The 144,179-nt window shown below is 38.1% G+C and overlaps 8 protein-coding genes and 5 pseudogenes across 8 annotated transcripts; 10 read left to right on the forward strand and 3 right to left on the reverse strand.

Annotated features, from left to right (window-relative positions):
* Nucleotides 1-9,749: 9,749 nt before the first annotated feature.
* On the forward strand, nucleotides 9,750-10,697 carry LOC122700521 (annotated as a pseudogene).
* Nucleotides 10,698-13,339: 2,642 nt separating this feature from the next.
* Nucleotides 13,340-14,260, reverse strand: LOC122700430 (olfactory receptor 1013-like). The gene has a single exon (XM_043913335.1). It carries the CDS (start codon nucleotides 14,258-14,260, stop codon nucleotides 13,340-13,342), a length of 921 nt encoding a protein of 306 aa, XP_043769270.1.
* Nucleotides 14,261-22,149: 7,889 nt separating this feature from the next.
* Nucleotides 22,150-23,066, reverse strand: LOC122700464 (annotated as a pseudogene).
* A 27,742-nt stretch (nucleotides 23,067-50,808) lies between these two features.
* Nucleotides 50,809-51,744, forward strand: LOC122700304 (olfactory receptor 2G3-like). Its single transcript, XM_043913091.1, has one exon. The coding sequence runs from the start codon at nucleotides 50,809-50,811 to the stop codon at nucleotides 51,742-51,744; it is 936 nt and encodes a 311-aa protein (XP_043769026.1).
* A 9,217-nt stretch (nucleotides 51,745-60,961) lies between these two features.
* Nucleotides 60,962-61,894, reverse strand: LOC122700320 (olfactory receptor 1019-like). Its single transcript, XM_043913122.1, has one exon. The coding sequence runs from the start codon at nucleotides 61,892-61,894 to the stop codon at nucleotides 60,962-60,964; it is 933 nt and encodes a 310-aa protein (XP_043769057.1).
* Nucleotides 61,895-71,256: 9,362 nt separating this feature from the next.
* Nucleotides 71,257-72,239, forward strand: LOC122700171 (olfactory receptor 5AP2). The gene has a single exon (XM_043912856.1). It carries the CDS (start codon nucleotides 71,275-71,277, stop codon nucleotides 72,226-72,228), a length of 954 nt encoding a protein of 317 aa, XP_043768791.1. The 5' UTR covers nucleotides 71,257-71,274; the 3' UTR covers nucleotides 72,229-72,239.
* Nucleotides 72,240-76,747: 4,508 nt separating this feature from the next.
* Nucleotides 76,748-77,428, forward strand: LOC122700490 (olfactory receptor 1020-like). Its single transcript, XM_043913405.1, has one exon. The coding sequence runs from the start codon at nucleotides 76,748-76,750 to the stop codon at nucleotides 77,426-77,428; it is 681 nt and encodes a 226-aa protein (XP_043769340.1).
* Nucleotides 77,429-83,723: 6,295 nt separating this feature from the next.
* Nucleotides 83,724-84,729, forward strand: LOC122700311 (olfactory receptor 5M10). The gene has a single exon (XM_043913103.1). It carries the CDS (start codon nucleotides 83,781-83,783, stop codon nucleotides 84,711-84,713), a length of 933 nt encoding a protein of 310 aa, XP_043769038.1. The 5' UTR covers nucleotides 83,724-83,780; the 3' UTR covers nucleotides 84,714-84,729.
* Nucleotides 84,730-99,733: 15,004 nt separating this feature from the next.
* Nucleotides 99,734-100,672, forward strand: LOC122700249 (olfactory receptor 1030-like). Its single transcript, XM_043913003.1, has one exon. It carries the CDS (start codon nucleotides 99,734-99,736, stop codon nucleotides 100,670-100,672), a length of 939 nt encoding a protein of 312 aa, XP_043768938.1.
* An 8,936-nt stretch (nucleotides 100,673-109,608) lies between these two features.
* LOC122703069 lies at nucleotides 109,609-110,566 on the forward strand (annotated as a pseudogene).
* A 2,276-nt stretch (nucleotides 110,567-112,842) lies between these two features.
* LOC122703080 lies at nucleotides 112,843-113,463 on the forward strand (annotated as a pseudogene).
* Nucleotides 113,464-123,556: 10,093 nt separating this feature from the next.
* On the forward strand, nucleotides 123,557-124,512 carry LOC122703091 (annotated as a pseudogene).
* Nucleotides 124,513-136,065: 11,553 nt separating this feature from the next.
* On the forward strand, nucleotides 136,066-137,010 carry LOC122703102 (olfactory receptor 5M8-like). The gene has a single exon (XM_043917187.1). The coding sequence runs from the start codon at nucleotides 136,066-136,068 to the stop codon at nucleotides 137,008-137,010; it is 945 nt and encodes a 314-aa protein (XP_043773122.1).
* The last annotated feature ends 7,169 nt before the right edge of the window (nucleotides 137,011-144,179 follow it).

The following is a 144,179-nucleotide window of genomic DNA, read 5'->3' on the forward strand; positions in this document are numbered from 1 at the left end:
TTTGCCATACATTGACATGAATCAGCCATGGATTTACATGTGTTCCCCATCCTGATCCCCCCCCTCCTGCCTCCATCCCCATCTGATCCCTCTGGGTCTTCCCAGTGCACCAGCCCTGAGCACTTGTCTCATGCATCCAAACAGGGCTGGTGATCTGTTTCACCCTTGATAGTACACTTGTTTCAGTGCTATTCTCTCAGAACGTCCCACCCTCGCCTTCTCCCACAGAGTCCAAAAGTCTGTTCTGTACATCTGTGTCTCTTTTTCTGTTTTGCATATAGGGTTATCATTACCATCTTTTTAAATTCCATATATATGCATTAGTATACTGTATTGGTCTTTATCTTTCTGGCTTACTTCACTCTATATAATGGGCTCCAGTTTCATCCATCTCATTAGAACTGATTCAAATGAATTCTTTTCAATGGCTGAGTAATATTCCATTGTGTATATGTACCACAGCTTCCTTATCCATTCATCTGCTGATGGGCTTCTAGGTTGCTTCCATGTCCTGGCTATTATAAACAGTGCTGTGATGAACATTGGGGTGCACGTGTCTCTTTCAGATCTGGTTTCCTCAGTGTGTATGCCCAGGAGTGGGATTGCTGGGTCATATGGCAGTTCTATTTCCAGTTTTTTAAGGAATCTCCACACTGTTCTCCATAGTGGCTGTACTAGTTTGCATTCCCGCCAACAGTGTAAGAGGGTTCCCTTTTCTCCACACCCTCTCCAGCATTTATTGCCTGTAGATTTTTGGATAGCAGCTATCCTGACTGGCATGTAATGGTACCTCGTTGTGGTTTTGATTTGCATTTCTCTGATAATGAGTGATGTTGAGCATCTTTTCATGTGTTTGTTAGCCATCTGTATGTCTTCTTCAGAGAAATGTTTGTTTAGTTCTTTGTCCCATTTTTTGATTGGGTCATTTATTTTTCAGGAATTGAGCTGCAGGGATTGCTTGTATATTTTTGAGATTAATCCTTTGTCTGTTGTTTCGTTTGCTATTATTTTCTCTCCTTCTGAGGGCTGTCTTTTCACCTTGCTTATACTAGTGTATGAGATCAGTGTAATTGTGTGGTAGTTTCAGCATTCTTTGGCATTGCCTTTCTTTGGGATTGCAATGAAACTGATCTTTTCCAGTCCTGTGGCCACTGCTGAGTTTTCCAAATTTGCTGACATATTGAGTATAGCACTTTCACAGCACCATCTTTTAGGATTTGAAATAGCTCAGCTGGAATTCCATCATCTCCACTAGCTTTGTTCATTGTGATATTTCCTAAGGCCCACTTGACTTCGCATTCCAGGATGTCTGAGCTATGTCTACATAGCTCTTCTGTGTATTCTTGCAACCTCTTCTTAATATCTTCTGCTTCTGTTAGGTTCATACCATTTCTGTCTTTTATTGAGCCCATCTTTGCATGAAATGTTCCCTTGGTATCTCTACTTTTCTTGAAGAGATCTCTAATCTTTCCCATTCTATTGCTTTCCTCTATTTCTTTGCACTGATCACTGGTTTACATAGTAGTAGCATTTCAAAAGTAAGAAAAGAAAGATACAAAGCCTCTTGAGACCCAGGCTTGACATATAGTATTTGCTATAAATTGTTGACCTAAACAAATGACAAGGCCATCCCAGACACCAAGGATAGAATCTTGACACCAAGAGAATCTATTCTTGAAATCAGAAAATCAGTAAAGAATTCTATCTCTTTTGCAATATATAACATAGATCATCAGTTTGTGGTTTATTTTATTTATTTTTTGTCATTTATCAGTATTAAAGTATTTAATTTTTTTTATTGTTTTTTTTTTTTTTTTATTAGTTGGAGGCTAATTACTTCACAACATTGCAGTGGGTTTTGTCATACATTAATATGAATCAGCCATAGAGTTACACATATTCCCCATCCCGATCCCCCCTCCCACCTCCCTCTCCACCCGATTCCTCTGGGTCTTCCCAGTGCACCAGGCCCAAGCACTTGTCTCATGCATCCTGATCTGTTTCACCATAGATAATATACATGCTGTTCTTTCAAAACATCCCATCCTCACCTTCTCCCACAGAGTTCAAAAGTCTGTTCTGTACTTCTGTGTCTCTTTTTCTGTTTTGCATATAGGGTTATCGTTACCATCTTTCTAAATTCCATATATATGTGTTAGTATGCTGTAATGTTCTTTATCTTTCTGGCTTACTTCACTCTGTATAATGGGCTCCAGTTTCATCCATCTCATTAGGACTGATTCAAATGAATTCTTTTTAACGGCTGAGTAATATTCCATGGTGTATATGTACCACAGCTTCCTTATCCATTCATCTGCTGATGGGCATCTAGGTTGCTTCCATGTCCTGGCTATTATAAACAGATCTGGTTTCCTCAGTGTGTATGCCCAGAAGTGGGATTGCTGGGTCATATGGCAGTTCTATTTCTAGTTTTTTAAGAAATCTCCACACTGTTCTCCATAGTGGCTGTACTAGTTTGCATTCCCACCAACAGTGTAAGAGGGTTCCCTTTTCTCCACACCCTCTCCAGCATTTATTGCTTGTAGACTTTTGGATAGCAGCCATCCTGACTGGCGTGTAATGGTACCTCACTGTGGTTTTGATTTGCATTTCTCTGATAATGAGTGATGTTGAGCATCTTTTCATGTGTTTGTTGGCATCTGTATATCTTCTTTGGAGAAATGTTTGTTTAGTTCTTAGTCCCATTTTTTGATTGGGTCATTTATTTTTCTGGAATTGAGTTGCAGGAGTTGCTTGTATATTTTTGAGATTAATCCTTTGTTGCTTCATTTGCTATTATTTTCTCCCAATCTGAGGGCTGTCTTTTCACCTTACTTACAGTTTCCTTTGTAGTGCAAAAGCTTTTAAGTTCCATTAGGTCCCATTTGTTTAGTTTTGCTTTTATTTCCAATATTCTTGGAGGTGGATCATAGAGGATCTTGCTGTGATTTATGTCGGAGAGTGTTTTGCCTATGTTCTCCTCTAGGAGTTTTATAGTTTCTGGTCTTATATTTAGATCTTTAATCCATTTTGAGTTTATTTTTGTGTATGGTGTTAGAAAGTGTTTTAGTTTCATTCTTTTACAAGTGGTTGACCAGTTTTCCCAGCACCACTTGTTAAAGAGGTTGTTTTTTTTCCATTGTATATCCTTGCCTCCTTTGTCAAAGATAAGGTGTCCATAGGTGTGTGGATTTATCTCTGGGTTTTCTATTCTGTTCTATTGATCTATATTTCTGTCTTTGTGCCAGTACCATACTGTCTTGATGACTGTGGCTTTGTAGTAGAGTCTGAAGTCAGGCAGGTTGATTCCTCCAGCTCCATTCGTCTTTCTCAAGATTACTTTGGCTATTTGAGGTTTTTTGTATTTCCATACAAATTGTGAAATTATTTGTTCTAGTTCTGTGAAAAATACCGTTGGTAGCTTGATAGGGATTGCATTGAATCTATAGATTGTTTTGGGTAGAATAGCCATTTTGACAATATTGATTCTTCCAATCCATGAACACGGTATGTTTCTCCATCTGTTTGTGTCCTCTTTGATTTCTTTCATCAGTGTTTTATAGTTTTCTATGTATAGGTCTTTTGTTTCTTTAGGTAGATATACTCCTAAGTATTTTATTCTTTTTGTTGCAATGGTGAATGGTATTGTTTCCTTAATTTCTCTTTCTGCTTTTTCATTGTTAGTATATAGGAATGCAAGGGATTTCTGTGTGTTAATTTTATATCCTGCAACTTTACTATATTCATTGATTAGCTCTAGTAATTTTCTGGAAGAGTCTTTAGGGTTTTCTATGTAGAGGATCATGTCATCTGCAAACAGTGAGAGTTTCACTTCTTCTTTTCCTATCTGGATTCCTTTTACTTCTTTTTCTGCTCTGATTGCTGTGGCCAAAACTTCCAACACTATGTTAAATAGTAGTGGTGAGAGTGGGCACCCTTGTCTTGTTCCTGATTTCAGGGGAAATGCTTTCAATTTTTCACCATTGAGGGTGATACTTGCTGTGGGTTTGTCATATATAGCTTTTATTATGTTGAGGTATGTTCCTTCTATTCCTGCTTTCTGGAGAGTTTTAACCATAAATGAGTGTTGAATTTTGTCAAAGGCTTTCTCTGAATCTATTGAGATAATCATATGGTTTTTATCTTTCAATTTGTTAATGTGGTGTATTACATTGATTGATTTGCGGATATTAACGAATCCTTGCATTCCTGGGATAAAGCCCACTTGGTCATGGTGTATGATTTTTTAAATATGTTTTTGGATTCTGTTTGCTAGAATTTTGTTAAGGATTTTTGCATCTATGTTCATCAGTGATATTGGCCTGTAGTTTCCCTTTTTTTTGGCATCTTTGTCTGGTTTTGGAATTAGGGTGATGGTGGCCTCATAGAATGAGTTTGGAAGTTTACCTTCATCTGCAATTTTCTGGAAGAGTTTGAGTAAGATAGGTGTTAGCTCTTCTCTAAATATTTGGTAGAATTCAGCTGTGAAGCCATCTGGTCCTGGGCTTTTGTTTGCTGGAAGATTTTTGATTACAGTTTCGATTTCCTTGCTTCTGATGAGTCTGTTAAGATCTTCTATTTCTTCCTGGTTCAGTTTTGGAAAGTTATACTTTTCTAAGAATTTGTCCATTTCATCCAAGTTGTCCATTTTGTTGGCATAGAGCTGCTGGTAGTAGTCTCTTTTGATCCTTTGTATTTCAGTGATACCTGCTGTGATCTCTCCATTTTCATTTCTAATTTTGTTAATTTGGTTCTTCTCTCTTTGTTTCTTAATGAGTCTTGCTAATGTTTTGTTAATTTTGTTTATTTTTTCAAAAAACCAGCTTTTAGCTTTGTTGATTTTTGCTATGGTCTCTTTAGTTTCTATTGCATTTATTTCTGCCTTAATTTTTAAGATTTCTTTCCTTCTGCTAACCCTGTGGTTCTTCATTTCTTCCTTCTCTAATTGCTTTAGGTGTAGAGTTAGGTTATTTATTTGACTTTTTTCTTGTTTCTTGAGGTAAGCCTGTAATGCTATGAACATTCCCCTTAGCACTGCTTTTACAGTGTCCCATAGCTTTTGGGTTGTTGTGTTTTCATTTTCATTCATTTCTATACATATTTCTATTTCTTTTTTGATTTCTTCTATGATTTGTTGGTTATTCAGAAGCATGTTATTTAGTCTCCATATGTTTGAATTTTTAACAATTTTTTTCCTATAATTGAGATCTAATCTTACTGCACTGTGGTCAGAAAAGATGACTGGAATGATTTCAATTTTTTTTTAATATTCCAAGACCAGATTTATGGCCCAGGATGTGATCTATTCTGGAGAAGGTTCCGTGTGCACTTGAGAAAAAGGTGAAGTTGATTGTTTTGGGGTGAAATGTCCTATAGATATCAATTATGTGGTTTATTTTTAACTTCTTTCTCTTTTAGAAGTTACAGCATTAATTAAAGTATAATTACCAACAATGCTTATTTCTAATATTGCCATTCAATATTTCTATACATTACAAAATGATCACCATGATGATTCTAGGTATCATAACCGTACAAAGTTATTACATTTTGACAGTACTCAGTTGTCACTCAGTTGTGTCTAACTCTTTGCAACCCCATGGACTGCAGCATGCCAGTCCTCCCATTCCATCACCAACTCCTGGAGCTTGCTCAAACACATGTCCATCAATTTGGTGATGCCATCCAACCATCTCATCCTCTGTCGTCCCTTTATCTTCCTGCCATCAATCTTTTCCAGCATCGGGGTCTTTTCCAATGAGTCAGTTCTTCACACCAGGTGGCCAAAGTATTGGAGATTCAAATTCAGCATCAGTCCTTCCAATGTATATTCAGAATTGATTTCCTTTAGGATTGACTGCTTTGATCTCGTTGCAGTCCAAGGGACTCTCAAGAGTCTTCTCCAACACCACAGTTCTTCGGTACTCAGCTTTCTTCATGTTCCAACTCTCACATCTACCTATGACTACTAGAAAAACCATAGCTTTGACTAGACAAACATTTGTTGACAAAGTAGTCTCTGCTTTTCAATGTCCTGTCTAGTTTGGTCATAGCTTTTCTTCCAAACTATTGTCATATCTCTTCTTAACAATACTGTTGACTGTATTTACCATGGTGTACATTTCATTTCCATGACTTATTTACTTTGAAACCAGAATCTTGTTCCTCACCTATTTTATTCACCAGCCCCCCGCCCCCCGCATCCTCATTTCCTTTAGCAATCACCTCTTTGTTCTTCATATCCCTGAGCCTGATTCTGTTTTGTTATGTTTTTCCTCTTGGTTTGGTTATTAGACTCCGCATATAAATGAGATCATACAGTATTTGTCTTCCCCTGGTGGCTCAGTGGTAAAGAATCTGCCTGCAAAGCAGAGGACCCAGGATTGGTCCTTGGGTTGGGAAGATCCCCTGGAGGAGGGCATGGCAACCCACTCAAGTACTCTTGCCTGGAGAAACCCATGGACAGAAGCCTGGCAGGCTGCAGTCCATAGGGTCACACAGAGTCGGACGTGACTGAAGCAACTAAGCAGCACCAGCTGATTTACTCCCTTAGTAGAATACCCTCTAGCTCCTTCCATGTTGTTGCAAATCATACAATTTCTTTTGGTCCCAGATTTGTTTCTTGGAAAATTTTTTGATTGGGGTCTTGTTCAATCTCATTACCAATAACAGGTTGCCCCATATTTTCTATTTCTTCCTTATTTGGTCTTTAAATATTGCATATTTCTAAGAATTTATCCATTTCCTCCAGGTTTTCTAACTTGTTGGCACATATCTGTTTATAGTATTCTCTTATGATTGCCTGTGTTTCTGTTAAATAGGTTGTAACTTCTCTTTTATTTTTAATTTTATTTATTTGGCCATCCTCTCCTTTGTTAATGAATATGGTCAAAGATTTATCTTTTTTTTTTTTTTACTTTTCAAAGAACTAATTCTTAGTTACACTGATATGTTCTATTGTTTTTCTAATGTACCTATCACTTATTTCTACTCTGATATTTATTATTTCATTCCTTCTATTAACTTTGATTTGTTCTTCTTTTTCTGGTTTCTTTAAGTGTACTGGGAAGTTGCTTATTTGAGATTGTTCTTGTTTCTTGAGTTTAACATTATAGACTTAACTCTTACAAATGACTGCTTTTGCAATGTTTCATAGAATTTAGAGTTTTGTTTCTTTTTTAATTATTTTTCCAATTTTTAAACTTTTCTCTTTGAAGTTTTTAGTGACCAGGGGTTGGTTTAGGGGTTGGTTGTTATCACACCCTTCTCCTCTTGCTCACAATCTTTCCCAGAATCAGGGTCTTTTCCAGGGTGTCAGCTGGCCAAGATTTTGGAGCTTCAGCTTCAGCATCTGTCCTTTTAATGAACGAATAGTCAGGGTTTATTTCCTTTAGGATTGAACTGGTTTGATGACCTTGCTCTCCAAGGGACTCTCAAGAGTCTTCTCCAGTACTATTATTCAGAGGCATCAATTATTTGGCACTCAGCCTTCTTTATGGTCCAACTCCTCACATCCCTACTTGACTACTGGAAAAATCATAGCTTTGACTCTATCCTCAAAGTGATGTCTCTGCTCTTTAATACACTGTCTAGTTTTTGTCATAGCTTTTCTTCCGAGGAGCTAGTGTCTTTTAATTTCACGGCTACAGTCACCATCCACAGTGATTCTGGTGCCCAAGAAAATAAAATCTATCACTGTTTCCACTTTTTACCCATCTATTTGTCATGAAGTGGTGGAACCAGTGGTGGAACTTCATTTTTTGAATGTTGAATTTTAGGCCAGCTTTTTCACTCTCCTCTTTCACCCTCATCAAGAGTTTTTTAGTTAATCTTCACTTTCTGCCATTAAAGTGATATCATATATATATTTGAGGTTGTTGCTATTTTTTTTGGCAATCTTGATTCCAGTTGTGAGTGTAGGGCTTCTCAGGTTGCTTGGCAGTAAAGAATCTGCCTGCCAATGCAAAAGGCTCGGGAGACACAGGTTAGATCCTTGGGTTCGGAAGGTCCCCTGGAGGAGGAAACGGCAAGTCACTCCAGTTTTCTTGCTGGGATAAGTTCATGGACACAGGAGCATCTTGAGGGCTACAGTACATGGGGTTGCAAAGAGTTGGACAGAACTGAGCATGCACACATTTTATATGTGTCTATATATGTTTACTCTGTTAGATTGATGTCTTTATTATCTTTTAATGTCTTTGTCTATCACTGTCTTTGTTTTAAAGATGATTTTGTCTGATAAAAGTATTGTTACCCCACATTCTTTCCAGTTACATTTAATACATTTTTTCCATCCCTTCACTTTCAGTATGTGTGTGTCTTTAGATCTGGAATATCTTCCAGGCAGTACATGTGTGTGTATGTACTAAGTCACCTCAGTTGTGTCTGATGCTTTGCAGCCCTAACAACTGCAGCCCCCCAGGCTCCTCTGCCCATGGGATTTTCCTGGCAAGAGTACTGGAGTGAATCGCTATGCCCACCTATAGGGGACCTTCCTGACCCCAGGACTGAACCCACCTCTCTTATGTCTTCTGCATTGGCAGTGCTTCTTTACCACCAGTGCCCCTGGGAAGCTCAGTCAGTGCATGCATGGGTCCTAGTTTCTCATTCATGTAGTCACTCTATATTTTTCATTTACTAATATATTCCATTTATATTAAAAATAACTATTCATATGTATTTCTTAATGCCATTTTGTTAATTATTATTTTTTTGGTAGTTCTTTTAAAAATTCCTTTTTTTGTTGTTGTCTTCTCTTGTGATTTGTTTACTCTTTAGTGTTGTATTTGGATTCTTCTCTCTTCTCTTTTTGTGTGGCATTTATCATAGGATTTTGGTTTGTGACTACCGTGACATTTAAATATAGCTATCTCTCTCTATCTATATATGCAAGGTGTCAACTTATCTATATCTTCATATCTACTATTTATCTCATGGTTTCTTCTTTATATATTCAGTTTCTTCAGTCGTGGAAAGTCTTCAGATGATGCTAATCAATATTTGCTCTGTAAATAGCTATAATTTAGGTGTTCCCAAGGGAGGAGGTGAGCTCAGTGTTCTATTCTGTCATCTGGGCCACTTCCTGCTCACACTTACAAGCAAATATCACTGATTAAAGAGCTTTTATTTATTTATTTATTTATTTTTTGTTGGTGTTCAGTGCTGGAAATTTCCCTGTAAGTGCTGCTTTGCTATTTCCCACTAATTAATATGTTGTGTTTTATTTTCACTTTCTTAAAAATAATTTCTATATGTACTTTTTAATTTTGCTTATAAGATATTTAGAAGTGTTTTAAATATTCTTTCAAATATTTGGGAATTTTTCATAGATCTATTTTCTTCTACTGGTTTCTAATGAAATTATCAACACATGGGAGTCAGAAAAAATACTTCCCATAGCTTGAATCATTTTAAAATTATTGAGTGTTTTTATGGCCCCAAATATGGTCTATTGGAATCAGGTTTTTCTTATTGACAGTTGCTCTGTAAACAGTTGTAATTTTGGGGTGCCTATGTGAGGGGGTGTTCTACATTAAACAATTAGGTAGTGAAAGGCCAAATTTCAAACTGAGATTATAACTTGAATTCCAGTGGCCCCTAAGTCACAGACTGATGTTCTATCAATCATTCTAAGCAATAAGGGATAAAAGTCCATAAGCTTCCTAGGAATTGCTGGTTTAATAGTTTATTTCTTTCAATGGAAAATCATTAAATCATTTACCAACTTTTTCTTATCTTATCAGGCTTTCTCCTCTGTGGACATGGAAGTTGGAAATCGCACCCTCCTGAATGAATTCATCTTACTGGGCCTCTCAACAGACCCTCAGTGGAAACCGACCCTATTTGGAATATTTCTGATGCTTTATTTGATCACCTTGTCAGGTAACATGTCCTTAGTTATCTTAATCCATATCGATTCTTGCCTGCACTCACCTCTGTATTTTTTCATTGGCAATCTCTCTTTCTCGGATTTCTGGTACACCTCTGTGTACACCCCCAAAATCCTGGCAACTTGTGTCTCAGAGGATAAGCACATGTCACTGGCTGGATGGAGCCCAGTTTTTCTTTTCCTGTGCTGTAACCTACACTGAGTGCTATCTCCTAGCAGCCATGGCCTATGACCGCCACATGGCAATCTGTAACCCGCTCCTTTATTCAAGCTCTATGTCCCCTTCTCTCTGTACTGGACTTGTTGCTGGCTCCTACATAGGAGGGTTCTTGAATGCTATAGCACACACTGCCAACACGTTTCGCCTGAGTTTCTGTGGCAAAAATATTATTGATCACTATTTCTGTGATGTGCCACCATTGGTGAAGATGTCTTGTACAGACACCAAGGTCTATGAGCAGGTCCTCCTGGGTCTCGGGGGTTTCACCGTCCTCTCCAACATTCTTGTCATCATAATTTCCTATTTCAACATCTCTCTGGCTATTCTGAGGATCCGCACAGCTTCAGGAAGGCGCAAGGCCTTCTCCACCTGTGCCTCACACCTGGTCTCGGTCATGCTCTTCTATGGATCCTTGCTCTTCACATATGCAGGCCAAGCTCCACCTGCTCCCTGGGGAAGGACAAAGCGGCATCTCTCTTTTACACTGTGGTCAACCCATTGCTCAGTCCTCTTATCTATAGCCTGAGAAACAAAGATGTTAAAGCGGCCTTCTGGAAAACAACACAGACTACAAGACCTCAGAGATGAAGGTGATCTTTTTGCAGGATGCTGTCATTGCATTTTCCAAATTACTGTCTTATAAACATGCTTGTGCACATTGCCATATTTCAAGTAAATACAACACATTTTGCTTAAAAGATGAATCATTGATTGAACCATTTTCTGTTGATTATTCTTTTGTTGTGGTTAAACTTTTAAAACTAATATTGAGTTGTTTGATGTTCTACAATATTGCATTCTGCTACTTTGCAGTACTCGATTTTCATTAAAACTCATCCTCTTTGATTTTGGGGGAGCTCTCTTTGTAAAAGAAAGTGGATTTGGATGGTTTTCAAATACATAGTTTGAGTTTGAACCTTGGTGAGCAAACTTTATTGATCAAGAAGTAGATTTAAAATTGTGAAAAAGCTGGAAACAAAATTTGACAAATGTTTGTTTTAATTAAGACGTTCTCCCGAACTCCCTCATAAAACTCTAATTGAGTATATTGATTATTTCTTTGTCATCCTTGTGCCTTCAACTTCAATGAAATATTAAGCAAAGTGTTTGAATTGTTTAGAATATGAGGAAAACACTTTTCTAAATATATGTTATTAAGATTACATAACACCTTAAGTGTGATCTCTCCCAGATAGACTGAGTAGTCTGCCATGCTATCCATCTGATCATGAACTGAATATTCCCCATGAAGGAAAATAACAACATCAAATGGGACAAAGAGAAACAAAAAGACACACCCACCCACACACACACACACAAAAAAACAAAGACCCGACAAATTAAAGCTCTGCTGTATTCTAGATTCAGTGTTTGTTCCCACCCTCACAGACACTGATAGAATTTTTTAATTACCTAGAACCTTACAGACCAATATTTAGTACAAGGCAGGTTTAGTTGTTTTTCTTCCCGTGATTTGCTTGTAATATATAGCTCTTTTTGAAAACTGATTCTGCATTTTATACTTAATATTTTAAAAAGTTCATTGTAGGCAATAATAACCTCCATTGCTTTTGGAAGAGTACTGATCCTTTTGCTGTCATCAATATTCATAACAAAGGTAACAAACAATAACTCTCCAGATACTTTTGTTGTTCATAATCAGATGTTATATATTTGACTTTCAAAAATACTTTCATGCCTGTAAAAACGGTTTATAGAAACTGTAAACTATAAAACTGAAGGTAATGTTTCCAGACATACTAATTCATTTTTTGTAGGTGATCCTTCAAGATATGTTTTAATTTCCACATATATGCTTAAGTGATAGCTAGGCAAGTGCAAAACAATGAATCTATGATTCTAATCTGGAATTGTGAGCTTCTGACACAGCTGATTAAGTTAAAACTTATCCTGTTATCCACCCTCCCCCAATTTTTGTAATTTGTATTAGGAAGTTTGCATTTTACCTTTAAAAAGAGGGTAAATTCAAAAAAAAAAAAAGAAAAAAAAAAAAAAAAAAAAAAAGAGGGTAAATTCAAATCAGGCTACCATCCCCAATGTGGATTTGCTTGGCAAGGGAAAGCTAAGTGTTCGGTAATATCCACCTCTGGTTATTACCCTAAAAGTGAGCACATTCTGGCATCGGTTCTGTCTCTGTTTGACTTGTCCACCTCCTGCCAAGTCTATTCAGCAAGTAGCTTGTGAAATACTCTGAACGTAGTATGTATAGATTCTATATTTATGGACTATATATGAGATCATTGGCTAGTGGGAAATTTCTGCATCATCTAGAGATTAGATGAAGAAAGAGGAAGAAAACCAAAAGAAAGCAGAGGAACTCATTTCTTATGAAAAAAGTTAAAATCATTCATTGATAAACATTGAAAGGAAGGTACTTTTAGAACAACATTTGAAAATTTCTGGTGAACTTTACTTAATTTTAAATAATTTTAATAATTATTTTCTTTTTACCTTTTGACCACCTGAAATGACTAATTAAAAAAATGCTCTTTACAACAATGCTGCAAATTACAGAATATTGGTTACATTTGACAAATGAGTAGTTTGCATCTCAGAAGTTACAATTTTTTGTTGAAAGAGTATAGCTATTGTAATGTGCATATTTATGCAATAAAGTTAAATAAAAGTTTTAGAACCAACAGTTGATGCCAATTCATAATTTGTGCTACTTCTATTTCTGATTTTTCTTTTCATCTGTGTTTGTTATCTAATACCTCATTGCTTTCTCTTTCCATCACAAAATTCTTCACAGTCGTTACTCTTTCATTACCACAGAAGCATTGTATCAGACAAGAAGAATTTGGGATATATTCCACAAATGTCAAGAATCCATTTAATGGTTTCTTCACAATCCCTTAATGCTCTTCAAGTAGGTGGAAAATGGGTCTATCCCAAGGAGATAGTAAAATTTAATCTTTTGAAATTCCAGTAGTGATATGTACTCTTGTATTGCATTAAATTTTGATATCATTTTTTAAAATTATAATAAGTTCAATTTATTAAATTGTATAATAGATTATAGCAGAATTATTAAACAAAACAAACTAATGCAAGGTAAAATACTTTTTCATTGAATTTCTTTGAGTAGAGAAACAGGTGTTTTTTTTGTTTTTGTTTTTGTTTTTAATATCTCTCCCCAAACTTCCCCTGAAGCAGTCTGTTTTCACTGAGCAATGTCTCAGGAAATTTATGTCAGTTTAGACTTCAGATTATGTGAACCTGAAGAGTTTTTTCAGAGCATCTTTAACATCTTTATTCCTCAGGCTGTAGATCATGGGGTTCAACATGGGGAACACCAAGGTGTAAAATGTAGACACCATCTTGTCCCTCTCAAGGGAATAGCTGGAACTTGGACGGGAGTAGATGTAGAGAATGGAGCCATAGTACAAGGTGACAGAGATCAGGTGGGAGGAGCAGGTGGAGAAAGCTTTGAGGCGGCCCTGGGTGGAGCGAATTCGCAAGATGGCAGCAATGATGAAGGCGTAGGAAGCTAGGATGAGCACAGTGCGGGTGATGACGTTGGAGGCCAGGAGGAAGTACAACACGTCCTGGTATGTCTCCTTCACATCACAAGCCAATTTCACGAGAGGTGGAACATCACAGAAAAAGTCATCAATAATATTACCACCACAGAAATTCAATGTGAATGTGTTGCTGGTGAGTATTATTGCATTGACAAAACCCCCAGTATAGGAATATATAACCAAACAGATACAGAGTCTCCTCGACATGACCTGAGCATAGAGCAGCGGACTGGAAATGGCCGCGTAGCGGTCATAAGCCATGGCAGCCAGCAGGTAGCACTCACTGTAGGCCAGCCCTGCAGAGAAGAAGAACTGGACCACACAGCCAGTGAAGGAGATGCTTTTGTCTTCAGAGATGCAGGTCACTAGGATCTTTGGGGTGTACACAGAGGAGTACCAGAGATCCAGGAAAGACAGATTCCCAATGAAAAAATACATGGGCGTGTGCAGTCGGGAGTCATTACAGACCAGCACTACGAGGGTGGTATTTCCTACCAGGGTCATGGAGTAGATGCCAAGGAACACCACAAACAGGACCCGCTGCATCTTGGGGTCTGTTGTGAATCCCACAAGGATGAACTCAGTCACCGTGTGATTGTTCTCCATGGTTTAAAGAGACCTCACCTACAAATGAAGGAATCAAGTGTTTAATTACCTCAACCCATACCAAAGGAGGGCATTCTCTTATACAAACCTATGAAATATGGTCAAGACTATGGCTATTAAAGTAAGGAAGAGCTGAATAGGAATCTTGGCTTATTTGGGAAGATGAGGGAAGTTTTCTGAGCCTCAACATGCTTATTTCAGCAAAGTGACTTGAATAATAGAAAGCCTTAATGCTGTTTGGAGCTTATTCATTTATTAGGAAAATATTTCTTGAGTCCTTGGGGCTGTCTGGGCATTAGGACACAGTAGTGAAGCTAACAGCACTGACTGTTATTCTGTGGAGGCTTTATTTAGAAAGGAGAGATGCATAGGTAATGCAGGGATAAAGAATCTGCCTGCCAATGACAGAGCTGCCAGAGATGCAGGTTTGATCCCTGATTCAGGAAGATCCCCTGGAGGAAGAAATGGTGACCCTCTCCAGTACTCTTGCTTGGAAAATCCCATGGGCAGTGGGGCCTGGCGGGCTACAGTCCGTGGGGTCACAAAGAGTCAGACATGACTTAGTGACTGAGCATGTACACACTATACAAGTAAACAAATAAGAATTTTTTTCATTTAATGATAAATGACATTAAGAAAAAAACTGAATGATTTGGTGAAGAGGAACTGGGAAAGGAACTAATTTATTTTTTGCCCTGAGAGAAAAAAAAAATCTGTTTTCTATTTCCCAGCTATAAACGAACAAGTTGTTCAAAGCTCATGAGACATGGTAAAATCCCCATGGTTTAGGAGGTAGTGACATATGAAGGGCGGTAGGTATTGCCTCCCCCAAATATGCCACTTTGACAGAAGAATTATTTCATTAGCATTTAAAAAACAGCAGAAACCTAAGGGACACTCTGATATCCCCTTCGCTTACTGAAAGCAGGAGATAAAACTCACGTGAGAACTGCATTCTCAGTACCTGTGTTGTGTGCTCAGTCGTGTCTGACTCTTTACGACCCCGTGGACTGTAGCCCATCAGTCTCCCCTGTCTATGGGGTTCTCCAGGCAAGAGTACTGGAGCGGGTTGCCATTTCCTACTCCAGAAGATCTTCCTGTCCCAGGGATAGAACTCATATGTCTTGCATCTCCTGCATTGGCAGGCAGATTCTTCACCATTAACGCCACCTGGGAAGTCCAATACTACAATAAAAAAGAAATATTCCCATGATCATTATTATAAGCAGGGATGTGAGATCAAAAGAATTCTATAGAAAGAGACCTTATTGAATTTTTTTTCCTTTATTATCCACGCTGTAGCATATATCATTATTTTATTTTACATTGTTTTTTTTCCCATTCCTTGTCAGTTTTTGGTAATATTGATTGTTCTTTTTTGTCTCTAATAATGAGAAATGCTACTTTCTCTTGTGAACTCTGAGCAGTTTCAGAAACTGCAATAGGAAGGTGGTGAGATATTTGAAAAGAGGCCCTCTTACTAGCATAGTCTTAGGATGTAAATGACCTTAGGATTGGTTGGACGAACAAGTAAAATTTTCCATCTAATTCTAATATATCAATTAGATAACTTACCTAAAATTCTCAGCCACACCACCACCTCAACAGAGTTCAAATCTGACTATTCCAGGATCCTCTATATTAGTTTCTGAATCCCCAGGATGATAGATTCTGCAGTCTCTTAGGTTTTCATGGTCATGGGAAATGACTAACAAGACAATTAAATAAAATTGTGTGTTGACAAATTGGGCATTATTCAATGATGAATTTTTTTTTAAACTACAATTCTCAGCTGAAATGTAACTAATCATAATTTTCATTCTCATTCTCTCCAGTTGTGTAGAAGCCAAAATAAACATGTGTGACATTTATTAAGTGTACTATATATTCATATGTGTATATCTGGATATTAAAACACATATGTTCAATGATACTGATATCTTTATTATCTACTGAATACCTTTCCTTTGTTCTTCCCAATCCATTCTCTGTACTTTTAAACTCATCTTCTTTCCAGGATGCTCAGCTCCATAAACTGTGTCCATGGGTTCCTTTGCTCTCCATTTACTTAATGGGTTTAGCCAGTGGCTATAAATAGCAAGACAGGAAGTGAGGTCAGAGTGGTTTTCTCTTTCCTGTTTCTTGCAAAGATGCCACAGCTGGCTGCATCCTTGGACCTAGACCATGGAACCTGCCAGGTGACCCATTTCCCAGCATTCCATTCAACTCATAAGCTGTTCTTTGTCTTGCACCTTCAGGAATCAAGGAGATAACCATTCTCAGAAGTTACGGGTTCTAAAGTTATTACAGTTTTTTGGGATGCAGTAGGAATTATAAGTGTATTGTTGTAAGTTGACATTTGTTGAAAATTAAATGTAGACTGTTCAACCAAAAAAAAAAAAAAAAGAAACCAAGAAGCCAGAAAGCCATATCTTAGAGTGTAACTCAGAGACAAGATGGAAGCAATTTTCCAATATGTCAGAAACTCTAGATCTTAACCAAGTATTCTATTGTTCACACATTCATGGCAGTGTCTCATGGATCAGGGGATTCTTATGGAATGATGTAGATGAGAAAACAGCCACGGTAATATTTCATTTTTACTTGGATAAAAATCAGCACAAAATGTTCCAGTAGGCAAATACCATCTCATATAATTCTCTGACCTAAGCTAGTTTACATCCCCTGAAACCTTCGACTTATGGAAAAGCATCAAGCCTTTGATAAAGGATCTTGAAATTTAGCCAACATATGCTCTATACATATTCCTCCAGGCTTTCTTGTGGATGGCCAGAACCCACTTATGAGAATAATCCTACCCAGGGCAAAGGTAAGTACCCAGTTCTTCTGTGGGTTATTGGATTCTGACTCTGAGTTAACACTAACCTTAAGTGATGGAAAAACACCCAAAATACACTCTTGCCAGTGGGTCTATGAAATAATTTAAATATAGCTTTGATCTGCTTTCTTCTTTCATTGGGTCTGAGACTAGATATACAGGTGATCATTATTTACCCATTCTCAGAAATCATACTGGATATAGATATACAGAATAAAACAGAATCCTCATTTTAGTTTTGTGTCCCTGATCTCTGGACACAGTGTTGTATATTTGGAATTTTCAAATGGATGTCTGTGAAATTACTCCCCCAGTACAATCTCTGCTCAGACAGTAAACAACAAGCCATATTGCATCACTGGGGAGAAGTGCAAAGTTTAGTGTTTTTATAAAGATTTGAAAGATGCAATGGTGAAAATCCTGATTTATCACCATTAACTCCTCTGTTTGTCTGAGGGGAAAATAATTGAAGATCTTCTAAGTGGAGATCATGAATGAACAACATATACAAGTAGAGAAGTTGAAGAAAGGATGCAGGACTAATAACATTTGTTTTGAGAAGTAAAATTGAGGAAGTCAGTTTGGAATAAAAATAGATTTATATACCTCTTGAAACAGTACAATTGAACAGCATCACACTAGCATTCAGTGGTTGTAGCCTCTGAGGAATACCCAATGCATTGTGAGGTCATTAAGTTTTCCAAGGAGGCTGAGAGACTGTCACATTTCATTGAAGCTTCAAAGTCAGAGACTAATCAGAACTTAAACTCCAATACTTTGGCCACCTGATGCGAAGAACTGACTCAGTTGAAAAGACCATGATGCTGGGAAAGATTGAAGGTGGGGGGAGAAGGGGACGACAGAAAATGAGATGGTTGGATGGCTTCACTGACTCAATGGACATGAGTTTGAGCAAACTTTGGGAGTTGGTAATCGACTGGGAGGCCTGGCATGGGGTGGCAAAGAGTCGGACATGACCGAGTGACTGAACTGAATCAGAAGATGTCCTAAACCCTTTTTGCTCACACATATGCACAGAACTCTAGCCACACATACCTAAACTGGAGGCTTCATGAATGAGGTGGATGAAGGGACCTTCCTCCTGAGTGTTAGTCAGCCTCCTTCCACACCAGACTTCATGTTGACAGGACCCTTTTAAAAAGTGGCCATAGCAGTTGAAATGAGCTCAACATGACCATCTTCTCACTAAGGCTAATTTGGTTAATATTGTTGTGAGGTGTCAAAATGGGCAGAGGGCCCTGGCAGATGGCCATGGTCCATAGAGTCATAAAGAATCGGACACTACTGAAGTGAGTTAGCATGCATGCATCAGGTGTCAACAAGGCAAAAAAAAAAAGAAAACACTTTTCTGAGAGAATTAGTAAACCACTGGGTAACAGAATGATTAGTTTAGACAACTCCTTACTAATTCAGAGTTGCAAAGGTAATGACTTTCCTCTCATGAATTATCATATACTGGGGGAATTATTTGCTTTATATTTTTTTACTGGCTTTTTCTTGTTAGCACCTATAGATGTAGACAAAAATACTGCCATTTTTATGACCATGGTATGCATCAAACATTTCCTCTACTAAGAAGTACATTCCATGGCAACCTCTTCCAATCCACAGGAATAGTTGATTTTATTATTTATACCATTATTCAGAAGCAATTAGCCTGAGAAATTAATGTCATGCTTTTATGAAAACTCGATCATGGTTGTTGAGGTATATTCGTGCTTTAAAACAGCAGTGAGTACATGACTTCATCTTCCCCTTATCAAGAATGTGCCTATTTATGAACCAAAGAGATGAGGCGGGCATGGACCCTGTGGTGGCCAGGAAAATAAGCCTTTCAAAAATCCAAATGCAGACAGTATAATTGTCCAAAGATACTAGCTGCTGATCTCTGAACTGTATTTCCCTATCTGTATCAAAGGTCATGCTTCCCACAAGGTGCTCTGAGCTAATGAATGAGCCAGACAGGGATACCAATGCATTCTTAGACACTAAGAATTCATCACACACTGAGGAGTGATCAAAGACCTAATCATAGACTAAACAATGCTCTCAGATGATTTTGTCCATCTTTCCATCCATTTATTCTTCACTTGTGGTCATATTTGCATCAGATGGTGATAATCCTTGTTTTTTTCTTCTAGCTCCTTCTCCATTTTCTCTGATACAAGCAGAGTATTTCCCTTAATAAAATCTTTGCACATTTATAGCCTATTTTATTTACTCCTACAACATGAACTAACCAACTTTAATTGATTTTCCCTACTCATAACCCTGTACTCAGTTCATTTGGAAGTCTACATGCTTCCCCAGGGAAACACCTCATTGTTCTGATGAATTGGAATTTGGGTCTGCACCTGGGCCATGGTGGACTCCTCATGCTTTATCTGACTGGGGTGTCTCTATTGGGAAAGGCAATTGATCCAGTCACCAGAGAGAAATTAGCAGATACAAATGGGTCAAGAATCATTACGTTTTGAACCAAGGGGATTTGGCAATGTATTTCTTAGCATCAATGTAGCCCTCTCTTTCAAAGAAAAAATACTACCAAAAAACAAACAAAACAAAACAAAAACCAAGATGATTGAAGACTTAAATCTTACAATAAGAAAATCTGGACAACTTGCAAGGTAACTCTTATTCAGCTGAGATGCTGAGAAAGATTGAGTGGGCCATTCTCCTGTGAGAAATGAGATAGAGGTTTGCTTTGTAATTATAGGAGTGAGAACTTATAGTATTGTGGTAGATAGTTTTGAAAATTTTAGATCCTGTCACTCACTTCCTTTTTCTTTCTTTGTTTCTTTTAAATTTTTTTATTTTTAACTAGATATTAGAAAATATGAATTCAAAACTCATAGAGTATGATTTGGGGGTTATCACAAGTACTGCTATCTAGAAGTCTAAAAGTGGTTACTCTTCATCCTATGTTTTCAAAGAACATAAAGAGTTTTTTTTTTTTTTTATGTAAGTACAAATTAATTTTAAAAATTATTTTTTAATTAGGAAAGAAAAATAAATAAAAATTTAAAAACCATGTAAGTCCAAGTATTTTTGCTTGGAGAAGAACATTCACAAACAATTGTATTTACAAAAGTGTTTATTAAAACTCATGAAACTAAAAGACACATTTTAGAAACTACTTTCTTTTAAGACTTCAAACTTCATTTGTGATTTGTGTCATAAAATTTCCTTAGAAATGTATGTTATAATTTCAAATTAAGGTTGAAGATCCTTCTGAATGCTTCACAATCATAGGCGACAGATGGAATGTTTTCAAAAATGAGTAAAAGTCTTACTGCCAAACTTACACTTTAACCTGTTCTAAAACATTTTTTTAAACTCCAGTGCCATGTATTTTTTAAAAGTTTTATTATGTACCTACATATTTTTATGTCGTTTTAAGATCATTATTAGCTATACTTTACCTTCTTACTAATGACTTGATGATATTATTTAGACTTGAATTGAGTTACAGTTGAGTTGAGTTCTCTTTTCCATACACAAAATATGACTATACACTTAGGCCAGTGAAGGTTATGGCATCTCAATGTACATTGATAATTATTTGGAGAATCAGCCTTGGTTGCTTCTTCTGAAAGGTTATAATAGGAGCTCCTGTCCAAATCTGTTTTTGCAGTGACATATAAGAATGTATGATACTAGGATGTTTTAAGAATAAGTTTTCTAGTTTCACTTTAACTTCTATTGACTAAATTTTTGCCACTCTAATACACCATTTTGATCTGTTAACTTTACTTAAAAATATATTTTATACAATTAAACAATTATTAGTGGATAATAGATACCTTTTAGAAAATGAATCTGAGTTGGAATAAATAACTTTTGGTTTTAGAGCATTTTCTAGATCAAGCTTCTTGAAATTATACTGTTGGACCCAGTCTCTGTTGGTTTACTTTGTGTTACAACTAGTAGTGATTATGCAGGTTGGATTACAAATCCAGGTTAGTATGTACCACTGCCTGTGATGATTAGCTTTTCCTTCTCTGAGTGAAGCTGCTACATTTTGGGGATCACTTGCATTTTGCTTTTTTTTTTTTTTTTAACTGCTTTTAGCTATGGAAAGAAGGATATATTCAGATTTTATTGACATAAATTGCATTAATACTGATCTCACTTAAAAAAATCAAAATTATGTTCATCTCATAATTTTTCCTTTCTTGTTTGATCACTACCTTTATATATTCTCTAAATAAATAAAATTTCACTTCAGAATAATATGTACTCATAGATGCTTATTTGTCAAGCTGCTTCTTCTCACTATAATTATTGTTATTATTTATTATAGTAACTGTGCTTTGGTGCTCAAAATGTCACAGTTGGAAATAAAAGTCTGTTAATATTCACTACAATAAAATGAAAGAGGAGCCCAGGGAGATATATAGTGATTCACAAAAATCATATATATGGAAATTCAGCTGAACTTTTCTTCATTGAGTAACAAATGTGAAACAAAGATTGAAAGAATATGCTTGCTGAGCCTAGTTGTACTATTTTGTGGATGACTCTGGGTCTTTGTTTTAGTGATTCTGGGGAAAAATACATAAAAATGCTTATGAAATTCTGTTATGGGAATGGAGAGTGATGATTTCAACTAGCTACTATTTATAGAAAAATATTAAAAACTAATTTAGCATTTTTGTTTCTATTTGTAGGGAAACCCATGAAGATACTATTCAATAAATATCAGTCAGCCAAACTATGCACATGCTAAAGGAGTGGACAGTTCTGTTTATGAATATAGAATAATTTTTTTTGGTTTTAAGTTATTTGATTTTATTCTAGAGTAACATGAAATTTAATTCAAGTCTTTACATTTAAACTTTATCTCCTAGATTCCCCTCCTTTTCTCATTTTAGGTCTCTTGAATTGTCAGGTAGCAAGAATGCAAATTCTTTATTGTTTTGTACAAATTCTTAGTTGTATAGACACAGCACGATGGTAGCTCTTCTTCAAATAGAGGAAACTTATCAAAAATTATCTCCACATCTCTTTAGAAGGAGAGACTCCTGATTTATTTGAGGAGTTTATTCAGAGACTCTTTCACATCCTTATTCCTCAGACTGTAGATCATGGGGTTCAAGACTGGGAGTGCTACAGTGTAAAACATAGAAACTATTCTATCGCTGTCCAGTGAATAGCTTGATTGTGGACGAAAGTAAACGTAGAGAACAGAGCCATAGAACAGGGTGACGGAGATGAGGTGCAAGGAGCAGGTGGAGAAGGCTTTGAGGCAGCCCCGGGTGGAGAGGATCTTCAGGATGGTGGCGCTGATGAAGAGGTAGGAGGCCAGGATGAGCACAGTGGGGGTGATGACGTTGGAGGCGGGGACACAGAACAGCACAGCCTGGTAGATATCTTTTCTTCCACAAGCCAACTTCACAAGAGGTGAGATATCACAGAAAAAGTCATCAATGACATTGTAACTGCAGAAGTTCAAGGCAAAAGTTCCTTTGGTAACGATGAAAGTGTTACTAAAGCCACCAAGGTATGAGGCTGCTATAAAAAATGCACACAGCCTGCTGGGCATGACCTGAGAATAGAGCAGTGGCTTTGAGACGGCCATATAGCGGTCATAGGCCATGGCAGCCAGCAGCTAACACCCTCTGTGGGCCAGCCCTGCAGGGAGGAAGAACTGGGCTACACAGCCAGCAAAGGAGATGCTTTTGTCTTCAGAGATACATGTCACCAGGATTTTGGGGTGTACACAGAGGAGTACCAGAGGTCCAGGAAAGACAGATTCCCAGTGAAAAACTACATGGGTATATGCAGTCAGGAGTCGTTACCGATCAACACTATGAGGGTGGTATTTCCTGGCACAATCATAGAGTAGACACCAAGGACCGCCACAAACGGGACCAGCTGCACCACAGCATCTGTTGTGAAGCCCACCAGGATGAAGGCAGTCACTGTGTGATTGCTCTTCCCCATGGCTAGAGGAATCTCACCCAAGAGGAGAGAAAATGTGTTCAGCTTAAATCCCTGTGCTGAATACATAGAAAATATCATAAATAAAGGACATTGAATTATTGCCAAACCTTGAAGCCTAGAATCTAGTAATGTAAGTGCTCATTTTAGAAAGAGCTATCATTTTGCAACAAAAATCACTCGGACTTTACAACTATATATTGCTAAAAGGTGACTTAGGCACATTATAAATTTTTAGTGTTTTTTGAGTAAACATCAGTTTGAATCAGGCAGCCCCTAAACCAAATGTAATCAGGGGTTGTTTATAGACAGGGACGATGGCAGAGATTTTTGTAGAGATGATGTGGAAGCAAAGCAAGGAAATTACTTGATTGGTCATAACTTAAGAGGCTGCCTTATTAGGAAAACCGACTAATAACTGGCTGTGCTGACTTGTTCTTAAGCTTCATTTTCTCAGTTTCAAGTGAATTAAGTCTGCCTTTGGTTTTGATTTGCTCACATAGGCTGCTAAGGTATAAAAGACATCTAAGTCTGATGGCTTCCTTGTTTAATGACTTTAAAAACATCCAGTTCCAAATTTCTGTTGCTGGTTAATTAATTTTTCCTCTTAAGAATGATTGATCAACTAAAGGAAGTATGGGCTTATATTTTTTATTCTATTGCTATTTAGTCCTTGTGGCAATGACAGTTTGCTTTTGTGCTACAGGTGGGTTTCGTATCTTAAATTGTTATCTGTTTATATCTGAAATACTGAATTTACCTGTTTTAAATAAATGTCTTTAAAAAATCTAGTATTTTCTTTTAGTGCTTGGATATGTTGGGACAGCTGATGCTGCTGATGCTGCTTAGGTGCTTCGGTCGTGTTTGACTCTGCGCAACCCTATGGACCGCAGCCCGCCAGGCACCTCCGTCCATGGCATTCTCTAGGCAGGAGGACTGGAGTGGGTTGCTATGCCCTCCTCCAGGAGACTTCCCAACCCAGGGACCGAACCCAGATCTCCAGCATTGCAGGCAGATTCTTTACCACCGAGACACTGGGGAAGTCCAGGTCAACCTATAGCCGTTACAAATTTGTATCTCTTAATACTATCTGCAGGTAGAAGAAAACACAAGATTATAAGTAAAAAAAGAGAATATATGCAAAATTTGGGGGGAAAGGGTGTATAGGATCCAATCTGTATACATGTTCTACAGTAAAAAATTGTGAACAACAATAATCTAAAGGGCCAATTTTGAGTGTAATTTGTACATACTGCATAAATTATATAGTACTAGAAATTATTGCATTATTTTAGATTTTTACTCTTTTCTAAGTTTTTACTATTAAGGAGTTTTTTCCTTTGTAGGAAAAAATTGGCTAAAAATATGTCTTAGAATAGGATCATGAAACTCAATATTGTATATGATAACGTGAACGTCTCACTCACTTCAGGATTCTCTGGAGGTAGAAATACAAATTTTCTCTTGAAACAGATGTGTATGTGCTCACTTGCTCAGTTGTGTCCTACTCGTTGTGACCCCATAGACTATAGCCCGCCAGGCTCCTCTGTCCATGAAATTTTCCAGGCAAGAATACTAGAGCAGTTTGCCATTTCCTATTCCAGGGGATCTTCCTGACCCAGGGATTGAACCCATGTCTCTTGTATCTCCTGTGTCTCATGCTCTGGCATTGCCTCTTTAACACTGTGCCGGCTGGGAAGCCCCAAAAGTAATGATACTACTTACTATATTTTGAGAAACCACTCTTCGCAAAACACCTTTCTGGGAATTTTATTTATTGTCAAACAAGTGTCGAACATGGACTGTAGTTCCCAGGAAAGATAGGAAAAAAGATTCAGACCCATCAGTTAGGACACTGATAGTTGCTAACTGGATAAAGTATTATTCTCCTTAAATAAGGATACAATTTTGTGCTATAAGTTTAATAGTGCAGGTTTTTCCAATATTAATGTAATCACTTTTTATATTTAAGAGACGTTTCCTTTGTTTGGAATTTATCTCAGAAATGACATATGCCTTTATATTGTTTTAAAGAATATCAAACTGAAAGAAATATAACAGTTGTCATGTCTTTAGAAGTTTAAAAAATTCTAATAATCTGTGTAACTTCATGCCTTTGCCTAAATTGTTTTTGAGATATTAATAAAGTTTTTTTTTTGTAAATGGTTCCTGTTAGATGCTCGCTTATTAGTTGTGCATTTATTTTTCCCCTTTGACTTTGTAATATTTTTAAAAATTAATTTTTACCAGAGTACAGTTGTTTACAATGTTGTGTTACCTTCCACTGTACAGCAAAGGGAATCAACCGTATACTTACATATAGCTCCTCTTTTTTGATTTTTTTTCCCATGTATTTTCCCATTTATTTCACCACAGAACATTAAGCTGAGCTTAGCAGTAGGTTTTCTATTTTATACATAGTATCAATATTGTGTATTAATTGTTCTTTTTTTGTTTTTAATAATGAAAATATTATTTCCCCTTGTGAGCCTCTATAATTTCAGAAACTGTGATGGGAAATTAGTGAAGCTATTTCAAAAGAGTCCCTTTCATTAGCACTTACCCTATTTGAGTATGTTAACAACCATTGGACTGGTTGTGAGGATTGAGTAAAAATTTCCTCTAGCATACAAACTAGACAACTTATCTGAGGTTCTCAGCAACACTATCAGCATTTGAATTGAACAGGATTCCAATCTATCTGTTTCAGAATCTTTTATGTCAGTTTCTGAACGCTCAGCATTATAAAGCCCTGCAACCCCTCAGGGTTTCATAACCTTGAAAAATAACTAACAAGTCAATTAAATAATGTTGACAATGGGATATTATTTGGTAACAGAGTATTTTTTCTTTTGAGATTAAAATTTCCTACTGAAAATTAGTCAGCAGAATTTTCATTCTCATTCTGTCTTGAATTATGTGGAAGCTAAACAAAACATAAATTTATGTATACTATATATACATAAAAAGGTATACACGTTTTTATGACTGCCATTCAGCTCAGTCCATGAATTGCAGCATGCCAGGCCTCCCTGTCCATCACCATTTCCCAGAGTCCACCCAAACTCATGTCCATCGAGTTGGTGATGCCATCCAACCATCACATCCTCTGCTGCCCTCTTCTCCTCCTGCCTTTAATCTTTCCCTGCATCAGGAACTTTTCAAATGAGTCAACTCTTTGCATCAAGAGGCCAAAGTATTGGAGTTTCAGCTTCAACATGAGTCCTTCCGATGAACACCCAGGACTGATCTCCTTTAGGATGAACTGGTTGGATCTCCTTGCAGTCCAAGGGACTCTCAAGAGTCTTCTCCAATACCACAGGTCAAAAGCATCAATTCTTCTCCGCTCAGCTTTCTTTATAGTCCAACTCTCACATCCATACATGACTACTGGAAAAACCATAGCCTTGACTAGATGGACCTTTGTTGACGAAGTCTCTGCTTTTTAATATGCTATCTAGGTTGGTCATAACTTTCCTTCCAAGGAGTAAGCATTTTTTTATTTCATTGCTGCAATCACCATCTGCAGTGATTTTGGAGCCCAAAAAAATAAAGTCAGCCACTGTTTCCACTGTTTGTCTATTTCCCATGAAGTGATGGGACTGGATGCCATGATCTTAGTTTTATGAACTCTGAGCTTTAAGCCAACTTTTTCACTCTTATATTACGAATATATATACATGTTAAAGCACAAATGTTCACTGATACTGATATTTTTGTTGTATGTTGATTACCTTTCATTTGTCCTTCCAAATCCATTTTCTACCTTTTTATCCTTCTCTTTGATCTGGGATGCTGAATCATATTAACTGCATCTTGAGCTCCTTTCTATCTACTTGGCGTGTTGCTTAGCCAGTGGTTGCCACTGGCAGGGAAAAGAGTGAGGTCATGGAGGCTTTTCCCAGGCTCCTTTTTTGCAAAGATGCAACATCTCTGGACCTAGACTATAGAACCTGCCCTGTGGCCCTTTTCAAAACTCTACCTCCAGTGCATATAACCTCTCACTCTTCCTGCACAAGAGAGGAGATATCAGCTCTCAGTAGTTATTAGTTCTAGAGTAATCATACTTTCCTTGGTAATTCCTAAACCACACATATTCCTTTGCAGTAATCCCTTTATTAAGCCTTTTCCAAATTAACTAGTTTAAGTGGCCTTCTGTTGCCTGCTAGGTTCATAACTGATACTGGTCTTAGAAGTAATAGAAGGAGATAAGCATTCAAGTGAAATTGAATTAATCATGTATTTGAAGATTAGAAATATAAATGCATCCCATCATTTGATAAATAGGACAGTGGTAACCTATGGCATGAAAGTGAAAGAGGAGATTGAAAAATTGGCTTAAAGCTGAACATTCAGAAAACTAAGCTCATGGCATCTGGTCCCATCACTTCATGGGAAATAGATGGGGAAACAGTGTCAGACTATTTTTGGGGGGCTCCAAAATCACTGCAGAAGGTGATTGCAGCCATGAAATTAAAAGATGCTTATTCCTTGGAAGGAAAGTTATGACCAACCTAGATACCATATTAAAAAGCAGAGACATTACTTTGCCAACAAAGGTCCATATAGTCAAGGCTATGGTTTTTCCAATGGTCATGTATGGATGTGAGAGTTGGACTATGAAGAAGGCTGAGCACTGAAGAATTGATGCTTTTGAACTGTGGTGTTGGAGAAGACTCCTGAGGGTTCCTTGGACTGCAAGGAGATCCAACCAGTCCATCCTAAAGCAGATCAGTCCTGGGTGTTCCTTGGAAGGACTGATGCTGAAGCTGAAACTCCAGTACTTTGGCCACATCATGCAAAGAGTTGACTCATTGGAAAAGACCCTGAATCTGGGAGGGATTGGGGGCAGGAGGAAAAGGGGACAACAGAGGATGAGATGGTTGGATGGCATCACCGACTCGATGGACATGGGTTTGAGTAAACTCTGGGAGTTGGTTATGGACAGGGAGGCCTGGCGTGCTGCAATTCATGGGGTCGCAAAGAGTTGGACACGACTGAGCAAATGAACTGAACTGAACTGAACTGAGCCTATGGCAGCCAGTGGCATGAAATTTACTTAAATGATCACTAAGGTCATCAAGAAATGAAGAATAAGTGAAGGTCAAGGCATTGAGAGGTCACTGTTTTTGGCAAAGATACATATAAATAAAGATTACACATAACATGTAGTGAGTTGTCTCCTGTTGGGATTTAAAGCTGGGTTATTCACCTGAATAAACAAGCAGGTTGAAAGAAAGCCAGATTGCAGTTCATAACTCAGAGACAAGGTGGAATCAATTATCTAAGTATTAAAATCTCTCAGTGGTATGAAATATTCAGACATTTGTGGAAATGTTTCACGGATTAGGTGGTTTCTGAAAATGAAGTAGATGAAAAAACAACCAAGGTGATATTTTTTCTTCTAAGAAAAAAAAATATTTTTATGTGGGTTAACAATTCTCTGCCCTCTGATGGATGAGGGTAAGAGGCTTGTGCAAGCTTCCTGATGGGAGGGACTTGAAAGTGGAAGTCAAAGTGTTAGTTTCTCAGTCCTGTCTGACTCTGCAACCCCATGGACTATAGCCTGCCAGGCTCCTCCATCCATGGGATTTTTCAGGCAAGAATACTATAGTGGGTAGCCATTCCACTCTCCAGCGACTAAACCCAGGTATCCTGCATTTTAGGCAGCCTCTTTACCATCTGAACCACCAGGGAAGCCTTGATGGGATGGACTGGCTTTCGGGAAAACTGGGTCCTGCTCTGGTGGTCAGAGCCATGCTCAGTGAATCTTTAATCCAATTTTCTGCTGATGGATGGGACTGTGTTCCATCCCTGTAGTTTGGCCTGAGGCCAAACAACGGCAGGGTAATGGCGACCTCCTCTAAAAGGATGTATTCCAGCAGGCCACGCCTCCCACGACAGCTGCTGTCAGTGACCCTGACCCGGTTGCAGGCCACTGTTGACCCACACCTCCACTGCAGACTCCTGGACACTCACAGGCAAGTCTGGCTCAGTCTCTTGTGGGGTCACTGCTCCTGTCTTCTGGGTCCTGGTGCGCACAGGGTTTTATGTGTGCCCTCCAAGAGTCTGTTTCCCCAGTCCTGTGGAAGTTCTGTAATCAAATCTCACTGACCTTCAAAGTCAGATTCCCTGGGGATTCTCAGGCCTTTTGCCAGATGCCCAGGTTGGGAAGTCTGTTATGGGACCTAAAACTTTCACAACTTCTTTGGTATATTTTTTCTCTGGTTTGTGGATCGCCTGCTCCATAGCTCTATATTGGGGCTAATGGTGACCTCCTCCAAGAAGACTTATGCCACACGATGTTCCTCCCAGGACTGCTGCTGCCAGAGTCCCTGTCTCTGCATCAGGCCACTACTGACCCGTGCCTCTGCAGGAGACCCTCAAACACTCACAGGCATGTCTGTCTCAGTCTCTTGTGGAGGTCACTGCTCTGTTCCCAGGGTCCTGGTGCACACAAGGCTTTCTTGGTGCCCTCCAAGCACCTCTGGAGAGTATGAGGTTTGATCTTAAATGCACTTGTGACCCTCCTACCATCTTCTTGTGGCTTCTCCTTTGACCGTCTATGTGGGTATCTTCTTTGGGTGGGTTACGACATTCTTCTGTCTATGGTTGTTCAGCCACTAGTTGTGATTTTGGTGTTCTCACAGTTGAGGGCACATCCTTCTACTCCACCATCTTGCAAAGCTGTAGCACAGAGAACTCAAAATTCCCTTTTATGAAAGATCCTGAAACTCAGCCAATGTGTACAATGTCTTCCCCCAAAATCTTCTTGTGGATGACTTATAGCCATTTATCATGGCAAGCTTACTTTTAGAAAAGGGAATACACTGATCTCCTGTGGGTTATTGGTTATTGGCTCTGAACTGACAATAAGCTTCATAGATGGAAATATATCAAAAGTACACTCTTGCCAGTGGTTCTAATGGAAACAACATGAAAGATAGTTTTGGCTTGTATATATCTCTCACTAGGTCCAATGGGACCAGTCATATAGCTGATTATTACTTATTTACCAGACCAAAAAATCATATTGCATATGAATATTCAGAATAAAATAGAATCCTCACTTTGATTCCCTGTCCTTGGCACTTGGAATTAGGATTGTCATTGTTGGAAGGTTTGAATAGAAGTCCTTGTAACTACTTGCACTAGACACTCTCTACTCAGTGAGGAAGAAAAAAGCAATGTCATATCCCTGGAGACAAATTCAAAGATTAGTGTTTCATCATACCTTAAAAATACAGGGTGAGGATCCTAATTTATCAGCTTTAACTCCTGTCTTTGAGGGGAAAGGACTGAGGTCTTCAAAGTCCAGGTCATGACTGAACAGGTTTATAGGTAGATAAGTTGAAGACAGGGTGCAGGACTAGTTTTGAAAAATAAAATTAGGGTGTCAGTATGGAGTAAAAACAGATTTATACCCCTTAACATTACAATTGAACAGGTTTGCACTAGCATTAACATTTGAGGGATAAGCAATGCATTTTGCATTGTTTGTGCAAAGTTTGCAGAGGAGCCTGAGAGACTGGCATATTTTATTGAATCTTCAACATCATAGACAGTTCAGAAGATGTCCTAAGCCCTTTATGTTCACACATATGTACACATTCTAGCTGCACATGCTTAAACTGGTGGCTCCCACTAATCAGGTGGATGACCTGACTGCTCTGTGAGTATTAGACAGCCTCCTTCTCATATACCCCAGCTTATGTTCATGGCAGCCTTGTACGAAGTGGCCATTGAAGTTGGAATGGGCTCAACAAGGTAATCTTATTACTACAACTATATGGTTAATACTGCAGTTGGGTGTCCAAAATGTAAATTACAGAGACCCCCCATTATGCCTTTGAAATACTATCAATTCTTAGGAGGGTAGCAGGAAGATTAAATTAGACAACTTACTATAAATTAACAATTGCAGAGGTAATGACTTTCCTCCTATGAATAACCACATATTGGGGGATTTATTTCCTTACATATTCATTTTCCTAATAGTTTATTTCTTCCCCACCAGTACCTACAGATGTAGATTTACATAATGCCTTTCTCATGATTCTTTACCAAAAATTACCTGTACCAAGAAACAGATTGAATGGCAGAGGAACAGTAACCACCTCTTCCAATCTGCAGAAATAATTCATATTACTATTTGTATAATTATTTAGAATTATCTGTCCTGATAAAATAATGAAATATACTGCTAAATACACTGGATTCCTACCATATTTTTATGTTTATGAAAACTCAGTCATGGTTGTTGAGGTGTCTTCTACGTATGCTGCAGATTTTAAAAGAGCAGCATATATATGACTCATTTTCCCTTAGCAGGAACGTATATCCTTATGAACCAGGAAGATAGGGTGGGTATGACCTGCATGGTGGCCAGAGAAATAGCTTTTCAAAGATCCAAATGCAGACAATATAATTGTCTTAAGGCCCTAGCTGCTGATCTGAAATGTATTTCCTCATTTGTATCAAGGTCATGCTTCCCACAGGGTGGTCTGAGCTAAGGACTGAACAGAGTAAGAATATGAATGCAGGGCCATCTCTGTTAGACACCAAACTCTCTTGATCACTAGGACCTTGTGGTGATCTTGCTGAACTAATTCTAGCCTGAGCAATGCTCTAGGATGCTTTTGTTCATCCTTCCATCCATTTCTTATTCACCTCACATACTTGCATCGTGGTCAAAACTTGCATCATGTCTGTGGCATTCCTGTCTTTCCTTATTTTTTTCTGGCTCCCCTCCATTTTCTCTAGCAGAGAAAGAGCTAATTCCCCTAATAGAATAGGTGCATATTTAATTCCCCTTTGGTGTTTGATCTGGGTCAGGAAGAGCCTCTGGAGAAGGGAATAGCTACACATTCCAATATTCCTGCCTGGAGAATTCCATGGACAGAGGAACCTGGCAGGCTACAAACCATGGGGTCACACAAAGTCAGACACAATTGATCAATTAACACACACATTTGCAGGATCATGGCTAACACAGTTTCTTTTACTATTACATGATGTACCTCAGTGAGAATTTAATTTTCCTACCCATAAGCATATACTCAGTATATTTGGATGTCTATGTGCACAAGGATGAGACGCTTCCCCAGGGAAACACCCTCAGGTATTCTGGTCATTGGGAATTCAGGAAGCACCCTGGATTTCAGCTCCTCCTGCACCAAACTGACAGGAATCATTCTTCTGGGGAGGGAAAATGATGCCAATCACTAGAGAAAAATTGGTTGATGCTATAAAATGAGATCGAAGAGAAGTATGTTTGAAACCCAGAAGACCTAGCAGTATATTTCTTAGCATCTCATTAGCCTTCTCTTTCAAAGGAAAAGTACTACAGCAAATAAAAAGAAGATAATAAAAAGACTCAGTCCTAATAAAAATTGGACAATGTATCAGGTAACTCTCATTCAAATGAGGTACTGAAAAAGACTAGATGGACCAGACTCATGGAAGAACTGAGGTTAACAGAGGTTTGTTTTGTAATTACAGCCATAGGAAGTTATAGTAGTAGAGAGTTTGATAAATTTCAGCTATATAGATCCTGTTACTTGACTTCTTTTTTTCTTATTCTTTTCTGAATGTGAATAGAAAAGCCAAATAGTATCATTTTGGAGAATTTCACTGTATTGGTTTCCTTGTTTAGTGGCTTTATATTCAATTCCAAATTTCTGAAGTTGGTTAATTGATTTTACCTCTTAAGGTGACCATTCAGTTAATAGAAGGATGAATTCATTATTTCTATTTGCTGTAATTTAGTATTCTTTATAATGTCAATTTGCTTTTTGCTAAATACTTACCATTTTAGCTTAAATTGTAACTTTTTTATATCTGAAATGCTGAATCCCATGCATTTTCATAAGAATGAGTATTTTTTTCTTTCAGGGCTTCCAATACTGGGACACTGTTCAGGAAATAAATTCATAGGCCATGATAATATCTGTGTGGATAAGAAAGTATCCAGATTTAAAAAGGGGAATATTTATAAAATTTGGGGGAAAATATATACTGAAGGATGATATACAATGACAAAATTATAAAATACACAGGGTTAACTATATTTTATACATATTCTGACAGTAAAAAATATATTAGCAATAATCTAAAGACACAGTTTAGATGGAATTCATACATATTGCATAATTAATGTAGTACTGAAACATGCACTAATTATATTTTTATTGCTTTTTAATTTTTTATTATTAAGGATTTTTTTCCCTCAGCAACCATTAGGCAAAAATATATGTCTTAGAATATAACTATGAAAACATGAATTCTATTTGATGATAAAGATATTTGCTTGCTCTTTTCAGGATTCCCTGAATATAGATTGTAGATGTTCTATTGAAATGGATAGACAGGAATATATCTAATTGTTGTGCATTTGTATTACACTTAAGAGACAGTTTCAGTCACGTTAACTTCCCACCAACCCTACACTACAGGTCTAAATAAGCAAAAATTCTGGTGAATAGAATGTTGTTTCCCCGTTTGTCTTGAAAATTATAAAAACACTCGGTTTGCACGAGATTATTGATATGTTAATGAAACTTACTTCTGAGTAAAATATCAAAAAGTATAAGATTGTTCCTCTAGGCTTTTGTCACTCATACCCTCTAAAGGTTTCTTCATCAAGGCTAAAAGACCATGCAAACCTAAATCCAATGACCGTTCTAATCCTCACCTGGTTTGATCTTTTTTGAAATAGCTTATCAGTCCTCCCTCAGACTTACTTTGGTTTTCTTCTCCTTCTAACGGTGCATATGCTCAGTACTATTCCCCACCCCCATCCCCACCCCACAGTTTTGAATTTTGGCAAGTCCCAGAAGCAACCTTTGAAACCATTCTCTTTTCCATCCACAGTTACCTCTTGGTGGACCATACAGGTTAATGACTTTGAGTTATCTCTATATATGAGACCCTATCTCCCTATCTGTCTATCTACCTATATCATCTCTTGATCATTTTTATTCTCTGAACTTCAGATTCATGGATCTAAATTCCTACTTAACATCAGGAAAAACTGTTTCTATCTTCCCTAAGCTTACTTTTCTCTCAAACATTCACTGCAATAAATGAATTATGTCTATTTAAGAACAATCACTGGATGATTTGAACTCATTTTTATCTTTTATCCTGTAGATGACTAATCAGCAGCATCTTGATTCTATCTTCAAAATGTATACAGAAGCTGACTAGTTGTTCCCAGCTCCAGTGATTCCACCCTACGCTGACCACTCTCATCTCACATTTGCATTATTGCAGAGCTTCCTAATGGTCTTCCTACACCCTCTCCACTTCAATCCTTACCTCACCTGAGTCTCTCAATAAGGCAACCAGAGTGATCCTGTTAAAATACCAGATAGATTATGTTACTTTTCATCTTCAAACACTCCAGTGACTTCAGAACTTATTCAAAGTGAAGCCCAAATCCTTATAAAGTATCCCAAGCTTATTCCCCTCCTGCTTCTGGCTCCCACTGTTCTCCCCTTCACTGTTCACTCCACTCCAGCCCTGTCACCCTCCTTTCAGTTCCGAGAATAAACTGACTTTCCTAAGAACCATGGAGTGCTCCCTCCTATGGTTAGAACACCCTTACTCAGGTATCTTTGAAACAAACACCCTCCTTTTTTATAGGTGTCAATTGCTGGTAATATCACCCGTTTTCAGGTGTTCCCTGATCAAAGTACTGTAATCCACTTCCTTGACATTTTTGATATCTTTTTTACATTTTATTATTCTCCTTAGAGCTGCTCATTATCTAATATTATATACATATAAGTGGGGCTTCCCTGATGGCTAAGACGGTAAAGAATCTGCCTGCAGTGTTGGAGACCTGGGTTTGAACCCTTGAAGATCTCCTGGAGAAGGGAATGACAACCTGCTCTAGTACTCTTGCCTTCGAAGTCTCTTGGATGGTGACCTGGTGGGCTATAGTTTATGGGGTCACAGCATCAGACATAACTAAACAACAAACACACACTTCTACATCTCATTAATTGATCTTTTTCTCTTTTCCTTCATTAGAATATATTCTTTCCTGTAAGCTTTAAATGGAAAACACATATAGAACCATGTTTATCTCATCTTAATTCATAAGCTTATTGGGAGGTTTTATGGGTTGCTTATTTAACATGAACCACAATACAAATTTAGACCTATATTGTAGTTGGGGGAAGTCTTTGAAAGCATGGATCCATGACTACTAAAAGTGGTTTCTATTTCTTTTGGGAAAAATGTTGAAAATCCCTGGACTCAATATTCTCTATTTTGTTCTCTGGTTCTCAAGATGATATTAAAATTTTATTATTTATAAAGTGATAGTTAATGTTGAATGCTTTACTCTGAGTCAGTTCAGTTCAGCCGCTCAGTCGTGACCAACTCTCCGCGACCCCATGAACCGCAGGACGCCAGACCTCCCTGTCCATCACCAACTCCCGATGTTTACACAAACCCATGTCCATCGAGTCAGTGATGCCATCCAACCATCTCATTCTCTGTTGTCCCCTTCTCCTCCTGCCCTCAATCTTTCCCAGCATTAGGGTCTTTTCAACTGAGTCAGCTCTTCGCATCAGGTGGCCAAAGCATTGGAGTTTCAGCTTCAAAATCAGTCCTACAAAAGAACACCCAGGACTGATCTCCTTTAGGATGGACTGGTTGGATCTCCTTGCAGTCCAAGGGATTCCCAAGAGTCCTTCCCAACACCACAGTTCAGAAGCAACAATTCTTTGGCGCTCAGCTTTCTTTATGGTCCAAATCTCACATCCATACAAGCACTGTCCTTATTGTTTCACAGCATTTTAAAATATATTTCTGCAACATCATTTACACATATGTTTAAAAATTATTCCAGAGACCTGATACTTAACCACTGAGTTACCTCCTTTCATACCTGATTCTAGGCTAAGAGTGCCTTGTGGGCTTCACGGGTCTCTGTCCTTTTGGTTATAACACCTGTACTGAACACCAGTAAGATGATGCTGAGAGAATTAGATGCTGTCAGCAAGAGTACCTCATGCATGAGGTTTCAGATAAATGCTTCTAAGCAGTGTCCAAGTCATTTCTGGCAAAGTCCTGTGTCTCTTATATTTTCAGCCAACTTTGACTGTGAGTACAGAAACATTATATTCACCTCACCCAGGTCCAAGTCACTTACCTATAACTCAGCCAACAAAAGACCACACAGTGGATCCAGATAAGTTATACTTGCTCAGGGTCCCCTGTGCATATGATTCCTGAAGTACCTCAGGACTTAAAATTTGTTTGGTTAATTGCCTTCGAAAGTCTCTAAAAGGCAATTAACCAAAAAGTCTGTCAATTTCTGAAGAGGTGAAAAAATGGTATATTTCCTGCCATTTCAGTAAACAAAGGATGTCACAGTCACTAGCAATGGCGGCCACCAGGATGGTAAACTGTTGCGCCCCGAGGGAACTCAGGAAAGAAAAGAATATCTACCATCTAGCAGCCATCAGACTGCTGTCACTCCCGATGGTGAACTCTGAAGAAACTTAGGATGTGAAAGTACAGGTTACTGGCCCCAGATAGCTGAGGCACACATCAAAGGAATGCTTCTCTTACATCTTCCCATACATAGAAAAGTGCTTAATACTTTAACTTGAGATATCTGGTTTTCTTTCATTTACAATAAATTTTTGATGCTCAGACCACCTGCCCTTTGTTGCAAAATCACTACAGATCCCATCTCTTCCCCTTTCCTCTTGGAGAAATTTCTCAGAGCCCTCTGAAAGGTTATCTCTCAGACCATGCTGTGCTTAGTCACTCAGTCATGTCTGATTTCTGCAGCCCCATGAATTGTAGACTGCCAGGCTCCTCTGTCTATGGAAATTCTCCAGGTAAGAATACTGGAGTGGGTTGCCATGCCTCCAAGACCCTCCTTCAGGGGATCTTCCCAACCCAGGAATGGAACCCAGGCCTCCCACTTTGCAATTGCAGCCACCTCAGTTATTGTCTGAGCCACCGGGGAAGTCCAAGAATGCCGCAGTCAGTAGCCTATCCCTTCTCCAGCAGATCTCCTGGACTCGGGAATTGAATTGGGGTCACCTGCATTACAGGTGGATTCTTTACAAGCTGAGCTACCAAGGAAACCCCTAATCTATAAGTAGCATTTGAAACAGTTTCTCAGTCCTTCCTGCTTGAAACAGTCTCTTCATCAGATTTCCAGGTTATCAAACCTGCATGGATTTTCTTCTACTTCTGAAGCTACATGATCTCAGTGTTATTGCCCCCAGGTTGGAATTTTGCAGAACCCCAGAGTCAACCCTCAAATCTCTTCTCTTTTCCATCCACAATCACTCCCTGGTAGACAATACAGTCTAATGACTATAAATACTCTCCATAGTCTTATCTATCTATCTATCTATCTACTTACCTACCTTTTATCTCCTGACCATTTTTCTTCCCTGAAGTTTAGACTCACGAATCCAAGTGCCTGCTTAACATCTCTTATAGGATGTCTATTGGGAAGTTTAGGAAAAACTATCTTTCTAACAGTCCTTCCTAAGCCTGCTGTCTCTCAATCTTCTTCACTGCAGTAAAGGCATTATCTTAATTTAGGGAAAATTATCAGACATTTTTTACTCCTTTTTGTTTTTTACACTGTAGCTAATTGGCAACATCTTCATTCTACCTTCAAAATGTATCCGGAACTTAACCAACTGCTCCCAGTTTCAGTGAGTCCTCCATACACGAGCCCACTCTCATTTCATGTTTGTATCATTGCATTTTCCTGATGGCCTCCCTGCGTCCTCCCTACTTCCATCCTTACCTCATTTGAGTGTCTCAACAAGGAAGCCAGAGTTATCCTGTTAAAATACCAGATAGATTATGTTACTTTTCATCTTCAAACACTCCAATGACTTCAGAACTTTTCCAGAGTAAAGGCCCAAATCCTTATGAAGATGTGCAAAGCTTATGACATTTCTGCTCTGACTCGACTGTTCTCCCTTTCACTGTTCACTCCAGCTTTGCAACCCTCCTTTCAGTCCCCACATAAACTGGATTCACTCAGAGCCTTGGTAGTTATTCATTCCTGTGGTTAGAATGCCCTTCCTCAAATATCTTTCCAGAGAAGATATTTGTCTGTCTTTTTTCAGGTGTCAATTGCCACTAAGATCACCGCTTTTCAAGGGTTCCCTGATCACTGTACTCAGTCTGCTTCCTGATATTCTTAGATCCCTTTTCTTTTGTATGATTATCACTAGAACTGCTTATTTTCTAATATTACATGTATCCCATTAGTTTAACTTATTCTCTTTTCCTTTTATTATTAATAAAATATAATCTTTCACTTTTGCTTTTGATGGAAAATGTATATTAGTTCAATTTTGATTTTATTTTAATTTGTAGGTTTGCTATGAAGTTTTGTGGGCTGTTTTTCCTAACTGAATACAAAAATATGTATTCTGAAAACATTTGGTGGCTGGGCAAAATCTTTGAAAACATGGATTCATGAAAACTAGATGTGGTTTCCTAGGAGAAAATGTTGAACAATCCTGGACTACACTTTAAACTTCCTATCATTCATTTCTTTAGGTTCTGTGATTCTCATATTATTCCAGAAGTTCGTCATATATAAAAATATTAGGTAAGTATTGTGAATACTTTACTCTGACTTAAATGCTTTGCTAGGTGTCTCACATGAATTGTTCTGGTTATTCCCACAGCATCTATCATAGGTATGTTTAAAGATTAGTAGCAGTGATTTTATAGATGGCCAAATCAAGGTTTCGTAAGTATCTAATAATTTCAGAATTGGTAAATAATTGTGCTGTCTTCCTCCAGAGAGCTGGTACTTAACCTCTAAGCCACTTCCTTTAATACCTGATACTAGGTTAACAGCTGCTTATGCATTCCATGGGTCCCTCTCTTTTCAGTTATAAGACCTTAACTCAAACACAATAGAATAATGCCGAGAGATTCAGAGGCTATCCAGGTGAGTACTTCATACCATTGGCATCAGATGAATGCTTCCAAGTCGCTTCCAAATCATCTTCTGGCAGAGTCCTGTGTCTCTTCACTGGCAGCTCATACTGATTACGAGAATAGAGATATTCCACTCACCTCACCCAGGGCCATGACACTTACCTGTAGCCCTCACAGTCACAGCCAACAGGACCAATCCGTGGGTCCAGATAAATTACACTTGCTCAAGGTTCCCAGTGTATTTGACTTGTTAAGTACTTCATGGGTTCATACCTTTGAAAGGCTCTAAAAGGCAATTAATCAAAAATGTGCTAACTTTATTTAGGAGAATCTGAGGTGGTATACTGACCTGTAATGTAATGGTTTCTCATCTGTAATACTGCATTTCTTCCAATTGTGGGGAGAGTTAATAGAGACAATGTGTTTGAAGTGATAAGAATGGTTGGGATCCAGTATGATGTATTGATTACTTGATGTTATATTGGTTATTAGTGTCATATAATTGTTAAGTGGTAGAATTATTATTATGCAAAAGAGCAAAGGTGCTAAAATTGGTGGTGAGACAGTTCTTTTCCTTTGCTCTTTTCCAAACTTTGCTCTTATTTTCTGCTCAGTCAGTTCAGTCACTCAGTCATGTCTGACTCTTTACGACCCCATGAATCGCAGCACTCCAGGCCTCCCTGTCCATCACAAACTCCCGGAGTTTACTCAAACCCATGCCCATCGAGTCGGTGATGCCATCCGACCATCTCATCCTCTGTTGTCCCCTTCTCCTCCTGCTCCAATCTCTCCCAGCATCAGGGTCTTTTCCAATGAGTCAACTCTTCGCATGAGGTGGCCAAAGTATTGGAGTTTCAGCTTCAGCATCAGTCCTTCCAATGAACACCCAGGACTGATCTCCTTTAGGATGGACTGGTTGGATCTCCGTGCAGTCCAAGGGACTCTCAAGAGTCTTCTCCAACATCACAGTTCAAAAGCATCAATTTTTCGGCGCTCAGCTTTCTTCACAGTCCAACTCTCACATCCATACATGACCACTGGAAAAACTATAGCCTTGACCAGACGGACATTTCTTGGCGAAGTAATGTCTCTGCTTTTTAATATGGTATCTAGGTTGGTCATAACTTTCCTTCCAAGGAGTAAGCATCTTTTAATTTCATGGCTGCAGTCACCATCTGCAGTGATTTTGGAGCCCAAAAAATAAAGTCTGACACTGTTACCACTGTCTCCCCATCTATTTCCCATGAAGTGATGGGACCAGATGCCATGATCTTGGTTTTCTGAATGTTCAGCTTTAAGCCAACTTTTCCACTCTCCTCTTTCACTTTCATCAAGAGGCTTTTTAGTTCCTCTTCACTCTCTGCCATAAGGGTTGTGTCATCTGCATATCTGAAGTTATTGATATTTCTCCTAGCAATCTTGATTCCAGCCTGTGCTTCTTCCAGCCCAGCGTTTCTCATTATGTACTCTGCATGTAAGTTAAATAAGCAGGGTGACAATATACAGCCTTGACGTACACCTTTTCCTATTTGGAACCAGTCTCTTGTTCCATATCCAGTTCTAACTCTTGTTTCCTGACCTGCATACAGGTTTCTCAGCAGGCAGGTCAGGTGGTCTGGTATTCCCATCTCCTTCAGAATTTTCCACAGTTTATTGTGATCCACACAGTTGAAGGTTTTGACATAGTCAATAAAGCAGAAATAGATGTTTTTTGGAACTCTCTTGCTTTTTCGATGATCCAGTGGATATTGGCAATTTGATCTCTGGTTCCTCTGCCTTTTCTAAAACCAGCTTGAACATCTGGTATTCTCCTTTACCCCAGAGCTCTTTTGATGCGTTAAAATTGCCTAACATTGTGCCTCATCCCATCTTCTGTTGATTGCATTTCTCTATCTTATGCTCCAACTATGGATTTTTTGGGGGTCACTGATACCTCTGTGGATCCTCTCAATTGAAAATGCTCAAATCCACAGCATAAACACACACACAAACAAAATAGTGCATACATTTTCACTGTGTTTCCCTTTAAGCTTAAACGTGGCTACCTTCTCATGGGTTAAATATTTTACTTTAAAAAAATAATTCTTTCCTGGCAATCTCACCCAGAGGTTATGACAGCCTGAGAGGAATGATCAGCTATTGTCTAACATTCTTTTTAAATGTACATTTTGTCCTTCTATTCCCTGGGACAAAAACAAATATAAAAATTAAACATTTTGTGATTTATTTCAAGCCTGAGAATAGATGGCTTTTTTTAGTCTTCTGTCCCGTGGGGCTCTTGAAGTAGCTACAAGCGTATTCCAGTGTAAATGATTCTCAATTGCTTTTGTTGTTGTTGTTGCATTTTTGCATCAATTATATCATTTTATTTACCTTTCCTTCCTTTAATATAAATTGTCCTTTGTCATCACAAAGAGTAGGGAAAGTCATGTATCCTGCTTTTACTTTCAGCAGTTTCAGAGACTGCCATAGGATAATGATGAGGTATAAGAAATACTGGTTTATAGTTCCCATTGTAACAGAATATAAATGGCTACTGAGTTGTAGAAATTGAACAGCATTTCTATGCCAGGAGTAAATCTGCATCACACAACATACAAACATCTGTAGTGTGACCTCATCTAGAATCCAGAATCATTGATAACAGCAGATCCCGAGGGAATTCTTCCCGGTTTTGTATCTTGGGGGAAAGGCAAACTAGGTAGTTAATCATAACTACGCATTGACTAAGTCAGGTCAGTCTTATTAAATAAGACTCAGAAAGGTTTTGTTTAGAGACTGTGATTCCCCAGGGACAGACATATTCAACCATAATTTTCTGTTACCTATGTATTGTATCCAAATACATATACAGAAAATATATCCACTATGTACCTTTGAATATTAACATACAAATAGGTATCTATATGTCTATGAGGTGCTCAGATAGCTTCCACTTCTCCTTCTGGATGGTCTACCATCATTTGCCATCCTGCTTTCTGCTCCAGGAGACGAACCTACATGAACTAAGTCAATTAACTTTTCAATGAGGGGAGGAAATACAAACAAAAGACTGGGCTCAGAATACCTATTTCTGTTACCAACTCAGGTTCAGATGCTCATCACTCAAAGCCAATGATCAAGGGGCAAATGCTGGTAAAAAGGAAAGGTGCTTTATTCAGAAAAGCCAGCTACCTGGGGAGAAGGTGAACTCTTGTCTGAAGACCAATTCCCAAGATCCTGCTCAGCATGACAGTTTGTAAAGGGGAAATGAAGAAATAACCCTCGGTTAATCATTAAAGGAAGAGGTTAGATCCTTCATCATTTTTCCCTTGTGTACAGACTGCTGACTTCTCCTGAGCTTCCTCTGGATGCCGTTTTGCCTATGTGGTCCACCTGCAATTGGATGCCAACCTGCCCATATGGCAAATTTGCTAAAGAGAAGAGGGGTGGGGGTGGGTAGAAAGTCAATCATTCTTTAACTACATAATTCTTCATTCTTATTCTTTATAATCCAGGAAAGAAATCAACAGGTTAGGCAAGTCATCGTGTGCAGTCAGTAAAGCAAAAATCAGGAGTTAGGTTAAACGTCGCCTAGTGATCTCATCTTTTAACATTAGGTGCAGCCCTAGAGTCAGACCTTTTAACTGGATCTCTGGGATTGGTTTGCTGACATAGTTAAAAAATGTGCCTATATGCCACTTGACAGAGAAAGGGGACACTGGTGAGCCCTGGCTTGTAGTAGTGTCATGATAGTTTAAATTATCTCCAGTGATGACAGCATGAAATGCAGTCGGAGAACAAAGCACTGAAAAATTAATTGATTGTAGCATTCATCATGACCATGATAATATTGGTTGTAAAATTTATGGGGTCTTTTAAATTGAAAACTATGATTATCCTACTGGGAACATGAATGAGCATTTGGAACGCCCCAGTGGTAGGTTTAAAGGAGTTTCTCAACCTCTTTAGTCCTTTAAGAAAGTTCAGGTTGAGGTTTAAGCCAGGGCCTGATTGTAAGAACTGCAGAAAAGACATATTAATTAAATACTAGGTGTTTTATGGTAAGCTATATGAAATGATGGAGAGAATAATTGAGATCATAAAGTAATGGGTTAGGGACATTGGGCAGACAAGAACAGAGGCAAAAATAAAATCCCTTGCTTTAAGAGGCAATCCCTAACTTCCGCTATCTGAAAGAATCAGCTTTTCCCTGGACAAAAATCTTTCAGTGACTGCTCTTAGGGACTTAGGAGCTCATGTAATTCTCCTCAACACTCAACCCGACCACTCCACATCACCTTTATAGCAAAAGTTAAATATCACTTGCCCAGATGATGAAATCAAAAACTTGCTTTTAGAGGAAATGCACACTAAAAAGTTATGGGATCTCACTAATCTGTATTGGCAAGAGTCTGGAAAGCATGTAAGTGATTGGCTTATAAAAGTGGTAAACCAAGGAGAATGATCTATAGGGATTAATCAAGCCCAAGTTATCAGCACGTGTGCACCCTTATAGGATTCAAGAATTCACTGTTTCCTCAAGAAACTTAAGAATTCATATTATAATTAAACATTTGTCATGATTGATTCTTTTGAATAGTTTAAATTCAAAATACTTAACAAAGACAAAATATTCCCAATGCAGTGCTTGCAAAATGTGGTTAACATCAATACCATAGGCTTCATTTCTTCATTATGTCTATATTCAGTGTTTAGCTCTCTAAGATTTTTTCATATACTTATTTGCAATCTTTTTATGTTTTAGTAATATGATTTAGACCTCCCTTGGAGTTGAGCTAATATAAAAATAAGTAAAAATATTCTCGGGCCAGCAGAGGTTTCTTATTGAAAAACAGAACAGTTTTCTTAAAGTAAATAAAATACGAGCAATGTGTCAAATGGTTCCTTTTCTTTATTTATAGTTAAATTTTAATGTCAATATGATTTTTTATGTTCACTATTTTAAACAATAGTTTCTTGTGCAAAATAACATCTCATTCTAAAATTATTTTTTAAAATGTCAGCTAACATTAATCAATATTATATATTAACTTAATATATAACATTATTCAAAAATAATTTAATCTTCTGATAGCTTTATTTGAATTAATCAATGCATTCAGTTTTCCACTACAATGTCAGTGATTAAGTCTGCATATTTAGCTTTTATTTAAGAACTGTTATCTGTTTATTTTGTCTCAACTTATCTATTTGATGTGACAATTATTGATTATTATTAACAGTAATATTCATCAATGCTGATTTTCATTATAGTTCTTTGTAGAGCTTCTAATTTTATTGGAACTTCTTAAAATAGTTACTTATCATTTGCTGCTATACCAACAAAACATGTACATATCTATATTTATTTGAATTTTTATAAATGTCATACACTCTATTAAATCATAACCTTTAAAGTGCATTAAAAATGAAATAATATATATCATGTTTACTCTTCTTATACTATCTTTACATTTTTCATTTTTTTAGAAGCCTTGAAGTCCTTGGCTTTCATTGATTCACTATGTTGCCACTGAAAAAATTTTTTTTGGTTATTATTAAAATTATTTTGATATTTAGGATATTGCAGCTCTTCCAGTTGGTTTCTTTAGTCTCTGCCCCAATCATTTGCAGAAGCATCCACATTTTCTAAGCAGAGTATTTCAGGCACAAGTTATTTATTTTCTCACTGTAAAGCATAGATTGCTCTATCCTCTAAGAAATTTTTATTCCTTTAGGTAGGCAGCAGTATTAAGGATACAAATTAAGGACCAGAGTATGTACATGCAGCATAACATGGGGTACACTTAACATGGGGTACAATGTAAATCTGGGGTACAATGTATATCTTGCTTTTCTTTTAGCATGGGAAGAAGGGTAGTCTGAGATGTGTCCCTACACTGTTATAAATAGCACTTTGGCCACCTGATGTGAAGAGCTGACTAATTGGGAAAGACCCTAATGCTGGGAAAGATTGAGGGCAGGAAGAGAAAGGGACGATAGAGGATGAGAGGTTGGATGGCATCACTGACCTTGTGGACATGAGTTTGAGCGAACTCTGGGATAAAATGACAGGGAAACCTGGTGTGCTGCAGTCCATGAGTCGGACACAACTGCATTCTGCAAAGAGTCGGACACAGCTTAGCAACTGAACAACAACAACTAGTTGACTGACTGACAGAACAGGGTCTCAGAATAACACTGGAAAGTGAGTGACAGGGAAGTCTGGGAGAGGTATATGGACGATCTCTTGGAAAGGACTGTGAAGGTAGTATACATGTTCCACTGTTAAGTGTCCACCGGAAGGTCTTGACTGCAAAGAAGATCCACAACGAGAATGTTGGTGAGCCTTATTCCCTGGAAAACCCTGTACTTAAATAGTGAGAACATTACCAATTAACCATAGCAGCAAGGATGGAGGCCATGCATGAACTCAATAAAAGTGGTTTTTCTTCGTTTTTCTTCCATTTTTAGCCATCTTCATCAATACAATTCTAATCTGAGGAGCCTCAAATGTTCTCACCTAATTGGTTCCACTGCCCTGTGTTTTGTTATCTAAATTCTTTCTCCATAATAGTAAAAGCAGTTCTAGATATAAATCAGATCATAGTGTACCACAGCTTAAAATTTGCAAATATTGTAATCGGAATACAACTGAAACTTCTTACAATTTAGCTAAAACTGTACTACTCAAAAGCATGATTCAAAACCAGCATCGTGAGCATCTTGTTTGAAAAGAAGATTCTTGGGCCCTGCAGAACTACTGAATTAAACTCTGCATTTTAACAAGAAAATTATGCTATTCCTATGTATATTAAAGTTTGATGAGAACTCATCCAGAAGAGCCAGCATAATTTGTTCCCTACATACTTTTATTTTTAAAATGACATATATAATCATACTTAAATGTATTAGCTTTTGTGTGTGTGTTTGTATGTGCTCAGTCATGTCTGACTCTTTGTGACACCATGCACTGTAGCCCTCCAAGCTCCTCTATCCATGGGGTTTTCCAGCCAAGAATACAGGAGCAAGTTGCCATTTCCTACTCCAGGTGATCTTTCCAATCAGGGATGGAAGCCCTATCTCTTGCACCTTCTACATTGGCATGTGGCTTCTTGACCACTGTGCCACCTGGAAACTTCTCACATATGTTTACATAAATTTAAAGCTGTATATATGCACATATAAACACACACATAATGTCATGATAAACCATGGATCACATTAACTTATAATCTCATGTTGCTCAAGAAGCCTCCAGGATTTGTAATATGTTCTTGGGATGACCATGGCCCTGGACAGCCTGTCTATTAATACGAGAAATGTTTAATCGCTTTTCATATCACTTATGGACTATGCAAGTCAAATCACGTGATCTGCTCTGATATCAGTCTAATGGAGTCCCCTCTGTTTCCGAGTCCTGAGACTCAAATGAGAAAATCTATGTTAAAGGAGGCCGTGCCCACCATGTACTATTCCTCCTTTGCATATTGGGTAACTTCCACCATAATGCCAGGGTCAATGTACTCTGAGGGGGTTGACAACTAACAGGGATCTAAGCTGGGTGATTCCAGCGTCATTAAAGCAAAATGTAATTGGATATTTTGAAAAGTCTTAGATGAATGTTGTACATTTTAGATGGTTTTCATGCAACGGTTCTTAAAAGCTGAAACACAGTAGGGAAAAAAAGTGGAAGTAACAAATGGAACTCCCAACATATTTCAGGCTTAGCTTTATCTAATCCACAACTGTATCTTTTTCCAAGAAAAATGTTGAAAGAATAAGATTTCAAGGGCTCACCTGTGGGGCTTTTAAGAATACCTATATCAGAGTCCTATCTGCAGAGATTTTGATTCAGGATATGGCCTAGGAATTGACATTAAAATCAAACAAGCGACAACAACCAACTACACTGCATTCAGGAGTTGAGAATTATGAGATTAAGTTATATTGTTATGTGGAGGCATTATTTGACTCAGCTGGCTCTTTGCACACTGAAAGGACTTAATTAATATTAACTTTCTAGTTTGCTCTTCTTTCTCTCTCCTTCCCTCCTTCTCCCTTCCTTCCTTGCTTCTTTTCTTCCTTTTTTTTTTCTTCCTTCTTTTCTTCCCTTTAGATTCATAACAATGGAGCGATGTAGTGGTCTCAATATTTCAATGTCCATTTTGAAAATGAGTAAACTTAGGGAAGCGAGATGATACGCTTGAGCTTACAAAACTAGTAAGTTTCCACGCTGCCCTTACTCTTTCCTTACAAACAGTTTGCGTTTATCAGCTATGCAATTGTGGGTGATTCCAGAGTTTAGCATGATCAGGGAGAAGAGAATCCAGGGTTCAGATATTCTATGTGGACAACTGAGAGTATGCTAGGGTCACAATCATCTCTAAATTCCAGTTGATTTTAGGACATGACTCTGTGCATGGTCTCTGACGCCCGCACTTTAGAGTTTGCTGTTTTTGTGTTGAATACATCCATTTTTATGATTGCCAGAATTAGGCAACACAGAAGGTTGCCTGGTCACTTGGAAGGCATTGTTTAACCTGGTAATGGTTCAGATGTAGGGGATGGGAAAGAAGGGAGCAACCGATACACACAGCAACCAGGACTCCCTCAGAACAAATAATTAATTAAATTTCAATCACTGGTCTTGGGACATCATCCCTCAAGAATCTAAAATTCAGCCTAAGGTACTGAGATGAGAAAACCCAAATAACTTAGGGATTTCACTGTGTATGCATTCATTATCTTTATTTTTAATCTATAAAAAAGGTGGGTTGGATTATAGCAGCATCTCATTTGTGGTTATCATAGAAGAAGCTTTATTTTACTTTCATGGAATTGTAGTTTTTACACATGGATATCATGTCTTTTTTTTTTTTTTTTGCATGAATGTGTGGTGAAGACAGATATGAAGACTATTTCTACACAACACTTAACAGCTTTAGGTATTTTATCTGTGGTGTTTCTGACTGCAATTTTTCATGAGATATTAAAATAATAATAGTAAAATAAAGCAATAAATTATTTAACTAAAGGGCATTTTGGACTTAGGTAAATTCGAGTATAAATTTGTCTTTGCTAAATATTCTAACTTTGAGACAGTTGTATACCCACTGACCATCAATTTTCTCATATTTAAAATGGACATAAGTTCCATTGGAGTTGTTGTGAAGATATGATTTACTATCAGCAAAGTACTTAAACATGTTTGTCATGTAATAGAGAATTATAATAGGTAGCATTTCATGTCACTTTTTTAAGTGATTTTTTCTTTTCCATATAGAAAGACTTTTTTTCTAGGGATTGGGTTCAGGTGGAAAAGTGATTTAATTGCCTCAGTGTGTGTGTGTGGGTGTGGGTGTGTGTGTGTGTGCATGTATGTGCTCAGTTGCTCAGTCATGTCTGACTCGGTGATCCACCGATTGCAGCCCACCAGGCTGCTCTGTCCATGGAATTCTCCAGGCAAGAATACTGGAGTGGGTAGCCATTCCCTTCTTTCTATTCTTAAAAGAGTTTATCTATCATGTGGTGTAGAGATTAGGAGTGTCCATAATTCCTGTTTCAGGTGCTTAGCAAAGATCCCCTAATGAGGAGCACATAAATATGTATATAAAATGATGATAGAGTTAACATCCCTTGAGTCCTTACAAGATATAGCTAACTCTGTTCTAGGTGCTTCACATGCATTATACCATCCACCTGGTCAGTCAGCTCTCTGAGAATGCCACTCTTGCCCCTGTCCTGCAGGTAAATAAAGTCAAGCACAGACCGGTGGGCTGAACTGTGCAAGCGAGGCCTCCCGCTGGTGAAGAGCGGAGCCAGGCCTGCGATCTCATCCCTCCAGTGCCGGACCCTGCTCGCTTCACTGCCATCTCCTGACTCTGTGCCAACACATTGTCAGGGAGAAACTCACTCTGCATATCCTTTGCTATCACGCTGCTGCTGCTGCTAACTCTCTATCATGCTAATCACTTCTAAACACTGCCTGAATGGCCCTTTTTCAGAAGGACTGTCTGACTGCATTTTGGAGAGTCCAGAAAAAAAAGCCTCTGTTCAGATCCATCCCTCCTTTATCTCTGGACTTCATATTTTAGGTTATTTGGTTTATCAGCTCACTGAGCTATTTGATTTGAAAAGCCTTGATTTAAATCAAAATATAAGAAGACTGTCTAAAATGTATCACATGTAAATTATTATTATTTGAAAATGATGTCTTGCATAAAGTAGTCTTTTTCATGATCTGCAACTATTCGGTTCATAAATGTCTTCTTGGGACATTTATGAAGATTCCTCACTTTCTTGGGAATCAATTTGTTTCCTTCATCTCAACTTTATATGGACAGTAGGGTTTATGAGCATATCAAAATGTCTGCTGTGTTTATCAGAGCAAGCCCAGCATCTGGCACATACTAGTTTATTGAAAAGACAGATTTCAAAGGAAGAAAGAAAGAAAAATAAAGAATGAAGAGTGAGTAGATGAATAACAGGCAGCTTCTTGATATTGTAACTGTGCCCACCTCTAGGACTCTTCATGACTCCATACCTTTCTAACTCCCTGCCTTTGATCTGCTGCAAGTTGGTTAACCACACACGCTATTGATAACTCTGCGTAAACTGAGAGTAGATAAACACAGGCCTAGAGGCTAAGGAACTCTCAGTGAATCGACCAAGTAAGTTTAACTTGTCGGGATTGTTTTTAATGCTATTATTTATCTGAAATGTTTTTTTATTAGAGAAATAAAGTCTGGATAAATGCAGGAACACTGTATGTTATTAGGGCTATTAATAATAGGTATTATTTGTGAATAATTTTTTATGTGTAAACATTGTCTTAAATTGTCTTAAATTCTTTATACACATTATTTAATCCTCAAAAAACTGGTTCTATCATTATTCTTATTTTGTGTGTGTGTGTGTGTGTGTGCGTGTGTGTGTGTGTACATGTATATATAATAAAAGAATCCAAAACCCCGCTGCATGAAAGTTAAGCTGGGAGAACTGGCAGTGTGATCCATCACTGGTTTTGTGATCTGTGTGCACACTCTTTGTTCTTAGGGTATCAGAATGTCTAATCTCTAGAAAGCTGCATCAAGGTCATACAGAAGATACACAGGCTGCCGTTCTGGCTTTTACTTTAAGGTTAGCGGGTAGCACATGAAGCAAAGCCCTTTATTCCTTTTTACTTGAGTGCTACAACATGCTGTTGCTAGGTGCAGAACACAGACATAATTAGATCTCTTTGAAGAGAGAAGCATAAGGAATGTTTTGAAGAATGGGTATGATTTGGAAAGATTGTGTCTGTGCATGCTTAGTCACTTTAGTCCTGTCTTGACTCTTTGCGACCCTCTAGACTGCAGCCCACCAGGCTCCTCTGTCCATGGGATTCTCCAGGCAAGAATACTGGTGTGGATTGCTGTGCCCTCCTCCAGGGGATCTTCCCGACCCAGGGATCAAACATGTGTCTCCTGCGTCTTCTGCATTGCTGGCAGATTCTTTACCACTGAGCCCCGAGGAAGCCCTTGAAAAGATTATGAACAGCCAAAAGCACACACCCTTAGAGAAAAGACAAGAATATCTATTTCATTTCATCAGTATTTGAGTTTGACTATTCTCAAGGAATTTTTCCTTTGAAAGAGAAGAAATGCTTTCCATTTGTAATACAACTCAGATACTCAAAATACATCATCAGACCAAGACTTCTCCTTGCTGTCTTAGTTATGTCCTAAATTTCCAACATTGTGACCTAGATGGCATTTGATTTCTTCTTCAGGTGAGTGGATGGTTCTGTGAAAGAGAGGCGACCTCAGAAATGAATACGATAAAAACAAACTTCACTGTGACTGAATTTGTGTTCCTGGGGCTCTCATCCCAGCCAAAGATGCAGCTCATTCTTTTTATTATGTTCTTGTTCTTCTATTTATTAACCGTGGTGGGGAATATTATTATTATCACTATCATCCAGATAGAAACACGTCTCCAAACCCCAATGTACTTCTTCCTCACTAATTTATCCTTTCTGGATATCTGCTACACATCCACTGATGTCCCACAAATGCTGTCCAACATGGTGGGCAGAAAGAAGACCATCCCATTTTCTAGATGTGCTACTCAGATGTACTTCTCCCTCTCCTTTAGAATGACTGAATGTGTTCTCCTCGGTGTCATGGCTTACGACCGATATGTGGCCATCTGCCATCCTCTTCACTACACAGTCATTATGAACCAAAGCACCTGTGTCCAGCTGGCAGGAGTTTCTTGGGCCAGTAGTTTCTTGAGTTCCACGGTCATCAACATCTTCACCTTGAGTTTACCCTACTGTGGACCCAATGTCCTGGATCACTTCTTCTGTGAGGTTCCTTCCATCCTGAGGTTGGCTTGCACTGACACCTCATTTACCGAGATGGTCGTTTTCGTCTTCACCGTCGTCATTGTCTTCATTCCTTTTCTCCTCATTGTTGTTTCCTATGCCCGGATCCTTCTGACAGTTCTCAGGATGCGGTCAGCCTCTGGAAGGCACAAGGCTCTGTCCACTTGTGCTTCCCATCTGACAGTGGTGGCCTTATTCTATGGAACTGGCATCTTCATGTACATGAGACCCCAGTCAAAGACCTCCAGGGCTGGGGGCAAGATCATCGCGGTGTTCTACACTGTGATCACACCCATGCTCAACCCCTTGATCTATAGCCTGAGGAACCAAGATGTAAAAGGGGCTCTAAGAAGAGCTCTGGCAAAACACAGGACATGAAGAGCTCTCAATGGGACACCATGTCAGCTCTTAATATAAGATGATTGACTTCTGAATATGAAGTGATAGAGTGAAAAGTAGCTGTGACGGTCAATATCTGCCCTGCCAACTCATAAAAGGCACATCATTCCAGCTGCAAACTCAGCAAGCCTCATGGCTTCCCCAAGGACAAACCACAGCTTTCATGTGTCAAAGCAACACCCTTTACTGAGTGACTACTCTCTTCTTACTCCCTGAAAAATCTTGCTTCTCTAAAATCATAGACTCTCTGTAAGTGATTTCTTTAAATCATATCAATAAGGTGAATTATCTTAACTTTGGCTATCTTAACTATACATGAAGTCTGTAAAGGGCCTTGAAGGAAGAATTCTCAATTTTTAATTCAGATGCAGAACTTCAGATAAGGGTTTTTGGATGCCACAGTTCACATCTATTTTAATTTTGTAGTTTCCAAGGAACCAAGACCCTGCAGCTACTTTGTGGTTTAGACCTGATTGTGACCTTGTTACACACAGCCCTGTTGTGAAATGAATCTATCAAATATTTCTTCATTTAACATTTAGTTTAACCCTACCCTTTCCCCTAAATCTTGGTGTGTGGTATTCCTCTTTACAGTGGATCAATAAGTCTGATTTTATCTGACTATAGGCTTATTCCTGGTGATCCTAGGCTGATTGTGTGGACAGGAGGAGAGCAATGGACAGAAGCAGAAGATTTGGTCAAATGTGAATGAGTGAATAAACTCATTCATTCACCATGTATTATTGAATGACTATAGAACATAATGCTAAATAAAATAGAAATACGTCCTTTCCTTATGTATACATAAATATTTATAATATACATATAATACGGACACTTACATCAGCAAATTATGATAAATGGAATAGGGCAGTGACAGACCAGCTGCATGCAGAGATTGGAAGGAGAAGCAGTCACACTGAGAAGCGTGTTCTATGTAAAGGGGGTTTGTGGCAAAGACTGGAGACAGCTTTCTCTATCTGAGGGGATAAAGAAAACTAGTGAGAAGCAGGAGGTGTGCGGTGAGCAGACAATAGCCAGACCATGCAGGACTAAGCTCATTGTGGTAAGGAGTAGGAATTTATTCTTAGAAATATGTAAGTATTATCAAGAAGGGTGATATGACACAACTAGTTTTGAAAGGTTTTTCTGAATGCTGTATAGCAGACAGATGTACATGTGTGTATCACAAATGTGTGGAAAGGATTCCTGCGTTTTGATGCTTTTCAACCATTGATGTTTTTAGAAAAGAATCATTCCTTAAATTAAGAGAATAGCAAAAACAAATAAACAAACAAAAGCTTAAAGATGACCTTTGAGTATGGAAGTAGTGGTTTCTAAAATTTTATCACTTGCTTATTTCACAATTTAGAATAAAATAAAAAGAAGGTAATTTCTGTTTTACAGATGTCCAATAATTAATGCAACCATTTATTTTAATTGAATACAAAGGTTGTACACAATAAAAAAAAAGGACTATCTCGATTAAACAGGTAAAGGAAACATCACTGGTTTAAAGAATGTTTTAAAAAATTAAAAGCAGGGGCTTTTTATTTAAGACTTTGCAATTCCAATGCAGGGGGCATGGATTCAATCCCTGGTTGAGGAACTAAGATTCCACATGCTGTGCAACCAAAAGTAAATAAATTTATCAAAAAAGGAAAAAGCAATCAATGTTCTCTTTATCTTTATCTAGATATCTCTAATCTCTCTAGAAGATATTTTTTATAAAATAATTTTAAAGTGTATATATTATAAACCTGTCAAAATTTCTTCTGAAACGGTTTTCACTTTTTGGACGTGCTGTATTAATTTTAAGAACAATAATGCAATCAGTGTAGGTACAGAAACACTGCCATCATGCATCATACAACATGGTACCAGCTTTCTCGAAAGGTATCTTTGCCCTGTAAGAGAATAAAATTAATTTAATATTACTGTTAGAAAGCATGAGGGTTGTAAAATGTTGAAAAGGAGAAAAGTCACAGGGAAACAAATCATTTGTTATCAGTACGTCTATTCCAAAATCATCTGAAAGTTGAATTGCTTCTTTGATACACCTATTTTGCTGTTTTCCTTCACTTAAACATCAATAGTGCCTTTTTGGCCCATTTGAACTTTCAATGGTTCAGCTCACCATAAACCATAGGCAATGAGGGGGAGGCTTTCATCAAATGCTTCACAACACAATACTGTCTAAATCTTGACTTATCAATTTAATAAAAAATATCAGATTGAATAGAGCCATGAACCAGAACTTCATAGAGGTCTTCTCAATTCTCAAACCTCTTCTCAGTTCTAATTATACTTATCATTTTCTACGATGCTGTAATTTCCCTCTTTGCAGAATACTGGACTAGGGACCAGTTGAAGTTAGCTCTCTACCCAGTTCTACTATGTAAGAGCACATCAGCATGCCATTGGGCCCCCCAGCTGGCCCTGGGGGTAAAGAACCTGCTTGCCAATGCAAAAAGGGCATAGAAGACACCGGCTCAATCTTGTTATATCACAGGACTTGAGGATGAAAAGAGACTACCCGAAAGTTTCACAGTCTACCAAGAAAACTCCCCGTGCTCAGTCTTGTCTGACTGTTTGTGGTCCCCTGGACTGAAGCCCACCAGACTCCTCAGTCCATGGAATTTTCCAGGCAAGAATACTGGAGGGGGTTGCCATTTTCTACTCTAGGGGATTTTCCCCACCCAGGGGTTGAACCCGAATCTCTTGTGTTTCCTGCATTAGCAGCAGGTTCTTTACCACTGGTACCACCTGCTTCATATAAAAAGAGTATGTGTTTTAATGTTATAGAAAAATTATATGTGCAGTACTTTTCTAGCAGAAAGGACTGCTGCCATTAATTAAGACCCAAAATGCTTAAATGCACTACTTGGGATTTTCTTATATTTTAATATCTGAATTAGGGCATTTTTGAGAGTAAAAGTTTTCACAATTGATATTTACTCCAAGATAGTAGGCAAAAAAAATAAAACTCTCAAACAAAGGGACAACTGGTCTTGGTAATATTATCTTGCTTTGTTCTCACAGAAACTCCATGTTGTAGGTTTTATTGATACCATTTTACAGATGGGAAAAATCTGGAAGGTGATTTCAGGAGTGAGTCCTAGAAAAAGTAATAACTGGTTTGTGACATAAAACAGAAGCATGTGTTTTCTAGGTGGGTTAGTTTTATCTGATGCATAGGACTAGAAGCAAGAAATTTTAAGGTATATTCGAGTTCAATGTAACTTGTACTTCTAAGGGGTTTCCCTGGTAGCTCAGCTGGTAAAGAATCCACCTGCAATGCAGAAGACCCCAGTTTGATTCCTGGGTCAGGCAGATCCCTGGGAGGAGGAATAGGCTACCCACTCCCTTTTTTGGGCTCCCCTGGTGGTTCAGATAATAAACCACCTGCAGGGCGGGAGACCTGGATTCCATCCCTGGGGTGGGAAGATCCCCTGGAGGAGGGCATGACAACCCCCTTCTGTATTCTTGCCTGGAGAATACCATGGACAGAGGGGTCTGGTGGGCTACAGTCCTTAGAGTCACAAAGAGACATGACTGAGTGACTAACACTTTCTCGTACTTCTAAGAGGCGGGATGTCAGAGCAAATACCTAAGATGAAGCTGAAAATGCTTAATTTCAGGTGTCATCTGTGGATGGCATTCATAGCACTGGTTTTATTATGGGCTCCTATTCCTGTCTCCAGAAGCCAGGTCTGGTGAAGAGGCTTATTTCACCAGCATTTGACCTAGCAGAGTTAAACACAAAGATACCAGAACAGCTGTTTTCAGAGCACCTCAAGGGGCTGCTTAGTTTCGGAGCTTGGTTGTTTGAAGCGGTCTAGGCATCAAATATGTCAATTCACTCCGTTCTTTTCATAAAGTTTCTCAGTGTCCATTATGAGGTTTCTATTGCCATGGCAACACCCAAGCACATTTTATGTAGTGTTTGTGTTTCAAGGCATTTATACACATATGTGCATAACTATCACATCCACGGGTGCAACTTATCAATTAAAGGATTTGCTATTCAGAAGAGTAGGGTTTTTTTCGAGAAGGCAATGGCACCCCACTCCAGTACTCTTGCCTGGAGAATCCCATGGACGGAGGAGCCTGGTAGGCTGCAGTCCATGGGATCGTGGAGAGTCGGACATGACTGAGCGACTTCACTTTCATGCATTGGAGAAGGAAATGGCAACCCACTCCAGTGTTCTTGCCTGGAGAATCCCAGGGACGGGAGCCTGGTGGGCTGTCGTCTATGGGGTCACACAGAGTCGGATGCGACTGAAGCGACTTAGCAGCAGCAGGGTTTTTTTTTTAAGCAGTTCCGTAGATCAGAGAATGATGGCTTTTTGGAGAGTGGTATGTAAGCTGGTCCTTGAAGGAAGAGACAAGTTTGAATATTCCGAGGCATGGAGTTCAGACTACTAGAGAAGCAGGAAGTAGAGACGGAAGGAGTAGAGAGCTGGGAAGGATACAGAGGTAGAAAAATGTGAAGGCCACCCAAGAAATAACTTTATAGGAGAATTTTTGCACAAAACAAGCAGGGAGAAACAATATCAGAGAAGGGGTTTAAGGAAGAGGACTTAGAATACTAAGCAAAGGACTTTGGCAATTTTACAGTTTCCATGTTAGGGAATGGGGTAACTATGGGATAGGATAAGGAATCTTAGACCCTAATTATGCCTGGTATCCTCTCTAAGAGGCTTCCCAAGTGGCACTAGTGGTAAAGATGCAGGAGTGTAAGAGACACAGGTTCGATCCATGGGTTGGAAAGATCCCCTGGAGGAGGGCATGGCAACCCACTCCAGCATTCTTGCCTGGAGAATCCCATGGACAGAGGAACCTGACATGTTACAGTCCATGGGTTCTCAAAGAGTCGGACGTGACTGAGCAACTGAACTGAACTGATGAATGTCAACTAGGTGAAGTCAGAAATGATAGATAGGACAGATAGATAGATAGATTTAAGCACCAATTGTTTAAAAAAAAAAAAAATCTCACCTGAGCTTTTATAGCTTAAGAGTGGAGAAACTGAATTTAGCCTCAGCTTTATCTCACTCTGACATCTTCCGTATTAATCACTCCTGCATCAGTTTTTATCTTTAGTTGCTCTTAATATGGTGTTTACCAGTTCTTTGTTGATTAAAGGGAATAGCTGTTCAAAAGGTTTTTGTAGTCTATTGTAGATAATATGATCAAAATCAAAATACTTACCTTTATTATGATTGTATTGATGGATAAAGTTTTTAATGTATGAAAGATAACTCAAGCCTTTTTAAACACCAGACATTTATGTATACTTATTTGAGCAAACTAATAGGATAGGTGAAGTGTAAATAATGCCTTCATTTTATTGTTGAAGAGACTACAGTACAGAGACATTGCAGGATTTATCTGACAAGATTATTGGTGGGACTGACTAAGACTAAGGTGATCCAACTTCTATCCACTTTTCTCTTTCCATTATAAGTTGATATAATGCTTCAACCACCAATTACACGGAAAAAAATAGTTTCCTCTTTAATTGCATCACAGTTACGGTGATATTTTTCTCAGTTAAGATATAAATGAAGCAAAAATAGGAGGAATTTATGTTTATTAAATATATTTATGGGACATATTTTTAATAGAGATCACTGCATATTGTTGGACAAATGCCAAAAAAGTAAGCATTATTATTCCCATTTAGTAGGTAAAGAAATGTAGGCTTATAGAGACGCATTAAGTTGTCCAAAGTCTTGGAAAGAAATAGCAGAACCTATATGAGGACTATTTTCAAATACTACAAAGCTGGAATATTTGCCATTGGTCAGAGTGGAAAGTAGAGCCCTTGGATCAACTTTTGACTCTGTTACTTACATTTGACAAGTTTATTGACCTTTCTGAATTTTGGTTTTATCCTCTTTAAAATGGGAATAATGCTTACCACTATTCATTGTTGTAGGAACCTAAAGAAATTTAAAGTGATTCATTTACTGACTGGATACAACTATCAATTAAGAAAGAGAAAAAATAAAGATAGTCCTTTAATAGCAAAGTCACTGAATATTGATTTGAGACATAGAAATGATATTCAGAGATCTTTCTGGTGGTGAAGCTACTAGAAGCTACTATTCTTTTCTTTTTTAAAAATTATGACATATACTACTTGGTTTGTAGTTAATGGGAAAGGAAAGCCCCATTTTCTTATTTTTCACATAGCATATAGGATTATTCACTGGATTATTAAAAATAAAAACAAAAACACTTAAAACAGAAGGCTAAATCTCTGGACTGTTTCAGGACTGCCAACTCTGCTGCTAAGTTGCGTCAGTCGTGTCTGATTCTGTGCGGCCCCATAGACGGCAGCCCACCAGGCTCCTCTGTCCCTGGGATTCTCCAGGCAAGAACACCGAAGTGGGTTGCCATTTCCTTCTCCCAACTCTCTATCTGTCTATTAACCCCTGTAGTTTCCTCCATAATGTGACACCAGGGATATTTTAAGAACTCATGATATGATTGAGTGATTTTGAATCAGATCAATTTCAACTCATATATAAAGACACTGATTAGAAAGACTGGTAAATTCTGAGGCTTCTATCCCTAAAACTCTCTGATGCTTTTCATGATGAGTGGGGATGCTCTATATTTTAAGGCAACCATTGTGTTTCCCTGACCTTTCACTATATTGGACTGGAGGAAGAGCTGAGATAGAAACATTCTAAGTATTTGAAATGGATGATGTGATGGAATTTCAACATATCTGAGAAAAACTTAGGTGTCCTCAGATGCCAGTGTCTGTCTTTACCCAATCCTGATACTAGCACTCTTGCTTTCTAATTCAAGATTTGTAGGCTTCCCAGGTGCTCAGTCACTCAGTTGTGTCTGACTTTTTGGGACCCCCATGGCCTGTAGCCACCAGGCTCCTCTGTCCATGGAATTCTCCAAGCAAGAATACTGGAGGAGGTTGCCATTCCCTTCTCCACTTCCCAGGTGGCACAGTGATAAAAAAGAATCTGCCCACCAATGCAGGAGATGCAAGAGATGGGGGTTCGATCCCTGTGTGGGGGAAGATGCCCTGGAGTAGGAAATGGCAACCCACTACAGTATTGTTGCTGGGATAACTCCATGGACAGAGGAACCTGGAGGGCTACAGTCCATGGAATCACAAAGAATTGGACACACACGTGCACCCACACCATAGCATTGAGAACACACAAAGAGAAGTTGTATCCTCCTCTATCGTCAGTCATTGATACGTCAGAGTTAATGGAGCTCTTCTTTGATAAGGGCCTTGGGATGGTGGTAGAAAACATGAAGACTCCTGGCCCCCCAAGAGGCTAGAGTTTACTTACAATTAGAAGAGAGGGAAAGGGAGGCAGAGGGGAAATTAAGGATGAGAGCTGGACAGCCAGTCCGATACACATTACAGTCTTGCTAAAATTAGCCTTAGGGATTGATCCAAACTGTATCCTAGAGCTTCTCTGAGGACTGAAAGGATGTAGATATGTGAGGTTGACCAAACTCAGATGTCTACCCTTTTCAATATTAAGCAGAAGAGATCATAGGATACCAGTGATTATTAGGTGAAACCAACCACTTGGCATCAGGGAAAACTGAGGACAGAAAAAAAAAAAAAAAAATCTTGCCAATACTCACAAACCTAGTTAGCAGAGCCTGAGTCTCCAGCTCTTATTCTTGGGCTTTGCATTGTTGTTCAGTTGCTCAGTCATGTCCAACTCTTTGTGACCCCATGGACTGAAGTGTGCCAGGCTTCCCCACCCTTCACTGTCTCCCAGAGGTTGCTCAAACTTATGTCCATTGGGTTGATGATGCCATGCAACCATCTCACCCAGTCACCCCCTTCTCCTCCTGCCCTCAATCTTTCCCTTTGCATAGCTCCTGATTTCATTGGTGGCAGGAGTTTCAGAGAGAGAAAGCACAGTAAACTCTCTCTGGAAGCACAGCAAACTCCTGTCCTTGGCACATCTGTGTCTCATGTTTGTATCCTCCAGAGGCACATATCTAGCATTTATAAGGTTTTGCTGAATATATGAGTGAAAGGATCCTGGGATGAGTTAAGTCATCCTTCACATCAGCCCCATTCCTCATGTATTTAGCTAAGTTTTCTTTCACAGTAGAGAAAATTTCAACATTTGAATCTATCATTCTTCATGACTCTGAAAAAAAATATTCTTTAGAGTGGTTATTTATTTCCTCTTTCATGTCCTGTCTCCATTCCTAATCAACCTGTGAGCCAATTTCAAAAATAGGAACAAACAAACAAACAAAAAACCATGTATGTCAGCAGTTAATGTGAGGGAGGAATAAATTGGAAGGTTGGAATTGACATACACACTGCTGCTTCTAAGTCGCTTCACTTGTATCTGACTCTGTGCGACCCCATAGACAGCAGCCCACCAGGCTCCTCTGTCCATGGGATTTTCCAGGCAAGGGTACTGGAGTGGGTTGCCATCGCCTTCTCCAGACATACACACTACTATATATAAAATAGATAATTAGCATCAGGAAGTCTACTCAATACTCTGTAATGACCTATATGGGAAAATAATCTAAAAAAGAGTGGATATATGTATATCAGATTCACTTTAATGTACACCTGAAACTAATACAACATTGAAAATGATCTATCTTCCAATAAGAATTAAAAAACAACAACAACAACAAAAAAAAACTAATGCATCTTTCTCAGCTTGATTTTCAAAAATATTAGTTTATCTTTGCTTTAGATCATAGAGTTAAAGATTACTGAAAGTCCTTCGGAATTTAAGATTGACTTGGAGGGTATGATGCTTAGTGAATTAAGTCAGACAGAGAAGGACAAATAATGCATGATATCTCTTATAGGTAGAATCTAACAAAACAACAAACTAGTCAATATAGCAAATATACATAATAAATAAGCTACAAGAATATCTTGTACAGTACAAGGAATATAAGCAGTATTTTATAATAACTATAAGTGAGGTATAATGTTTAAAATTTTTGAATCAGTATGCTGTACATGGAAACATACAAAATGGCACATCAACTATACCTCAATTTAAAAAAAAAAAAATTGAAGATTGGCTCAGCAAGTAGTTGGTAACTTGTAGTGCTTATGGGTAAGCTACTAGCATTATTTTACTTCCTTCCACATCCTTCTACCACTATTATTTACCTGTGTTGCTATTTTTTTTCATTTTTGTTATTAATATTATTGAGGTTTCTTTCCAGTTATTTTCTTGAGAGCAGCCTTCACATCCTTGTTCCGTAAACTGTAGATCAAGGGATTCAACATGGGGATGATAACAGTGTAGAACACAGAGGCCCATTTGTCTTGATCCAGGGAGTAGCTGGATGTTGGCCTCAGGTACATAAACATGACTGTGCCATAAAAAAGCGTGACGCCAGTGAGGTGAGACCCGCAAGTGGAGAAAGCCTTCAGGCGGCCTGCAGCTGAGCGCATTCTGATAATTGCGATGAGGATGAAGGCATAGGAGATAAAGATGATGAGGATGGTGCTGAATTCAATGAAGCCACAGAGACTGAAAAGCAAGATCTCGCTGATGTAGGTGTCCAAGCAAGAGAGGGCTAAGAGCGGTGGGATTTCACAGAAGAAGTGGTTGATGATGTTGGAACCACAGTAACTCAGACTGAAAGTGAGGGAAGTGTGGGCCACTAAACTCACCAAGCCAGCCAGGTAGGAGCCCAGCACGAGAGCCATGCAGACTCGCTTGGACATGAGAGCACTGTAGTGGAGGGGTCGACAGATGGCCACGAAGCGGTCATAGGCCATGGCAGCCAGGACGTAGCACTCGGCATCCACAAAGCCTACGAAAAACGCGAACTGGGTGGCACAGCTGGAAAAAGAGATGACTTTGCGCTTTGTTAGGAAGTCAGCCAGCATCCTGGGGGCAATGGCTGAGGAGTAGCCCAGGTCGACAAAAGAGAGGTTGCAGAGGAAAAAATACATGGGTGTGTGAAGCTGAGTGTCTGTTATGATCAGGATAATCATCCCAACATTCCCCACTACATTGACCAGGTAGACCAAGAGGAAGACCACAAAAAAGATGATCTGCAGCTGAGGGTCTTGAGTGATGCCCATAAAGATAAACTCAGTCACCATTGAGTGGTTTTCTTTATCCATCTTTTCAATTTTATGTGTGTCTGGATTTGGCTTATTGTTTGAGGTGATTCTTAAAAATTCTCCCAGTAATTCGATTCAGTGATCCACAGGGCAAATCAAATGACTTTGGGGAAGGTGATGGCCATTGGTTTTCTGCAGGAACTCAGTCAACATAGGAGACGATGTTAATGTCTTGGGGATGGCAAATCTTCTTCTCCAAAGACCTTGGTGTTCTGAGGTCATTCACCACATAGTACCAAATGTTTGACCTGATTGGTGTGAATATATGCCTAATTAATTAGTAAAGAATAGTTTTGAGTGCCCCTTCTTTCTAAAACAAAGCAGACAACAAACATTAACTCTCATTGCAGATAGGCACAGAAACACACACAAAAAGATCCCAGGGTCTCAGTATATAACACATCATACCACCCCACTCCCCACACCCAAACATATACACAGAAAGTGAAATACTTGGAGCAGAGGGTGAGCAATATAAGATAAAGCAGTGAATAATAATAATTTTTAAAAGGCCAGAATGCTAACTATATGCCAGAATTTTCATTTATTCCACACATTATGTAATTTCATCCTCATCACAGCTCTATGAAGTATGTGTCAACATTATCTCCATCTTGCATCTGAAAAGCGCAAGGCTAGATACTAAATAGCTTCCATACAATCAAGAGCCAGTAAGTAGCAGAGCTGGCTCTCACTCTAGAATTTACTTTACTTTGTCATCTTCTGTGTATATATGATTTGATGGAAGTTATAGATCTTTATTTTTGTGCCCACCTTTCTTTCTTTCCTGTCTTGCCTATTATTCATGGGCATAGAATTAGTTCTTTGGTTTCTCTGATCTTTAGAAGCACCCAGGATTTTGTCATGGAGCATAACCAGGATGAAGACACTGCTGTGTCTTTGGATGATTTTATTGCCTAGCCCACAGCTTCAACTCAGAATTAAGATTCAAGAATTCCTCTCTTGGGAGAACAGGGAAAGTGTTATCCATCTCTATGAACACACAGGAGCATGCATTGGTAAGCTTTTTTCTCTCCGTTTTTATGGATATCTGGTCCACTGAAGAATTCTAAGAAGGGAGTGGGCAAGAGTAAACCAAACTAAACCAAAATATGAATTTAGAAATAAGTAGCACCCTCTATGTAAACCTGAAAGAAGTCAGACTGAATCTACTCTATTTAATTTATTGCCCAAGAAAGACAAGAAAGTAGAGGAGTATAGTGCATCTTTCACTGGGGTGTGGTCATTCATAATGGACTTCCCGGGTGGTGCTGGTGGTAGAGAACCTGCCTGTCAGTGCAGGTAGATGTAAGAGCCCCGGGTTCAATCCCTGGTTCTGGAAGATCCCCTAGAGGAGGGCATGGCAATCCACTACAGTATTCTAGCCTAGAGAATCCCTTGGACAGAGGAGCCTAGCAGAATACAGTCCATGGGGCCACAGAGAGTCAAACACGACTGGAGTGACTTAGCACACAGCATGCATACGTTCGTAATAAGCTAAATCTTGGTGTGATTGTTGGTAATACCTCCATCAACTAAATTTATTGTTTGAACTTGATAAATTGCTGTGAGATGCAGCTTCCTTATCTGCAAAATGAATGGGAATGAGAATGCAAACTCTATGGAGCTTTCCAATTCTAGCAGTTTAAATTCTGACTTAGAATGAGACATCTAAAAGTCAAACCTGTGGTGGTCTATATCTCTTTTGTAAACTTTAAGATGACATGGACCTGATGCCAAGGAAATCCATGCCCAAAGGAGCTCTGAGTGGCCTAACACTCCACTCTGAGCAGGTCATATTTCTTTTCAGCCCCAAACACACTGACATGGGACTAACGTGTGTGGTTTTGTGTTTGTTTATTTTTTTACCTTTCGGGGAGAGGTCCGATGTCTCCTCTTCTCTTACTTAGTTATGCTGAGCAAATATTCGGAGAGGAATCCCAAGATGAGCAGTCACCCTCCTGCTGTCCCTGAGCCATCTGCTCATCCCACTTTTGCTTCTACTTGCAGGAAGTATTTAAGTTTCAGAGTCATCCCTTCTCCCAGAGGAAATATGATGAAATGGTGTTTGCACTCACAGGAGACTCAAAGATTTGATGAACTGTAATTCCCTATGGAATTTCACTCTCTCTCCCTTCAACTTTAATGATAAAAGAAGGAAACACATGGGAATTTTTTTCAGCCTCTCTAGTTGTGGTAACTGAGTCAGTGATGAATGCTACATGCACTGTTTTTACAACCCCCAAACAGCCTTCATGATATTACTTTGACTGTAATTTAGAAAGCCCTGCTTACTGATGCCTGAAGTCACTTCAGAGAGGACAAGTCTTTCCATGCTCCACAAAGTGGCCATATTTTGTTGCTGTTTAGTCCTTCAGTCATGTCTGATTCTGCAGCCTCATGGACTGCAGCATGTCAGGCTTCCCTGTCCTTCAATATCTCCCTGAGTTTGCTCAGACTCATGTCCTTTGAGTCAGTGAAGCCATCCAACCATCTCATATTTAAACTGTATTTCTCTATTTAATTTGAAAGAATCTGCAATAAGAGATTGAAATTTAACAGCAACAACTACAAAACCCAAATTTTTGAAACTGATCTTTTTTGAGAGCCTGATGCTGCTGTTGCAGCTAAGTCACTTCAGTCATGTCCGACTCTGTGCAATCCCATAGGCGGCAGCCTGCCAGGCTCCCCCGTCCCTGGGATTCTCCAGGCAAGAACACTGGAGTGGGTTGCCATTGAGAGCCTAGTGGATAGGAAAAGGAAAAAAAAATGGGCTGCAGAAAATTAACATGTTTTGAGCATTTATTCATCAGAGATTCTGCAGGGTAATTTCCATATTTGGTCAATTGAATCTTCTGATGGTACCATGATTGCGATCAGAAAAGTCATATGAGGAAAAGTCATACCTTCGTTAGTCAGCATTACCTCTGTTTTGTGATGAATAAATGGTAGCTGTTTTTTGGACTTGGGAGCCCCATGGTTCTCCATGAAAACTGCATTACAGCTTGTCAGTGGTTTCTCTTTTATGGTGCCAATCTCTCATTCTTATTTCCAAGGTGAATTCTCAGAAAACTCCATGGAGATCTCATCACATCCTACCTTCTGATGGTTCTCATCTCGGTAGTAGGGAGATAAAATGCTGTCTGTTTTTTAAGATATTTATTTATTTGGCTGCACCAGGTCTTAGTTGCAGCATGTGAAATCTTTGTTGCTTCACATGGGATCTTTCGTTGCAGGCATGGACTCCAGCTGTGGCACATCGGCTCAGTAGCTGAGGCCAGCTGATTCCAGCAGCTGTGGTGGGTAGGCTTAGTTGCTCTGGGGCATGTATGATCCTAGTTCCCTGACCAGGAATTGAACCCATGTCCCCTGAATTACAAGGATGATTTTTATCCACTGGACTGCCAGAGAAGTCCCTGTCTGGTGCCTCTTTGAATGACACTTAAACTGGGTTTAGAAATTAATTATTTTCTCATTCTGAAGCTCCTAGAGACTTTCTGCTTCACAGCTTGGGCTGACTAGGACCTACCCCCTATCCTGTCCATGATTAATCACTCCTGTGTTGTTCAGTGGTCTCCTTCCACCATGGTGTTCTCACCTCGGGTCCTTTCAGTCCTATATCCCTTACCATTGATCTCTTAGTGCCATGTGATCTTTCTTCCAACTTCCAATCCACACTCCTGTATAATAATAAATTCACTATTAATGAAGAAAGGTTATTTCTTTACTTACTAAGTAAACTTCATTGCTTGCCAGTTATGTTTCAGACTCTGTGTTGATAGGAGCCTACTGTATTTTCCCTCCAAGGAAAGGCTAAGATAAAACCAAAATAATGCAAATACTGTCTGAATTGCTAGAGGTACAGCAATGCATCTTTTAAGTCTTTGTGTCCCTCAGCATTTAATGCAAATTACACTGATTACATTGTACTGAGAGAAGTTAATTGGGGTATCTTCTCAAAGTGACATAGATAATATAAATGATCGTCATATGTTGATCAGTTTATTTATCTTTATCTCTTATATGGAAGATACATTTAGCCAATGGGAAACTTGTAAGCATCAATCTAGGCTACATAGGCTGATAACTATTTCTTATTCTAGACAGAAGGGAGGAGAGTCAGAGTGGGGGAAACTCGTGCTTATCAGTCAGCTGTCTATATGTATTTGATGCAACAATTCACATGCATTCATCCATCTACCTACAGATTCAATCTATGAGGTGGCTGTCGGTATTCCTACATAGAAATGAAAAAGCTGAGATATAAAGAGGTTTGATGGATTATCCAAAGTCACACAATCAGTGACAGATAGCCAGGATGGAAAGTCAGGTCAATCCTTGTTCTTCCCACCTCCCTTTACCTCCTTTGATGAGTCCATCACCGTGATTCAAGTAGCATAATTTCCCCTATGTACCCAAAGCCCTTATACAAGGCAAGATCAGAGATTGAACTAACCTTCTCTTTTGTGGATATTTTTAATGTTCCCCAGGGGACCAGACCACTAACTGAGGAGTTTTTAATGGTGATTAGAGGTGCTTCCCTGGTGTTTCCGTGACTAGGAATCTGCCTGCCAGTGCAGGGGATATGGGTTCGATCCCTGGTCTGGGAAGATCCCACATACCCTGGAACAGGAAGACCTGGGGCTGGAGCTACTAAGCCTGTGCCTCAGCACTCAGCACCCTGGAGTCCGTGAGCTACAACTACTGAAGCCCACACGCCGGAGCCCATGCGCGGCAACAAGAGACCCACCACGAGAAGCCTGCCTACTGCCACGAGAGAGCAGTCCCTGCTCGTGGCAACTAGTGAAAGTCTGACATAGCAATGAAGCAATGAATCAAAAAAAAAGAAAAAATCAAAACAGTGGTTAGAAATCCTCATCGGAAAATTCATTCTATTTAGCCCCAGATATCCCAAGGGTGAATGAAGGAGAGGAACATGAAAGAGACATGTGATTCCCTTAGTTGCAGAGGGGAAAAAAAAAAAAGTATATCAAAATGAGATGACATGAGGAACACAGTCCCCAGAGCCATAAGAACAAGAAATATATCCTATTTAAAATGTCAGGATGCTTACTCCAGACTCTGGTCTAGGGACTCTCCAACTGAAAATCGCTGCAAACAGTATTACAAATATACTGTAGCAATGTACTCTATACATTGAAATGCATTTTACATTTTAACTTATTGGAATTCTTACCTTAAAGGAAAAGTAAAAATAAGAAGGACTCCGTTTCTGCTGAATGTGAGTGATTCTCTCCTGACAGGAAAGGTATAAGTGTTTCAGTTTTCTTGTCTCTACTGGTTGGTGTCTGAAGTCCTTTACAACTGTGTCTACTGCTTAACCTGGGACAATTAGAGGAAACTTTTCTAAAAAGTTTTTATGTTTTCTTGCCTCCTGATTTTCTTTTTATGGTGAATTTGGGCATTGGATAAGAACAAGCAAAGGGATCAAGTAGAAGTTAACCAATTAAGAAAGGTAAGAAAAAAATATTAAAGTTGTGTCCCGTGTAGTTTACTGATCTGAAGAAAAACTCACAATCTTGTTAATTTCTCCAATTATCCACAGACCCAAGGTTCCAAGAATACTGAATGACTAAGAAAGTATGTTAAATAACTGTTCTGTCCATTATTATCAATACAAAATTTGTTAGTCTTTAGGAGAAAACTAAGGATAATAAATAATATGACTTGAATGCTTTTTTAAACAGAGGTTTTAAGGAAATTTTACTATTTTCACAAACCCTTAGAAATTAAAAACCCAGATGAAGAATATCTGGACTAAATGGTTGACTACAAACTCTCATCTAGGGGGAAGAGTATATTTCACAAAAACAAGAAATGTATTTGCTAAGGAAGAAGAGAGAATGAAGCATGTAATTTGCAATGCTAGATGTAAAGTGAATGGTATTTTGCTAAAAGACAAATTAATGAGAGTGAGTTATGAAAAAGACAATTTTCAGCCTCTATAATTATATTTTCTTTTTAGGAGATATACACATTTTTTCCTAATGCAGGTAAATGGATTCTAATGTATTAATACAGTTCTGAGAATTACAATATCATCTCTATATAGTAGTGCTCACACCTATTATTGACAAGGTCCTTATAAATGACCTCAGATGTTAAGAGGAGAACTGCATTGACTGGATATACATTAGACATCCATAGGCTATCTCTGGGACTCTGAGCAGTAGTTACCAATCTTTTGTACCTCTCATTTCTCATGTGCAAAATAATTCAGGAAAAATACTTAACACAGAACTTTTAGATCATAGGGAATGATTAACCTAATTTAGTACTTATTATTTTTACACATCATTGCCTTTCTTTATGTGCCTAACACACACCAAAGTTTCTAGAGCATTTTATTCTTTCTGCTATTTCTGATGGAAAAGCACTCTCACAGACTCTTTCTTGTTGAAGATGAGAGGAAAACACCCATTCCTTCTTTTTACTACCTGCTGAAGATGCTTTTCTGTGATGTTCAAACAGCAAGTTTAGTCCAAGGACAAGGACCTAGGCTGAATATCTGTCCAGTGAAATCAGAAGAGAGGCAGTGTAGTTTTGAGGAGCAAATAATGTGGCATCAAGAGACCTATGTTCTAGCCAGCATTCACCACTGATTAGCTATGACATTCCTATCCTTCACTGACCTCAGCTAACAAAAGATAATCTTCTTAATACTCATTGGCTTATTCTTGATTATCTCCCTCACTGAATTGTGGTGAGACTTAGATAAGATAATGGGAGCAATGACATGCTGAAAGTACTGCATACAAATGTCAGACTTTTTGCTTATTGGAGTATTGAGTCCCTGTCCAATTGGAAACTGAGCAGATCTGAGCATGACTAGGCACTTCTTGTATGGTGGTGTTTGTAAGAATGGAAACAGATCCTGCCACCCTTCCCCCAAGCTGTGCTCAGTAGATCTTTCAACATCAATATCAGCACAGGTGCTGAGTTACTTTGATCTTCTGTTTTAAGTCTTTTTAAAAAGATTTAAATTAATTCAGTTCAGTCGCTTAGTCATGTCTGATTGTTTGCGACATGGACTGCAGCACACTGGGCTTCCCTGTCCATCACCAGCTCCTGGAGTTTGCTCAAACATATGCCCATTGAGTCGGTGATGCCATCCAGCCATCTCCTCCTCTGTCATCCACGTCTCCTCCTGCCTTCAATCTTTTCCAACCTCACAGTCTTTTCCAGTGAGTCAGTTCACATCAGGTGGCCAAAGTATTGGCATTTCAGCTTCACCATCAGTCCTTCCAATGAATAGTCAGGACTGATTTCCTTTAGGATTGACTGGTTTGATATCCTTGCAGTCCAAGGGACTCTCAAGAGTCTTCTCCAACACCATAGTTCAAAAGCATCAATTCTTCAGTGCTCAGCTTTATATATATGCTGAGTTGCTTCAGCCACGTCCAACTCTGTGCAACCCTATGGACTGTGGCATCTCCCTCATAATTCAGTTGGCAACGAATCTGCCTGCAATGCAGGAGACCTGGTTTCAACTCCTGAGTTGGGAAGTTCCCCTGGAGAAGGAAATGGAAACCCCCTCCAGTATTTTTGCCTGGAGAATCCCAAGGAGAGAGGAGCCTGGCAGGCTACAGTATGGGGTCACAAGAATAGGGCACAACCGAGCAACTAGGCACACGCGGACTGTAGCCCACCAGGCTCCTCTGTCCATGGGATTCTCTAGGCAAGAATACTGGCGTGTGTTTCCATGACTTCCTCCAGGGGATCTTCCCTGTCTAGGGATCGAATCCCCGTCTTGTGCATCTCCTGCATCGTAGGCAGATTCTTTACCGCTGAGCCACTGGGGAAGCCCATGTATATTTGACCATGCCACGTGGTATGTGGGATCTTAGTTCCCCCAATCAGGGATCCAACCCACACCCCTTGCAGTAGAAGCATGGAATCCTAACCACTAGACTACCAGGGAATTTCACCTCATGTTTTAATTTCAGACAGCACCGAATAGCTTGCTGCTCTAAACGATAAGGGGCTTAACACTCTGAGATATAATTAGATAACTAAGTTAGTACCATGCTATCTACTGTTTTATAATCTAAGTCCATGGACCAGGTGAGGAATTGGAGTGGAAATAGAGAATTCCACTAGAGTAACTGGCCTAAACTTTTACTTTAAAAATGTAGACTGGGGATGTGTTTTTTTTTTTTCTTTTTTCCTCTGTTCCTCCCTCTCTCCCTTCCTTCCATCCTTCCTTCCTCTCTTTCTTCTGTCTTTTCTTTCTTTCTTGTTCCTTTTGTCCTGGATTTCACTTCATCATACATTTCAAGGGGTAAATTTTACCTCCACTTGGATGACTTCGTATTAAATCATTCCTCAGATTTAAATATGGAGGCTGGAACATTCCACATGCCGCTGGTGGTGGTTTCCGCTTCCGTTGTGATCCTGTGAATCCGCGTGTCCCTAGGAGTCTTCTCTGCCCTGACTTGTTCTATTACTGTCATCCAGGATGTGAGCTTATTCTTACATCCTTCTTCTCTAAAAACTGAAGGGGATTATTCAAAATGCTCAATATTTAACTGACTTTTTTTTTTTTTTTCTGTAAATGCTGACACTGGAAAATTAGGGTAGGGTTGGAACCATGCTGGCTATGTGGGAATATTCTGTCTCCTGGCTTGGCTATCAACTTTAAAAATTACCCCCACCACCACCAGAAAATTCAAATTCATTTTATTTTTTAATTAATTTTACTCATTTTCAATACTTTTCATTCATTCCATTAGTACTGCTGAAGATCAGTCAGTGGCCTGAATTCATTTTGACATTTTTCTCTGGGAGATGTGCCTAAAAGGTATGCTAATATATCAATTAATTTATCATAAATAATGAGATATGTCTTAAGGATGCATTCCTGTAGTTATCCAATAAACAGTTAATGCCAGAAGTGCTCATAATTGACAGACATATGTCACTTGTTTCAAGGTCATTTGTTAGTTGGCAGCACACCTAGAACTCAACACAGTGCTTTCATGTTTTAATATCAAAATTAGCACACTTTTTACTGTTTTTCACGTTACGCACTGTGCTAAAATTTGCATGTGTACATGTCAGTAAAGAGGTGTTTAAGTTCTGTCATGGATTTGTTGTTGTTTAGTTGCTAAGTCATGTCCAACCCTTTGTGACCCCATGGACTATATCCTACCAGGCCCCTCTGTCCATGAAATTTTCTAGGCAAGAATACAGGAGTGGGTTGCCATTTCCTTCTCCAGGGGACCTTCCCCACCCAAGAATCGAACCTGAAGCTCCTGTATTGGCAAGCCTGTTCACCAGGGAGCCGGCAGGGAAGCCCACCTGTCATGTATTCATCTGACCAAATAGCACGGTCTATCTTTTCTCTTATTGCAGCTCAAATGGCCAGATATATGAAAGAGGTGCAAACCAGGAATCAAACAGAAGTGACAGAATTTATCCTCTTAGGACTCTCAGACAATTCAGAGCTCCAGGTGGTCCTCTTTGGATTGTTTCTGTTGATCTATATGGCAAGCATGGTGGGTAATTTGGGGATGATTGTGTTAATTAAGGTGGATCCTTGTCTCCACACCCCCATGTACTTTTTTCTCAGCAGTCTCTCCTTTGTTGATGCCTCTTACTCTTCTTCTGTCACTCCTAAGATGCTGGTGAACCTCGTGGCTGAGAGGAAGGCCATTTCTTTTAATGGATGCGCTGCCCAGTTCTATTTCTTTGGCTCCTTCCTGAGCACTGAGTGCTTCTTGTTAGCTATGATGGCATATGACCGCTATGCAGCCATTTGGAACCCTTTGCTGTATCCAGTTCTCATGTCTGGGAGAATTTGCTTCTTGCTAGTGGCTACCTCATTCCTAGCAGGTTTTGGAAATGCAGCCATACACACAGGAATGACTTTCAAATTGCCCTTTTGTGGCTCCAATAAGATCAATCATTTCTACTGTGATACACCACCCCTGCTCAAACTCTCTTGCTCTGATACCCGCATCAATGGCATTGTGATCATGGCTTTCTCCAGTGTTAGTGTCATCGGCTGTGTTATGATCGTCCTCATTTCCTACCTATGCATCCTTGTTGCCATCTTGAGGATGCCCTCATTAGAGGGCAGGCACAAAGCCTTCTCCACCTGTGCCTCTCACCTCATGGCCATCACCATATTCTTTGGGACGATTCTCTTCATGTACTTGTGTCCTACGTCTAGCTACTCAATGGAGCAGGACAAGATTGCCTCTGTCTTTTATGCGGTAGTGATCCCTATGCTAAATCCCCTCATCTACAGTTTGAAAAATAAGGATGTGAAAGGGGCCTTAAAGAAGATCTTACAGAAACAGATACTGTGAAGCCATGTTACATATCACCCTATTATGTGGAATAAGAATGTTTTCATGTTAACTGTATTGTTTAATTGCTTGAGCTGTTTTTCTGTGTTAAAGTATATTGTTTAAAATGAGATGTATTCTTAATTTCCTGGTGTCTTAAATGTGTATTTATTAGCCTATAGTATGAATCAATAGAGTGGAGGAAAGCTGTCTGGTAAAATATCAAAATACTTGGAACTGGCTGACCTAGATTGAAATCTCAATTTTAATACTGAGCTTTTCCACTCTAATTATATATATATGACTTTGATTGGATCTTGGAAAATAGACTCTGAGACAGATATTTGTATTTAGGAAATTTATTGGAGAGTGTTCCCAGGAACAGTACTGATAAGTAAGGGAAATAGGATTGGGTAGAAGAAACTAATTTGTGATGAAATTGCATCAGAGTACTCAGCCAGTTCCATGTGCAGATCTGGAATTGAGATTATCCTTCTCAGAGATGTTTCAAATTTGAACAGGTATTTATACCTCCATAATAACCTGCTTTAGATATGGGTCACCCACTGGAAGTGGTTTAATTTTCAGAATGACAATGCCTCTCAGCAGGGATATTCCAAGACTAGAGCTCAGCTATGAGGTGTCAGCTGTCGATGCCCTAGGAAGCTGGGGAAGTAAATACTTCAATACTGAAAGTCCAATCTGGGTAGTATATCACAGCATCTATTGTAAATAGTAACACTCTTCCATTCACATGGATGTCAAGAGTACCAAATACTATAGAAGAAAGTCTTAGCTGTTTAATAATATGGGCGCTATAGTAATAATGGGGGGTATAGTTTACTGACTTTGTGAATTAACTGAAGTATTTTGGAGTGTGGTAATCTCAAAGTCAAAGTGTTTTAACTTTTTATCTGTAACCCAGCCAAAGTTTCACATAATTTTCAATAAACATTTATCAGACACAATTATCTATTTATTGCTCATTGTAGTGGGGTCGGGGCTGTCAATGTTGGAACAACAGGGAAAAAACTGTATTTCATGAGATGATATGTTGAAGAAGGACTAAGTAATGATATGGAATCAGCTAAATGTCTGTTTCCTATTTCTTTCTATCCCACTCTCCACTACAGACCAATGTTGGAACATTGGAATACCAATGTCCAAAAGGTTTGTTAGACCCCACAAAGGAGGAGATAACTCATCCTATCCCCCTGGAACAGCCCTCCAATCTCCTGTTAATTCCACTTTTAATTATTAACCAATGTTTCTCTCAAAGACATTAGTGGAACAATGTATTCAGCAGGTAACACATGCTGAAGATATACCATGTGAGAAAACAAAGTTCTTGATTTCATGAAACTTGTTTTTGAGTGAGGAAGACTTTACTGTCAACAGCAAAATGTGTATGCATGTGTGCATAGGCATTTGTTCCTGTTTGTGTGGGATGCATTGTGTGACATGGATAAGAGTTGTGCTTTAAAGAAATTAAAGCAAGAGAATAGGGTTGTATGGAAGTAGAGCAACCTGTGGAAATAACATTTGAGCAAGTCCTGCATAGGAATAACATTGCATGAATATCCATGATGAATACAAAGGCCCTGAGGTAAGATCCTTCTTGGTTTGTTAAAAAGATAGTAAGGGAACAAGTATATGTGGAACAGAGTGAGCAAATAAAAAGAGAGGAAAAAACTGCAATCAGGAAGGTGTTTGGGGAGTGATGAATCAATTGGAGTATGTTATGGTAACTCACTCCAGTATTCTTGCCTATTAAAATAGAAATGAGTAGGGGTTATATTTTCAGTGGAATTCTGAAATTTTGAGGCAAGACCTAATAAATTTTATATCATTTAATTTAATTCAACGTTATGCACAATGGAGTCTTAAGACCATAAAAGAGATTTTGTGCTTCAAATGCCTAACTTATTCCCAAAGGTATAAGTGACTCCCTGGGGAGAAAATAGTTCAATTATCTCAGTGAAAAATAAGTGGATGTCTTAATTTTGGGTTAGTATATTTCAGGCTTTCATTTTTTTAGTGTTTTGCAAAGATGATTAAATCTCAAGAGCATTGTCACAACCTTAATAATCTGACCCTCAGCCTCAAATTCAGAAGCAGCATCTTACACTCTTTGTTGAATTAATTAACCATATCTTGAGTCTGTCACAGCTGAGTTCCTTATGCCACTTCTATTTTCATCAAAGCTATAAATTTCATGCTGTAAGGAAAAAAAAAAATTGTATTCCTGCAAAAACCAATAAATAAAACTAAAGTTATAAACACCACACTTTCAGTGAGTATGTCTTAAGGACAGCAGGTAAGATGATTTACTTTATCTCTAAGTGGTCAGATATAGAAAGCTTCAAAGAGGATTCAAAAAGCATTCAAGAATTTAAGACAAAACCTCTTGGTGCTCTGTGACAACCTGGAGGGATAGGCCCGGCAGGGAGGGAGGCTGAGCATGCAGGGGATGCATGTGTGCCTATGGCCGATTCATACTGACGTAGGCAAAAACCATCACAACATCGTAAAGCAATTATCCTCCAATTAAGATAAATAAATACAAATTTTAAAAACACTATATCTCTAAATTGCAATATGTCTGAAACAGCAAATTTAAGGTTAGCAACTAAACTAACACAATTTTTTTTTAGAAGAAAAGGGTTTAGGATGACTAATAAGAGATGAGGATTTTATAGAATATTCAAGCTATGCATACACATACAAACACATATGTACATATGCATCTATCTGTGTATATATGTGTGTTTTTTTGTGTGTATGAAGAAAGGAAATTTAATTAATTTTGTGCAGAAAGAGTGCCAAAGCACTTGGAATATTTAATACACTGTAGTACATTAAGTAAAATTATTTTATGCTCTTATATGCACACTTTGAGAAACCACTGCAATTGTCATCCTTTATCTATATACATAAACATATGTAAACACATATACACATATAAGATCATATATGTCATATAGAATATAATTCCATTTATATCATATATATATAGATATATATAATGTATACATATATTTATATGTATAAAGTGGACCTCTACAAAATGGCTATGAATTTTTTTAAGTGGCATTTTATAGGGTGGAATTTAACTGATTTTAGAGAAAGAATGGTCAGTTAAAGGACTATTGTAGTAATCTAGGCGAAAGATGATGTTGGCTTGAGCCTTAATGGTAGAAATACAGATGGAAGGAAGTAGTTGGTTTGTTGATGTAGATATTTTGAAAAACAGAGATAGCATAATTGTCTGATAGACTAGTTACATAGTGTGTGAGAAAGAAAAGGAACAATTTTATTCAATATTTATCTGCTTGTATTTAGTTTTTATTTGAACGCATGGAAGTAGAGAGTTGTCACCCACTTGAGATAGAGAATGTTACGTTTGAGAAAATTAAAGGAAGACATGAGCAAATCAGCTTTGAGTCAGGTTGAATCATTATTTGATATTAATGTGAAAATGTAAGTGCATTATAAGTCTGGCATTTGGGAAAGAGGTCAGGGCTGAATTAAATTCAGGAGTTGTAAATATATAGATAGTATTTATAGTCATGAGACTGAATACGATCATGAAGGTAGAGTGTAAATAGAAAAAAACCAAACAATAGAAGAGGATCATGAAATGAGTTCTGAGCTCCTCCAACCTTAACAGTCAGAGAAAAGAGGAATAAACAAAGAAGGCTGAGAAGGAGCAACCCATATGGTAGGAGGAAAACTCAGAATGTTGTGTCCTGGGAGACAAGAGATGATAGTTTTTCAAGGAGTAGTTAGCAACTAACTCTGCCAAATATTGATAGATCAAAAAGTTGAAGATTGAGAATTGACCACTGAATTTGGCAGCATAAAGAACCCTGACAACCTTGACAAGAACAATTTCTGTGGAGTGATGGAGTGAAAGTTTGATTAGAGTGGGCTTAAGAGAAAACAGGAAAAAAAAAAAAATGAACTGAATTCAGGAAGTATTATTTATCCAACTATGCCATACATTTCATTGCCAAAGAGAATGCAGAGGAACTGGATGATACACAGTGAAGGCGAAAAGATCAACAGAGGAGGTGAAAAACTTTGGGAGGTAAGGTAAGATATAGACAAGCAGGGGTTGATTATCAGCAACTTCACACACATGTGGATAAATGCTCATTTTAAAATAAAAGTTGCTGAGTTTACTTAAGAAATCTTTGTTGTTCTGCAGTTAAAAAAATAAAAAGCCTTAATATACATGTTCTTTGGACATTTTAGAAGTAGTTTTACAGTAGAGAATAAACGTTTGATTTTCTTCTTTTTTTTTGCATAATTTATATCTATGATTTCTATCTTATCTCAGCAAGCAAATCATCCATTCTGAGACAAAGGGATGAGCAACCATTCGACAGTGACTGAATTTATTCTCCTGGGGTTCAGTGATCATCCAGAGCTACAGAGTCTTCTTTTTATGATATTTCTATTCATCTATACGATCACTGTGTTTGGAAATCTTGGCATGATCCTGTTAATCAAGATTGACTCCCATCTCCACACTCCAATGTATTTTTTCCTCAGTAACCTGTCCCTTGTTGACTTCTGCTACTCTTCTGTCATTGCCCCTAAAATGCTCGTAAATTTCTGGGCAGAGAACCCAGTCATTTCATTCAATGAATGTGCCACTCAGTTCTTCTTTTTTGGTTCCTTCGCTGGCATTGAGGGATTCCTGCTGACCGTGATGGCCTATGACCGTTACGCAGCCATCTGCAAACCTCTCCTTTACACGGTCACTATGTCCCCCCAACTGAACGCCCTGCTGGTGTTGGCCACATACCTCGCCGGCTTCATAAATGCTGCCGTTCACACGGGCCTCACCTTCCAGCTGTCCTTCTGCCACTCCAGCGTCATCAACCACTTTTTCTGTGACACTCCACCCCTCCTGAAACTCGCGTGTTCTGACACTCGTGTCAATGAAGCTGTCATTTCTGCTTTTGCCAGTTTTAACGAACTGAGCTGCCTCCTGACTGTTCTCATTTCCTGGCTCTACATCCTTGCTGCCATCTTGAGGCTCCGCTCTGCTGAGGGGAGGCGCAGAGCCTTCTCCACCTGCGCGTCCCACCCGATGGCGGTCACCGTCTTCTTTGGCACAATCCTGTTCGTGTACCTGCGCCCAGCGGCAGCTACTCAATGGGCCAAGACAAAGCGGTGTCCGTGTTTTACACGGCGGTCATCCCCATGTTAAACCCGCTCATCTATAGTCTGAGAAACAAGGACGTCAAAATTTCCTTTGGCAAAATTTTTAAAACATCCTCTTTTTGCTTCTGTACTTAGAATTGCCAAAGCGTGGGCTTTCAGGACTCAGGGGGAACTTAGAAATGGCCAAATCCACATGTGTTTACTCTGGCTCCATGTCATTCTGTCATGATGTTTCTTTTCTTGTTTTGTTTTTGCTTTTTTTTTTTTTTTCTAATAGTGGAATTGGACCAAATATTCCAAGCATCCTGGGGAATATGATTGCTCTATATAAATCCCATTTATTCCAGAGAACCTATATGCTTGAAAAAAACAATTATCATAGTTCAACTCCCAATTTAGGAGCATAAAACTCAAAATAGGCATACCTAAAATATATTGTAGGCTTTGTTCCAGACCACTGCAATAAGTGAATGGCATAATAAAGCAAATTGCACAATTTTTTGGTTTCCCAGCGCATGTAACAGTTATATTTATATTATATTGTAGTGTATTAAGTAGGCAACAGCATTATGTCTAAAGTGTATGTATTTTATTTAAAATACTTTATTAAAATCTAGCCTTCAGTGAATTACAATCATTTTACTGGTGAAGGGTATTGCCTTACTGCTGATGACTGCTGACTGATCAGGATGACAGTTGCTCAAAATTTGGGTTGTGGTGACAATTCCTTAAAATGCAGCAATGAAGTTTGCCACATCAATTGACATTGTGACAAAAGATTTGCCTGTAGTATGTAATGCCTTTCCACAGCATTCTACCCACAGCAGAACTTTGAAAGTTCGAATTGATACTCTCAAAGGCTGCCACTGCTTTATCAACTAAGTTTATGTAATATTCTAAATCCTTTGTTGTCATGGCAACAATCTGTACAACATTTTTCACCAGGAGTGATTCCATCTCAAGAAACGATTTGCTTTGCGCATCCACAAGAAGCAAGTCCTCATCCATTAAAGTTTTACCCTGAGATTGCAGCAATTCAGTCACATCTTCAGTCTCTACTTCTAATCAAGTTCTCTTCCTGTTTCCATTACATCTGCAGCTAATCTCTCCACTGAAATTTTGAACTCCTCAAAGTCATTCATGAAGGTGGGATACAACTTTCCCCAAATCCTGTAAATGTTAGTATTTTTACATCTTCCAAATGGATCATGAATGTTCTTAATGTCATTCACAACAATGAATCCATCCTGGAAGCTTTCAATTTCCTTTGCACAGACATCAAAGAAATCACTATCTATAGCAGCCATAGACTTACAAGACATATTTTTTAAAATAATAACATCGGAAAGTTGAAATGATGCCTTGGTCTATAGGCTGCAGAATGGATGGGGAATGTGATTGCTCTGTTGTGTTAGCAAGCTTAAAACCAGCACATATCTTGTTGTACATCTCCATTAGAACTCTTGGGTGAACAGATGCATTGTCAATAAGTTCATAATACTTTAAAAAGAAATATTTTTTCCTTCATTTTATTTTTTCTGAGCAGTGGATCTCAACAGTGAGCTTAGAATATTTAGTGAACCTTGCTTCTCAGCTGGCACTAGTGGTAAAGAACCCGCCTGTCAATGCAGGAGACATAAGAGACATGGGTTCGATCCCAGGGTCGGGAAGATTCCCCTGGAGCAGGCATGGCCACCCACTCCAGGATTCCCGCCTGGAGAATCCCATGGACAGAGGAAGGCTGGCAGGCGACAGTCCATTGTGGCACAGAGTTGGACAAGACTGAAGCAGCAGCATGTTGTAAACAGATGTGCTGTCATCTACACTGTTGTTTTATTTATAGAGCGGAGGCAGAGTAGATTTAGCACACTCTTAAGGGCCCTAGAATGTTCAAAGTGGTAAATGAGCATTGGCTTCAACTGAAGCTGAAGAAGGAATTCATAGGGCCTGGACTCCATCTCAGGCCTGTCCATGCTGGCCGTGCTCGGCTGCCTCTCCAGCAGACTCTGAACTCTCTGCTTAGTGCCTGTGGGGACGACAATGGAAGGATAAGACCCCCTCCAGACAGGGGAATCTTGAAGATCACATCCAGGCTACTCATTGCCTAAGAGGAAGCATACCGTAATCACCCCTGTCTCCGGACAGGTCATAAACTTTTTTTCGTATCTATCAGGATGTAATCACAGGCTTATCAATTATTAACTGGTTGGAATGTAACTGCGGGCTTATTGACTATTGACTGTTTAGACACGTACACATGGGGTAGGTGGTGGGTTTAGACACGTACACATGGGGTAGGTGGTGGGTTTGGACACGTACGCATGGGGTATAAAAGATTTTCACAAATGCTGGTCGGGGCCCTTGGCTAAGAGGAGACTCTGCCTTGGGCCCGCCGGTGTAATAAACTGCACTCCACTATCTGCATTGTCCTGAGTGAGTCTGTTTCCCGGAAAGCGTGGCTATAACAAAGCCTCGAGCTACATTAGCCCCTAACAAGAGAATCAGTCAATCCTTTGAAGGTTTGAAGTGAGGCAAACCCTGTCCTTTGAAACTTTGACTTCTCTTTAGCTATGGAAGTCCTAGATAACATCTCTCTCTAATATAAGGCTATTTCACCCATATTGAAAATACATTGTTCAGTGTAGCTAAATTTATTGTTTTGAGTGTTGTTGTTCCTTACTAACTCTTAAAATTAGATAGTGTAAATCATCTAATGATTTTTCTTCTGTCTCAAAATTGTTTTGGCTAATTTAAGATTTCTTTTTTCTTAACAATCTTTATATAACTTGTAATCAGTTTGTCTATTAAAAATAAGCCAGCTGAACTGGCATTAAAACTATTGATCAATTTTAGACAAACTGGTAACTTAAAAATACTGTACTTAAAACTACTGAATATTACAATCCACAAGGAAGATATATCTCTCCATTATTTAAGTCTCCTTTAATTTCTGTCTGCATGCAGTGTTTTGTGGTTATCAGTATGCAACTCTTGCACTTTTATAAAAAAAAATCATTTTTAAGTGGCTTACTCTTTTGATGTTATTATAAGTGATATACAGAAACATTTATTTTCTAGTTATGGTTGGTTTTTACATAATAATATAAATAATCTATGTATATTGATCTTTACCATGTGACCTTCCACTATATACTCTTAGCATATTAAAAAATAAGATGTACAACTTAATGATCACTGTAATAAATCTAATTAACATCTTATCTGTGTATCTTAAAAGGAGATTCTATATAAACTATTAAGCGATCTGTGAATAGGATGCTTTTATTTTTTTTCCCTTTCGATCAGTACAATTTTATTCATAGATTAGAACTTCCAGTATATTATTGAATCTGCCATAATCAAAAATATAGTGAATTAAATAATCACAAGAACACAAATAACAGTGTCAGTGGGATAGTTTCAGTTATCTGACTGTTTGATATTTGTGTAGCTAAAGCAATTATGTGTTCTTTTAGCAGACACATGTCAACTGGTCTTTGCAATTGAAGCAGAGTGATATTAACCAAGGAATTTGCATCTTCAAATATAAATTAAATAGCGTCTCCTGAAGGCTTTCTAGGGAAATAAAATAAAAACACTTAAAACTCTTCTTTTAGCTAGTATCAAAGTTAGGTAGGTAAATTCTGTGCCCTCCAGTATTATTTGTTGTTATATATATTAAAAAAAATAAGCATTTACTCTTATGTGTGAACTTCTGATCAAGTGACCCCATACTGAAAAGTACTGTTACTTTGCCTTTCGAGAATTAATTCACTACTTTTTATCTCCTTGTTCAATTGCTATCGAGTTAGTCCTACCTCTTCTTGGAAAAATCTGTCTGTAAACATTAGGATTATGACAACGCTATTCTATATTAAAGTATATCAGGATATAGTGGTGGTGGTGGTTTAGTCACTGAGTCGTGTCCAACTCTTGTGCCCACCGACTGTAGCCCACCAGGCTCCCCTGTCCATGGGATTCTCCAAGCAAAAGTATTGGAGTGGGTTGCCATTTCCTTCTCCAGGGGATCTTCCTAACTCAGGGATTGAGCCAGTGTTTCCTGCTTGGATTCTTTATTGTCTGAGCCACCAGGGAACCCCTTATCAGAATGTACTTACAAAAGTACTTTGGGAAACCAAGATTGACATTCAGCTTAAAGAAGGGTCAAATCTTCAAGTATCTTTATGCAAAATAAGGAATCTCTACATTAAGAGGTCAGGAAATAAGGGCTCTACTATCCTACAATTAGCTTTACAATCATATAAGAAACTTTTATTTCATGGGAATATTTAGGATTTTACACTTTAAATTTTTATTTAATTTGTTCAAGGAATCAAGGTAAAGCAGAAAACGTTGGGATAAATAAATATTTTCTACCCCTATCTGAAAAATACATGATTATGCTCAAATCTCCCCCAATGTGCTAAGTTACTGACAATATATGTTTTTATAATGATATACAGATTTATTTCACTGACTGATTTCTCAGATTGTAAGCCAGTATTTGGAAATCTAAAACAATCAGAGATGCCTCTCTTGTCTTATTGAGACTTTACTTTAATTACTTTGATTGTATTGGCTGGAGTTATCAATGCCTTGGAAAATAGAGGCTACTGAGACCATCTCTAGATCCCTTTATTCTCTAACAAATGCAGTATCAAACAATACTCAGATATTATTTACTCATATTTGACTTCTCCTCCTAAATCACCAATTTTGTGATATATCAATTTTATGAATGATCCTGGTTCTCAGTCATTTTTATACATGAAAAATGCAAAATTCATCCAACCACATCTTTGTCTTTTCATAGTATTAAAAGTGATGGTGAACTTTATTTTTGCCAAAGATCTCAGCCACATAGTATAAAACAGGGAACAAAGATGTTATGTAGAGATTTTGGTCTTGAAGGAAAATTAAAGATCTCAAAGCATGAAATTAAGGTTATTTCCTTGAGGGAACAAAGTCTATCTTAATTGGATTATAAGAATTTAAAAAAAAAAAAAAAAAAACTCTAGGGAATATACCTAAGAAACACATTATAAATCTTCCCACCTCATTTTAGAAAATATGTCAGTTTTACAGGTAAGTCATTTTCTACATTTGTTCACTAAAAATATGTTTTTTTATTTTGTGTGAAGATTAATATTCTCACCAATATTGAAAAAATTATTTTCATCATTTATACTTGTTTTTTTCTGTTCAAATGTTAATATTTCATGGCATTTCTGAAAAATCAAGTATTATATACAGGCTCTTCTGATGTGTATGTGAAAACTAAATTTAAAAAGCCTTAAGGTGAAATTCTTGAGGCATGGTGTTTCCAGTCTTATCTTAATTTCACAAAAAAAAAAAAAGAAATGATAATTCCAGCTGTGAGCTAAGTCTGCACTTAAATATTATCCTAATGTGCTTTCCTAAACAAATATATTCAGAGGTGTGCCAGTTTTAAAAAATAACGGAAACAAATTCCTCTTCAGATATTTGAATTCTTTATTTACTGTTCAAATTCTGCCTTCTCAGATTTTCTTTGAATGGCCATCTAAAAGCACTCCACCTTTATTTTCTCCATAGTGTTTTCTTCTTCTTTTTTTTTTTTTGTGTGTGTGTGTGTTTTCTTCTAGGTGACATACTGCTGTAAACATTTGTCTATGTACTCAATATCTGTTACCTCTCTTACAATATATGGTTCTCAAGGATAGGTAATTTGCTCACTCCTGTAATCCCAGGAGCGAGAACAAAAAAAAAAAAAAAAAAAAAAAGCCTCCGTAAATAATGAGTGGGTGGATTTAAAAAGCAGAAACAACAATTCTTCATTCTGCACCTTCTCAGCCATATGTCAAGAGATGCATCTACTCATTAAATGTCTTCTGAACGAATTTAAGCCAGACAAGTACGGGTTTCAGGAGAAAATGCTGGACTGAACATGTCTTCTCATGTGTGTCAAAAACAGTAGGGTATCAGAGGTGCAGGGACCACAGAAACTCTGCATCCTTCATTTGTCCATTTGAATGATGCCATGGACCTGCTGCTTTCCAAACCTGATTTTCATTCTTTTGGCTTTCTTTTTCACAGGATTTGAAAAAAATATACCGAATATGGAGTTTTCCAAGAAAACAGGTTTAATCGTATATGTGTATACACAATTTACAAATAAGAAAGGGAAAGGGAATGTGTGAGTTTGTCAGTGTGTGTTTCCAGCATATATATAGAAAAATATATTGCCAAGAGATAAGGTGCAAATATTTACATAGATGTTCTGATGCATTGGTTGAGAAGAGTAATTTACTGACAGAGAGATAGATCAAACGTAAATGACAAAAGAATGGAATAAATGCAGAATCAGGATCAGATAGAATTCTTCACTTTACCACTTTCAGTTTTTAAGGGATGAGAACATGTCTTCCCCTAACCACACTGTAGTGACTGAATTCATTCTCCTGGGGCTCACAGATGACCCGGTGCTACAGAAGGCCCTGTTTGGGGTGTTCCTGGTGATCTACCTAATCACACTGGCAGGGAATCTGGGTATGATTGTGCTCATCAGGACCAATCCCCACCTCCAGACTCCCATGTATTTCTTCCTCAGCCACCTCTCCTTTGTAGACCTTTGCTATTCCTCCAATGTTACTCCAAATATGCTGCACAATTTCCTCTCAGACCAGAAGACCATCTCCTACGCTGGATGCTTCACACAGTGTCTTCTCTTCATTGCCCTGGTGATCACTGAGTTTTATCTCCTTGCTTCAATGGCCTTGGACCGCTATGTAGCCATCTGCAGCCCTCTACATTACAGCACCAGGATGTCCAAGGAAGTGTGCATCTTTCTAGTCACAGTCCCTTATACCTGTGGATTCCTCAATGGTCTCTCTCAGGCACTGCTGACCTTTCGCTTGTCCTTCTGTGACTCCCTTGAGATCAACCATTTCTACTGTGCTGATCCTCCTCTGATAATGTTGGCCTGCTCTGACACCTATGTCAAAAAGATGGCGATGTTTGCGGTTGCTGGTTTCACTCTCTCAAGCTCTTTGTTCATCATTCTCCTCTCTTATGTTTTCATCATTGCATCTATCTTGGCGATCCGTTCGGTGGAAGGCAGGTACAAAGCCTTTTCTACCTGTGGTTCCCACCTGACAATAGTCACTCTATTTTATGGAACCCTCTTCTGCATGTACTTGAGGCCTCCAACTGAGAAGTCTGTAAAGGAGTCCAAAATATTTGCAGTCTTTTATAGTTTTTTGAGCCCAATGTTGAACCCTTTGATCTACAGTATGAGGAACAAGGATGTGATCCAAGCCATGCAGCAAATGATTAAGAGAAATCTTTCATAATATTGCAGTTTAAACATCTGTTCCTTTGATATGACTGAATATCCATAACAGCCTTGTGTTTTAGAGCTTAGAAATGAGTAACACAGAACTCTAACTGTGATAGAATTTCAGGTTTCTTTTTTTATTATTATTATTATTATTTGAGGATCAGGATCATTTAGTCATTGGGACAAGACAGATAGCAGTCTCTTCTTTTGATTAAGCAAAGAGCTGTGTTTCACTCTTGGCCAACAGAATATTCTGATGTCAAACTACTTAACATTTTGCCTAAATTTTATAGTCTTGAAAACCACTGTGGCTTTCAGGACCCAAATTTAAACTCAGTCTTTGCAACTCTTAATCCAATGGCTGACCTATTTGGAGTCATTTTTTAATATTCTACTTATTGATGTCTATTTGTGATTTAAATTTTTGTACTCTGTAAGTCTTTGGGTGAAACTCACCTCAGAAATTCGTGAGAGTATACATCAACATGTGTGAAAAAATCATAAGTAACACAACTACAGATGAGTTCTCACTTTTAGTGAGCTCAGTTCAGTCGCTCAGTCGTGTCCGACTCTTTGTGACCCCATGAATCGCAACATGCCAGGCCTCCCTCTCCATCACCAACTCCCGGAGTCTACCCAAACCCATGTTCATCAAGTCGGTGATGCCATCCAGCCATCTCATCCTCTGTCGTCCCCTTCTCCTGCCCCCAATCCTTCCCAGCATTAGGGTCTTTTCCAGTGAGTCAACTCTTCTCAAGAGGTGGCCAAAGTATTGGAGTTTCAGCTTCAACATCAGTCCTTCCAATGAACACCCAGGACTGATCTCCTCTAGGAAGGACTGGTTGGATCTTCTTGCAGTCCAAGGAACCCTCAAGAGTCTTCTCCAACACCACAGTTCAAAAGCATCACTTCTTCAGCGCTCACCTTTCTTCAGCGTCCAACTCTCACATCCATACATGACTACTGGAAAAACCATAACCTTGACTAGATGGACCTTTGTTGGCAAAGTAATGTCACTGTTTTTAAATATGCTATCTATGTTGGTCATAACTTTCCTTCCAAGGAGTCAGTGTATTTTATTTTCATGGCTGCAATCACCATCTGCAGTGATTTTGAAGCCCCAAAAAATAAAGTCTGACACTGTTTCCACTGTTTCCCCATCTATTTGCCATGAAGTGATGGGACCAGACGCCATGATCTAAGTTTTCTGAATGTTAAGCTTTCAGACAACTTTTTCACTCTGCTCTTGTGCTTTCATCAAGAGGCTTTTTAGTTCTTCACTTTCTGCCATAAGGGTGGTGTCATCTGCATATCTGAGGTTATTGATATTTCTCCTGGCAATCTTGATTCCAGTTTGTGCTTCTTCCAGCCCAGCGTTTCTCATGATGTACTCTGCATATAAGTTAAATAAGCAGGGTGACAATATACAGCCTTGACGTACTCCTTTTCCTATTTGGAACCAGTCTGTTGTTCCATGTCCAGTTCTAACTTGTTTCCTGACCTGCATACAGGTTTCTCAAGAGACATTATGCATTAAATCCTAACAAATGAACTAGTGAGAAAATGATCATCTCCACTTAATAAGCTTTACTTGTTAGGCACAGAGGGACTAAATGACCTGCCCAAAGTCATTCAGCAACTTAGTAGCACAAAGGCAATTTTATTCCAAATTTTCTCTCTTTCCAATTCATATTGAAGTGGCTAAACCTCTTTTATGTGCATGATAAGTTACTTCAGTCGTGTCTGACTCTTTGTGACCTTATGGACTGTAGCCCACCTGGCTCCTCTGTCCACGGGGTTCTCCAGGCAAGAATACTGGAGTGGGTTGCCATGCCGCCTCCAGAGGACCTTCCTAACCCAGGGATCGAAGCCACATCTCTTACTTCTCCTGCTTTGGCTGGTGGGTTCTTTAGCACTAGCACCACCTGAGAAACTCAGCTAAATCCCTTATTATACAACAAATACTGGATGGGATGTTGGGGGTGATGAAGTGACCAGGTTATTGCTATAAATGATCATGGTGGTTGTAATGAGAGCAAAATAACTAATAACAGCTAATGTGAATTTCTTCTACATGTCCTCAGGATGATTTTTGGGTAATATAATAGAACTGTCTTGTTGTTGCATGTAGCAGGCAATTTTGATATGTGGAAGATTTATTTTGACTGTGTTTTATGAATATATGTTTCAGATTATAAAACACACATATTCATTATAAATGACTAGAAAATAAAAAACAGATGTGAAGAAATAACTTTTATGAGTTATGTGTTCTAAACCAATGAATGAATTCTCTTTGTGTTTTTAAATACCTCTTCTCAATAATTTTATGTACATATATTATTATAATTGATAAAGCAAAATTGGAATCATGTGCTATATATAAATTTTGAGTTTCATTTGATAGCATAAGGTTTACATTTCAAAGATACTATTTTTGGTGAGCACCACTTTTAATGCAGTTAATATTAACAATTAAATCACACTAACTTAGTTACAAAAATAATTGAACATATTAATTGTAGAAAAACAAAGAAATACCAAAAATACGTAAAACATAATGTTTTCCCTGTTTTTTTTTTTTAACTAACTAATTTATTTTAATTGGAGGCTAATTACTTTATAATATTATAGTGAGTTTTGCCATACATTGACATGAATCAGCCATGAGTGTTCCCCATCCTGAACTCACCTCCCATCTCCCTCCCCATCCTATCCCTCAGGGTCATCCCAGTGCACCAGCCCTGAGCACCCTGTCTCATGCATTGAACCTGGACTGGAGATCTCTTTCATATATGATAATATATATATTTTGAAAAATATTTCAGAAAACCAAATGTACAGTAACCGTTACCAAGGGAACAAGGGATTAATAATGGTCACAAGGTCAGGAGGCAATCCATATCTCAAGAAAGAGGATCGAAACTAAGCAGTTTTGTCATAAAGAGAATGTTTACTGAAGGAGAGACCCAAGCCTGTCTTACACAATGACCTCAGTCCTGGGAGCAGCTTGATGTTCCACTGATAAGGAACAGAGAATTTATGAGAAACAGCATGTAGGAATCCTCCTGTTAAACATCCCCTGACAATTCTCCCGTATTTATTTATAATATTTTACATAGGGTTCTGACCATTTGAGTTTGTTTAGTTTTAACAATTTTTGCATGAAGGCAATGATAAACGACCCATATAATTGTCAAGACAATCACCAAAATTACAATTCCAGACCCTTTGCTGTGAGTAATGCTTTGAAACCATCCGCGTGGGTCTAGCCCAGATAATTGATCAGCTAGTTTTTCAGCTAAAGTTTCCAAATTAGTGGAAGAGGGCAGATTTTTAGAAAAGGTATCAAATATTTCTTTTTGTAATAATTGTACATCCAGAGAGGCATTATCATGTATGTTTTGTAAATGAAATTTGATTTGTTCCCAGTTGTAGGCACTATTATTGAATTGAACAGGAGTAACACAAAATTGAGTAGAATTCCAATCACATTTTAGAATCACCTGTTTTAGTACATCTGTTAATTGATCTCCAACCCGTTTGATGGCTGTTTTTAGTTCCTGTATTTCATCTTGAATATCTTCATCTATCTGAGCTTGAGTGGCCCACATAGTATGGGCATCTTTAGTCCAATTTTGGATAAAATTATGTGTTTGAATTGAGGTTTGTAAAGCAACACCAGTGACAGCAGCAGTGGTGCAAATAGGTATTAATCCAAAAATGCCAAAAATCAGCCATCCGATGAATCGTTCAGATCGCTGGAGCAATTTAGTAAGTAACCGGGAAGCAAGTTCAGCCATGGGACCTTCTTCTCAGGGCCACTGGAGATTTATTGGTAACCACAGATTACATCAGGATCGAAGAATCAAAAGGGAGTCATTTCTCAAAGAAATGGAGGAGTTAAGACAAGTATATAATTTGCAATTTATGCAAGTTACAGAACGTAAAGTCTTATTGAATTGTAGATTTCCTATAGCTACAACGAAAGGAAGTGGAACACAGGCTTGTATAAAATATGATTGATTATAGCGAAAGAAATAATTGCTATGACTACGACTGGTCCCTGTGAAATGTCCAGTCCAAGTCTCAAGTTCTTCAGTGCTTGCAGCAAGCTTCCAGATGACCCATTGTTCAGGACCAATCTGTTTATCGAAGATGATTCGAGGACGAAGGGGGGCCATTCCACCATCAGGTCACCCAAGAAGTCCTCTGTCATGGTAATGCTCCTTTGTAATATGAGTAACCTCCCATACTACTTGAGTAACATAATCACACACAGTGCTGTTAATATCATCTGAGCAGTTAGATAACCACACACCATGGGGTCCCCAATTGACAGTTGTTTGATTAGCCATAAACATTAATTTTCCTGATTTGGCCTGACATTTGTCCCAATGAACAGGAGTATATTTCAAGTTCTGATTAGTAAACCCTTTGCACAGTGTTTTTTGTTCTTTCCCTAACTCTTTCCCTAAAGTTTCAGTAGTATAAACATGGTTCAGTGACAAAGAAAGGGCAGTAAATAATCCAAGCAAAGTCCAAAAGTCCTCTTTTGGAGGCAGGGAGAAAGCCCAAGTTTGTCGGCTAACGTTTATGCATAATTCTGCTGGGCCCATACACAAAGGAAGGACTCCATAACTTAGAGAGATGTTAATTAGTTCCCCTTCTTCTTCAGGGTGTGAGGGTCCTTGAAGGCTCCAGGGAGACGGCATATGTATGGAATCACTGGTTAATACGATTGGCCCTCTCTCTATCCATTCTACAACCTGAAGTAAAGGGGGGTTGGGTATGTAAGCCCAATAAGTGTGATTAATTAGTTCAGTTCCAGCAGGGGAGGCACAAGCAAGCAGAGCAAGCAGGGCAACGAAAATATTTTCAGGATTCCGAGGCTTTCCCTGTTGAGAAATGAGATTTTCTGCTTGATTAGTAAGGGTTTTTATTTGTCCCCAAGAGGGGAGATCATAAGGTTGATGCCGCCGAGGGCAGTGTCTTCTGGAGATCTTTAGAGCCGCCATAGCCCATACTGGAATTTCTTCCTCCTGGGGTTTTTGTTGTCTCCTCTCTATCTTGAAGGCCGGGGGCCCCCTTGGCTTGGATCGTCTGAGGAGGAAGCCATGTGAGTTCGTTGGATCCATCTGGGGAAATAGAAGCCTACCCCTTTCCCTCTAAGATTAACTTGCCAGATTTCCGTTGTTTATTTAACCCATCTTGGTACCAGATAGGCAGAGGAAGAGAAAGTGAAGTCGCTCAGTCGTATCCGACTCTTTGCGACCCCGTGGACTGTAGCATTGTTGTGCAACAGAGCATGTTGTTCTTCCCAAGTAGCAAAAGAAACAAGTTTATCAGCCTGTTCATTACCATGAGTCATAGGACCAGGAAGGGAGGAATGTGCTTGAATATGGGTAATATAAATGGGCGAAGTGCGTTTCTAATAATGGGTTGTAATTTTAAAAAAAGTTTGTTGAATAATAGGCTGATTGGAGTTTATGGTAGAGGTTTCTATATTTTTTAATACAAAAACTGAATGTAAGGAATCAGAGACTATATTAATGGGGTAAGGATGTAGGCAAATGACTTGAATAAGAGCATATAATTCATTTTGCTGAGCAGAATGGAATTTAGTGTAAAAGACTTTATATTCTTTTAGAGACCAGAATGAGGCTTTGGTGTTTTTAGTCACATCTATATAGAAAACTTCAGCTTGTGGTATAGTCTGTGAGCTGACAATGTGGGAAATAATACATTCAGTAATTTTGAAGAAATTCCATAGTTTTTTAGATGGATAATGAAATGAAATTTCTTCAAAATATTCCAGAAATTCTATTTGAAAATCGGTGGAAGTTTGTAATGCATTCTCAAATTAAGATTTATTGATAGGTATTACAATTTTATGAGGATCAGAGCCAATTAGAGTTTTAGTTCTATTTATTCCATTGATAATGATGAGAGCAATTAAATCAAGGTAGGGTGTAAGTGACTTTATTCCTCTAAAATGGGTACAAATCGATTCTACTGGGTGTTCTTGTTGGGCAAGAAGTCCTATGGGAGAATGAAGAGAGGGGGGTATAAATAATTTTAAAGGTAAATTTAGTCTGATGTGAGTAAGAAACTGTATTTGTAATTTATTTTGCACTAAATAGAGTTCCTCTTGTGCCTCTTGAGAAAGTGAACGAGAGCTATCTAAAGTAGGATCTCCTTTCAAAATATTAAGTAGATTAGTCAGTTGATAATTAGCAATGTGTAATGAGGGTCTAATCCAATTTATATCACCTAAGAGTTTTTGAAAATCATTTAAAGTTGATAATTTATCAGTATGAATCTGAGTTAATTGAGGAATAATACATTGTCTATTAACAATAAATCCTGAGTAATGGTAAGGTGTAGAGGTTTGAATTTTTTCAGGGGCAATGATTAACCCAGAGTTTTTTAAGCATTGTTGAGTTATATCAAACATGTGTTGCATTTCTAAAACAGATGGAGCCGAAAACAATATATCATTCATATAATGAATAACAAGAAAGTCAGGAAATTGTTTTCTCACAGGCTCAAGGGCTTTAGCCACGTAGTATTGGCACATGGTGGGAGAATTCATCATTCCTTGAAGCAGCACAGTCCATTGATATCGTTTATGAGGTCCGATGTGATTAGGAAAAGGTAGAGAGAAAGCAAATCTCTCTTGGTCTAAAGGGTGTAAAGGTATATTTAAAAAAAGCAATCTTGTAAATCAATAATAATAATGTGCCAATTTTGAGGAATAGTAGTAGGTGACGGGATTCCTGGTTATAATACACTCATAGGTTTCATAGATGCATTAACTTTTCTAAGGTCTGTTAAGAGGCGTCATTTCCCGGTCAGGGAAAAGATTCAAATTATGATGTCATCTCAGATTCTGTGGCAGTTCAAAGAGCGGGACAAAATTGCTCAATTACTTCTTTTGCCTTACACTTCTATTAACTCCTCTAATAATGTATGGACAGGCAGATTTTGCAGTACAAATAAAAAACAATCCTTATGGACATCATTGGTATCTGAATATGCCTGACCAAATATAAATATCAAAATTAATGGTAAAACATTAAGACCTTATGTGATAAATGCACCCCTTAATCTAATAGGAAGGGACTTACTTATGCGATGGCAGACTCAGATATACATTCCACATTTTTCCTAGGGGCCACTGCTCATTTAACAAATAAAGCAATTATTAAAATAACTTGGAAGAATGACTAGCCTATTTGGACAGAGCAGTGGCCCCTTATGGAAGAAAAATTACAGGCTGCTAAAGAACTTATAGACACACAATTAGAATTGAAACATATTGAGGAATCTTGCTCTCCTTGGAACTCTCCTATTTTTGTTATAAAGAAATCTAACACTTCCTCTGCAATTTTCTGGAAGAGTTTGAGGAGGATAGGTGTTAGCTCTTCTCTAAATGCTAGAATGGTAGAATTTTTTTGGTAGAATTCAGCTGTGAAGCCATCTGGTCCTGGGCTTTTGTTTGTTGGAAGATTTCTGATTATAGTTTCAATTTCTGTGCTTGTGATGGGTCTGTTAAGATTTTCTATTTCTTCCTTGGTCAGTTTTGGAAAGTTATGCTTTTCTAAGAATTTGTCCATTTCTTCCAAGTTGTCCATTTTATTGGCATATAGCTGCTGATAGTAGTCTCTTATGATCCTTTGTATTTCTGTATTGTCTGTTGTGATGTCTCCATTTTCATTTCTAATTTTGTTGATTTTATTCTTCTCCCTTTTTTTTCTTGATGAGTCTGGCTAATGGTTTGTCTATTTTATTTATCTTCTCAAAGAACCAGCTTTTAGCTTTGTGGATTTTTGCTATAGTCTCCTTTGTTTCTTTTTTTCATTTATTTCTGCCCTAATTTTTATGATTTCTTTCCTTCTACTAACCCTGGGGTTCTTCATTTCTTCTTTTTTTAGCTGCTCTAGGTGTAGAGTTAGGTTTTTTTACTTGATTTTACTCTTGTTTCTTGAGGTAAGCTTGTATTGCTATGAACCTTCCCCTTAGCACTGCTTTTACTGAATCCCATAGGTTTTGGGTTATGTTTTCATTTTCATTCATTTCTATGCATATTTTGATTTCTTTTGTTTGATTTCTTCTGTGATTTGTTGGTTATTCAGAAGTGTGTTGTTTAGCCTCTATATGTTTGCATTTTTAATAGTTTTTTTTTCCCCTATAGTTGACATCTAATCTTACCACATTGTGATCAGAAAAGAGGCTTGAAGTGATTTCCTTTTTTTTTTTTAATGTACCAAGGCTAGATTTATGGCCCAGGATGTGATCAATCCTGGAGAAGGTTCCTTGTGCCCTTGTCAAAAAGGTGACATTCATTTTTTTTTTTTTTGGGGGGGAGGGGGTGGCAGTGAAACGTCCTATCAATATCAATTAGGTCCAACTGGTCCATTAAATCATTTAAAGTTTGTTTCCTTGCTAATGTTCTGTTTAGTTGATCTATCCATTGGTGTGAGTGGGGTATTAAAGTCTCCCACTATTATTGTTACTGTTAATTTCCCCTTTCATACTTGTTAGCATTTGCCTTACATATTGTGGTGCTCCTATGTTGGGTGCATATATATTTATAATTGTTATGTTTTCTTCTTGGATTGACCATTTGATCATTATGTAGTGTCCTTCTTTGTCTCTTTTCACAACCTTTATATCAAAGTCTATTTTATCTGATATGTGTATTGCTACTCCTGCTTTCTTTTGGTCTCCATTTGCATGAAATAACTTTTTCCAGCCCTTCACCTTCAGTCTGTATGTGTTCCTTGTTTTGAGGTGGGTCTCTTGTAGACAGTATATACAGGGATCTTATTTTTGTATCCATTCAGCCAGTCTTTGTCTTTTGGTTGGGGCATTCAAACCATTTACATTTAAGGTAATTATTGATAAGGATGATCCTGTTGCCATTTACTTTGCTGTTTGGAGTTCGATTTTATGCACCCTTTCTGTGTTTCCTGTCTAAAGAAGATCCTTTAGCATGAGTTGAAGAGCTGGTTTGGTGGTGCTGAATTCTCTCAACTTTTTCTTGTCTGTAAAGCTTTCAATTTCTCCTTCATATTTGAATGAGATCCTTGCTGGGTACAGTAATCTGGGTTGTAGACTTTTCTCTTTCATCACTTTAAGTACGTCCCGCCATTCCTTTCTGGCCGGAAGAGTTTCTTTTGAAAGATAATATTTGTTCTTTGTGTTTGATCTCCATTAATTTGATTAATATATGCATTGGGAAGTTTCTCCTTGGGTTTATCCTGTTTGGGACTCTCTGGGTTTCTTGGACTTGAATGGCTATTTCCATCACCATTTTAGGGAACTTTTCAACTATTATCTCCTCAAGTTTTTTCTCATGGCCTTTCTTTTTGTCTTCTTCTTCTGGGACTCCTATGATTTGAATGTTGGGGTGTTTGACACTGTCCCAGAGGTCTCCGAAGTTGTCCTCATTTCTTTTAATCTTTTTTTTTTCTTTTTCCCTCTCTGCTTCATTTATTTCCACCATTCTATCTTCCACCTACTAATCTCATCTTCTGCCTCAGTTATTCTACTGTTGGTTCCCTCCAGAGTGCTTTTGATCTCAGTTATTGCATTATTCATTATTGATTGCATTATTCATTATTGATTCATTTACTTCTTCTAGGTGCTTGTTAAACATTTCTTGCATCTTCTCAATCCTTGTCTCCAGACTATTTATCTGTAACTCCATTTGCTTTCAAGATTTTGGGGTCATTTTTACTATCATTATTCTGAATTCTTTTTCAGATAGACTCCCTATCTCCTCCTCTTTTATTTGGTTTGGTGGGCATTTATTATGTTCTTTTACCTGCTGAATATTTCTCTGCCTTCTCATCTTGTTTAGATTGCTGTGTTTGGGGTGGCCTTTCTGTATGCTGGAAGTTTGTGGTTCTTCTTCATTGTGGAGGTTTCCCCCTGTGGGTGGGGTTGGACAAGTGGCTCATCATGGTTTCCTAGTTAATGAAGCTTGTGTCAGTGTTCTGGTGGGTGGAGCTGGATCTCCTCTCTCTGGAGTGCAATGAAGTGTACAGTAGTGAGTTTTGAGGTGTCTGTGTGTTTGTTGTGACTTACGGCCGCCTGTATTTTAATGCTCAGGGTTACGTCCCTGTGTTGCTGGAGGATTAGCTTGGTATGTCTTGCTCTGAAACTTGTTGGCTCTTGGATGGGGCTTGGTTTCAGTGTAGGTATGGAGGCTTTTGGATGAGCCCTTGTCAATTAATGTTCCCTGAAGTCAGGAGTTTTCTGGTGTTCTCAAGTTTTGGATTTAAGCCTCCTGCCTCTGGTTTTCAGTCTTATTCTTACAGTAGCCTCAAGACTTCCCCATCCATGTCGCACCGATGATAAAATATCTCCTTTCGAAGAGATTGGGCTACCTTTCTGGGTGCCTGGTGTCCTCTGCCAGCATTCAGAAATTGTTCTGTGGAATTTGCTCAGCATTCAAATGATCTTTTGATGAATTTGTGGGGGAGAAAGTGGCCTCCCCATCCTATTCCTCTGCCACCTTAGGACCTCCATCCTTATTTAGTGAAAGATTTTTAAAATTCTGCAATGCTTTAAAATATTCAAGAGTTTCATACACATGATTTTGCATATTCTTATAATAACTCGACTTTCCCCTAACCCTATATTGCCTTTCCCCACTTCCCTCTTCCCACTGGTAGCCATAATTTGGTTTCTATATTTGTGAGTTTGCTTCTTTTTTGGTTACTTCTCAAGTGTGTTATATTTTTGATATTCCACATACATGTCATATCATACAACATTTGTGTGTTTTCTCTTTCTGCATTATTTTAGCAGTTTAATGCCCTCCAAGTGAATCCATATTCTCACAAACAGCAAAACTGTATTCATATGCAATAAGTCCTTTACATATGAACCTTCAAGCTCTGAATTTTCAAAGATGTGAATGTGTTGCTCACATGTCAAAGCATGTGAGTTAGTTCTCATGATGGGTGTACATTTTGTGTGTAAATCTTCTACACATGGGTGTGCTTTTGTGTATTCTACTGTACAGTAGTGCACAGTATCTTTATTGCAAAGATATCCAGAGGCAAGTGTAAAAGCAGTGTTGATTTTGAAGGACACTTCAGATCCTCTCTATAGATTTCCACTTAACTACACTGGTTTGATGAATGAAAATATATGGCATGATGAAAAAGATCACTACAGGTGCCTCATCATCAATAAAAATGTCCTTTTCTGCTCTGTGTAGTTGATACCCTTGTCCATCTCAATCAGAGATGCTGCTTGGTTATGTCAAAGGGGAGGAGGGAGCAAGAATTATCTCAGTATTCTGCTTGCCCAAGTGGCTCTAATTCTCAAGAAAGGGATAGAGAAGCATGTCTAAGCCTCAGTCTCATATCCAGTTTTATCTGCAATAATGCTGGTATTTTAGCTGGTACAGAATCCACCTGCAATGCAGGAGACCCTGGTTCAATTCCTGGGTCAGGAAGTTCCCCTGTAGAAGGAGTAGGCTGCCTACTCCAGTGTTCTTGGGCTTTCCTCGTGACTCAGACAGTAAAGAATCTGCCTGCAATGCAAAGACCTGGGTACAACCCCTGGATTGGAAAGATCCACAGAAGGAGGCCGTGGCAACCCACTCTAGCATTCTTGCCTGGAGAATCCCCATGGACAGAGGTGCCTGGTAGGCGACAGTCCATGAAGTCACAAAGAGTCAGGCCTGTTGAGTGAATAAGCACAGCACAATGCTAGTAATTTTAATCTCTGACTCCTGTGTATAGTCTGCAAGTGATCCATGACCCAGAAAGATGATGATTCAATGGCCCTTTTAGTATCCAGCAATGGTGAAGCCAGAAATATCACTTTAATCATAACATTTATTGAGTAATATTGGGGAACACTCTGGTCTGAGTCAGGGATGTGAGACAAAAACAAAATCCTACTCAGATGCTTTAACTGAAGAGAATTTAATGGAGATAATTTAATTTAATAAGGAGAATACTGGCAGTGTTAAGTAAATCAGCCCAAGAACTTGAAGTACCTGGAGGCTAAGTTCATAAGGCAATTTTCATACCAGTCCTGAAGCAGTCAACACAAAGGCCTCTGTCAGGATTCTAGTGTCATGAGATCCAGGAAGAGCATGCCAGGTCACCTTTTCAACACACACCTTAGCAGGAATTTTCCTTGAAAAGATGCAGCCAACTTAACGCTTCATTGTGAAACTGGGAGAAAATGAAATTTGGATACTTTTCTCTTCCTCTTATTTCTGTTATGCTCCTGGTTTCTCCCATTGACCTAACTCAGATGGAAACTAGACACTCAAGGAGCCCTATTGATGGAATTTAAGGATTAAGCTCCAGGTAGACACCCCCCTCAAATAAATAAATAAATAAATAAATAAATAAGACAAACTGTAAAGATGGTCTAGGCTGATAAAGGAAGCATCATTAGCTCATTTATATTATCTGTATATCCAGGGTGTTCCCTTTGTTAGGTATTTATTATTATAACAATTTTAAATATAAAGAGCAAGGTTCAGAATCAGTAAATAAGTAGTTCGAATGCAGCAAAATTATCTGACTGTCTGATGGTTTTCCTATATCATTCAGTCTTCTATCTGCATGAGAACTTAATAACTTCCCCAAGTCAAGTCTCAAAAAAGCAATACATTTATGCATAATTTAAAAAAAAAATGAGTCCCCTTAGTATACCATTTCAGAAGATTTGATTCTCTGGCGATACTGGGGAGAGGCAAGAATCATGTCCTCAGTGGGCTTAACATTTTAAAAAGAGTAAATCACTCATGGTGGCTTAAAGTCTAGATGATTTTCTGTGAGAAATAATTGAACCCTAGGGTGCAGATCCCTCTGTGGCAATTCTGGTATAAATTCCTCAGCTTCTTCATATCCGTGCTGTCACTGGGAAATCACTCTTCTTTCACCCGTAGGACTAGGTATTGAACAGTTTGCTGTGCTGTATGCTTAGTCACTCACTCGTGTTTGACTCTTTGTGACCCCATGGACGGTAGCCCACCAGACTTCTCTGTCCATGAGGATGCTCCAGGCAGGAATACTGGAGTGGGTTGCCATGGCCTCCTCCAGGGGATTTTCCCAATACAGGGGTCAAATCCAGGTATTCTGCACTGCAGGCATATTCTTTACCATCTGAGCCACCAGGAAAGCCCAAGAATACTGGAGTGAGTAGCCTATCCCCTCTCTAGGGGATCTTCTGGACCCTGCAATCAAAATGGGATCTCCTGAGTTGCAGGCATATTCTTTACCAGCTAAGCAAAATTCTATTTTTCTCATAGTACAAATATTTATAAATATACCATGGAGTGGTATCACAATGGCCAAAGAAATAGATCAAAGGCCACAAAACAGAGCCTCAGGTTGAGAGTGTCTGTCAAGAATACAAAGCTCTATAGTGCCCAGAGCCATTTCTGTCCACTTCTCTCTAAGATTACCTTGCCAAGTCAATTCTTCTCATCAGATGGCCAAAATATTGGAGGTTCAGCTTCAGCATCAGTCCTTCCAATGAATTTTCAGTACTGATTTCTTTTAGGATGAACTGGTTGGATCTCCTTGCAGTCCAAGGGACTCTCAAGAGTCTTCTCCAACACCACAGTTCAAAAACATCAATTCTTAGGTGCTCAGCTTTCTTTATGGTCCAACTCTTACATCCATACCTGACTACTGGAAAACCCATACCTTGGACTAGACAGACCTTTGTCAGAAAAAGAATGTTTCTACTTTTTAATATGCTGTGTAGGATCATCATAGATTTTCTTCCAAGGAGATGGTCTCTTTATCATGTACAAAAGTTGAGAAATACACTTTATGATTTCTTACATACTGTCTCAGTTTTATAAATAACATGATTATTATTATCAGTGTGACCTTTACAGAACTCAAATTGAATCCCTGTTATACAGTTTATTCTTACTTTCTGAAAGAGTTAAAATGAGGTAAAGTTACAAAATGTTTTTAGTTTGGGGACGGGTGTGTCAATCATTTTTTAAAAAATTGTCTTTTCCTCAAGGGGAAATTTTTAATACATAATTTTATCCCAATTATTCCCTCATTTAATATTTAATGCCACTGATAAATATGGATATATAAAAATAATCACCTATTGTTTATGTACTGTATTTTTACCTGTATTTATACAAAAACACCAATTTAATTCTGTGTCCCATGAGCCAATTGCTGCTGCTGCCAAGTCAATTATTGTCCTAAATAATTGGCTGAAATATACAGAGCTAAGGATAGCCTGGGATATCTTACTGAAGTAAGATTTGGTCATGTGAGGGCAACCTGAGGTAGGCAAGTGTGAATAAAATGAACATGCATCACAGGACTGTCTAGAAAATAACCTTGAGGTTAGAGTGGCAGGTAGACAGACTGGTTCTATAAAGATCTATCTGTTCCATTTCCCTAAATCATTCACCCGTGGGGGAAAAACAATGAATTTCAATTATTGACACTTTAGACACTGCATCATAATTATTCTGAAAACAAAGAATCATAGTTCTAAAGAAAAGCAATATTTAAAGGGCGTGTAAGTGACCAATTCATGATAATGATTTGTAGAAAAGATCTAAGCTTCTCAACTATTAAAAGACTTGCAGAAAAGCATTTGAAATTATGTAAATATGTTCTATATTAACTTAAATATTGAAACATCTAGTGCATGATTACTAGGTTATTTCTGGGTAGTTAAAGACAAATTTGATGAGGAACATTTTTAAAGACTACTGAATTTCTTATAATATTGCTTCTGTTTTATGTTTTGTGTTTTTGGCCATAAGGCATGTGGGATCATAGCTCCCTAAAAGGGGATCACATCTTTGTTCCTTGCATTGCAAAATGAAGTTTTAACTACTGGATCACCTGGAAAGTTCCCTATGTAACTTCTTTATGCCACATGTATTTAGAAGTTTGAAAGGAGTAGGCATTGATGAAATGATGTTATTAATGGAAAATGATAAAAAACAAATACATTTTTATTTCATTTACTTTAGACATCATTGGAAGCTGAGCAAACACAATGTTAAAGGAAAACTACACAGAAGTGACTGAGTTTATTCTCCTGGGACTGACAGATCGAGCTGAGTTGCAGCCTGTCCTTTTTGTGGTCTTCCTAGCCATCTACCTGATCACAGTCTTCGGCAATGTAAGCATGATTTTGTTAATCAGAACTGACTCAAAGCTTCAGACTCCAATGTACTTCTTCCTCAGCCACCTCTCCTTTGTAGATCTCTGTTATGCCACCAATGTCATGCCTCAGGTGCTGGTCAATCTCTTATCCAAGAGAAAAACCATTTCCTTCCTTGGTTGCTTTATACAGTTTGACTTTTTCATTTCCTTGGGGCTCACAGATAGCTATATGCTCACAGCAATGGCTTATGACCGTTACATGGCCATCTGCAAACCCTTGTTATATGGCATCAAAATGTCCCGAGGTGTCTGCCTCTCTCTCGTTGCTGCATCTTATATTTATGGCTTTGCAAATGGTCTTACCCAGACCATCCTGATGCTCCGCCTCTCCTTCTGTGGACCCAATGAAATCAACCACTTTTACTGTGCAGACCCACCTCTCCTAGTCCTGGCCTGCTCAGACACTTATGTCAATGAAACTGCCATGTTCGTGGTGGCTGGTTCCAACCTCATGTTTTCTCTCACCATCATCCTCATCTCCTACATTTTCATATGTACATCCATTCTGCAAATGCGTTCTCCAGAAGGGAGGCACAAGACCTTCTCCACCTGTGGGTCTCATCTGACAGTTGTTACTATGTTTTATGGGACACTGTTCTGGATGTATCTGAGGTCGCCTTCAGTGGCATCTGTAGAACAGACCAAAATTGCAGCTGTGTTTTATATCTTTCTGAGTCCTATGCTAAACCCTTTGATCTACAGCCTTCGGAACAAAGATGTTAAGAGAGCAATAAGGAGAGTGATTCAAGAGAAATTGTTTGTCAATTAAGTACACATTTGGCCAGAGGTATGTAATATATTTGTATTCTCTGACCGATTAGAAAGAATTTTAAATTAATAAGTCACTTTTTGTCATTGACTTATTTTTGCCTTTTGCAATTCACTTATGAAATGTGGAAGAATCTGTCAGATCATTAGCTTGTGTCATTTCAGTGTATTTAAAATGAATACCACATGGAAATCCAATGACAAGACCAGATAGCATTATTATTTTTGTAATATTAGTAAAGGACAGATAATTCTGTACACAATATTCATAAAGGTAGAAAGTTATAAAAGACAGAATTACCAATGATGCTAAGACAATGCCAATTTGTTGGATTTGAGGGGTTTAAAAATTTCCAAATTATTTTCCAAAACTTGTCAATCATATAAGGAGGAAAGTTTTTGGTTTAGTTGGTTGGTTCTTTCCTTTGTTCACATTGTATGACCAAGAAGATTTTTGGGTATCTTAAATTATTACTCTAAGAACTATATTTAGATATTACTACTGGTCTAACGGAATCCTCATTGATTAAATGTTTGACAGAAATGCCAAATTTCCTTTAGATTTTTTTTTAATATTTCTTTTGATTTTTTTTTAACCAATATACCTCCAGCATTAATTTATTATTGGCTTTCACTTTTTTTTTTTTTTTGTATGCACTGTTAACAGCTCACAGACAAAAATAGTGAATAGTATAAAGAGCACTTTTCAAAGCATAGCTAATCATCATTAAGTTTTCACACAATGACACTTTGTTTCAAATTTGCACAAATCTCCATGCCATGGACCTGACTGCTCACCTTGGCATCTCCCCCTGGGACATACAGGTTGGGGAAGCTCACAGTGCTGGAAAACTCAGAAGAGACAAGAGTTGAGCAGAACTTGGTTCTGTTAGGTCAATCGAGTTGATTTTTTTTTTTAACTGATTTATAACTGATTTGTAATTTTAAGTTTCAGGTATACACCATTTGAAAGTCACTCAGTCGTGTCCAACTCTTTGTGATCCCATGGACTGTAGCCTGCCAGTCTCTTCTGTCCATGGGGATTCTCCAGGCAAGAATACTCAAGTGGGTTGACATGCCCCTCTCTAGGGGATCTTCCAAACTCAGGGATCAAACCCAGGTCTCCTGAATTGCGGGCAGATTCTTTAGTGTCTGAGCCACCAGGGAAACCTGGTGTTCTGCATAGTAATTTACAATTTATAGAAATGTTAAAGAGGCTCTTCCGTTTGGCTTAGTGGTAAAGGATCTGCTTGCAGTGCAGGCGACTCAGAAAATACAGGTTTCAGAACTGGGTTGGGAAGATCCACTGGCAGAGGAAATGTTTAAAAAACAGTAAGACCAATTCAAGAGGAGTTATTTGCCAAATAGCGTAGACATTTTGGTCACAGGTATGTAACATATCCATATTCTCTGATCAGTCAGTGAGCACTTTAAATTAACAAATCATTTTGGCTATTGACTATTCTTTTCCTTTTATAATTCACCTATGATACTTGGAAGAATGTTATCAAATTGTTAGTTTTGGCTCAGTATATTAAAATAACACCACACATATATTAAGACACAAGACCAAACAGCATTGTCATTGCTCTATAAAATTAGCAAAAGGCAAATCATTCTGTCTACATTACCCATAGTCACCAAACATGTGAACTTGCTTGTTGGATTGTTTCTTTTGTATTTTTTATTCAAATTATATAGAAATGAAGATCTTTAGGAATCTCAGGTTATGGCTCCAAGCTATGTCTTTAGATAGTAGTACTGGTCCAATAGAATCCTCACGCATAAGATTGTTGATGTAAATCCTAAATATCCTACAGAATATTTTCATTATATATTTTAAGTGTTTTAATCTATTTATATCCCTATCATAAACTAGTTTTGAGGTTTTGTTTTTTTGGTTTTGTTATGAACCATTTCCAGTACACATCCTAAATATAAAGCAATGTGAAGATTACCAGTGTCAGGAGAACTAGCAATTAATATATCACACATCACCACGTTTTTCATCTTTTAGATTTTTATTTTCTCCTGGAGCATAGTTGATTAGCACTGTTGTGTTAGTTTCCGGCACACAGCAAGGTGACTCAGTTACCTATGCATGGATCTACACTTTTCCCATTGCTCACCCATTTAGATTACTGTAGAGTAGTGAACCGTCTTCCCTGTGCTATAACGGCAGGTCCCCCATTTCACTGTTTCAGAAACTCAGATCCTCACCTCTGCATGGCATGGACACTAGTGCTCACCTTTGGCATCGCCTCCTGAGGCGTGTCTGGGGAAAGGCTATGACACTGAAGCATGCTTAGAAGAGATGGGACCTGAGCAGAGCAGGGTCCTATGAAGTCTGTCCAGTGAATTTTCTTTCATCAGATCTTCAGTGTCCTCACAGATGTTTGAATTTTCATACATGAAAATCTAGAAAGATGATGTAGATTTGTAGTTTTTAAAACTATTGAGACTATCTTATTAGGTCTTATCAAGTACTGAACTGGTATTATTCCTTTTATCATTTATACTTTCTATCCCTTCTATGATGTGTAAAGTCTAAAAGTTTGATTTGCCTGATATTCACATATATTTGGCTGTTTATTTTTTGTTTGTTTTTAGTTGGTTATGTCCAGTATGTTTATTTTGACTTTTTTATTTTGAGAGTCCTTTTGATCACTATTTCTTATTTTATTGTGGATATTGACACTTTTGAATATTTCTGACAACTTAGTTTGTGCTTTTTACAAACTTCTTTGTGCTTTTTCTCCTCTTTACCTACTGTGAATTAAATCATATTTTGCTACTTTCCTTTCTTTTTAATCCTCGTTTGACTATGACACATTCTATTTTCTGTTATATTAATAAGTTCCCTTAAATTGTGTATGCATACTTCTCTTAGTCTTCATTAATCAGTACAACTACTTTGCTATTAAATAATAAAAAGAATGTAAAATATTTTAATTATGAATTCATCCTGCTTCTAACTTATAAACTGTCATTTGCAGGTATAGAATAAATCATTAACAGTAAATTATTTATTAATGAACTTTATTATCTATATTGTATATGATTACAGTTATATTAAATGGTGATTCAATGTTCATGTTCCTTTAACTTTTGTGACATTTATCAATTTTTCTCTGACTATTATATGGCACCCACTCTTCATTTACGGTTTAGTTTTCCCCTGTGTGATATATATCCTTAATCAGTTCTTTCAGTAAGAGTCCCTCTCAATCCACTTATCTGAGAATATCACTTGTCCATTCCCAAAGGAGAATTTATTTGGGTATGAATGTAGAAAGACAGATACTTGCTTTCAGTATTTAAAATATCTTATAGTCTGGCTTCTTTTTGTTTGGCTACTCAGATGGATGTATTACCAGATTATTTGTTATTTCTCTGTAGGTAAGATACTATCTTTTTCATTTTCTAATATTCAGTTTCAGTGTTTGTTGGGATTTAGTTACATTTATGCTTTTGCATTTTCATTACCTCTTTGCTGATCTCTTAAAGTCATATCCTCTTAGGATATATTCTCACAATATCATATAATTTTAATTCATAGAAATTTTAAAACCGCATTTTTATCATTGTGATTTACTCATGATTATATTATCCCCAGTATTCTCAGCGTCATGCGGGCCAGGTCGAAGGTCCTTATATAGCTTTGCTCACTGATTTAAAGTCAGAATTTATCACAAAACCTAGAATAGAGATATTCTGAATAAATATCACTTGAGTTAATAAACTATCACTATGACCTTTGCATTACAGTTTTTTGAGTAGTAAAAGATCTACTCCCTTTCATTTTCCAACATAATTTTTATTCAATCTAAATCATTTAGAATCTGACTGTACAGTTTCTAAGCCTCATGCCTCCTACCATGAAACAGAAACACTTGAAAAACAGAAACCGTCTTTGACTTTTTCTTACATTCTCCATTGACTGCACAGTGGCAAACAGAAGATTTTCTCTGAACATTTGACAACTATGTGGATGGATGAATGAACAGATTAATTGATAAGTGAATGCCTTTGTACCCAGAGAATGTGCAGCATTATGTGGACATGCTGCATTTCTATTCTAAGCAATACGATATCCAAGACTAATAATCTATTTGATCCCGGCCTCACAATGTATTAACTGTAGGTTCCAGGGAAAGTTAATTAACCTCTACTTGTTTCAGTTTCCTATCTGTAATATGAAGGTACTAATCCTAAGAACCTACACCATTTGTAAGTTTATCTGAGCTAATGCTTGTGTAGCTATGAAGCCTAAGGCTGGCACATATTTACTCAATGCCTATTGAGTGAGTGAGTGAGTGAGTGAAGTTGCTCAGTCGTCTCCGACTCTTTGCGACCCCATGGACTGTAGCCTACCAGGATCCTCCCTCCATGGGATTCTCCAAGCAAGAATACTGGAGTGGGTTGTCATTTCCTCCTCCAGGGGATCTTCCCAACACAGGAATCGAACCTGGGTCCCCTGCATTGCAGGCAGACACTTTAACCTCTGAGCCATCAGGGAAGCCTATAACTAATTACTCCCATCGTGTTTTCTTTCCTGTGACCTTTAAACAAGGTTGTCATTATCACAAATCCTCTCTCTGTAGCCTTTCAGTTTGAGGGCTGAGATTATGCATTCAATGAAATGCAGATTTACCTGAGAGTGGGAAAACTAAGAGGTTTTACAGTCCTCAATAAATACACATTGCACACTCCTTGAAGTATTTAGGACACATTGGTTCATAACTGTTATCTCCAGGGACCATGCTAGCTATGGAAATGACACCTCTGCTCACAAAGGTTTGAATTCTAGCAGCGACACTAGAAACATAAGTGAGTAATGAAAGCAGAGTGTGTTAGTCAAGGGTAGAGCAGAGAGGTAGACAGCATGGTGAATGGCGGTCAAACTCTGTGGAGGCAAAACAAAATTATACTCATTAACAGAAGAGAATTTAATGGAAAGAATTTAACTTAATAAAGAGAACACAGACAGTGTTATAGAAATCAATCCAAGTAGATGAAACACCTAGAGGCTAACTTCAGAAGGTAAAGAAATCCCAGTCCTGAAGCAGCTAACACAAAGGCCACTGTCAGAAGTCCAGTGAAACTAGGTTCAGGAAGAACATCCCAGCCTGCCTCTCAGCACACGCCTCAGCAGGAATTTTCCTTGGAAGAATGCAGCCACCTAACTGGGGGGAAATGAGAAAGACATTTGGATACTTTTCTCTTATGCTCTCACCTCTGTTATGCTCCTGGTTTCTCCCACTGGCCAGACTTGGAAATTTGATACCAAAGGAGCTCTAGTGTTGGAATCTAAGGATTAAATTTCAGGTGGGCAAAAAAAATGTAGAGAAAAAAGGCATTAGGTCTAGATGGGCTAGGCTGACAAAAGAAGAATCACCAGCCCATTTATATTATCTGTTTTTCCACCATATTCTCTTTGCTAAATATTTATTATTATAACTGTTTAAAATATAAAGAACAAGGTTTAGAATCAGGATATAAGTAGTCCAACTAATTAAAGTTGCCTGATTTTCCAGTGGTTTTCCTATATCATGCACTCTTCTATCTTGCATGTTGAAAATTTAAACACAATAAAATGAACTGCTGAAGATTTGTGAATATCAGAAACAGCTTTTAGATTTTATGTATTAGAGAAGGGATAGAAACTATAAATTATATTAGGAAAAAAACTAGTTTATTGCTTCACATAATCTAATAATATAAAGTCAATGTTTAGATAACTACAGAAAGAAAGTGAAAAATCCACAAACATCTCTCTCATGTTCTACATATGAAATAATAAAACGTGTTTGGAGATATTGAAGATCTGAATAAAGCAGAACAATCAACTAGATTGATGTAACAGAACCATGTTCTACTCAACTCCCACATCTTCTGAGAGCTTTCCAACACTGTAATCTTCCCCAGCCTCAGGAGGAGGTGCCAAAGGTGAGCAATGGGGGCCAAGACAAGGAGAGATGTGCAACTGAGACAAAAGTGTCATTATGAGAAAACGTAAAGATGACTTGTTATGCTTAGACAAGTGCTTTTTAAGTTATTTTCTATTTCTGTCTGTGAGATGTTAACAGTTCATGATAAAAAGTAATAAATGAAAGCAAAATATCACTTTTAAAGTGGGATGCATATTGGTAACAAAACCAAAAGAAATATTTTTTTAAAAATCTAAAGGAAAATTGGCATTTCTATCAAAAGTTTTATGAATTAGGATACCATTGGACCAGTATGCATATCTAATTTAGTATAACTTAATAGCTACACAATATGGAGAGCTTAATATATCCCCCAATCAGCTCAAAATATCAAGACATTTAGGCTTAAGTTAAACAAACAATGAGTCCCACTGCTTTACCATTTCAGGAGGTTTGATTCCCTGATGATATTGGAGTGTGGCATGAAGTCATGTCTGCAATGAACTTAAGATTTTAAAAAAAGTGAAACACTCGTGTTTGTTTATAGCCTAAATGGTTTTCTATGAAAAATAATTGAAACTTAGGGAGCTGGTCAGTGTGTGACATGCTGGTGTACACTTCTCAGGTTCTTCACATCAGTGCTGTCCCTGGGAAATCACTCTCCTCTCACAGGTAGGACTTGGTATTGTCAAAATATATTTGGGAAATTAGAAATAGATACTTTAATCAATAAAAATAAAATTATGGCCTGAAATCTATTCTCATAAATTAGCAAATGCTTTTATAAACAATTCCAAAGTGAATCAATAAAAAAATCTGAGTTTGCATAAAAAAATAACGGCACATATTTAGAATAAGTACAATGTGAGAAACACTCTTCATTGAAAGCTGTATGAAAATCATTATTATTTTATAATTTAGGCAAAGTTCTTCTTTAACAGTCAGTTTTCTTCTCTTCCTCTGCAATGTGGGTAAAAAGCATTAGTGGCGCCTAGGTCATCGGCTGAGGCATTGCTGTCACTGAGTCCTTGCTGCCATGAAAGTGGAAAAAGTGGGTGTGCTCATCACTCAGTCGTGTCCAACCTTTGCCTGGACCGTAGCTCACCAGGCTCCTCTGTCCACGGGCTTCTCAGGGTAAGAGTCCTGGGGTGGGTGGCCATTCCCTGCTCGGGAGAGTCTTCCCGAACCAGGGATTGAACCCATGTCTCCTGCATTGCAGGCATTTCTTAGCCATCTGGGCAACCAGTGAAGTCCACTTTCTCCTATATTGCCCCCTCTAATTGCCACCAACTTTCACCTGGTGCAAGTGATATGATATGTTTCCCCCCACAGAAGTGGGTGGACTGTATAGTTCATTGGGTCACAAAGAGTTGGACACAACTGAGTGACTTTCACTTGCACTTGCATTTTACCACCCTGATCAATAAATTCAAGTATCTCAGTAGGATAATAAAGTAGTGTGAATGGGTGAGAAAGCAGGGGTGGTTCTTCATTTACAAAGTGCTTTAAACGTGATCTGTGTCCATCCCAGCACTGTAGCTTTTAGTGAGTTGCAGTAACAATGACGTACCTGGTCACTTCCTGCTATTGAACAAAAGTATAGATTTTTCCAACATTGCCTTTATGGTCTCCTTTATCATTCACAAAAGTTTAGAAGTGTACCTTATGATTTTTCACATAACATCAGTCTTATAGGTAATATGATTTTTATTATCAGTGTGACCATTTACATGTTTTAAAGAACTTGAATCAAATTTCTATCATAGAGTTTATTCTTACCCTCTGCAAGAGTTAAAATGAGGGATAGTTTCAGCAAAATCATTATGGTTTGGGGATGTGTCTGATAATCATTTTAAAATAAATGTCTCTTCCCTTAAGAGGAAACTTTTAATATATTATTTTTCCCCATTACTCCCTCCTTTAATATTTAATATCAATGATATATATGTGTGTGTTTGTATAAAAGTATACACACATTTTTGTGTAATGTATGCTTATCTGTTTTTATAGAAAAAAGAATTGACTTAATTTTGTGTCCCATTAACCAATTTATGCCCTCAATAATTGGCTATAATATACAAAGCTAAGGATATCCTGAGATGTCTTAAAAGTGAAACAAGCTTTGGTGATGTGAGGGCCGCTTGAGGCAGGCAAGAGGAGATAAAGTGAACAGGCATCACTTTCTGTTGTGATGGGAGGGATTAACCAAAAGGACCCTGAGGTTAGAGTGGCAGCAGACAGACACGGGTCATGGAAGTGTCCATCTGTTCTGCTTCCTTAAGTCCATCCGGCTGAGAAAATGCATGAGCTTCACTGACTGTTCAGACACTGCACCAACATTATACTGAAACAAAGGATCATAACTTCAAAGAAAAGCAATGCTTAAAGGAAATGTCAGTGACCAATTCATGAGAATGAATTGCAGAAGAGGTAAATTATTTTCATATAGGAAAAGACTTGTGGAAAAGCATTTGAAGATATGACTACTTTTATGTAAAGGAACTCTACATTTAAAGTTAGCTATTGAAAACACCAAATGCATGCTAGGATATTTCTCTGTGTGTGTGTGTGTGTGTGTGTGTGTGTGTGTGTTTTAAGAATTTTTCAATGTGGACAATTTTTAAAGTATTTACTAAATTTCTTATAATGTGGCTTCTGTTTTATATTTTGTTTTTTTGTCAATGAGTCATGTGGTATCTTAGCTTCTTATTTGGGGATCAAACCCTCACCCCTTGCATTGTAGGACCACTGGATTGCCAGAGAAGTCTCCTAGGTTATTTGTTTAAATTAATTTACTTATTTTAATTGGATGCTAGTTATTTTACAATATTATAGTGGTTTTTGCCATACGTTGACATGAATCAGCCCTTTATACAACATGTATTTACAAGTTTGAGAGAGGTAGGCATCAGATAACACCATGTGAGTTAGGGGCGGGGGGGAAAACAAGGACCAATTAATTTTCATTTCCTTTATTTTAGAAATCTTTGGAAGCTGAGCAAACACAATGTTAAAGGAAAACTACACAGAGGTGACTGAGTTTATTCTCCTGGGACTGACAGATTGAACTGAGTTGCAGCCTGTCCTTTTTGTGGTCTTCCTAGTCATCTACCTGATCACAGTCTTCGGCAATGTGAGCATGATTTTGTTAATCAGAACTGACTCAAAGCTTCATATGCCAATGTACTTCCTGCTCAGCCACCTCTCCTTTGTAGATCTCTATTATGATACCACTGTTACTCTTCAGATGCTGGTCAATCTCTCATCTAAGGAAAAAAAACACTTCCTTCCTTGATTGCTTTATACAATTTGACTTTTTCATTTCCTTGGGGCTCACAGATAGATATATTCTCACAGCAATGGCTTATGACTGTTACATAGCCATCTTCAAACCCTTGGCAGCAAAATGTCCCGAGGTGTCTGCCTCTCTCGTTGCTACTTCTTACATTTATGGCTTTACAAATGGTCTTACATAGACCATCCTGATGCTCCATCTCTCCTACTGTGGACCCAATAAAATCAACCACTTTTACTGTGCGGACCCACCACTCTTAGTCCTAGCCTGCTCAGATACTTATGTCAGTGAAACTGCCATGTTTGTGGTGGCTGGTTCCAACTTCATATTTTCTCTCACCGTCATCCGAATCTCCAAAATTTTCATCTTTACAGCCATCCTGCAAATGTATTCTCCAGAAGGGAGGCACAAGGCCCTCTCCACCTGTGGGTCTCAACTAACAGTTGTCACCATGTTTTGTGGGACACTGTTCTGGATGTATCTAAGGCCACCTTCAGTGGCATCTGTAGAGCAGACCAAAATTGCAGCTGTTTTTTATGTCTTTGTGAGTCCTATGCTAAACCCTTTGATCTACAGCCTTCAGAACAAAGATGTTAAAAGAGCAATAAGGAAAGTGTTTCAAGAGAAATCATTTGTCAAATCGGGTACATATTTAGTCAGAGGTATGTAATATAATTGTATCCTCTGACCAATTAGAGAAAATTTTCAACTAATAAGTCACTTTTTCTCATTGACTTGTCCTTTTCTTCTGTAATTCACCTATGAGACTTGAAAGAATTTGTCCAGTCACTAGCTTGTGTTACTTTACTGTATTTAAAATGACTACAACATTGGGTGGAGAAGGAAATGGCAACCCACTCCAGTATTCTTGCCTGGAGAATCGCATGGACAGAGGATCAGCATCAGTCCTTCCGATGAACACCCAGGACTTATCTCCTTCAGATTGGACTGGTTGGATCTCCTTGCAGTCCAAGGGACTCTCAAGAGTCTTCTCCAACACCACAGATCAAAAGCATCAATTCTTTGGTGTTCAGCTTTCTTTAGAGTCCAACTCTCACATCCATACATGACTACTGGAAAAACCACAGCTTTGACTACATGGACCTTTGTTGGAAAAGTAATGTCTCTGCTTTTTAATATACTGTCTAGATTGGTCATAACTTTTCTTCCAAGGAGCAAGCATGTTTTAATTTCATGGCCGCAGTCACCATCTGCGGTGATTTTGGAGCCCCCCAAAATAAAATCTGTCACTGTTTCCATTCTTTCCCCATCTATTAGCCATGAAGTGATGGGACCAGATGCCATGATCTTAGTTTCCTGAATGATGAGTTTAAAGGCAACTTTTTCACTCTACTCTTTCACTTTCAAGAGGCTTTTTAGTTCTTCTTCAGTTTCTTCCATAAGGATGGTGTCATCTGAATATCTGATGTTATTGATATTTCTCCTGGCAATCGTGATTCCACCTTGTGCTTCATCCAGCCTAGCATTTCTCATGATGTACTCGTCATAAAAGTTAAATAAGCAGGGTGACAATATTCAGCCTTGATATACTCCTTTCCCGATTTGGAACCTGTGTGTTTTTCCATGCCCAGTTCACATAGGCTTACAGGTTTCCAAATATATCACATATGGTATCTTTGCCTCTGGTCCTTATCCTTCCTAGAATATTCTCCTTTGAATTGTCTGATTGATTTTTCTTTCTCTTCCAGCTTGTTATTTAAAAAGTCACTTTTATGTGAGTTCATTGTTAATGTTGCTGTTTGAAATTTAAACATTTCCTTCATTTTCTTTCTTTTCCTCCATGCCAGAGTCATTTGAAACACTATTGATTTATTGTGGTATTATCTTTCTGTGTCCACTAGAATGTGAATGCCAGAAGGGCAGGGATTTTGAAGCTTTGGTTCATTTCTCCATCTACAGTGCATAAATACACAATGTAGTAGTTATCAATAAATACTTTTTGGATTACTTTGTGATGTCCATAAAGATTTTAGAGTGAAACTAAACAGATATTATTATTCCCATTTAAAATAAGAAAATGAAGTGCCTTCTAGGTAAAAATAATTATCTATTATTAGTAACTACTATTATCATATTCCATAAATGTATATTAAGTACTTAATATACAATGGAAGGGAACTATAGGTACAAAAGTGCTTTTTTTAAACTGTTTCTGAATCATAACTACAGTAAGTTTTAGTGACTCATTTGGTAATGAGACAAGAATTGGGCAAGTTATAAAAAAATGAAGTGTGAGAGAAATAAAAACATAAAAGCCTCTGGGGAGTACAAAAGAGGGGACTCAGCACTTATTTAGAAGTGAAGATGAGAATAAGCTACAAATTGTCATATGTCTAGATAGATGGAGTCATGTTTAATAACTTAAATGCTTCTTTTCTTTATGAAAACACTCTGTCATCGTTGTAGACCATCCTCAAAATACTATGTGAGAATTCATTTCATCTAACAATTCTTTGTTCATTGATTTGTCAAGTGTTTATAGGACTCTAGTGATTTTGCCTTTGTGTTTTGGTTTGTAATTATATTTTTAAAGTGTGATTCTGGGAACATCTGTGTTAGGATCATCTGGATAAACGTTAAGTGTGAGATCCCACTGTCCCATGTGACTTTCTGACACAGATGTTCTGTAGATTATCTTGATTAACAAGCTTCTTGGAGCTATTGTTTTGTCAAGCAGTTTATAAGCTCCTGTTTTTCCTATGAAAGATATAACATTGTGAATCTTTCTGTGGGGATTCAGAGATGAATAAAATATTGCAAGTAGCTTGGTATTTCATGCAGATGCTATTTTTTTCTTTTCTTTTTTAAAGTAATGTATAAATTTGCCCTTAGAAATCAAAGAACAGTAATGAAGAATAGTTTACTCTGCCCTTGAAGAACTAGCATATAAATAGCAAGTGGATCCTAAAATGGAAGGATCCTAAAATGGAAGGCTACACTGCAGCCCCACGGATGCTCACTGTGATGTTATCAGGGAAGAAGACCATCAGCTTTGCTGGCTGCTTTGTACAATGTTACCTTTTCATAGCACTTCTCCTCACTGAGTTTTACATGCTGGCGGCAATGGCCTATGACCACTACGTGCCCATATGAAACCCTCTGCACTACAGTGTGAAGATGGCTGGGTGCGTCTGCATAAGCTTGGCCACATTCCATTAAGTCTACGGTTTCTCAGATGGAATCTTCCAGGCCATCCTGACCTTTCACTTGACCTTCTGTAGATCCAACATCATCAACCATTTCTACTGTGCTGACCCGCCACTCATTAAGCTTTCTGGCTCTGATACTTATGTCAAAGAGCATGCCATGTTGATATCTGCAGGCTTCAACTTCGCCAGCTCCCTCATCATCATCCTGATTTCTTATGCCTTAATTCTCACTGCAATCCTCAGGATCAAATCAGCAGAAGGAAGGTGCAAGGCATTCTCCACCTGTGGTTCCCAGATGACGGCTGTAAACCTATTTTATGGGACACTCTTTTGCATGTATGTAAGACCACCAACAGACAAGACAGTGGAAGAATCCAAGATAATAGCTGTTTTCTAAGCTTGTGTAAGTTCAGTACTTAATCCATTGATCTACAGCCTGAGGAACAGGATGTAAAACAAGCATTGAAGAGAGTCCTCAGAAGAAATATAGTCACTGAGATGGCCATGCCTCAATTTCCATTAAACTGTAACTCTTAATCTTTGGCTCAAATATCTTTAACATTTATAAGATCAATTTTCGTATTCTTTGTGTCTGTGTTTCAATTGTTCTTTGGACTGAGAATAAATAAGCTGTACTTAGTCTAGACTGCTGCCCTTTAATATGTTTACCTGGGTTGGTGGTAGTAACATTTCCTTGGATATTGTTAGAAATGAAGCATAGAATCCTGCACCTCAGATCACCTATTTCAAAACTGCTTTTAGAATCAAATTTTAGGTTCTTTTAAGTCATTACATTGTGAGGAACCCCCTTCTAAGTGAAAATTCCTACTAGGTGTTGCCTGGAGCACTGGTATGCTCTTACTGCTTACAATAGTAAACAGGATACACATGCTCTGAGCTCAGTTCTTTGAATTTATTCTCTTTTTATTGCCATCTATTTGGAGGGGCTAAGAATCTTTAAGAAGACCAACCTTCTGTACTTTTCCCCTAACTTACTGAGTAAAACTGTGAACCATGGGTCATGGTGGTGTTTTTCTGGTTCTTATGAATGCACTTGTTTGATGATCAGTTTGGAATGAGAAGAGAGAAGAATATAATCATCATTCTTTTCCCAGACAGCTGTTTGTGGATCTGATTTGAGGCCTCTGATCTGTAGGGACCTACTTTCTCCCTCAGCTCTGCAAGTGTGAATACACATACTCAGGTCTAGGGAAAGAAAAAATGCTTTTTGGTGTCATTGATCTGAAAAATTTAGATTATTTGGGATTAGCTTTTACTTTCTTTTCTAGATTTTTAAACAAAAATTTGAAATATTGATTTGAGTCTTGCTTCTTTTCTTATATAAAATCTTTATATATTTCACATATGTATTGCTTGAGCTGAAAGTCATTCACTTTGCTATATTTTTATCCCTGAGTCTGCAATATATTCTTTTTGTGTGTGTTTGCCTTTGTTAACTTGTGAACTATTTAGATGACAGTGTTAAATGAACATGTAAATGAACATATATTTGGGATATAAAGAGATATTTCTTTATTATGTGTTTTTAATTTATCTCTGTTGTCAGAGATGATATATTTTATGATTTTAACTTTGAAAATTTATTAGGACTATGTTTGTCCAGCTTTATTGTATGCATTTGACATAAACTATTGTATAAGTTTAAGATGTGATATTGTATATATTTTGATATATTGTATTATAAAATGATTATCATAATAATATTAGTTGTCATATCTATTATCTCACACAAGTACAATTTTTCGTTGTTATTGTTTGGTGGTGAAAACCTTTAACATCCATGCTCTTTACACTTCCTCATGTACATCATCTAGTTAAGTGTTGTCACTGTGCTGTATATTAGATTCCCAGAATTTGTCTTATAGCTGGAAGTTCGTTCCTTTGGCCAGCTTCTTCCTGTTTCCCTAACCTCCAGGTCCTGATAATCAGTTCCATTCTATACTTCTGTGAGTCCAATGTTATAGATTCCACAAAAAGATCAGAGTATTTAATTCTTTTTGTTCTTTGTTTGACTTGTTACCCTTAATGTAATATCCTCAAGGATAATTCATGCTGTAGCAAATGGGAGTTACCCTCTTTTATTTTTACTGAATAATATACCATTGTATATGCCTTCATATATATATATATATATGTATATATTTATATAATATAACCAATAGTAAGAGCTTTGATTTCAATATATCCTTCAGATGATGTGTTCTACCAAAAGAGTCACCTGTCTCCAAATTTTCCAGTTAGACTAACAACTACTTAAGCACATGGTTTATACCATTTTTATCTTTGTCTTAAATGTCTTGAATGAGATAATAATTGAATACTTGGTAAATTGGAAGAAAATGCAGTCGTGCTATCTTCACCTTTATCCTGCATATTTTCTTTCGTAGTCTAATAAATAACATTGGTAAATTACATGCTCACCAGGTTTCCATAAAATATTACTTTCCAACACCTGGACCTCACACTTTGCACTGACTTTATTACAACTCATTATGATATCTTGTCCAAGGGATTTTTCTCCCTGTAATTTAATCACTCTTATAATTTAATCACTTTATTCTGGATATGAACGTCTTTTTAACAAGCATTCACTCAGTTGTAGTTTAGGGGAAAGCACTTACAAAAACACCATTCAGACTAAAATGATAACACAGAAACATCATACTGTGTGAATTATGTAACCATTTTATATCTTTATTCATTGTTCTGTTGACCCAATTGAAAAAAAGTGGTGATCCATAATGCAAAAATCTCTTGATAGTCCAAAGCCATAAGTTCAAAATAACTACAAAATGATGAAATATCATGGTGGAAATGCCAAAACTCTAATGAGTATAAATCCATATAAATTAAGATTTCTTAGAAGATTTCTCTTGCAATAACATTGCAATTATTTCTTCAGAGTGTGCTGAAAAATGCTTTAGGGATAAAAGCTCCAAATTATAAGGTGAATATAAATCATTCTTAGCAAACTCATCACTTGGGCTACTAGTATCTCTGAGAGAATCTTTCCTTGGGTCAGGTAGGAATGAAAATTCTGACTTCTGTACCTACACTTTCTCTCACTGTTTCAGCTTTGGATCTTCATCCAGTAGGAGTCAGATGACAACAAAAGCAGTTTTGAAAGCTACCTTAATTTCTTAGCTAGTTAAAATGAGTCACTGTGCATATATTTCTTATTTAGATTGATCTGTGTTTATACTCATCATTTTACAAAGAGTATTATTTTTATTCATTCAGTAATTTAACAGGCATTGAGTAACCATATTACAATGAGCACTTGACAATCATATAAACCTTTTTAGAATAATATCTGTTGAAAGACTATCCCATCCTCTCCCAGAAAAAAAAAAAAAAAAACCTGTGTGAATTAATTTAAAAGAGAGACAGATTCAACAGGAATTATACTCATTCTAGCAAAAAATAAAACTCATCTAAAATTATTTAGATAAAGTCTGATATTGAATAGATGAGGACTCTGAAGTCGTGGGAGAAAGTCATCAATGGCAAGATAAAAAGATTATTTTCTAAATGGAGACAAGAGAGATTTACTAATATAGCATTGGGTAGTACAAAACCACTGTGTGTACTGTAATCAGATAATGTACCTTGTCCTTACATTTGTGAGATATTGGACTGGAAAAATAAAGGAGGGAGAAGAGGGGGAGTTTATTATGGCACAGTAGACAAGGGCGGCTCTCCTTGGGAAATTTATATTTCCCATCTGAGTTCATAAACTATATGACTTATCTGTCCTCTTCATTTACTGTCTTGAGATGCCTGAGTCCATCAACAATATGACTTATCTGTCTTCTTCAATTACTGTCTTAAAATATCATCACTTTGGAGAAGGAAATGACAACCCATTCCAGTTTTCTTGCCTGGAAAAGTCCATGGACAGAGGAGCCTGGCGGGCTGCAGTCCATGGGGTTACATGACTAAGCACGTGTGCATGAGGGTGGAGGGAGATGGGTTGGTAGCAATAAAGTGGTAGAACTAAAAAAAAAAAAAAAATTATCACTTGCCAATCTATTCTTAGAGACTTATCTATGTCTTTATGACCAGTTGAGATAGTTTCTAGACTGAAACTGAATTTCAATAACTCTTACTTCCATTTTCTGTTGTCCTTTTCTTGGCTTCAGTATACCCTATTCTCCTACTCATTTCATCTTAAAAGACCACAAACTTGTAGCCTTGGGCACTTAAAATTTTTAGCAAATGTGACAACAATTCAAAATTAGTCTGCTACATTATTTTAAATGGACCCAGAAGGGGGCAAGCTTTACTCCTATAAACATTTCAGTAGTATTCCAGGTGACAGTGTTACTTGAAGAGGTGACCTTTGTACTTTCACTGATTGATTTTTTGTTGTTGTTGTGGTTTGTTTTTCTTGGTGAGGGAGAAGAGGAAATTCTTGGAATCCCAAGTTACTACCGTATATTTACTATGTTTATCAATTTACCATAAATGGCACCTCTGGGTTTTGGATCAATAATTCCTCTTAAATTGCAAGTAAAGCATTTTTTCTTACATCTGTACGTAGCAAAGTATAAACACATATGGATATCAATATCCTTGTGAATCAAATTCATTAGGATAAAAACAAATCTATATTTTCTCTGTTACCTAGCTTATTCTGGTTTGTTCCAATCCAGAGGAAAACAGTTTCACATTATTGAACCAGTGAAACCTAATGTGGAGTTTTATTTCAGTTATATCTCTTTAGAAAAGAAAAGTAACTTTTCTTTCAAAATATGGTTACTACCTACCTTGACCACTAATGACCCAGAATTTCAAACTGGACGTTAAAACAAAAAAAATATGGATATCAATGTCCCATGAGAAAACCGTTTTTAGAAAGATGTCTAGTTCCTTGCCTTACTGAAATTTACTTATTGTTTGTGTGTGATATTTCTCCAACAGAGAGCAAAATATTCATGGTTATTTTAAAACTAGTTCAGCAATGTCTCCAATAATTTCTCTCCAAACTTTAAACTTTTTGTTTCGTATTGAGGTATAGCTGATACAATAATTTAATACAAATTACTTAGTATTCCATATCAGAAAAGGAGTTAAAAAATGAAAGAGTTGTGGAGGATAAATTTAGTTACCACTTTGATAAGTACCAAATAAACAATATTTCTAACCGCAGGAAATACTGGGAGCAGTAAAAAATAAATGGAAAGCTATCAAAGGTCATTTTCATAAGCATTAGACATAAGTCTTTGACATATCTCAAACTCTATAAGCGTTTGCTTATGGAAACAGAACTAATCTTGAATTGAATTTCTATTAAAAGTTCAAATATTTTCAGTGGGGAAACAAGAAAAAGGCTTTAGCTCTAAAGCAACGACTGAATTTATCAAAAATCTTTAATGCCATTTTTATTTGTAAGATACATGTTTAAGTTTTCAAAGAATTTTTAACTGAGATGTTGAGAATTATGTTTTCCAGTTAGCACAGGCTGTTAAAGTGTGAGTTAGAAAAAAAAATGTAATTAGAGCACTCTTGATAATAGTGTGTATCATGAGTGGCAAAATAGAGGTGAAAAAAGAGAGAGGAGGAGAAACTCAGGCAGATATGGTTTTAAAAAGAGCTTAATATTACTAATTTCAACAGACAATTTAAAATGTGTGAAAATTATAAATGTTTGAAAGTGCTTAAAATATTTGCCTTCACAGTCACTGTAGTGCACAGGCTTAGCCCCCCGCAGCATGTGGGATCACCTACCAGGGATCAAACCCATCTCCGCTGCGTCGACAGGCAGATTCTTTACCACTGAGGCACCCGGGAAGCCCTGCTGAATAGTTTTGAAAATAGTAATATAAAAAACTCAGGTTAGAGCAAACCATGTTTATCTCTGCCCCATTATCCTCATTATTAATACATCTTCTTTATCTCAGTTGCAGGATTTTTATAAAGGTAAAATAAAACAGAAAAGCATAATTGCTTTGTAAAATTGAAGCAACCATGTGCATGGAGGAAGTACTACTATCAAAATATAGCTTTTTTTCCCCTTAAATTGTGGAGTGTGGTCATTGAACCTATTTAAAGGAAAGAGCAGGAAGTAGTCATATTAAATTCTCTTTTATTTTTGATTATATCTGTTTTTGTCTTTTGTTGTTCAGTCGCTAAGTTCTTGTGCGACTCTTTGCAACACCATGAAGTGCAGCATGCCGATCTTCTCTGTCCATACTAGCTCCGAGTTTGCCCAAACTCATGTCCATTAAGTCAGTGATGCCATTCAGCTGTCTCATCCTCTGTTGCCCCCTTCTCCTCTTGACTTCAATTTTTCCCAGTATATGGATCTTTTCCATTAAGTCAGCTCTTTGCATCAGGTGGCCAAAGTATTGGAACTTCAGCTTTAGCATCTGTCCTTCCAATGAATATTCAGGACTGATTTCCTTTAGGATGGACTAATTTGATCTCCTTGCTGTCCAAGGGACTCTCAAGAGTTTCCAGCACAGTAGTTCAAAAGTGTCAATTCTTCCAAGCTCAGCCTTCTTTATGGTCCAACTCACATCCATGCATGATTACTGGAAAAACCATAGCTTTGTCTATAGGAACCTTTGTTGTATTTTTATCTTTATTAGTTATTAAATGCAATACAGTGATCAAACAGGTGCTAGTATTTAGGGTATAAGTGTAGAGATTTAAAGATTAGATAAGTATCTTTATGCCATTGAAATGGACGCTTTGTATATTCTAAATGAATATTTTCCAAATGGACTGGTCATTCTGGTGAGTGAAAGAATTAGTCTCTCTGTCCTGCCTGACTCTTTGTGCCCCCTTGATTGCGTTGTCCATGGGATTTCCAGGCAAGAATACTGGTGTGGGTTGCCATTTCATACTCCAGGAGATCTTCCCCACCCAGGGACTGAACCCGGGTCTACCTATATTGCGAGCGGATTACGTACCAATAAGCCAGAGAAACCCAAGTGCTCTGGAAAGAGTACTCCTGTTATTCACATAAATTCTGAATCTCTAATTATTGTATTTTCCCCCCAAAGACCAAAGCTATAGATTTAAACCCTGCAAATTATTTCTTTGACAAATTAACAGAAAATGTTGGATCTAATCCATCTCCATAATTTGGGTGTAACACATACCTTCCAGAAAAATTCAGAGATATGCTACCTTGCAGTTTTCCAGGGTGTTCACACTTCTTAGCCTGTTATGGGGACTTTCAGTTTATTTGACTGTTTGCCAATAAAATAAAAACATTTTATTTAAAATGTTTTCTTTTGTACTATAAAAAATTCATCCTTGAAAATATGGGTATGGGTTTATTTGATTTCTCTTGAAAGCCTTTTGTCTCTGCATTTTCACTCTATCTGAAAGTACCCTTTACCCTTGTCCTTGTAGAAAATGCTTAGTTTTCCTTCAAGCTCTTGTTAAATGTCATTATTCTTTGATCCATATACTGTTTCTAGAACATGATGAATTACTCCATTCAAATCTTTATTATTGAACTAATCAATTCTAATGTTATTTTTCTCTTCATTTATCTCCTTTACTGTGAAGACAACAAACAGATCTTTTGAGGCAAGCACTGTTACCATTCACCTTTATTTCCTTGCAAAGTGACTCGCATACATGTAGGGTTAACTGCTGTTTGTGTACAAAGATTGCCTTATTATAGTGACTAACTCATGCCATCATGGAAGTATCACAGAATTAAAGTAGCTAATTTCTGAGGGTACTTCAGTCAACCTCTAGCAATATATTGTTATCTGCATTTCAATAGATCAAGCACACAGATTTCTTTTGTTATGCTCTGTTTAAGAATAGGTTTAAAATTCAGATTATTTGCCAATACTGTATATTGTAAGTTTTATATAGAAAACAATAAATTCTAATATCTTTTAAAATTTGGAAGCTCTTAAGATCTTAGCTCGTAAGACTTCCCTGGTGGTTCAGACAGTAAAGCATCTGCCTACAATGCGGGAGACCTGGGTTCAATCCCGGGGTTGGGAAGATCCTCTGGAGAAGGAAATGGCAACCCACTCCAGTACTCTTGCCTGGAAAATCCCATGGATAGAGGAGCATGGTAGGCTACAGTCCATGGGGTCGCAAAGATTCAGACATGATTGAGCGACTTCACTTCACTTCACTTAAGATCTTAGAGGGTTCAGATGATAAATAATCTGTCTGCAATGTGGGAGACTCAGGTTCAATCTCTGAGTCAGAAATACCCTCTGGAGTAGGGAATGGCAACACTCCACTATTCTTGCCCAGAGAATTCCATGGCAGAGGAGGATGGTGGGCTACAGCCCTTGAGGTTGCAAAGAGTGACACAACTGAGAGACTAATGCACACACACACACACACACACACACACACACGATCTTAGAACACACAACTTGGAATGACCAGTTAAAATTAGACCATCCTGAGCGGCTGCTGACCATTTATCTTGGGAACCACCACCTAGTTCACTTAAGTTCATTCTTATAATCACTCTGACTGGCTTCCCAGGTGGCACAAGGGGTAAAGAACCCACCTGCCAATGCAGGAAATTTAACAGACACAGGTTCCGTCCTTGGGTCAGGAAGATCCCCTGGAGGAGGGCGTGGCAACACACTCCGGTATTCTGAACTGGAATATTCCATGACAGAGGAGCCTGCTGGGCTGTAGTCCAGGGGGTCTGACCCACAAAGAGTCAGATATGACTAAAGTGAGTTGGCACACAGGCACATACTCACCCTTATTATCTAAATGGCTCCCACAGGAATTTCAGTTTTTGCTTCTTATCTTATGTAGTATACAGCTTATTAAAAATGTATGACAACATTGAGAATCCACAATCAAAATATATTGAATCTGTAATGAGAAGTCTGGAACAAGAATTCCTCATTTTGTTCTTTCATTATCATCTATTTTGTCTGAACATAATCTTTTCCTGAAAGTATAATCCTTTCATTATAATTAGTATCATGTAAACTCTGCATTAAGAATGATTCTGTCTCTGTTGATTAGTTTTTTTTTGTTGTTGCTTTTTAACTTCTGGACATTGTAAGTCTGTAAAGAAGATAGTTGAACTATTTATTATACAAATTGACCTATATTGAAATGATTGAATTATATGCTACTAGGAAGGTTAGAGTCAAATTTCTGTTCCACTAATAGCACAAAGTTACCAAATTTTGTGTGCTATAAACTCCTTACGTGCTATCTTGAGTAAATGAAAAATGAATGAATAAATGGGTAAGCAAACAAAACTATGATCTAAGTTTTTGCCACTTCTCTTTTCCCCATCCAAGTCTCTCTTGTTTTATTCATGTAAACTCTTCTGAATGAAAAACTCTCCCTCTAATTCACACAGGACTTTGTTATTTCCAAATCTGGAGTCTTTGCCTTTGGTCTGTTCACATAGGAATGCTACATCCTCCTGTATTGAAGGGATATACTAGGAAAATGGGACATCCCCGGTGGCTGAGACTGTAAGGACTCTGGCTGCAATGTGGAAGACTCAGGTTTGATTCCTGGGTTTGGAAGATCCCCCGGAGAGGAGAATGACTACTCAGACTAGTATGCTTGCCTGGAGAATTCCGTGAACAGAGGAGGCTGGCAGACTGTAGTTCATGGGTTAGCAAAGAGTTAGAGATGAGTGATCAGTAAAATAGGCCTCAGTAATTTTTCTTCAAATTCCTATTGTGCGGGACTCTAATACTCAGTGGTAAAGAATCCACTGGTCAATGCAGGAGTCACAGTTTCAATCCCTGGAACAGAAATATCCTCTTAAGAAGGAAATGGCAGCCCACTGCAGTATTCTTGCCTGGGAAATGCTATGGACAGAGAAGCCTGGTAGGCTATAGCCCGTGGGGGTCACAGAAGAGTTGAGCATGACTTAGCAGCTAAACAACAACAGCAGTACAGTAAGTGGGAATACAATTCTCAAAGTTTGAATTTCTAAGTATGCACATACTGGAAGCTTCCATGGTGGTCCAGGGGTTAAGACTCTGTGCTTCCACTGCAGGGGGCACAGGCCAGGTCCCTGACCCCTGGTCAGGTAACTAAGATCCTGCATGTGGCATGACTAATAAACAAATAAATATGCACATACTGTTAAAGACTGCAAAAGTGTTTCCAAACATGTTCACCATTTTGTCCAGAACCATCCCTGGGAGCAATGATGAATCCACAATTTTATAGCAATCTGTAAGTAACGGTGGTTGAAGCCATTTTAAGATAAACTTTGAGTCATAATTCCCGAGTTCCAAAATAAGGTGGAGACACAGGAGCCATTCTGTTTGGGAATCATCTGCACATTGTACACCCAGCTATTAGGGGTTATGACCTTATTCGAAGTCTTACCTCCTACAGTCTTAGACTATGTCTGATAACAGCTATGTGTGAGGATGACTGAGGGTAGAAGAACAAGAGAGAAAGGGAATATAAGAAAGAGAGAGGAGAAATGTATGATGGACTTCTCACTCACTTCTTATTTTAATCTATCTAAGTGAACAATGCTGGCACCTAAGAAAATGGGCAGAGGAAATTCCACCTTGGTGACTGAATTTGTCCTCTTGGGATTAACAAATCGTCCAGATCTTCAGCCCATCCTCTTTGTGCTGTTCCTGGGGATCTATCTGATCACCGTGGGAGGGAACCTTGGGATGTTGCTATTGATCAGGATAGATTCGTGCCTCCACACCCCTATGTACTTTTTTCTTGCCAGTTTGTCCTGCTTGGATTTGTGCTATTCCACTAACGTGACTCCCAAGATGTTGGTGAACTTCTTATCAGAGAAAAAAACCATTTCCTACACTGCTTGTTTAATCCAGTGTTATTTTTTCATTGCCATGGTGATTACTGAATATTACATGCTAGCTGTGATGGCTTATGACAGGTACATGGCCACCTGTAATCCTTTGATTTATAGCAGCAAGATGTCAAAGGGGTATGCATTCGCCTGATTGCTGGTTCATATACCTACGGGTTCCTTAGTGGCCTGATGGAAACCATGTGGACATACCGCTTGACCTTCTGTGGCTCCAATGTCATTAATCACTTCTATTGCGCTGACCCACCCCTCATTCGACTCTCCTGCTCTGACACTTACATTAAACAGACATCCATGTTTGTGGTGGCCGGATTTAACCTCTCCAACTCTCTTCTCATAATCCTCATCTCCTACATCTTCATTCTCACTGCCATCCTGAGGATGCACTCTGCTGAAGGCAGGCGCAAAGCTTTTTCCACCTGTGGGTCCCATCTGGCGGCAGTGACTGTGTTTTATGGGACCCTACTCTGTATGTATGTTACACCTCCCACAGACCAGTCAGTGGAGCAGTCCAAAATCATTGCTGTTTTCTACACTTTTGTAAGCCCTATGTTGAACCCCATCATTTATAGTTTGAGGAACAAGGATGTGAAACAAGCCTTTCAGAAACTGATCAGAAGAAAGGTACTTTTGAACTAAAATTGCAGTGTCTTTTTCTTTTTTTTTTTTTTTTAATTTTTTTTTTTAATTTTTTTATTAGTTGGAGGTCTTTTTCTTTACATATTAAATAAAAGTTATATTTATGGGAACTGGATCCAAGTTTTAGTGCATTCCTGAAATGTCAATTTTAAATCCATGATTAAAAGCTATAAGCTATGACAGACTAGTTAAAGACTCAGCTTATAATTTCACATGTGACACATGAGTGCATTGTGTGTAAAGTGAGTGAAGTCATTCATTCGTGTCTGACTGTTCGTGACCCCATGGATTGTAGCCCACCAGGCTTCTCCATCCATGGGATTTTTGAGGCAAGAATACTGGAGTGGGTTGCCATTTCCTTCTTCAGGGGATCTTCCTGACCCAGAGATTGAACCCGGGTCTCCCACATTGCAGGCAGACTCTTGAGAGTCTGAGCCACCAGGGAATCGTGTCAAAGGCTGGGCATTATGTTTGTAGGTATTTCACTTTTACGTTTATATCTGAATATATATACATTAATTTTATACTAAAAAGTTATACATTCTCAATAAAACATTTAATATCTAAAAGAATATAAAGTAAAAGATTCCCTTCTCTTTGCCCCACTCTGATCTTCCATTCTCACTTCTTAAATTTACCATTATTAATAAGTCTTTATATCTCCAGAATATTTGTCTATATCCACAAATCAATGTATGGCATGGCCATGTATAAAAAAAACGCCAATAACACATGTTGACTATGGTGAGCTAAGTTTTAGTAGTTTATAATTTTGTGGTACTTACCATTCAGGTGCTTTGAACACATGGTTGAGAAAATGTGATCACAACTGCTGATAAGACTTGCTGTTAACTTGGGGAGACAATGCATGATGGCACCCTCTTGTCCATGACTGACATCCATTTATTTCTCTCCACCTGTGACAGTCATTTTCAAAAAGACATTTTCCTCCTTAGGCCATAATGGGAAGTAAAAATTTCCAAACAATTTATTTTTATGTATTAACTCCTGAAACAAAGAATGGTTCATACAAAGATTGATGGTTTGCCTCTGGAGGAATTGTACCGTCTCTAGAGTTTATCAACGTCATTCCAGCCGCCTACGATTTTCACACTTTCTCTCCTATCTAGTCTATTTCCTCTCCTCTCTAATCTACTTTTTCAGGATGTGGCAGATATTTTCTGTCGATGCCATAGTTCAAGCTTTACCCACGATTGTCCTTTGTCACAACCAATTCTTATATATCCAATTTGACAATTAATTATGATGAGTTACCATAGTATTTTAAGGTTAAAGATGCAAATATTAATACTAGTTGAAGTTCCATACCCCAGGCAAAGTTGATGAATGTTTAGTGGGTATCTACAATGAGCCAAGAACTGCTTCGTGTACCAGTGAAACTGCAAGAAACACTAGTGTTGCACAATTTTATGAAACCATAAAGATACAAGTCAAAAAAATTTTGCTAAGTGTTATAATAAAGAAATAATAAACAAAGAAAATGAAAGGACGATGCTATAGAGGAAATAATCCATTTATTCTAAGTAAATTGCAGTGAGTCTTATAATTGCACAAAACAGGAACTTGTTAATCTTTTGTACACGTGTCAAAATGTACCCATAAGTCCCAGTTCAGTATTATGTCACACCGGGCAGGGTCTGAACAAAATCAGTGTCGGATGTTACTTTCAAAGGAAAAGGATGACACAAATTTTATTACCCCTCAACTGACACCTTTTTTTCTGAATTGTATTTCAAAGCATCCTTTTCACTTTAGACTTTATTTTTGCTCAATATTTCTTGCAGAGTAATGTTTTTATAGTCATTAGTTCCATGCTATCCTGTACAATTATTTAAATCTTTTCATTACTAGATATTGCTTTGAAATAACTTTAATTTGAAGTTAGATTGCCTATAAATTCTGTTCAAACATGCATGCAAATAAATAACTATTCTTTTAACTTTTAACATTCAATTTCAATTTATAGCTTGTAGAATTCTACTTAAATATCTAGAGATCTATTGTTTTTAAGCATGCAAACAATTTCAGTTGTGTAAAACTAGTCCTTTTATTATTTCAAGTGTTGTGATTGAAGGATCCATGCCTCTACCTTTACAATCTAGCCAGGCTTGACACTAAATAAAGACTCAGTAATGATTGCAGCATTAAAAAATGCCCATTTTGAAAGTGAACAAAATATATGTCTCCATTTTTACATATATAAGAAAGTTTTTGAAAGGACCGAGTGACTCTGAGGAAACATTTTTAAGCCAACAGTACTGTTCAGAAATTCAGGTGACCCACATTACCATTGATGTTTATAACACTAGCAATATGGTGCTCTTATTTATGCCCTTATTCACACAAGTTTAAGACATAAGAGGATTTCACCCACTACTTTCATGAATTGTTGTTGTGCTATCTAATCATCTCATCCTCTGCCACCCTCTTCTCCTTCTGCTACACCATGGACTGCAGCACGCCAGGCTTCCCTGTCCTTTACCATCTTCCAGAGCTTGCTCAAACTCAAGCCATCCGACCATCTCATCCTCTATCGGCCCCTTCTGCTGCCTTCAGTTTTTCCCAGCATCAGGGTCTTTTCCAAAGAGTCTGCTCTTTGCATCAGGTGGCCAAATTTTTGGAGCTTCAGCTTCAGCATCAGTCCTTCCAATGAATATTCAGGACTGATTTCCTTTAGGGTGCACTGGTTTGATCTCCTTGCTATCCAAGGAGCTCTCAAGAATCTCCTCCAGCACCACAATTCAAAAGCATCAATTCTTTGACATGCAGCCTTCTCTATGATCCAACTCTCACATCCATACACGACTAGTGGAAAGCCATAGCTTTGACTACATGAACCTTCATCAGAAAAGTGATGTCTTTGCTTTTTAATATACTGTTTAGATTGGCCATAGCTTTCCTTCCAAGGAGCAAGTATCTTTTAATTTCATGGATGCAGTCACCATCTACAGTGATTTTGGATCCCAAAAATATAAAGTCTGTCACTTATTTTCAGATTCTATTTGCCATAAGAGAGAGGACTGTATGCTGTGATTTTAGTTCTCTGAATGTTGAGATTCAAGCCAGCTTTTATTTTTTTTAAATTTTAATTGGAGGCTAAGTACTTCACAATATTGTGGTGGCTTTTGCCATACATTGACATGAATCCTCCATGGGTGTACATGTGTTTCCCATCCTGAACCCCCCTCGCACCTCCCTCCCCATCCCATCCCTCTGGGTCATCCCAGTGCACCAGCCCTGAGCACCCTGTCTCATGCATCGGACCTGGACTGGCGATCTATTTCACATATGGTAATATACATGTTTAAATGCTATTCTCTCAGATCAAGCCAGCTTTTTCACTCTTCTCTTTCACCCTCATCAAGAGGCTCTTTAGTTCCTCTTCACTTTCTGCCACTAGAGTGGTATTATCTGCATATCTGATTCACTTTCCTAAGGAGCAATAACTATGGTAACATAGCTATATTTTCCTTCCCACCTATCAGAAAGATCAGTAGCTGTAACTGATAGTTTTCTTTAGTGAAAACCAGTCCTGGTGCATTTAAACAAATAGTTGAATATTCCAGGGAACAATAATGCTATAAGTCGAATATTTTTATTCATACATATTTTCTTTGGAGTAGTGGATATCTGAAGAATATTTAGACTTTCACACTCACACATGTACACATGGAGGAGAGAGAAAGAAATAATCATACTTTTCAAAGATCAGGCACTGTTTCAATATTGGCTTGGCCAAAATGTTCGTTCGAGTTCTTCCATCAGATGTGGCAGAAAACCTGAACGAATCTTTCTGGCCAACTTAATATCTGTTGTTTCACTTAATGTTATCACCAATATATTATTTCAGTATTATAGTCCCTGTTTTAAAGATGAGCGTACAGAGACGACAGATTACTCACATAAAATCGTGTAACTTAGAAGACTATTTCAAATATGTTTGACTTCCAAGTTTATTGCTTTTTTTTTTTAATCAACTAAACCATCCTTTTTTCACTATAGTTTGTTGAAGACAAAAACCATGCAATGAATAAAGCTATCATTTTCGGTCTTCCAATAATGTTATTGATCAGGTATTTAACAGTTGCTGGACGCTGAATCATATAGTCCACTATGAGAAGACATTCTATTTTATTATCTTTAACAAATTCAACATATTTAATAAAGTAAGATTGATAATCAGATCCTGACTCCATCATTTGTCAACTAAATTAACAATTAAAAGCATGAACTCTGGAATCAGATTCACTGAGTGGGTTCCTCAAACTCTCCCTGCCCCAGTTTTCCCATCTGTGAGATTAATACAGTGCTTTGTCAGAGGGAAGCTGTGTAGAGGAAATGGAGTAATACCTAAAATATTTAGTACAGGGTTTGTTACATAATTTGCACTCCCTCCATAAAATTAACTCATTTTTTATTATTAAATAGAAAATTGCTCACTTGTTTGAAACCCTTTCTTCTAATAGCTTTCTTTATTTTTCCATTATTGCATTTATTACTGTTTAGATAGAATACCCTTACAATTTTAGTTATTTAAATAAAACTTATGTTTCCTGTGACACTATAAACTGTTTTTAAAAAAGTGAAAAGTGAACTCCTTCAGTTGCGTCCGACTCTTTGCAACCCCATGGACTGTAAGCTGCCAGGCTCCTCTGTTCATGGGATATTCCAGGCAAGAATAATAGAGTGGGTTGCCATTTCCTTCTCCAAGGGATCTTCCCAACCCAGGGATCAAACCTGGGTCTCCTGAATTGCAGGCAGACTTCTTACTATCTGAGCCACCTAGAAATCCTTTTTAAGTAAGTGCCATAAGGTCAGATGTAATGTTTGAAAGCAATTGTTTCTCCATTACCTAGCCTGGTACATAGTCAGGGTTTCCTAAAACATAGGTATGTGATAGGTAGAATATAGATAGAAGTATAGAGAACTCTTACAAAGTGGGAACTACAATTAAAATCTTATGATGTGAAAAGAATTAGACATCATGTTAACATATTGATGGTATCATAAGTGTGTATAATTTATTCATGTGTAATAAATCTGTTTTTATTTTCTTAGAAAATTTCATCTGGAAATGTTCAGAATAAATCAGACAAGAAAGAAGGATTTTAACCTCCTGAAATTGATCAGTTGTTCAATTTTGCAACTTTGCTCCTGTATTCTCTTTCTTGTTGAAAACTTAGACCTCACTTTGAGATTAACACCCTCAACAGCCTGTCACTTTGCCAATCTGCCAATCTCGCACTTTCTGGTTAACATTTTGTTTAAAAAGGTCATTTCCTTGTCCAACTTATTTGAAGAGTATAATGTGATTACACCCCTGGTAACTCAAGGTTTTGTTCTTGCTGCTCTCTGTGACCATTACGTCCATATGATTACCTACTTTTCATGTAGTTTCACGTATTTGTCATTAGTTAAGTCCAAAATGCATACTTACGTGGCTACCTTTGCCTATATATGTGATTTTGCATAGATTTGTATACGGCATTACAGTTGTTTTCTGCAGAGCTGGTGACATGGAGCAACATTATGGTGTCTTGCCACTTTGTAACTACTAAGATGAAGTGAAATTGTTATTTATCATAGATGATATTGGAACTCCAAAATATGGATAAAAATATATGGTAATCTCAAAAAATTGCATTTTTTCAAATGAATTTTTCATCTTTTTAATATTTGAAAATCAGAAAAATATCCCTGCTTTTTAATGCTCTTATGAATATGGTACTTCCTGGGAAGAATGAATAGTAAAATTGAACTATTGTCTCTCCTATATGTTTGTGATTCTTCATTTGAACTGCCAAATAAATACAAAGAATATAAAGAATACCAAAGTTTAATTACTGCATATTTTTCTTTATTCATAAGCATGAAGAATCACTACCTGAAAAATCTGAATGGCTCATATTTAATTATCTTTTTACTATGGGATATTGTTAACGTGATTTTAGTTTGTTTTACTTGAATAATACAATAAAATATTATAAAATGTTTAAGAATATTCAGTCCAGAGTCAAGAGTACTATTTATATCAGTGATTTATTTAAAATCTTTGCTCTGAAGCCTTGATTCCTTACTTTAAGACTCCTCTATCTCACATTCTACAAGTAGATGTTCAATGGAAATTTAATTGTTGAATAAATTTTCCTGAGTATTAAAGAAATATGATACTCATTATTGAGTTTCAAAAATCAGAATGCATGTAAAAGTAGTCATTGATTTGGAAATTGCATCATAGTCAAAATTATTGTTTCTTTTGATGATCTTGGGTTGAGTAATCTATTGCAAATCTAGATTTTTCCTAGAAAAATTCCTCTATTTGAGTACCTTAATGGAAGCTTGTTTACCTAGGCAGGACTATTTTGAGGGAAAGTTTACTCTTATTTCACAGCTCAACTGATAGAGATTTTTTTTTTTCATTTATTTTTATTATTTGGAGGCTAATTACTTTACAATATTGTAGTGGTTTTTGCCATACATTGACATGAATCAGCCATGGATTTACATGTGTTCCCCATTCCACTCCCCCCTCCCACCTCCCTCCCCATCCCATCCTTCTGGGTCATCCCAGTGCACCAGCCCTGAGCATTTGTCTCATGCATCCAACCTGGGCTGGCGATCTGTTTCACCCTTGATAGTATACTTGTTTCAATGCTATTCTCTCAGAACATCCCACCCTCGCCTTCTCCCACAGATATTTTTAGAAATTATCTGATAAAATATCTGATAAAAATATATTCACGATCATGTGTTAACTTACTCAACACAAAATTATTAAGGTTTGTCCAAAGGTAGAAACTGTAGGTTTTAAAAATAATTAAATATACACCCACCTCCATGTTTATTTATGAAAAACTTCATATTTATTTGCCATAAGAATTTCTAGGATAAAGGAAACAGTTAATGAATTTTTTAAAAAAAAATTGTTTTATGAAGAGATAGAAAAATTAATTCTAAGAATTTTAGGAAAGAGCTAGACTTTGGAAACTGAGTAGAATTTCAAAAAGCTAGTGGATGGTTGCAAAGGCATTTTCTAAAGAAAGAGGCAATAACAAGCAATTGATGGAAGGAGAATAGCTTGATCATGCCTGGGACATTGATAATGGATAGAAAACTAAGAAATAGTACACAGGATCACATGAGGTGGGATGAGAATGTGTTGCTAATATATGTAGGATTAAATTTGTTGCTCCTTGGAAGGAAAGTTATGACCAACCTAGACAGTGCATTAAAAGCAGAGACATTACTTTGCCAACAGAGGTCCATCTAGTCAAGGCTATGGTTTTTCCAGTGGTCATATATGGGTGTGAGAGTTGGACTATAAAGAAAGCTGAGCACAAAATTGATGCTTTTGAACTGTGGTGTTGGAGAAGACTCTTGAGAGTCCCTTGGACTGCAAGGAGATCCAACCAGTCCATCTTAAAGGATATCAGTCTTGGGTGTTCATTGGAAAGACTGATGTTGAAGCTGAAACTCCAATACTTGGGCCACCTCATGTGAAGAGCTGACTCATTTGAAAAGACCCTGATACTGGGAAAGATTGAGGGCAGGAGGAGAAGGGGATGACAGAGGATGAGATGGTTGGATAGAACCACCAACTCAAACAACATGGGTTTGAGGAAACTCTGGGAGTTGGTGATGTACAGGGAGGCCTAGCGTGCTGCAGTCCATGGGGTCGCAAAGAGTCGGACACAACTGAGCACCTGAACTGAACTGAACTGAAATCTGTTATAGATCGGAACCTTAAATACTTTCAAACTTGAATAGTGACAAGAAGGGTTTAAGACTGCCATTGTTTGTTATGTTTCTGAGATAAGAATTCTGTGAATAACAATGAATTCTTTTAGCCAAGGTAGAGAGTGACTACAGGAGTAGCCACCAATGTTAATCTGGCAAATGATAGTCCCCTTCCCAGAGTACTTTTTTTTTTTTTTTCATTTATTTTTATTAGTTGGAGGCTAATTACTTTACAATATTGTAGTGGTTTTTGTCATACATTGACATGAATCAGCCATGGATTTACATGTATTCCCCATCCCGATCCCCCCTCCCACCTCCCTCTCTACCCGATCCCTCTGGGTCTTCCCAGTGCACCAGCCCCGAGCACTTGTCTCATGCATCCAACCTGGGCTGGTGATCTGTTTCACCATAGATAATATACATGTTTCGATGCTGTTCTCTTGAAACATCCCACCCTCACCTTCTCCCACCCCAGACTACTTTTATTCCTCACTAAGATGTGTAGTTCTTTGCTTTCATCTGGGGATACACTTTACAAAAAATATATTATATGAATTGGTAATTTGCATGTGTGCTAAGTCTCTGCAATTGTGTCCGACTCTTTGCTACCCTGTGGACTATAGCCAGCCAGGGTCGTCTGTCCATGAATTCTCCAGGCAAGAATACTGAAGTGGTTACTGTGCCTTCCTCTGTGATATCTTCCCAACCCAGGGGTTGAACCTGAGTCTCCTTCAGCTCCGGCATTGCAGGTAAAGTTTTTACTGCTGAGCCACCAGGGAAGCCCAGTAGGTCATTTATCCCCTGTTTATCTTTGCTGTCACTTTAGCTCCCTATTTATTTACAGATTTAGTGTTGTGTTGACAAGTTCCTTCTTGTCAAGATCCTAAGATGTATTGCTATGAATCACCTTTGTCTTCCAAACCACTGAACAAAAGCTGAGTTCCACTAATCTCTCAGGGGGAAAAAAATTTAAAAAGCTATTATTTATGGTATTTTTCTCATAACAGTCCAAGCAAACTAAGACAATAATCCACACAATAATAAGGTGTCTAGAGTTCACTAGAAGACAATACATGGAAGAATATATACTGTTTGATTCCAGTCATGTGAAATTCAGAAACCGACACAAGGGCTCTACAGTGACACAAATGATCACATCATCATCACATCATGTAGTCGCTCAGTTGTGTCCGACTCTGCCACCCCATGGTCTGCCAGGCTTCTCTGCCCATGGGATTCTCCAGGCAAGAATGCTGGAGTGGGTTGTCAGTTCCTTCTCCAGGGGATCTTCCTGACCCAGGGACTGAACCCAGGTCTCCCACATTGCAGACAGGTTCTTCACCATCTGAGCGACCAGGGAAGCCCATTAAAAGTGACGATGCAGCTAACTTGAGGAAGGAGGTGAGATGTGGTCTGAAGTAGTGTTCATCTTCTCCTTGCTTTCGAAGCAGGTCTTATAAGTTTGCTTACTGTTAGACTTTAACAATTCATTTGACTGTACATGTTTGTGCTGTGTACATTTTGCATGTGTGTATTAAAATTCACTATAAAGATTAAATATATATAAAAAATGATCCTAGTCTTCAAAGAAGAAAAGCTTCATTCCAATATCAAAGCATTCTGTTTGTAGAACACAGAGCATATCGATTTGCTAGGACTGCCATACCACACGCTGGGAGGCTCAAACCAGAGAGATGGATTTTCTCCTAGTTTGGAGGCTATAGATTCAAGATCAAAGTGTCAGTAGGGTTGGTTTCATTCTGAAGCCTCTGTCTGGCTTCTTGCCTCTTGCCAATGCCTGTCGTTCCCCTGTGTCTGCTGTATCCTCTGTGAGTTTCTATGTACTAATCTCCATTTTTTTTTTTTTTTTCAAAAAGTAATAAAGACAGCAGTCATCTTGGGTTGGGACCCACTCATATGAACTCATGACACTTTAGTTTCTTCTTTAAAGGTGCTATCTCCAAACTCAGACGTATTCTGAAGTACTGACAGTAGAGATTTTGATATGTGGATTATAAAGGAACACAATTCAACCCATAAGACTGAGTAAGGTGGTAACACATTATGACACAGAGTTATGATAATGGTGTGGAAGAAATTGCATTAAGCTAATAGTATGGCAAATATAATGTAGTATGAGCATCCACGGCAGACATCAATACCATAGTGTGGATTTCCCGATGTAAGAAGAAAAATACTGAGACTGAAGGTTGGGTCCCATGGTAAATCTGCACTGGGCCCGGTTGTTATTTCTCCAGAGAACTCATGTATTGAGAATAATTATCTTAAAAAGTAATTATTTCACCCTCACTTGTTTGTGCAATCTCTTAGGAAAACAGTGTCAACCTACAAATGATATAAATTCTGCCTTTTCATTGCTCAGAAGAGCCATTGATATTCTTTCTGAAGACAGTTCTTCCCCCATTGGTAGATAGATTTCTTTATTCTATGTGTATTTATAACCATCAAAAGCCTACTTATTTGTTCAATCATGTATGATATCAACATTAGACTTATGATTTATAAATAACTAGATGGAAAAAAAATAAATGCCAATGACCAGAAAAGTGCAGACTTTTAGTGTATATAGATGAAGTCTACATAGAGAAGCACACACTAATATTTTAGTTATTGTTAGTATGAGTTTGTTTTGGTTTTTTTTTTTTCTTCTATTTCTTGCCAAAACAGAAGTCAGCTCTAGCTTCCTCAAGCAAAAAATAAACTGTTTTGGAAACACATGGCCTTGCAGATTAATATGTAGCCAGAATACCAGGCATAAAGGAAAAACCCAAGGAGTCTGGAGATCAGTCAGCTCAGATTTCATAGAGTCAGTCTTCCTTTGCAGGTTCAGTCTGACCTTTAAGTCACACTGCAATCAATTTAATGCAAAAATAGTTTTCATTCAAGTGACCACCTTAAGTCACTAACTGACTCATGTAAGATATCTGCGGGCCAGCATTTGATTTCTGCATATTCTTCTTTGAACCAAGAATCTTGGCCCTCAGATTTCACAGTGAAACCAGAACTGAGACCAGGAAGAGAGAATTTTCATCACTGCCAACTCCAAGCAGTGGGAAACTCTCTATAAAATATCCTAATGGGATGCTAATGGCTGGAGAATTTAAAAGCTGGCCAACTGTCAGAATATAATTACGTATGTATTTTTTAACAAAGTGAAGGAAAATTCCAGCTATTCACCTAGAAAGTTCTCATTCTATTGAGTCTGAAAAAGTTGGAAAGCATAAAACTTGCCCAACTCAATTATTTTGTATTCTCCAGTAAGCAATTGATTATGTGAAAATTATCCAAAAAGAATTATGTCTTTTGGGAAAATATTGTCCTTTGATACCATACTCTTTTCTCTTTTTAAACTCTTTCTCACCTGTTTATATAATTAGATATAAAGATAAACAAACTTGACTGTGATATTTGAAGATGGTTATGCACATAAAACATATTTTTCAAGCAGAAAGACTAGGGCAGAAAAAGAGAAGGAGAAAGTGGATAAAGAAACAAGTGAGAGAAGCACAATTAGTAGGGAAGTGAAAAATAGGGAAATAAAACATAATGGAGGGCCATGTCAAAAATGGAAGAGATTCTTTGAATACCACAAGATTTCAGTGCCAGACTGAGATTGTGTTTAGTGAGAATGAGCAAGAGTTGAAATGGTGTAATAAAAAAGAGAAGGAAAATAAATTGGTGAGAAAGTCATTAGTGACATAGTAATATTAATTTTTCCACTTTATTGTAATCCAATATAAATGTAAAGGTCAATATCTCATGGATGAAATTATGAGAAGAAACTTCACCCCAGAGACTGAGTTCATTCTCCTTGGACTAACTAGTACCCAGGAATTGCAGATTTTCTTCTTTGCTCTGTTTTTCACCATTTATATGGTCACAGTGGCAGGAAATCTTGGCATGATTGTCCTCATCAGGGTCAATGCCCGCCTCCACACCCCCATGTACTTTTTCCTGAGCCATTTATCCTTTGTAGATCTGTGTTTCTCTTCCAATGTGACTCCAAAGATGTTGGGAATTTTCTTATCAGAGAGGAAAACCATTTCTTATACAGCTTGTACGGTTCAGTGTTACTTTTTTATTGCCTTGGTCCATGTAGAGATCTACACCCTGGCTGTCATGGCCTTTGATCGGAACATGGCCATTTGCAATCCCCTGCTTTATGGCAGCAAAATGTCTAAGAGTGTGTGCACATCCCTCATCACGGTGCCTTATGTATATGGAGCGCTCACTGGGCTGATGGAGACCATGTGGACCTACAACCTAGCCTTCTGTGGTCGCAATGAAATTAATCACTTCTACTGTGCTGACCCACCGCTGATTAAGCTGGCTTGTTCTGACACCTACAACAAAGAACTGTCCATGTTTGTTGTGGCTGGTTTTAACTTCACTTGTTCTCTCCTCATCATCCTCATTTCTTACATCTACATTTTTCCTGCCACGTTGAGGATTCGTTCCACAGAAGGCAGGCGCAAAGCTTTCTCCACCTGTGGCTCCCATCTGACAGCTGTCTCCATCTTCTACACAACTCTTTTCTTCATGCATCTTAGACCCCCTTCAGAGGAGTCCGTGCAGCAGGGGAGAATGGTGGCTGTGTGTTACACCACCGTGATCCCCATGATGAACCCCGTGATCCACAGTCTGAGGAACAAGGATGTGAAAGAAGCTTTGATGAAAGAACTGCTCAGCAGGAAACTGCTTTCTATTAATAAATGAATTCAGTGCTAATGTTCTTAAGACTTTTTATTTTCTATAGACAATGACTTCTTCCTACTGCTTAGTTCAGTAATTTGTCCAAATATATATCCACTTCTTGAAGAGATGGGGGAAATTTCCATGGAGAAAATCTTGCTAAAATATATTTGAGTATCCATGTCAATAGACAAGAATCTTGAATTCTCCAAGAAACCTTTGCTTGCCCAGACCCAAAAGTAAGAACTCATACATTGAGGAATCAATGTCAGTGAAAAAGTTAGTTTATATCTTGGAGAATAAAAATATTAATCCTAGAATAGTATTTTCTTTTGGGAAGGAATTGGTCATTGTTTTAGACTGTCTCTTAATGGTGATTTACTATAAAATGTAGGTGATAACTTTCAAAATTTATTTCTGCTCAACTTTACTAAATAAGCATGCCTTCCTTACCACTGGAAATGAACACTTGAACTTTCAAAAAGGGGAAAATGCCCTCCTAACCTTGCCTGAGTTCTTTTGACTATGATTAAGTTTACACAGATACATAAAGAGGAGAGAGAAAAAAAAAAAAAAAAACTCATATGTGCAGAGATCTCACCCAAAGTGACAAAAGCAAATTGTTTATTTATCAGTTCCAGACAAAGACAATTATTTGTGAATATTTTACAAAACAAAGGGACTCCTGCTTGGGGTTGTGATCTAATGAAAGTCACAGCTGGTTTACAGTTTTTTTAACTTGAATTCTCTAACTCTGGTGATAAGGATGATTTCTATCTTCTTGGTATTCAGAAGTTACCCTCACAGGTGAGATTCATTTTCCACCTTTGAGGAAAAGTGGAGGGCTAGAATGTGTTTTTAATTATTTTTCAATAGGTGTTTCTCAAGTAAATTTAATTCAAAATAATCAATAAGCCATTGCAGTTTATCTTGCTGTGACCTTTTCTGAACCTTCATGAACTCATTCAGTCAATAGTATGTCTCAATCCTTTACACTTATCCATCAGCTCAGCACTATACCCTGCTCCCATCAGCACTCCCTTTAGCCTGAAACACACAAGAGACATGGTCTTCAGAAAATCACACTTTTCTCCCATGATCTATATCTGGCTCCCCCCCATCTCTGCCTTGGGACTTTTGGGGGGAGGGGGGAACAAGATTAATTGGGCAAGTGTTACCTAAAAGTCTATGTAAAGAAATATACGTAGATATGCATAGCTCCCTTGGACTTGAGGCATCAAATTCTAATTTCTCCTACAGAAACCCCCGATAAGGAAATGCCAATCCACTCCAGTATTTTTGCCTGGAGAATTTCATGGACAGAGGACCCTGGTGAGCTACAGTCCATGTGATCGCAAAGAAGTGGGACACGGCTGAGGAATTAACTCACACACACACAGAGATAAAATGTGACTTGATAGTCAGTCCAGTTTAGTCACTCAGTCGTGTCTGACTTTTTGCGACCCCATGGTCTGCAGCACGCCAGGCTTCCCTGTCCATCATCAACTCCCAGAGATTGCTCAGACTCATGTGTATCAAGTCGGTGACGCCATCCAATCATCTCATCCTCTGTTGCCCCCTTCTCCTCCCGCATTCAATCTTTCCCAGCATCAGGGTTTTTTCAGATGAATCAGCTCTTTGCATCAGGTGGCCAAAGTATTGGAGTTTCAGTTTCTGCATGTCCTTCCAATGACTTTTCAGGACTGATCTCCTTTAGGATGGACTGGTTGGATCTTCTTGCAGTCCAAGGGACTCTCAGGAGTCTTCCCCAACACCACAGTTCAAAAGCATCAATTCTTTGGCATTCAGTTTTCTTGATAATACACATGTCTAAAACTATTAGATCAACCCATGTTGCAAAAATCATATCTATAATAATATAATATAATAGCATAATTTATTATATATAACAATAATAATAATACTTCACATTTGAATGGTGGTGGTGGTGGTTTAGTCGCTAAGTCATGTCCAACTCTTGTGACCCCATGGACTGTAGCCCACCAGGCTCTTCTGTCCATGGGATTTTCCAGGCAAGAATACTGGAGTGGATTGCCATTTCCTTCTCCAGGGGATCTTCCTGACCCAGGAATCGAACCCAGGAATTGAACCCAGGTCTCCTGCATTGTAGGCAGATTCTTTACCTACTGAGCTATGAGGGAAGCAAACCACACAGTCCTTTACCTTATCTCACTTTGTTTCACAGAATATTAAGAGTAGAAAATACTTATTTTCAATGGAAACCCCATGGAAATGAAATTATTTTTCCTGTTTAGAGGCAAAGATACTGCAATTCAAATCTCATAGTGATGAGAGATAGTCAAATCGAGCACTACCACTTCCAAGAATGTAGACTTGTGTTTTATACATGTTGAGGCCAACGGGTTGCCTTAAGGTAAGCTAGACTTTAAATATAATCATCTGATGGAATATAAGAGGCCAGTTATAAGGTTCACACAAAGCAAGAAGCTAGAATAGACATTAAATTGAGGAAATTAAGATTGCTGTAGGACTATAACCTCTACAGAGATATAGAGTCAACAATAACAACAGCAACAACAAAATCAAAGCAACTTACTTAGGCTTTGACTAATGGACAAACTAAAGATAATCTATTATGGAAACCACCCCCCCCAAAAAAAATGTCAATTCATTTTTCATTTTGGGTTTAGATTTAAAATGCCTTCATGAACTGTCAAATTCATTTGAAATGAATTTAAGGTGTTCCTAGTTTAGAATAAGCTTTGTGGGACTGAAAAAACATAAATATCGGACAGAGAAAAGAATTATCAACCATTCAAATATGAAGGAACTTCCATAGATAAAGTCCTTGTTCATGCGAATTTCCAGAAAAATAGAAAAAGGAAAAAAAAAAAGGAAGGTTACTCAACTTCAGATATTGAATTTACTTTATACAAGTTATTAAAAAATACATTTAATATTTGAAAGAAATAAAGGTTAACATTAAAGCCATGGGACTATAAAGATTAAAATGGACAACTAGAACTTGTGAAGAAACTTCTTAACTACAACTGAGTACAGGGTAAACAAGGGTTTTCCTGGTGACTCAGAAGGCAAAGAATCTGCTTACAATGCAAGAGACCCAGGTTCAATCCCTGGGTTGGGAAGATCCCCTGGAGAAGGAAATGGTAACCCACTCCCATATCCTTGCTGGAGAATTCCATGGACAGAAGATCCTGGTGAGCTACAGTCCATAGGGTCACAAAGAGTCAGATATGACTGAGAGATTAACATTTAGCACAAGGAAAACAAAATCCATGAATGAAAACAAACTTGTGACTGCTTGTGACTGCTGCTGGTGCTGCTAAGTCCCTTCAGTCGTGTCCGACTCTGTGCGACCCTGTAGACGGCAGCCCACCCAGGCCTTCTGTCCACAGGATTCTCCTGGCAAGAGCACTGGAGTGGGCTGCCATTTCCTTCTCCAAACTTGTGACTAAATATACATAAATACAGACCATATGGAACAACAGTATAAATGTGGCTAGCTCAAAGAAAGAATTGTTTACTGAAAATAATAACAAATTATAAAGACAGAGGAAGAGATGATAACTAAACGGTCTTTATTTTGCATTTTTAAAGCAGAACAAACATTGCATGTCTTCAGAGTTTATTAAGCTTAGTGTGGGTGTTAGAATAACAAACAATACTAGTGAAAGACCAAACATAGTATAGTTTGCAAAAACATCAGAAGGTATATTAATAGACAATCCCTGTATAGTGCTGCTTATATGCCAAAGAATCATCAACATATATTTTACAGATATTTTCCCCAGATATTTATAGATATTATGTCAATGATCATTGGAACAACTGAGACAGGTGATGTTATTGTCTCAGATTTGTACTTGGGAAAACCTGAAACAACCATCTATTAAATGACTTGCCACACGTTACAGGTATTAAGTGGCAGAGCTGGAAATATTAATGTGATTTAAGTCTAGTTCATTATAGAATGTTAGAATATTACCCAAGTAATTCATGGAAGTGAATGAAAAAAAGCAAATCATGAACAGGTTCTCACCAAAGATATGTTCAAGAAACCAAGTAACATGTCAGTTCATTTCAGTTTAGTTGCTCAGTTGTGTCTGACTTTTTGCGACCTCATGGACTGCAGCACGCCAGGCTTCCCTGTCCATCAACAACTCCCGGAGCTTACTCAAACTCACATCCATCAAGTTGGTGATGTCATCCAACCATTTCATCCTCTGTTGTCCTCTTCTCCACCTGGCTTCAATCTTTTCCAGCATCGGGTCTTTTAAAATGAGTCTGTTCTTTGCATCAGGTGGCCAAAGTATTGGAGTTTCATCTTCAGCATCAGGTCTTCCAATGACTACTCAGGACTGATTTCCTTTATGAAGGACTGGCTGTGTCTCCTTGCAGTCCAAGGTACCCTCAAGAGTCTTCTCCAATACCACAGTTCAAAAGAATCAGTTCTTCCACAAGTAACATGGCACGTATCCTCAAATTCAATGGTGATTTGTTCAGTTCAGTTCAGTTCAGTTGCTCAGTCATGTCCAACTCTTTGCGACCCCATGAATTGCAGCACACCAGGCCTCCGTGTCCATCACAAACTTCTGAAGTTTACTCAAACTCATGCCCATCGAGTCAGGGATGCCATACAGCCATCTCATCCTCTGTCGCCCCCTTCTCCACCTGCCCCCAATCCCTCCAAGCAACAGGGTCTTTTCCAGTGAGTCAAGGCTTTTCATGAGGTTGCCAAAGTATTGAGTTTCAGCTTCAGCATCAGTCCTTCCAATGAACACCCAGGACTTATCTCCTTCAGGATGGACTGTTTGGATCCCCTTGCAGTCCAAGGGATTCTCAAGAGTCTTTTCCAACACCACAGTTCAAAAGCATCAATTTTTCAGTGCTCAGCTTTCTTCACAGTCCAACTCTCACATCCATACATGACCACTGGAAAAACGATAGCATTGACCAGACAGACCTCTGTTGGCAAAGTAATGTCTCTGCTTTTTAATATACTGTCTAGGTTGGTCATAACTTTCCTTCCAAGGAGTAAGTGTCTTTTAATTTCATGGCTGCGATCACCATCTGCAGTGATTTTGGAGCCCAAAAAAATAAAGTCTGACACTGTTTCCACTGTCTCCCCATCTATTTCCCATGAGGTGATGGGACCAGATGCCATAATCTAAGTTTTCTGAATGTTGAGCTTTTTCACTCTCCTCTTTCACTTTCATCAAGAGGCTTTTTAGTTCCTCTTCACTCTCTGCCATAAGGGTGGTGTCATCTGCATATCTGAGGTTATTGATATTTCTCCTGGCAATCTTGATTCCAGCTTGTGCTTCTTCCAGCCCAACGTTTCTCATGATGTACTCTGCATGTAAGTTAAATAAGCAGGGTGACAATATACAGCCTTGATGTACTCCTTTTCCTATTTGGAACCAGTCTGTTGTTCCATATCCAGTTCTAACTGTTGCTTCCTGACCTGCATACAGGTTTCTCAAGAGGCAGGTCAGGTGGTCTGGTATTCCCATCTCCTTCAGAATTTTCCACAGTTTATTGTGATCCACATAGTCGAAGGCTTTGGCATAGTCAATAAAGCAGAAATGGATGTTTTTCTGGAACTCTGTTGCTTCTTCAATGATTCAGAGGATATTGTCAATTTGATCTCTGGTTCCTCTGCCTTTTCTAAAACCAGCTTGAACATCTGGAAGTTCTCTGTTCACGTATTGTTGAAGCCTGGCTAGGAGAATTTTGAGCATTACTTTACTAGTGTGTGAGATGAGTGCAATTGTGCAGTAGTTTGAGCATTCTTTGGGATTGCCTTTCTTTGGGATTGGAATGAAAATGGACCTTTTTTTCTAGTCTTGTGGCCACTGCTGAGTTTTCCAAATTTGCTGACATATTGAGTGCAGCACTTTCACAGCATCATCTTTCAGGATTTGAAATAGCTCAACTGGAATTCCATCATATCCACTAGCTTTGTTCGTAGTGATGCTTTCTAAGGCCCACTTGACTTCACATTCCAAGATGTCTGGCTCTAGGTGAGTGATCACACCATTGTGATTATCTGGGTCATGAAGATCTTTTTTGCACAGTTCTTCTGTGTATTCTTACCACCTCTTCTTAATATCTTCTGCTTCTGTTAGGTTCAGACCATTTCTGTCTTTTATAGAGCCCATTTTTGCATGAAATGTTCCCTTGTTATCTCTAATTTTCTTGAAGAGGCCTCTAGTCTTTCCCATTCTGTTGTTTTCCTTTATTTCTTTGCATTGATCGCTGAGGAAGGCTTTCTTATCTCTCCTTGCTATTCTTTGGAACTCTGCATTCAAATGGGCATATCTTTCCTTTTCTCCTTTGTTTTTCTCTTCTCTTCTTTTTACAGCTATTTGTAAGGCCTCCTCAGACAACCATTGTGCCTTTTTGCATTTCTTTTCCATGGGGATGGTCTTGCTCCCTGTCTCCTATACAATGTCATGAACCTCTGTCCATAGTTCATCAGGCACTCTGTCTGTCAGATCTGGTCCCTTAAATCTATTTCTCACTTCTACTGTATAGTCATAAGGGATTTGATTTAGGTCATACCTGAATGGTCTAGTGGTTAACCCTACTCTCTTCAGTTTAAGTCTGAATATGGCAATAAGGAGTTCATGATCTGAGCCACAGTCAGCTCCCGGTCTTGTTTTGGCTGACTGCATAGAGCTTCTCCATCTTTGGCTGAAAAGAATATAATCAATCTGATTTCGGCGTTGACCATCTGGTGATGTCCATGGGTAGAGTCTTCTCTTGTGTTGCTGGAAGAGGGGGTTTGCTATGACCAGTACATTCTCTTGGCAAAACTCTATTAGCCTTTGCCCTGCTTCATTCCATACTCCAAGGCCAAATTTACCTGTTACTCCAGGTGTTTCTTGACTTCCTACTTTTGCATTCCAGTCCCCCTATAATGAAAAGGACATCTTTTTTGGGTGTTAGTTCTGAAAGGTCTTGTAGGTCTTCATAGAACCGTTCAACCTCAGCTTCTTCAGCATTACTGGTTGGGGCATAGGCTTGGATTACCATGATAATAAATTGTTTGCCTTGGAAATGAACAGAGATCATTCTGTCGTTTTTGAGATTACATCCAAGTACTGCATTTAGGACTCTTTTGTTGACAATGATGGCTACTCCATTTCTTCTAAGGGATTCCTGCCCACAGTAGTAGATATAATGGT

Source organism: Cervus elaphus, chromosome 1 (genome assembly GCF_910594005.1).
Source record: "Cervus elaphus chromosome 1, mCerEla1.1, whole genome shotgun sequence".
Taxonomy (NCBI): Eukaryota; Metazoa; Chordata; class Mammalia; order Artiodactyla; family Cervidae; genus Cervus; species Cervus elaphus.

What these genes read in the sequence shown, in the direction of transcription:
- LOC122700490 (XM_043913405.1), top strand. Translation starts at nt 76,748, where the DNA reads ATGTATTTTTTCCTCAGTAACCTGTCCCTTGTTGACTTCTGCTACTCT.
- LOC122700304 (XM_043913091.1), top strand. Translation starts at nt 50,809, where the DNA reads ATGAATACGATAAAAACAAACTTCACTGTGACTGAATTTGTGTTCCTG.
- LOC122703102 (XM_043917187.1), top strand. Translation starts at nt 136,066, where the DNA reads ATGAGAAGAAACTTCACCCCAGAGACTGAGTTCATTCTCCTTGGACTA.
- LOC122700249 (XM_043913003.1), top strand. Translation starts at nt 99,734, where the DNA reads ATGTTAAAGGAAAACTACACAGAAGTGACTGAGTTTATTCTCCTGGGA.
- LOC122700171 (XM_043912856.1), top strand. Translation starts at nt 71,275, where the DNA reads ATGGCCAGATATATGAAAGAGGTGCAAACCAGGAATCAAACAGAAGTG.
- LOC122700430 (XM_043913335.1), bottom strand. Translation starts at nt 14,260, where the DNA reads ATGGAGAACAATCACACGGTGACTGAGTTCATCCTTGTGGGATTCACA.
- LOC122700311 (XM_043913103.1), top strand. Translation starts at nt 83,781, where the DNA reads ATGTCTTCCCCTAACCACACTGTAGTGACTGAATTCATTCTCCTGGGG.
- LOC122700320 (XM_043913122.1), bottom strand. Translation starts at nt 61,894, where the DNA reads ATGGATAAAGAAAACCACTCAATGGTGACTGAGTTTATCTTTATGGGC.